This window comes from Podarcis vaucheri, assembly GCF_965113315.1.
Source record: "Podarcis vaucheri genome assembly, chromosome: 8".
NCBI classification, from domain to species: domain Eukaryota; kingdom Metazoa; phylum Chordata; class Lepidosauria; order Squamata; family Lacertidae; genus Podarcis; species Podarcis vaucheri.
Window position 1 is genome coordinate 48,045,200 of NC_138766.1, and position 115,834 is coordinate 48,161,033.

General features: G+C 39.6%; 4 protein-coding genes across 6 annotated transcripts; 2 read left to right on the top strand and 2 right to left on the bottom strand.

The window, feature by feature from the left end:
• Positions 1 to 403: 403 nt before the first annotated feature.
• On the top strand, positions 404 to 18,085 carry THOC1 (THO complex subunit 1). 2 transcript variants are annotated; one of them, XM_082233633.1, is made up of 21 exons: positions 405 to 526; positions 2,672 to 2,745; positions 2,844 to 2,904; positions 4,405 to 4,471; positions 5,025 to 5,143; positions 5,876 to 5,924; positions 6,815 to 6,910; positions 7,249 to 7,331; positions 7,715 to 7,788; positions 8,658 to 8,766; positions 9,071 to 9,202; positions 9,507 to 9,607; positions 9,915 to 9,981; positions 10,202 to 10,252; positions 10,877 to 10,947; positions 11,593 to 11,691; positions 12,874 to 12,939; positions 13,867 to 13,950; positions 14,116 to 14,263; positions 14,904 to 14,982; positions 16,412 to 18,085. In XM_082233633.1, the coding sequence occupies exons 1-21, from the start codon at positions 422 to 424 to the stop codon at positions 16,705 to 16,707; spliced, it is 2,031 nt and encodes a 676-aa protein (XP_082089759.1). In that variant the 5' UTR covers positions 405 to 421; the 3' UTR covers positions 16,708 to 18,085. The 2 variants fall into 2 exon arrangements, with proteins under 2 accessions (XP_082089760.1, XP_082089759.1); XM_082233634.1 differs by lacking the exon at positions 14,904 to 14,982 and having other exon boundaries at positions 404 to 526; positions 16,412 to 16,582.
• Positions 18,086 to 18,872: 787 nt separating this feature from the next.
• USP14 (ubiquitin specific peptidase 14) lies at positions 18,873 to 34,653 on the bottom strand. Its single transcript, XM_082233635.1, has 16 exons — positions 34,471 to 34,653; positions 33,256 to 33,401; positions 31,026 to 31,058; positions 30,296 to 30,400; positions 29,603 to 29,706; positions 28,033 to 28,091; positions 26,749 to 26,879; positions 26,344 to 26,424; positions 24,988 to 25,076; positions 24,161 to 24,275; positions 23,295 to 23,360; positions 22,475 to 22,567; positions 21,726 to 21,854; positions 21,091 to 21,151; positions 19,740 to 19,847; positions 18,873 to 19,599 (listed from the first exon to the last, which is right to left on the bottom strand). The coding sequence occupies exons 1-16, from the start codon at positions 34,484 to 34,486 to the stop codon at positions 19,448 to 19,450; spliced, it is 1,488 nt and encodes a 495-aa protein (XP_082089761.1). The 5' UTR covers positions 34,487 to 34,653; the 3' UTR covers positions 18,873 to 19,447.
• Positions 34,654 to 37,400: 2,747 nt separating this feature from the next.
• On the bottom strand, positions 37,401 to 93,925 carry ROCK1 (Rho associated coiled-coil containing protein kinase 1). Of its 2 annotated transcripts, XM_082236074.1 has the most exons (34): positions 93,079 to 93,925; positions 81,359 to 81,440; positions 78,791 to 78,891; positions 77,974 to 78,111; positions 76,203 to 76,378; positions 75,127 to 75,211; positions 74,572 to 74,716; positions 73,323 to 73,461; positions 72,399 to 72,490; positions 71,431 to 71,590; positions 69,690 to 69,756; positions 68,604 to 68,692; positions 67,427 to 67,475; positions 66,554 to 66,689; positions 66,198 to 66,289; positions 65,815 to 66,061; positions 64,955 to 65,061; positions 63,621 to 63,771; positions 61,914 to 62,074; positions 61,071 to 61,255; positions 60,337 to 60,406; positions 58,618 to 58,712; positions 57,745 to 57,910; positions 57,095 to 57,188; positions 55,641 to 55,729; positions 54,653 to 54,841; positions 54,021 to 54,186; positions 50,911 to 50,981; positions 50,259 to 50,347; positions 49,701 to 49,779; positions 49,329 to 49,590; positions 47,986 to 48,190; positions 43,001 to 43,057; positions 37,401 to 40,475 (listed from the first exon to the last, which is right to left on the bottom strand). In XM_082236074.1, exons 1-34 carry the CDS (start codon positions 93,169 to 93,171, stop codon positions 40,472 to 40,474), a joined length of 4,131 nt encoding a protein of 1,376 aa, XP_082092200.1. In that variant the 5' UTR covers positions 93,172 to 93,925; the 3' UTR covers positions 37,401 to 40,471. The 2 variants fall into 2 exon arrangements, with proteins under 2 accessions (XP_082092200.1, XP_082092201.1); XM_082236075.1 differs by lacking the exon at positions 43,001 to 43,057.
• LOC309539737 (uncharacterized protein) lies at positions 93,645 to 96,464 on the top strand (the record flags this gene model as incomplete). Its single annotated transcript, XM_082236076.1, has 2 exons — positions 93,645 to 95,133; positions 95,306 to 96,464. The coding sequence occupies one exon, from the start codon at positions 93,645 to 93,647 to the stop codon at positions 94,557 to 94,559; it is 915 nt and encodes a 304-aa protein (XP_082092202.1). The 3' UTR covers positions 94,560 to 95,133; positions 95,306 to 96,464.
• Between the last annotated feature and the right edge of the window lie 19,370 nt (positions 96,465 to 115,834).

Here is a 115,834-nt window from a genome sequence, read left to right on the forward strand (position 1 = left end):
CACACGTGTGTGTGATATTGCACATATCAAAACATGTTTTCTTAAAAAGCTAAATAAAAGGTCCAACTTCAGCAGAAGCAGAACTGAATATAGAACCCCTGTTGGAGGAGCACACTTCACTCCTGGATACAATCATGCTGGGACTCTGGGTTTAGGAAAATAAGAAAGCTAATGCTTCTTAGAAGGAATAGGAAAGATCAAACTAAGGTGGAGAGGCAGCGAGCCATACTTCCATCACCACAAAACAAACTGAGAATAAAACGAGGCGGGACGATGCGAGAGTTAAATGGGCAGAGAGCAGAAACGTGGTTCAGAATCCCTGAAGCTCCTCCTCCTCTTCCGAGTCTCGGCGCTAAAATGACTCCTCCCGGGCAGGAGGGGGCGCTCGCGGCTGCCTTCGGACTTCCGCAGTCGCAAAGGGATGGCGTCACCAGAGCGGGCCGCCGGTTGTTCGCCGAGTCTTCCAGGAGGTGCTATGTCGCCGCCGCCGCTCTTCAGCTTGCCTGAGGCGCGGCTGCGTTTCACGGTGAGCAGGGAGGCGGGCTGGGGCGCGAATGCCGCCGCTGGCGACTCCGGAGAGCTGGGGCTTCCCGAGCGCCTGTCCTTTTCGCTTGAGCTCCCTTTTCATCCCCGCTTGTATCCGGAATGGATGGGGACGAACTGGGCTGGGGGCGCGGGGAGAGAAGCCCACGCTGCTTTCTGCATGCCCCCCCCCTCGAAAAAAGACACACGCACAGCCGTCCTATTCCGTGGCGTTTCCTGCCCAATAAATGTGTTTAGAAATGTAGCATTTTCGGTGAACGTGGCTTCCCTCGGTGGCGGCGCCGTGGGCTGGGGAGGGCGGGGTATAAATAAAATTTATTATTATTATTATTATTATTATTATTATTATTATTATTATTATTATTATTACGGACCTCCCTCTCTACCTGACCGTTTCCCACCCCCACCTCCAAAGCCATAGGCTTCAGTCCTGTTTGTTCTAACAGGCCGTTGAGTATTAATAAGATTATTATTATAATAAGATTTATTATTATTATTATGGAGCTTCCTCTCTACCTGACCGTTTCCCACCCCCAAAGCCATAGGCTTCAGACCTGTTTGTTCTAAGAGGTCGTTGAGTATTAATAAGAGAGACATCACTCGCATTTGTATTGACCGCATTTCAACGCTGGTATCTTCTGCACTTTGGAATTGTGTTTTTAAGCTTCATTTTCAGTGCCTGTACCTTTATTGTGGGAATGAATGGTGGGATATAAGCAATAACAGCTGTTTGCTGATAACCCATCACAGGGCGACATTGTCCTCCTTGAGAAGATGTTGAAATTTTGCTTCCAGTAGGGTGGCCAGCTGCCCAAGGGGAGAGGGCTTCTGCACCTTTAATTGGTGTGTGGAGAAAGGAGTGCTAATAGAAGTAGCTTGCTGGACCTGTGGTGATGTTCATTCATACAAATCACTGTTTTGTGCTACAGACAACTATTGAGGAACGTGTATAACATCTGAATGTAATATATGTTTAACAAGTTTAACATTCGGTATAATCACTGTAATTCATTATCTCACCTCTAATTCTAAAATGGAATTCAGCCCACTTTCAGGTGGTTTGCTTAGATTGAGTTAAACACTGGTAAAATGTAGCCACATGAGTATTTCATTGTAGCCTGATTTTGTTTGGACTTACTCAGTCTGTATTCCAAACATTCCAGTTTAATCATGTGAACTGGCCCTAATTCAACCAAAAACACATTTGTTTGTTATTTGCAGAGGTGAATGGATGCACTCCTAAGTCTACTTAGTTGAGAGTAAATAATACTTAAATATGTAGTTTATTCTGAGAAACTATGGTTTGGATTGTGCTTATGGGAGCACCGCATCCCATTGTCACCTTTGACTGGACTTAACTGTCCAGGGGTCTTTTACCTTTACCTTTACCTTTACCCATCATGTTACATTTCCATATCTGTTTTCAAAACTGCATGGCTAAGGGCATGCATTTTTTCAGCGTTTAAAAGCTTTAAGTATAGAATACACAAACCTTGAGGCACATTTTATGCTTACATTTATTATTTCTGATTGTCTCAAAAAGGGGATAGGATAAACAGTTTAAATTTTAGATTTAAACTTAGTTTTGATCGTTCAACAAGTGTACAAAATGTTAAGAAAATGACACAAGGTAAAAAAAAAAACCCATTAAAAGTTTGATCACTTGATTTGGAATGACCCAAGAAGATTTTATAGTCTGAGTGTACATAAGTCATGAATCCTTTCCTTGTACTGAAGATATTCAATTATAATTTGAACTTGTATTCTAATATATAAAGTCAGTCTGGTTAGACAAGTCTAGTTTTGGTTTAGGCTGTGCTATGAGTTATAGCATGTTTTCATATGAGTGAAGTCTTGGATTTAAAGTACTAGAGCAATTAAATTCTAAGTAAATATGGAACTTTAAAATCCCTATTATCCATGGTTGTGGTGAGAAGGTTCCAATGCATAAACTTTGCTAAAGTGAAACAGTTCTGATTTGTGCCTGGGAACCATATGTTACCCATCTTAAATACCATCATGCAAGAAAGGTGGGTTATAAATTAATTTTGATATAGATTTACACATAGTATTGAATAGAAATACTACTTTAAAAACCTAATCTTCCCCACTTGCCTTTTCTTCTCAGAACTCAACTCGAGATGCACTTAAGAACAAAACTATTAAACCTTTATTGAGTGCCTTCAGCCAGATACCTGGAAGGTAACCTTTAGTTTGCTTTTTATTTCCTAACATGCATTTAATTATGTTGATATGGAAGGCTTTGGCAAAATAGTCTTAACGCTTTTCTCCTCTGGTAGTGAAAATGAAAAGAAGTTTACCCTGGATCAAGCTTTCAGAGTTGCCTTGGAAGAAGAAATTGTGAGTACTACTTGTTGTAACTCTACATATCACTGTCAGTAGAAAGTGTATGGTTCATTTCGAAGTAAAAAATGTGTAATACCTATTACTTCTGATACGTCAGGAAAAATATGACCACCAAGGGAAGCCACCAAATCAGTTGAACCTTCAATGCTTTGATTCATCTTTTTGAAGAACAAAAACTATAATTTCTTGGTGTTGTGTTGGAGGAAACCTGGACTGTGGTCCTGGACAACTGCAGCATCCATGTTGAGGTTGCTTCAGGGCTAGCTCAAGATCACATGATTTCCATGGCAACCACAGGACTGTCCCAGATAGTCACCAACCCAACACACAGAGCAGGGCATTCTCTTGATTTGGTCCTTGTCCCTAGTGGGGAGAGGGGTGATCATAACCTCATTGTGAGGGTTGGAACACTTCCTGGTGAAGTTTGGAGTTCTGGTAGCAGCCCCACTCTGAGGGAGTGAGGAAACCATTCAGATGGTCTTCACCAAGAGACAATGGAACTAGATAGGTTCCTGACTGCTCTGGGGGATTTCGCATGGGATGGAGCTGGGGATCCTGTTGAGGTCCTCGTCTTGTTGTGGCATGGGCAGATGAAGACAGCTGTTGATACAGTCACTCCTGAGGGCCCTCTTCAATGTTGCAGGGCCCACAAGGCTTGATTATTGCAATGCAGCCTATGTGCAGCTGCTCTTGTGTCTGGTCTAGAAGCTTCAGCTGGTGCAATGTGCTGCAGCTATACTAGTGATAGGGAAAGACTACTGCCAGTGCATAACCGTGGTGCTTAAAAGCTTGCTCAGGTTACTCATATGTTACCAGGAAAGGTTCAATGTTCTTGAATTCATTTACAAGGCCCTTTACAACATGGGTCCAGGATAGCTTAAGGAATGCTTGATCCCCTCTATCCTGGCCCAGTCACTGAGATTTTGGGGGGTGGGGAGTCTCTGTTGGTGGTTCCTCATGGGTCAGATGCATCACTTGTAACTACTAGAAGTTGTACATTCAGTGTAGTGGACCAAGCCTGTGAAATTCTCTCCTTGCTGAACATCAGGCACACGACTAAGGAGGCATTTTAAAGTAGTGTTTGGTTTTATGATTTTTAAAATTGTTTTTATGTATGCCGCTTAGAAATGCAAATAATTAAGCAGACTATAAATGTCTTAGAGAAACCTACATTGTTACTAGTTAGCTTTAAGTCCTGCTTCACTTGCTTTTGTCTAAGTCAGCCTTTCCAGATGTGTTACCCTTCAGATCTTCTGAACATCAGCTTGCATCATCCTTTACCATTGGCCATGCTGGCTGGGACTAAGGGCAGTTGTGCTCCAAAGCATCTAGAGGGTAACACATTTGGAAAGAATGCTCTAAGCCGTTGTAGCAGTTTAATGTTGTTTCTTGACAATGTGCTGGTGTGGCTGTTGGTTTTTAGTGGATTTTCACCTGTAAAGTAATGTTTCAATTGTGTACACTTAATAATTACCTTGTACTATATTTGTTCAGATAAACCAAGCTTCCTGTGAAAATGTCCTCGCTATCATATCACTTGTTATTAGTGGGGTCACAGAAGGTGAGTGTGGAACAGTTTTTCTGCTTGTTTATAAAATTTACAGGTGGCTTACAATAAAGAAAACAGAATAAAATAATTTAAAACCCTGCTTTAAATACTCCTTAAATAATATTTTGTAACGTTCTGGCACCGTGCAGCCAACTGGGGTTTTTTTCTGTGAGGAGGGGACACTGAGTGGCTTGATACCAAGTTTTTCTATTAGTAATTACTACTAGCTTTTCATTCCTATTTGACAACAACTGAACTGAAATTGCTTTTAAAAGTCTACTGTTTTCTAAGGCTGCAGTGCTAAATATGCTAGGAAGTAAGCATTACTGAAGACAGTGGGACTTACTTTGGGGTAAATATATATATATATATATATATAGAGAGAGAGAGAGAGAGAGAGAGAATTGGGCTGTAAGTCTAGATTTAAAGAATTGCACCTGTAAATCGAGTAAAACATATTTTGATTAGATTGTACACTGAGTTGAAAAGTCTTTCAACATAAACAAATTGCAAGTCTCTTAAAAATTCCTGAAGCTAATCTATACATGTATTCTGACCCATGAAGGTATCTGCACTGCATCAACCCCTTTTGTCCTCCTGGGAGATGTTTTGGATTGCCTTCCTTTGGATCAATGTGATAAAATTTTCACCTTTGTGGAAAAGAATGTAACTACATGGAAATCTGTAAGTATTATTGTTCCAGGATAGATTTGTTTATTAGAAGACTTTTGGGTTTCTGTATTGCTTTCCAGTATATAGCTGTGATATATAGCTTTGTTAAGCCATTAGTTGCGAGAAAGAAAAGAAAGAAGCAGTAACCCTTTCTGGAAGGATGATCCTAGAAGGTGGCGCTGGGCACTACTTTTTGTGCCCCGTGTGGGATTTGACCTGTGAGGTGCTGTTTAAAGTCTGCTGTTCTGAAGTTGTATGTTTGGTGTAATTTTGGATTGAAACACTTTAAATTAATTGTGTTTTGCTACATTGTGTTTTTTCTTTAAGAACATTTCTGACTGACTGCTTGGAAATATATTAATTAATATATAATGGGAATTCACAGGGCCTCTCCTTTCATCTCTCCTCTGCGGCCCCCATATACCACCAAAATCTGGTCTGGAGTGTTGAGGAACTCTCTGTAGCAGACTCTGGGGGCACACAAAGAGCTGGAGATGTGTTTAAGAGAAACAGGATGTCCTGTGACCCAAGTGGATTTTTTGTTGCACAAGTGGATGTACATAATTGATTGTCACCCATAATCTTGCTGTGGGCAAGTTGTCCACAAGCATTCTCTGGGCTAGGCCTGATATAAAGTGACTGTTCTTCTACAGTTAAGTGAATTTATTTACAGTATCAGTGTAACCTCCAACCTTCTTACTTAAAATGTTAACTGATTGCATCCTTTTGGTACTTTATTTTTAGATCACGTTTTATTCAGCAGGAAAGAATTACTTGCTGAGAATGTGCAATGGTGAGTAGTCTTGTTTCTCCACTTCATCCTCAGTTTGCACAACTTTCAGTGCAGTTCATCAAAACTTCACTCATCTCCAAGCCAGCTTACATCTGAAAAGTCCAGACACTGAGGTCCAGTTCTGAGGGCCTGCTGGCAGATCCCTGACTGCAAGGTTACAGGGAACCAGGCAGAGGGCCTTCCCGGTAGTGGCACCCGCCCTGTGGAACTCCCTCCCATCAGATGTCAAGGAAATAAACAACTATCTGACTTTTAGAAGACATCTGAAGGCAGCCCTGTATCAGGAAATTTTTAATGTCTGATGTGCTATAATTTTTTAGATATGCTGTAAGCTGCCCAGAGTGGCTGGGGAAATCCTGGCCAGATGGGTGGGGTATTATTATTATTATTATTATTATTATTATTATTATTATTATTTATTAATTACTACACAATTAAAGATAAAAAGCTATTTCATGTTGCAGCCAAACATGTGCTTTAGTTTGAACTCTTTGGAACAGAGCATTAGTATTGTGTATATATTCGAAGTTCAGAGAATTACTGCATGATTGCTCAGAAGTAGTTCCTAGTGATTTTGTTTGGGCCTGCTTCTCACTGAGGTTAGGACTGCAGTCTTAGCCAGTGGCATGGTGGGACCTCTCCCCTGCTGTGTCCTCCTCACATTGCCCTCCCAAGCCCTGCCCCTGGGCACGCCTGGGTGGTCCTGCCCTGGCTGGGAAGCCACACTCCGCTGCTGGTCTTAGTTAGCCAAGCGAGGGAGGTGAAGAAGTTGGTTGCCTGTAGGACATTTATCAGCTCCTTAACATACCACAGTCTGCCCAGGACAAATTATAAAAATTCTGGAGCCATGATAAGATAAACATATTCTCCTTATTTATCTCTTTGTTTAGACCTCCTGAGACGATTGTCTAAATCCCAAAATACAGTATTCTGTGGAAGAATCCAGCTATTCCTGGCTAGATTATTCCCACTTTCAGAAAAATCAGGTGAGATTTGTTAGTGTATAATGGCATAAACATACTCAAATGGAAAAATGGAAGTCTGCTGCATATCTTAAGTTCTTTTCTAATTTTCTTATGCTTGTAATCTGTTTAGTTATGTAGCCTGCCTTAGCCAAGGAACTCTCTGAAGGTGGTAATGGTAGACATTTCCTGTCTTGTTTAATTGTAGCTAAAGTATAATGATTTTTTTTATACTGTTGATGAGAAACATTATATCTTATATTCTGTAAATTGACATATGCGAGTTACAAATGTCTTATTGGGTTTTGGGTATAATTATTTCCTCTGTTCTTGGTTTTTAATGTGCATCCTTTTTACTACAGGGCTTAATTTGCAAAGTCAATTTAATTTGGAAAATATCACAGTTTATAATACCAGTGAGCAAGATAGCACACTTGGACAGAAGGTGGGTCATCTTTTTGTTTTCTATTATATTATATTATCCATTCTGTGGGAAACCTGTAGAACAAGGCATAAAATAGCACTCTGCTTTCTATGTACTGAACACATGCATCTCTCAAAAGGGGGCAAACAATTAAAAAAATTCTTCAGTTGCTTACTAATATACATGTGAAGATAATTTTAGTGCTTTTCTAAACTGGAGTCTTAAGGAGAGATGGCATAAAGTGGAGGAACTTGCTGTATCCTATCTGAGTTCTTTGTGTAGTTTACCAATTACTTAGATTTCCAGTGATAAAGAATATTTTAATCTTTAATCGGCATCTCCTAATTTTCTGGTGCAAAGCCTTTTTCAGCATTATTAATTCTAAATGCCCTCTTTCTCTTCAGCATGTTGAGGAGAGAGATGAAGGGATGGATGTAGAGGAAGGTGAGATGGGAGATGATGAAGCTCCTACAAGTTGGTAAGCTCTTAGACCAATTTAAGCCATTTGTTTGTTCTAAAATGGGGGGGGGGGGAGAGATGCATGAAATATCTTCTGTGGCTAGAGCAGGGGTGGGGAGCCCCTGGTCTTCCAGTTATTGAGGAACTATAGCTCCCATAAGTCCCAGTTGTAGTCCGGAAACATCTGGAGGGTCACAGATTTCATGTCCTCTTATCCATGATGATATATTCAGGATAATGTTTATAAACAGTTTCATCCAACTAACTTGTATTGGAGTGGGAAATAATTCTGGGTGGCTAGTGAATACATAATGCAGTTAATTTGATTAGCTTGGTATTCATTAATATAATATATCTAGCTTTGATTTAAATGGTTGCAAGAGTGTCCTCTGCCACTGTTTTGTGACAATTGAAAATTGGAACTGTATTGGTGGATTATCAAGTCTTTTCTGGCATGTCTAAGGAACCAAATGAGAAGTGTGGATAGAACTAGTAAGCATAGCAGAGGCAAATAATGCTTTCCTTCAGGTGTGCAAGATTTTTTTAAAATAGAGAATTCATAACATTGTAGCTTCTTAATTAAAAATGTCATCGTTCACTAGAGACATTCCACAGCCACTAGATGGGCTTTATTTAGTTATAAAAAGCATTTTCTAAAAGGGGATGCTTGACAAAGAGGCATTTACCATTTACATTAACGGCTTTCACATTAATTCTATTGAGTTGAAGAGGGAAATTGGGCAAGAACTTGGGCAAGTTTCCTGCCTTCATTCGTGTGTTCATTTTAATTGGGCACCTCATGTGGGGTATAAATTTAAATGATAAATGAATGTATCTTCAGGAATAAGCAGAAGTGTGTGAGAGTTTATATGTTAAATATTTTGTTAGTTCCATTCCAATAGATTACAACCTGTATAGAAAGTTCTGGTCACTTCAGGATTACTTTCGGAATCCAGTGCAATGTTACGAAAAGGTTTCGTGGAAAACGTTTCTGAAGGTAATTCTTTGTGACTCTATTTCTGTTTTGTGCGCAGTCTTTTTGCTGTGTAACTGCCCTGTTTCACCTGTGTAAACAATGGTATTGACAGATGGTGGCATATATTGTTGGAGGACGTGTAGGTCCTTGATAAATGAACTGATGCCAGGCTGTGTAATAGTGTTTGACAGAGTAGATAAACGTTACAGTTGGACTCTGCAAAGGAGCATCAGTAGATCAGCATTTTGCATATCAAATTTCAGGTCTGATTTGTGGATGTGATTGTCCTAAAATATTGCATTTTATTTTTTTCAATTTTAACAAGTACTCTGAAGAAGTATTGGCTGTCTTTAAGAGCTACAAGTTGGATGACACCCAAGCGTCGAGAAAGAAATTGGAAGAGCTGAAAGCTGGCGGGGAGCATGTTTACTTTGCTAAATTCCTCACAAGTGAGAAGGTATTGTCTTTGGTGTTCTTAATTTACATGAAAACACTCCTTTGCCCATAAAAGCTTAGTTATCTTACCAATGGGAAATAATTAGTTGGAATATTGGGTGGTCTTCGACTAAGATCTGTTCATAGTAGGCCTGTTGAAATTATCATTAATTTCAGTGGGCCTGGTTTGAGTAGAAGTGATACAGGATACAACCCATCCGGCATTGTTGGGTCCATGGTTAACTTTTCCTGCTCTGTATTTCTGTTCTACGTTGTAAAATACATGGCAGGAAGTTTTCTATCCATCTGTGCGTCTTTTCTTTCAGTTAATGGATTTACAGCTGAGTGACAGCAACTTCCGCCGACACATCCTATTGCAGTATTTAATATTATTTCAGTATCTAAAGGGACAGGTGAAATTTAAAAGGTAGGCTAGTAGTATTAAATTTGAACTAATTCGTTTTTTAAATGCTTTATTTTTACCCGTATAAAATCCCTGGAGAAACTTTTTTTATTGTTCCCCAGAATGGAAGAGGGAACTGTGAGCTAGGAGGTGGGCATTTTCACCAATACTTCCTTTCCCTTGCAGCCTCACACCCATTTCTGGTGGGTCCATGAACCTTCCAGAACAGCTCTTCAGGGACCATGGGGGTGGGAATCATTAATACTCAAATTATTAACTTAAATATGCGGAACTTCAGTCTTCTTGACATACGTGATGGCTTGCTTTCTAGTTCAAACTACATTTTGACAGATGAGCAGTCTCTGTGGATTGAAGATACTACAAAATTAGTTTACCAGGTCAGTGATATAGACTGCGGGCAATATATGTACAAGTTGGTTTTGGTTTTGTTTTGTTACATTTGAAAAATCAAGTTTGGTTAAGCTATTTAGATTGTGAAGTACATTTTGGATAATTAGAAACCAAAATATATTACTTTGTATTTATGATATTTCTGAAGCTGCAGTCCTAACTTTGGATGCTGCAACCTTTGGCTAACTCTTTGACATCTGGTAACAGCTTCTTTCAGAAAATCCTCCCGATGGAGAGAGATTCTCAAAAATGGTAGAGGTGAGTGACCTCTTCATAAATAGAACTGAATAAAATTTTAGATGAGTACCATCCACTTAAATGGGGTTTGCATCAAAACAGTGAAATGACAGTTTCAAGTGCTATACCTGATGCTTGCTTACTGATAATGTCTGCTAGCACTTTCCCCTCTAACTACAAGATATTCTCGATGGAACCATGACAAAGTTGCACAAATATGTGTGGGGTTGGGTACAGACATGCCCTTCTACAAATGGAAGGGTCTTTCCATTTATGAAATGCAGTGTGATCAAGTGAAGGCTGGCAGTCCCTGTGCCACCAGCAACACTCTTCCAGCAGGTCCCTCAACTAGAGCAGATTTTTGCTGAACTAAGGAGCCTGAAGGGGGAATTGGCAATTTTTTTTCTTCCCACACTCTTCCTCTAGCAAGAGTGTCCTGTGAATAGAACAGGATTCTGAATCCAACCCATATTAAAGATTACCTTTTCCCACTGTCAGAAGTAAACACGGAGATTGTATTTCTCCTCTGACCTCTACCCTGGACACCTGATACATTCATAGTGCAGATTTCTTTAAATGAAAAATGCTAATACTGAAGGTGACAGTAACTCACACTGACACATTCATATGTTTTTGCTTTTATAGCACATATTAAACACTGAAGAGAACTGGAATGCATGGAAAAACGAAGGTTGCCCGAGTTTTGTGAAGGAAAGGTAAGTTCAAAAACGTTGTTTAGAGATTGTATTATATCGGATCAACATTCAGGTTCAAGGCTTCATCTTCTTGTTATACCTGTGTTTATATATAACATTTTCAAGCTAATAAACAGGTTGTGCTGTATTATATTAAACTATTTAGAAACAAATTCATATCAGGGAGCTTCCCCCCCCCCCCTGGATACATAACAGGAGTCAGCAAACATTTTCAGCAGGGGACCGGTCCACTGACCCTTAGACCTTGTGGGGGGTCGGACTATATTTTTTTAAAAAATAATGAATGGATTTCTATGCCCCACAAATAACCCAGAGATGCATTTTAAATAAAAGGGCACATTCTACTCACGTAAAAACATGCTGATTCATGGACCGTCTGCAGGCCAGATTTAGAAGGCGATTGGACCGGATCCGGCCCCCGGGCCTTAGTTTGCCTACCCATGATACATAACCTTGGTAGGTTCTTGTCATTTTACAGACCTCTACTTTGAGATTTTCAGGTACAGCTAAGGGAAATGTCTAAGGAGGTTGGGGTGGCATTTTAGCATAAAAAAGAAACACAATTATTTGCCCAAGGTAGAACAGGTAATAGCTGTACATGTTTGCACCATTCTGCTTGCTAACCTTGGCATATCTGTTCTGTAGACCAAGTGATCCCAAGCCAATAAGACTCTTTGTGCGAAAGAGACCCGTTCCTGAAGATTTCCTGGGGAAAGGACCTAACAGAAAAATTCTGATGGGGAAGTATGTTAAACCTTTATAGTTCATCACCTATATATCTGTAATCTTTTATAGATAACTTAATGCTATGAAAACGGTTATTTTGAGGTTTGGTTAAATTATGAATGTCAATAAATAAATTTATTTTTGACATTTTTAGGCTGCCGTTCATCACATTAAAAAGATCCCAGCAAAACAGAAAACACAATGATTAAACAAACCAAGTAATTCAACTGTTAATGAGTGCAGCAGTATGAGAATACGGGGGGGGGCAGTTTTACTCATTTAATTTGAATGCTTGTGGAAATGAAATCATAGAATCATGGAATTGTAGAGTTGGGTCGAATCTAACCCCTGCAGTGCAGGAATCCTGACTACAGCTGCGCCTGGGCGGGCTCAAACTACGAACCTTCTGGTTAACAGCCATTGACCCGTTGCACCACACATTTTTACATGCTAGTGGAACCCCATCAAAATCTCTGCCATCTGTATTTCCAGGGGAAGGGCATTCCACAGCTGTGGCCCGCAATAAAGACTCTCTAGTGCAGGCATAGGCAAACTTGGCCGTCCAGCTATTTTTGGGACTACAACTCCCATCATCCCTGACCACTGGTCCTGTTAGCTATGGATGATGGGGGCTGTAGTCCCAAAAACATCTGGAGGGCCCAGTTTTTCTATGGCTGCTCTAGTGTCACCGTATAGTGCTGGTGTAGGAAACCTTTGGCCTTCCAGATGTTGCTGAACTGCAAATCTCATCGTCCTCAGCCATTGGCTGTGCTTGCTGGGAGATGTAGTTCAGCAATATCTGGAGGGCCAAAGGGCCACAGCTTTTATAGCAGACGAAGACTACTGACAGAACGGCCCAGCTGCAAGGCCCATACATAATTGTTGACAGTATCTCCTGTTCATTTTATCTCTATTTTAATTTTTCTTAAGACTTGGGCCTCTTTCTTGCTGAGCCTGTGTTCATTTCAGAAACAGCAGAACAGTGTGTATTGTGTATTGAAGTTTCCTACATAGGAATTTAAAGGTGTTAGATCTGATCTCTCACATGAGAAGTTTGGTACAGTAATGTGTGTGTATGTGTGTTTTAGACAATTAATGCAAATTTTTTTTCACTTTGAAGAAGCCCCTTTGCAAAATATCTGGCTCATCAAAACACACTTCATAACAATGCAGTAATCTGCTTTTTCATTCTCATTTTAGTGAAGAATTGACTCGACTCTGGAATTTATGCCCCGATAACATGGAAGCTTGTAAATCTGAGACCCGGTAAGTCATACGAAAAGAATATGGTAGGGTGGTCCAAAATAAAACAAGTTGGAACTCTTGTGGCCAGTGGTACATCCTAAAATAATATGACAGTTTTTATAATAATGCCTTTTTGCTCACTTTATTTTATTACATTACATTACATGGAATCCAAGGTAGTTTCTATGTCATCCATCCAGGCACTGACCAGACCTGCTTAGCTGCAGTTAGATGGTGGCCTTATGTACCTTCAGATTATAACCTGGGACTGTTAATGTATATATATTACAAAAGGAGCATTGCTTCTTTAAACAAATGATTTTTGTCAAGTCCTAGTCATGTCATTGACTTTATTTACTGTGCCTTTCAATTTTTCAAGGTGGCTTGCCCATATGGGAGCTGCTTCTTGGAGAAAGCTGTTTCATATTTTATTTCATAGAAATTATATACCACTTAATTGTAAAACAAACAAAACCTCAAAACAGTGTTAAAAAGCTCAAAGCCAGAAGACCCATGAAGATTTGAATGAATTAATGTAGAGAGGGAGAGCAGATAATCAAGAGTCTTGCAGTAAGTTTCTTACCGGTATTAGGGCATGAGGTATCACAAAGAACATCTGCTAGATATTTCACCTATAATGTTTGTTCCTATATTGCAAACATGGATTTAATCCAATTAGTAGTATTTCTTGATGCTTTGATATGGATGGAGTACTTTTTGCATGTTACACAGATTCTGATATGCTATATCACAGTAAAATTCTTCAATTCACTGAGCTGTTCAACCACAATAGAACCTACATCAAAAATGCACATGACAGTAGAAAAAATAGTATTTTTTTCTCATTTCATTGTTGGCCACTCTTATATTGAAAGAATTGCAAATAAGATGTGGAAACATGAAGGCAGTCTAGAAAGTTAAACACTAAATCAGACTTTTATTTTCTAGAGAATATATGCCAACATTGGAAGAGTTCTTTGAAGAGGCTATTGAACAGGCAGATCCCGAAAACATGGTTGATAAAGAGTTTAAGTATGTACTGCAGATCATTTTTCATTGCCGTTTACATTTCTCATCCATGTTGCACTGATTTGTTCATCTGCTTCAAACATAGTTTGGCTTGCACAACAAAGCTGAGAAAACAAGCTCCTTTTTCCTAGATGCCAAATGGCAGACTAATTCTGACTTTGATGGCAGGGTTGTGAATAATTCTAACTACGGCTGGAGAGCACTACGGCTATTGGCACGTAGAAGCCCCCACTTCTTCCAGCCAACCAATCAGCAATTCAAGAGTTTACCAGAATACCTCGAGAACATGGTCATCAAATTAGCTAAAGAACTACCTGTAAGTAGTAAAATACCTTTGATTATCTCTTTAAATGCCTATAACTCTCTGCCCTTAAACTGCAAGCAGACGATATAGTGTTTGTGTATTTTGTCTTTGTAACATTTAGTATATTTGAAAAGAACTCTCATCAGGAGGGAGACATGAATTTTGGGTTTAAAGGATCCTTTTTGCTTCATACATCTACTTTTATTTTGGCTCATGATCTTCCTTGGAAGAATTCAGCCTTGTGGGCTGGACATTCTCTTGGCCTTTTAATATGCAGGAAAAAATGAGAACAGAAATTTGTCTTGAATATGAAGCTTTTAGTTAGTTCTGGGAAGTCAATTTGAGCGAGTGATTCTGTTTTGGAACCAGTTACTAAGTATACATTTTCATTGCAATGGGATGTAATTTCTGTCTTCTTAGCAGTTTTGCATGGGAATTCATAGAAACATTGATTTACAGTATCTTAAAAGAATATTAAGATTAGTAGTAGTTTTAGAATAGACATCTGTATAAAAACAAGGTATGGTTTCTTTATAAATTCCAAATGTCTCTTTCTAAACTCTGTTCTGCTACATGTAGGTCAGGAATCACCATGTAGCAAATTCTTTTTACGTACAAATCCATTTGGTGATATTCAGTTCTCTCATTATAGCCTCCATCTGAAGAAATTAAAACAGGCGAGGATGAAGATGAAGAAGATAATGATGCTTTGTTAAAGGAAAACAATGAAAGTAAGACTGTGTTCTTGGGGTTTTCCCATTTTCTTCAACACATGTTGTAAAAGGAGTATGTGAGCAGACCCACGTTCTCCCCAAGTTCATCCTGTCTGCTGCTTCTGAGTTGCAGTAATAATGCTTAAGTCCCATGTTCAGAAAGAGGAGCCACACAAAGGCCCAAAACCAGGGCCTCCTAATCCTTCATACTTTAGTGGACCCTGGCCGCCTTGATGGATAGTCTGTGCTTGTTAAATGAGTAGACCTTGAGAGTACTGCCTCTCCTAGAGTTTTTTTCCTGCATGTATCATAGCTCCTTTGTGCAAATTCTGTTCTTCCAAAACAGCATCACCTTGTCAACAGTTGCACTCGCTCATCGGCTATGTTCTATGAAAACTATTGGTATATATTTCCACCTGAAGCAAGTCAGTTTGAGAATTTGTCCTCTTCTTCTAAAGCTAAAGACCATCCTTCCAGTTCCATCTCCTGCCTCACAATTTGTGAATCAGTGTCTGTCCCTAAGCTTGGAATATCCTTGGTCGTTCCTTTCCATACCTTTTGGTCTGCTTATTTTTTGTTTCTCTTATTAAATTTATTTGCGTGATGTCTTCCTTCCTCATGTGATCACTTCATATCCAGTTTGCTCTCTGATTCGTTCTATAATTTCATGCAAGTCTTCTATGCTTATTCACCAGTGCCTCCCCACCCTCCACAATAGTACTGAAAAGTTTACCTTGCTTTAGTTCCCTCAGTGGAATCCTGCTTATGTACTTACCTGCTCTATTGCATTCTCTCATTTTGGTAGCTTTTGTTCTCCTTTTGTTTACTAATTTTACTTCCCATCCCCTTTATTTCAGCAGAAATCTGCCTTTCCCTTTGCTGTATCTCACTCCTACTTGTTTTTAAAAGTTCAAATACCCCCTTCCTGACAATGTCTCTTACCAGCTACATGTGAACCTTTCCCCTCTCCTTGGCCATCCAGTTTTCATTTAATTGAGGGCTGTTTCTGAAATATATTGTAAATGAACGTGACCAATAACAATAGTCATTAACACTGGGGAACAGGCAGCTTTCTTTTGGAGCAGTTAGGGATTCCTTTCGAACTTGCAAAACAAAGGCAAATCAGCTGGGCAATTTCAATGTTTAGTAAATGAAGACAACTGTCTAAAATCACAGATTGACTTAAAAGTAATGGTTGAGGTTTGCACTTTCAGGGAGTATAAAAGTAGCCTAACAAATGATCTGTCTATAGTCACAAATGCACCTTCTGTAATATGATTTTAAGATAGTAGAATTTAAATAAAACTTGGAAGCATGAATGTAAAAGGATAACTCTTTACTGAAAGTGGACAATGCTAACAAGTTGTTAGTTTTCAGAAACAGGTTTGTTGAGTGCTGCATTATACAATGCTATTCTCTAAATACTCTTTTTTATGTTTGATTTTAGGTCCAGATGCTCAACGGGATAAACTTGTAACAGGAGAACAAATAGAGTTGCTTGCTAACAAGCTTGGGGAATACTGGAATGTTCTGGCCCCATATTTGGAAATGAAAGACTCTGATATAAGGCAAATTGAATCAGATAGTGAAGATGTGAAGATGAGAGCTAAGCAGCTGCTTGTTACTTGGCAAGACCAAGAAGGGATCCACGCTACAATGGAAAATCTGATTACTGCGTTGAACAAAGCTGGATTAAATGACCTTGCAGAAAGCCTAACAAACGATAGCGAAAACAATAGCTAAAATAGGTGTTAAACAAGGAAAAAGAAGCTGTTGTTGCTAAGTAACAACCCAACATTTGATAGATCAGTTTAATTTGGTAAGCAATAAAACATTTTAAAGTAACCTTCTGTCTAGAAATTCCAGGAATAAATGAATTGTTAGAGCTGTTCAAAAGCGGATAGGAAGGTTACTGACTTTTTCCATGGAATATGGGTGGTGGAGGGACATAGTACACAAATAGTCCTTACATAATTTGAGATGCCTTAAGTGCTCAAATTCTATAAAGATTGGAGAACTATTGCTCTTGGTTAGGGATTCCTCCCCCAATGTACATGTGGCTAAAAATGTTGTAAAGTCCTTTAGTGAAAATTAGATGCCTGTTCAGTAAACTTGTGTTAGTATTATAGCAAATGGGAAACCACTGAACAGAACTGTACTGCTGTTAGAAAGTGGTCCCAATATAATACTGATAGAATGGTATCTTCCTGGTCTCTCACCTTGCCCTGGCCCCTAGTTCTGTATGGAAATGATGCACAAGAGAAAGCTGCCTCTAGATCATTCTTTGCAAACCTGGTGCCCTTCAGATGTGTAGACTAAAATTCTCACTACCTCTTGAGAGCTTTGTTGGCAGAGCTTGATAAGTGTAAGTAGGAGAGCAGCATGCTGAATTACTCTGGTTACTTATTAACAGAAAGGGCATGGAAATACCTTTTTAATAATCTTAATGATCATTCTATGCTTGTAGTGTTTTATGCATGAAATTATGACCATTTGAAGACCTATTTTATGTACAGCAAGTGTCTAAGGTACTTCATTGTAGTTGAAGTCTCTCCAGTGTTATAACTAGATGTTCAGTTTTGGCTTGGGCTTTTGTAGTGCTGTTTTAGAGTGCGAGGTCCTACAAAGTCTCTGTGGGATATAGGATACAGTATAGATGTACAGTGAAGGGCAATACATATGTTTATGGGTCTGCCTCATTAAGGTTTGTCAATTCCTGGTAACTGGCATTTTGTTAGTTTCTCTTCCAGCTGTAGATATTCCGACTTCAGAGCTACTAGGCCTTCTCACTGCAACAAAAATTAAAATATGCCCAGAAAGGATCACAATATGAAGAGGCTGATTAGGATTCCCCTTTAAGCTTTCCAAATTAGTGCTTTAGCAGATCATTTTGTCCTGCCTTTTGTGATGCAATGTGAAAAGATGAGCTGAGCTATATGGAAGAAACCCCGGGATTTAAGCATGAAATGTTCTTATGGGTAAAGTTGGTGCACTTTCCCAGAAAATGCTTGCTCTTGCCCTGCTGAAGTTGTGAAATACCACACTTAATATGTTCATATTACTCTAAGTATCATAGTGCCTATCTGTGGATAAATTATAAAGTGTGCTTTCTTATAAGGAATGTATTTGCTTTCACATCATTTCCTAGGTATGCTTATATACCCGACCAATACAGAGCCATTGCTGTAGCTAATCACATTTGGGCCTGACCATGATCAAATAAGAAGCCAGCTACACACAAACAGACCAGTACTGCCTGCCTGAAATTGGTGGCTTCCTGTAGATCCTTTCAAATCCTAGAAAGTTGTCAGACCTAGGTTTGCTGGGCACCGTTGGTTTCTGTTGCCAGAAACTCCACTACACCATTTTTCTTGCTTATAATTTACTGCTATTACTAGGTATTTAACTGATTACTACTGAAGACCTGAAGACTTTGTAGCAGGAAAACTGGCCTTCTGTGGCAGATTCAACAAAATATACGTTCCATGGAGATAAGACTGGACTAGGAAAGTGTACCAACTATTAAGCCTGTAAGATTTCTAGGAGGAACAGGATGAAAGAATAAGAATATGGTGGAACAGAAGTGACTGCTTACACATTAACTTCTATACACAGCACCAACTTACAGAAACCCATCATAGTATTTAAACCCGTTTAAAAGCATATAACATCAACATGCAGTATAAGAAGGTAGATTGCTCCTCTTCAAATAAGTTTTTATTAAGAACTATTTCCCAAAACTGTAGCCACTTCCTCTCCTTTACCTCAATTTAAACCACTCAATCACAGTTTTGCTAAACTGTATTCTTTGGTTTCCTGTTGAAGCTGGATGGGATGCTTAGCCCTGCACTGGATACAAGCCAAGAGGTATACGATTAAGCTCTAGCAAGAAGACAAAACACCAAACATTTATGTAAGAAGCACCATCATTACTGATCACCATTTATTCAAAGTCATGGAATGCCAGCAACAGAACAGACCAGGTTGGCACATCAGGCTGGACAAATACGTGATTGTAGCCATATTTCCATAGGCTATGGGCAGCAGCACTGTGTTACATGTTGAGGCAACAATTGATATTCCACTTGACAAAGCTGTCAAGACACAATAGAAAGGATCGACAGCTACTGAACTGGTAGAAACCATGCAAGAATTAACAACAAAATGATGCATGAATAGGTGTGTAATAAATATCTTGCTGATAACATTAGAGGAAAGGGCAGGAGGCCTGCTTACTTTTGTTAAAATTTAGTTGTTTTAAAATGGTCTTTTTTGCAACCTGAAAACTAAAATCAATTTCAAATATAACAACTATTGAGTGACTGTAGTAGTGACTTTAGTGCAGAGGTCAGTTTCAAAACCTGATTTGCTTCCTTGCCGCTCCAAATGACAGTAGACTGAAGGAACCAATTTTGCAGCCTCTGTGAAGCTCTGGAATTAAGAAATTTATTTCACACCTAGGCAGAAATGGTAAAAATGAAGTCTATTGATCAGCTTCCGCTTCCACTACTTCGATTCTGCGTGGCCCATAAAGTAGAACGTAAGCTATATGCCAGTCTCCACCCCCTGATAGCCTCAAAATATCTTCAGGTGTAACAATGCTGACTTTGTCGTCATCAAATTTAATCCACTCATCTGTGAAGAAAAAGAAATAGTAAATTAATACCACATATTACATGAACTATTCAGAGCTAGGATTTCCAATTTATCATTCAATAAAACCAGCCAACCTCCATGTATTATTATTTTGCTAGCGTCTAAAATTGCCTCAGTACCTTGTTTTCTTTTAACCCAAGATACGTAATGTCCAGAAGAACTAGATCTTCCCTGATGTGTTAGCACTGCCTGTAGGTCATAATATCCACAGTTGTTGGAGCCAATATCTGGGGGAGAAAGATCATAATGTAACACTACAGTAAACAATCCGCACACTTAACCCATGTCTCTTTGTGATTGCCACAGGAATCTTTACAGCAGGCATGGGAAACTTCCATCCCGCAGATTTGGCCCACAAGCCTACTTTCCCCCAAACCTTGCCCATGTGGTATCAAGTGTCAGGCAGATACTGAAGCAGCTAAATCAGCTGTGCAGCTCGAGTTCCTCATGGGTACTTGATTGCACAGTGGATTCCTGCAGAAAGCAGCTTTACCACCCAGTGCTGCAAAAATACTTGACACCCAGCACTGTGTAAGCGACTTTGACAAGAGGTCTACCTGCCAAAGTTGACCCATGAGAATTGGAACTGATAAGTGGCTTGCCCACTGGGTCAAAAAGGCTCCCAACCCCTGCTTTAGAGCTTTAGGGTGGGGATGGGGAACCTATAGCCCTCCAGATGCTGCTAGATTACAATTCCTATGATCCTTAATCCATTTGAAGGACCACGGATTCCCCATCCCTGCTCTGGGGAAATGCAACTAAGCCATTTAATACAAAATACATTTTAAACCATTTGGATTAAAGTTGGGTTCAACTAAGTTTTATTCATGAATGCATTCTCTCCACATAAGCACACACCCAAGAACACCAAATTAAGCATGTGAAGGAAGAGACTGCCCACAAAATTAAGCAGTGTCTGGGGTTAAGGAAATTTGCAGACACACAGAGCAAATAGCAGAACTACATGTAACAGGCTTTGGGAAGAAATCAGCCTTGCTACCTGTGTTATTTTTGTCCAGACTTGTTATCTGCGGCAGACTACAAACAACATGTGTAGAAAAACCACACACAGTTCCATTTTAACAAGTGCAAGCCAAAATAAAATTTTAAAATCATCTACTTTAACAACAAAAAAGAGTGTAGAAGATCAAATCCTTGTCTGGTACAAAGACATGATCTCACCTGATCTCTTTCCTATTATATTTCTGTAGCAGTTGTGAGCTTTAGTTTTTGTACCATAGATACTGCAATCAAGTACTATTCAAATATTAAGCCGTGCAATTTATCAGACACCACTTACACCCTTCACTCACTTGGTCAAATATATCTTCAGATATTCAGACAAGGAAATAATAAAAATGCTTATGTGTTTTGTCCATTTTCAATACCTAAATGCCTTATGGTAATCTAAGGTGAAAAAAAATCAGTAGCGTTTTAAATGTATCCAAAGTCCTTTCAATTTCCACTTACCATCAGCAAAGGAAAATGGCTCGTATTTAACTTCCTTCTGTGCACCATCACCTTTACTAGACTTAAAAAATAAACATGTTTATGGTTTACATGAGTTATGTTCATATAAGGCAAAAGAGAAATACATTAAAAATAAAATAACATATCATCCTAATAAATGGTCACTGATCACCTTCATCAATGAGAAACAATTTCTAAATAAAAGTTAAAAAGTCTTTGGAGCAAATTACATGGTGTGTCAAAGCATTACAGAAACTCCAAAAGTATCACAGCCAGAGTAAGAAGCACAACCAATGAAGAACTAGCCACTCTGCTTTCAACAAGTGGGATTATCTATTAATTTCCTCATTAATAAAATTAAAGGGAAGTCTTTGTCAGCAAGAGGGAAATGGCAGCTGCATACTTATTTTAAAAAATTGTGGCTAATACAATTACTAGGTCTAGAAACTAATGAAATTCAACAGCAAATGTTGATACTCAAGTCTTTAAATTTTTGAAAATACAGCATTATTATAAAGCATCTAAATGATGTTTGGGTCATAACGGTTCACTTGTCCAGTGCTGGCTCTTATTTAAGGCTTGCGTATAAAAGAAAATTAGGTACACTGCTAAACCAATCTTAATAGGTCACCTACGTTCTTTGGCTGCTGATTCGCTTTTTTGTCTTCTAGTTCCTTGAATTTTGATCGATATGGGGTCATCTTTTCTTGCAGTTCCGATGTACATAGCTCAAATACATCCAACATAAGAGGGAATTTAACATCCTAGGAGCAGTTAGAAGAGAGGGTTGCTTAACATCTCTGTAAAGTATCATATGAAGCTAACTGACCACCACAGACACCATTTCCCAGGACAGCCTTAAATGCAGTTAATTTAACACATTCACTCAGGATTTACTTAAAAAAAAAAACAACCATTTATGAACATGGCAAGCTGCCTTATACAGACTCCTGACTGGCAGCAACTCACAAGTTTCTACCTGGAAATTCTAGTTACTAAATCTGGAACTTTTTGCACATAACGTATATGCTGGAGCTAATAGCCCTTTCCATAGCCTAGCCTTAACATATAAAAATATATTCTGTGAATGTCTGCAGAATGTTCTGTCATGTTATAGCTTTCATACTATCCCATGGTCTGAAACATTTTCTAGCAGAAAAATCATGCTCTTAATCAAATGGGCTATGGTGGTTCAGCTTTCACTCCTATCACAACAGTTTAAATTGACATGGAAGCACCCAAGTTCACTTAGCATCTTGTTGACCACCAGGTGGATCAACAAGCAGAACTGTAGTGGTGTTTTGAATGGCTCTGGGATCTTCTGGATGAAGAGCTATATGCAAATTTAAATAATTACAATAATAATAATGTATGAAGCACCTACCTTGAGAACTTTGGCATTCACAGATTCTTTCTCTTTGTAAAAGAAACGAACCATCTGAATAGTCAGGTAGGCAGGCAAGCGACTTATCTTGGACTAAAACAAGCAAAATATTCACAGCAGTAACTACTTAGCTGCAAGTGGAAGCAAATGAAGTATGCATTCATTTTAAACTTTATATCCTGTATGACCCTGGATTACAAGAAGAAATTTCACTGAAAATAAGAACACTGAATTCCATATACAGTGGTACCTCGGGTTAAGAACTTAATTTGTTCTGGAGGTCCGTTCTTAACCTGAAACTGTTCTTAACCTGAAGCACCACTTTAGCTAATGGGGCCTCCCACTGCTACTGCGCTACAATTTCTGTTCTCATCCTGAAGCAAAGTTCATAACCCGAGGTACTATTTCTGGGTTAGCGGAGTCCGTAATCTGAAGCGTCTGTAACCTGAAGTGTCTGTAACCTGAGGTACCACTGTAACTGGATTATGTGCAAAATCCACAAACAAAATACATACCTTTTAGTACAAGTAGTATCAGGTTCCCATATTTGGTTTGCGCTATTTACCCAGCCCCACACTACCCCCACTCCCAGCAAGGTACATGCACATTGTGCAGGTGATACAAGTTACTCCCATAAGCTTGTTACAGTATTGGAATGGGGTATCAGATTACACTACTTAGAATTATACTGCGTACTTCTCCAATTTATGCAGCACAACAAAATCCAATCTATTGATATTGTAGGGTCTTTGAACTTTATTACTCTCTACACCTCTAAAATGTCAACATAAATGATTTTATGGCTACAAATTTTACTCACAGATTTTATGTACAGTGCATTTCTTTGCAACGTTGGAGACAGCTTGGTAATTTCTTCTTGAAGACGCTGAAACAGAAACATAATACTACATTACATCATACAAGATCATTCCAAAACCCCTGCTTTGGTGTCTTAACTTGCCTTCTTCCCTGCTTTTATTTTGCTTTCTACCAAATAAGATGTAGCCTATATCAATGGATGGGTCTTAAATGCAGTAATTTCTGAAGCACTTTCAAGTGATCACCAAGATTAAAAATAGGGAGATATGGAACACTGGGAGATGTCTTTGAAATGCCTATCACCTGGTGACAATGGAGCCTATTTTGAGTTTGCATTTTAAAGTTTGAACTAAAAAGCAAATGTTGACATTCCAAACTGTACAATCAGACATCTGCTCATACAACCCAATCTAGACTGAACATTTGTTCTGTGTTCTTAATCTTGTAGTCACACTTAGGATACTAGTCTTCATTTCATGTTCAGCCTTCTACCTTAACACCTACATCAGTCTTGAAGGAGACCAAGAGGGAGGAGAGTCCTCTTCTTTATTAGCATAGAAAAAAAATAAGCTACTAAAGATATGGTTTATACATAGCAATCAGATGGGACAGAGAAGGCAAAATGCGAAACATAACTTGCAATGCAATTCTGCTTTACAGATTAAGACACCTAAAAGTTGGGAGTACATGTTCAGGACACAAATCTGCATTTCATGTCCAAACAAGCCACACAACAATTTTTTCTCCCTATCCCCACCAACTTTTTGTGGTTTGTTTTCAAGCCAGCCAAAAAGTAAGCAAGGCCTTTCAAGCACTGTGCTACAGAAAGAAAGCAACTTCCAGAGACAATGAAGTGAAGTTGCTCACCAGTTTAAGACCCGTGAAAAGATATTTTACTTCTTGATTGATAAAACAACTAAGTTGGAGTTGATTCTCTCTTCCTTTTGTGACATCCTCCTCTTCTGCTTCTGTGCATTTCATGCTTTGCGTAATGTTAAGGACAAATATATATGTATATGCAAAGACTAGAACTGCTGCTCTATTTAAACACTGCTGAGCTTAATGAAACAGTTAAAACGAGTGCCAGTCAGTACTTACTCTTCATTTCAGTATGTTTTAATTTGCTGTGTAACAATGGTGCTTATTTCAAGGAAAGCTGTTTTGAGAGCAGTGACCAATTATTTTGCTAACAAACAGTGCAGGACACATTTGCGCATCCTGGCATGAACTTCACCTGCCACCCGCCCCTTGCAACTTTGGAAATGTTTAACAAAAACAGCTGGCTGTGTTTTTATTTGATTTGAAACCTTGCTACATCACAGCAAGGATGAGGAACCTGTGACCATCCAGAGACTGCTGGACTATAACTCCCATCGCCTGTGACCACTGGCCATGCTGCCTGGCGTGGATGAGTCTTGAAGTCCAACATCTGGAAGGCCCCAGATTCCTCACCCCTGCCCCAGATTCACAAACAAACAAGCAAAGTTTGTGTAGCTCCCACTTGGGGAGATTTCCCAAACTTAGATTTTCATTTCCCTCTATCCACTTGCCATTCCTTATTTCTATTCTATGTTAAGAATCGCCCATTAGAGAAAAAAAAAGTTTCCTCTTGTGTCAGTAAAATCCCAACCCTGCCCATGTTGCTATTACCATGAACATCATCCCCCATGTATTGCCAGTAACGTTTAGGATACATAGTTTCAAACTCAATACTGAAAAACTGGTCAATTAAGCTCTTCTTTTTAGGAGGTGCTGCTGCTGCTCCTGAAGCTCCAGAGTCAGTCTGTAAAAACAAAGTAGTAATATAATAATACAATTTATTCTTTATATGCCGCCCATTTGCTTCCAGCAAAATGTAAAACCACAGTAACACATCACACATTAAAAACTTCCCTATACAGGGCTGTCTTCAGATGTCTTCTAAAAGTCATACAGTTGTTCATTTCATTGACATCTGATGGGAGGGCATTCCACAGGGCGGGTGCCACTACCGAGAAGGCCCTCTGCCTGGTTCCCTATAACTTCACTTCTCGCAGTGAGAGAACCGTCAGAAGACCCTCGGAGCTGGATCTGTGTCCAAGCTGAACAATGGAAGTGGAGATGCTCCTGCAGGTATACAGGGCCAAAGCTATTTAGGGCTTTAAAGGTCAATACCAACACTTTGAACTGTGCTCTGAGACAGACTTCTCATTCTGAGCTTCTTTAAGCCACATTACATCTTCCCAGTTCCTTTACTCTTACAATGTTATGCCTGACCTTCAGTATTACTGCACTTATTAAGACTGGGTACAGACCTGAGCTTTGACAGCTGTTGAAAAGTAGACCACTTCCTCTCCCTATGTGAAATTGCTTAAAGCAGCTGCAGGACATGGAAGGAGGAAGGCAGGGAGTGGAAGTGAGACCAGGTTGAGTGGGTACTCCACATGTGGAAGCCACTGACTGCTTCCAGCACATTCAGAATCTACATTAGCTCGGTCAGGAGCTCTTAGTGAATAGGAGAGCTCTAATGCTCCCCTATCCTCTTCAATATGAAGGAGAGCTCTGCATGGACAAACCCATTGTGTGAGCTTAAAGCTGTTCCTTAACACTGGATAAATGAGGACAGTTGTGCTCTCTGAAACCTCTATGAGTATGTACCTCAGATATACTCCATCAAAGCAACTTTTTATTGAAGGTGGTGTATTCAACAGCTTGAGTTTCTTACTCCTGTAGTTGCTACTCAAGGTTTTTTCTACACAGTACTAATATTTGAGATTTCAATTCTAAGTAAAAAATGTGGACGGGTTTCTGTTGCCACTGCAGTCAGTTGTTCAACTATTGGGGGGGGATACACATTTGGCAAGCCTCTGGAAATGAAGCTATGCAGTAGTATAATAAACATATTAAAATGTTATGTACTAAAGGTCAAAGTCCTTAAGGTTTACCCCAAAACTTGCACACAGTCAGCACATGGTTTTTTGTGTGTGTCAAAATCAAAAGTTGTTTCTGTTTTTGGCTGAGCACAGAGTTAATGCCATTTTCTCCAGGATTGTAAGACTAAGACCACTTACTTCCATAACTGTGTCATCTTCGATTCCTTCTAACTTCTGCTGCAGGACTCGCATCATCTGAACCCAGCATTCATTGGCATCCTATGAAAGAAGCAGAGAAAAGCAAACGTTTGGCACAGTGATAGCTCGGGTTTGACAAAAGAAGTTGCAATAAATATACTAATTTGAGTTTACTGCAAACATCATAAATCTGAAATCTTAACATTATTTCAAAAGTGCTTTTCTTCATAGTTGCTACAGAATCATATAAATACAATTATTAAATTCAAGTTTACATAAACTGTATGTAGGTTTGTACTTAATTATTGCCTCACAACTGAAACATATGAACCTCGTTGAACAATAGATGTAATTTGGGGAGACTTATGCTGCCTGAATATTAGAAAGTAAAATAAAAGCATTTACCTGTTGAAGATATTGGCCTTGATCCCCTTTCTCCGCAAACTGGGGAAAGGCCATATGTAAAAACTGGAGGAGAATGATGGGAGGGATACTAGAGGAGGTTTTATCCATGGAATCAAATAAATCTCTAAGAGCTTAAAAATAAAACAGAGTTGTTTTTAAAAGTGAATAAACATTAAATTGTTAAGCACTAAAGGATAGATACAATAAACACAATATAGTTCAAATAAATATTTCCCTTTTTATTGTATACCATAGTATTGCTTTTAGAGCAGAGCTACTTAATTTTTTACATCATACGCCCCAACAATCTACCTGCAAAACAGGACTAAACACATCACACCCTTGTAACAGACTAAACTGCTGCATGTGGAGATTCAGTGTGTAAGAATCCTGAATGGCAAATGTCAGGAGACTGCCATCGGAACGGGGAGGGAGGCAGAGGGGCCATTGGGATACAGAGAGCCTACAAAAATCCTGAGGAGCAGCTCCTCTTCCAGCGGTGGGGGAAGCCACACCTCCAGTGGAGTAGAGAGGGAAGGGGCCAGCCAAGCGAGGAAAGGGCTTGAGGATGCTGCGGAGAGCTCCAGCGCCTCACCCAGCCAGGAGAGAACCACGCCACTTCTGTCGCCCACCTTGCGCAGAGGGGTGAAACGCAAGGAGGGGAGGCGGAGACTTGGGGTGCCGAAGTTCTTATGCTGGGGGAGAAGCCGGAAGGGGCCACTCCCGGATTCTGCAAGTGACTAAGTCAGACATGAACTTTTGGGCTCTGCACTGTAAATTGTTTGCACGATAAAACCTGTAAAAGACAGGTCAGAGTCCTGCCTGGTTACTCACGAGCAACCACCACACCATCTGACAGCACCCAAAGCCAATTGTTGCTACAAAATTTATCAGAAGCACCTCGAGAGCACCTTTGAATAAGGATAATTTTTGCTCTTTAAACACAATTATAAAACTTCACACTTGGAAGTCATTAGTTATATTTCAGATTCTTTGAAAACTCAAGAAACCTTATTAACTGTTGATAGAATTATAGAACTAGAGAGTTGTAAGGGACCCATCAGTTTCAACAAAACAATAGTAGCTGATTTGGGGTGGGGACAACCCTAGACATTTCAGAAGTACAAAAAATAAGACAGTGAGATGTGTTTCTTTGCCTGTTAAGACACCGCTTGCCTTTGGTTTTCCCTCAGTTATAATCTAGTGAATAGAATCCTTAAAATTCTGTTACAAAGAGGGTTTTTTAAGCAGCAGAAAGCTCTACATTGATGGTCAAATACAAACCTGCTGTGATGTACTGAGCAGAGGCCATTTCTCCTGAAGCTCTTAAGGCACCAGCATATCTAAAGAGATGTTCAAAACATGTTATTTAATTTGGCCTTGGAATCAATGCAGCCCCCACAAAAATAATGCTGAGGTGGACTTTATCAGGACTGTGTTACTTGGAGCAAAACTTATCTAATGAAAGTGTAGAAATTGAGAGTCAGCTTCCATTTAAAATAATAATGAAAATGTGTCTTCTAGTGTCTGCAGAACAGTGAGCACACATGTGCAGAGGAAAGCACAAGATTTCCAGGATCCTTGTGTCCCCAAGTCTGGATTACTCATTATTTGTTCCTCCATCCCACCCCAAAAATTCTACTCCCAGTGACATTGGGACAGCGTTAGGCTCCTTTCACTGTACACAGAAATGAACTGAGGCCACAAATTTACTCCAAAGCAGAATCTCCCCAACAACACAAGATAAAACCAGTTCTGTATTCTGCAGAGATTCTGCTTTCCAATAACTGCATTTCTATACACTGAGTTATGGCACAACCATCACCTACCATGGCTTCCATATTTATCATTACCATCTCAGGATTTACTAAAAATGAAGTTACTGTTCAAAAGCCAAGCGCCTGGGCCCAAACATGAGCAATCAGAACTTCACTTGTGCAATACGGCTTTCTGATCCCTTCCTCTCCCTACCAGTCTCCTATACCCACTGACAAGCTACACCCAAGGGTTAAAGAACCCTCTGGGAGAACATGGGAGTGTGGCACAGGGGACTGCAGCAAAAGAGCAGAAAAGGAAGAAAGTACAGAAAGCCACCTTGCATAAGCAAAACTGCCTTTCAAGTGCACAAGAGCACCTTTAGATCCAAATCAAGGCCTTAAAAGGGCAATGAGTCCATAAAGAGTTGCTTAGCCGAACTGTTCACCCATCTGGAATGCTTCAGAATGTTATGACTTCTATTAATCTCTGTTTTATATGCAAGTTATACAAGTCATTCATTTGATTCCTACCTCCCAAAGAGCTAACAAGACTAACCTTTGCCTATTCCGCTTCTTGATGAATTCACAAAGAGCGGGAGCAAAGTGGCAGTAAAGAACACACAGAAGTAACATTAAGCATGAAAACACTATTTTAAAGGCATGGCAAATTAATTTTGCACCAACTACTTAATATGAAAGCATTATTATATCAGTCTTAAGCGCATCTCAAATCACAGTACTCTAGGATTTGGCAACCTGAGAAGTATTCTTAAAAGCCAACATAGAAGCTATTATACTGAATATGCTACACTAGGCAAACAAGACACAGAAAAAATTCTGGAATAAATTGGATAGGAACAGAAATCAAATTTTAAAATAATTCATAATAGTGTTTAAGTCTACTTGCAGAAAAGCAGATCACTAACTGGATCTGAATTCTACTACCAAATTGTAAGCATCAATATATTTAGTACCCATTAAGAAGAGAAGCTGAATGCTAAAAACAATAAGGTGCTCATACTGAAGCCCATCCCCCAAAGCCACAATCTCTATTTAACAATCATTTTGAACATCATTGAATAAAATATGAAACCTACCTCTTAAGGGCCTCTTTCAGTTCCGGCACAGAGCGAATACACTGAACTGTAGCATTCATATAACACGTATTCCCAAGATTTGTTAAGCCGCATGGTAACTCCATCTACCACAAAAATATAAGAGTGCTTGAATATTTTACAGCAGTTTTTCCTGAGTGATTTCCAGAAAAGCACTCTCAACATTTAGTTCTATAGCACTTTTGCACAGCTAAGGCTAGTACATGAACAGCTATTACTTTTCTGTGGACAAAATTAAGTGGTTTGTTCAAACAAACAAAAAAAGAACAGCTTTTACACTTTTAACTAAGGCACCACTATGGATCCAAAGTGCAATTCTATACAAGTCTACTCAACAGTTCCATTGAGTTCAATGGAGCTGACTTCTAGCAAGTATAGTATTGCAACCTTAAGACTCATGCAAAGGCTTGCTGTAGTCCAATGAATCCAATTTCTTTCCTTTAAACAGCTACCCCACCACCATGCCACAAACTGCTTTTGAAATTTTCCTAGCTTAATAGGCAATAAGCAGTTGACTGTTAGACTTTCTCAAACGCCCTTCTCAGGCATACAAAACTAGGTTTGCAGCTCTTATACATCTAGACTTCTCTCTGAAAACGAAGCAAGTTCACAACACATTATTAAGTTAAACTTGTGGCAATATGAGGAAGCAAAGGGATGAAAAAATATGCTTACAGCTGAGGCTAACTGTTCTTCTGTCATATCTTCCACAAAGACAGGCCGAGCAATTGGTTCTTCAGGAAGTGCCTCAGCAGAACCCATCATTAATAAGGTCATGCCCTGTTCAAAAAAAGAACAATGACTATAATTAGACAATTAAGAAATAAAATGCATGGTGGTTTAGAACCTTTAACACTTTGGTTACTTGTGCACGTTAGGGAATATCTTTCAAAAATAATTTTTGAGCACAGTATATTCCAGTTCATTTTTTTAAAATGTAGGCTCTGTCATATTCTTAATTAACCTTGCCTCTCTTCTTTCCAGTGATGCTTTTATTTACTAAACATTCAGGAATTTTTTTACCAAGATTACTAAGTAATGGTATCAGCCATTATATCAGCCATTAAGTCTGACTTTCTGTTACTACCTTTACGCTTGCTTCTTCTTTAAAAAACAAACAACCACCCCCCCACTACCACATTCACAGCTGAATAATTGTAACAAATACAGAACAAGGTTTTAACAATTCACATAAAAGGGGGGATTTCTGCCCAACCCCCCTCCACCTGCAGCTTCCACACCATAACCAAGGGTCTCCAACCCCAAAGAAGCACAGAAGACAGGGGCACAAAAGTGTAGAGAGAAGGGGGGCAGAAAAGTCTCATTCTGTTAACTCTGCCCATTCACTGAAGAAAAATTAGGATCCAAGACATCCAGCCCAATATAGTCACTGAGCAATACTTACATTTTTTATTTTGATGTTGCCCCAATCATCATCCTATTGAACAAAACAAAACAAATTTAAGTGCCTGCAATAATATTAAGATGAGTCAGCAGATCTAGTAGCTGCAAAACCCAAGGCACAATCCCCCAAAAGACGTAGTTAAGTGCTATTCATTCCAACAGAACAAAAACATGAATAACTTTATGCAGATTGCACCAATGTGAACTGCAGTGCAGCAGCTTCAAGAACACACATAGAGCCCCACCTATGTAAAAGCTCTCACTCTCATCCATTAGAAACAGGGAAAGCCTATGTGCACACAGAGCATTCCTTTATCACAGAACAGACTGAAAATGTGCAGTATAATGGATGGGGAGTACACTTGCAGGCACTCTGAACTGCAAACATGGGCTTGTTCCCCAAAGCACTTCCACTCTCACAAGGTGGGCCCCCTGATTTTCAGCAATTCCTTCTTGCTGCTTCAGTCCTCCTGCCATTCAATTCCCAATGGTCCCCTAACCTTCAAAACTATGTGAAGGCAGAGGGTCACTATGGAAAAGAAGAGGTGTGAAGTCTAATCCCACAAATGGATTACCTTTCCTTCAAAGGATGGGAGCTAGAGTCGAAGCCACAGACTCAGAAGATTATGAATACAGTGGTACCTCGGTCTAAGAATGGAATCTGAACTGTGAAAGGGCACTGGCTGCGAGAGGCCTCATTAGGGAAAGTGTGCCTCAGTTTAAGAACGGTTTCGGTTTAAGAACCAACTTCCGGAACAGCTTAAGTTCGTAAACTGAGGTACCACTGTATTTGTTAATGCCATTCTTTGTGCAAGCCATTAACTATACAATAAGCAGTGTAATATCTAAGACTGCTTCATGTTTTATAGGTTTTCCAATTATATATGAAAATATTCCCAACTATATACAAGCATAAGTTGCCATAAAATAGCAGGTGTTTCATGCTATTTACCTGCAAAAATAAGCAAGTTCTCAAGCTAGCCGGGAAGGAATTATTTACTGACAGCTACTACTTGCTAAGGCAACTAGAAAAGTGTTTACATATTAGAGACAGGTATGTGCATGTTGCTTCCTCAAGGTTTATTCTTGCTCAATCCTTGACAGATCCCTCTTCTGTTTAAATACCTCTAGCAAAGAAGACATGGGCACATCCTACAAGAACTGCTGAACAGTTCAGGCATTAGGAAGTACAGTGGAACCTCGGGTTACGTACAGTCCTCCTTACGAACGCTTCCGGTAACGAGCTCTGCTAACCCGGAAGCAGATGCTCCTTGTTGCGAACTTTGCCCCGGGATGTGAGTGGAAGTCGTGCAGGAGCAGCGGGAAGCCCCATTAGTGAAAGCGCGCCTCATGTTAAGAATGGTTTGGGGTTAAGAACGGATCTCCGGAACGAATTACGTTCATAACCGGAGGTACCACTGTATTCACATAATTTTAGCCAAAATCTATTTCTTTGCAATTCCAAGCATCACTTTCAGTCTTGCCCTCTGAAGCAAGAGACAATTAAGTCTGCTCCATCTTGAACAAGTAACAGTACTTCAGATATCAGCTCTCACGTCTTGTCTTAATCTTCTCCAAGCAAAATATACCCAGGCTTTTCAACCATTCCTCAATGGTTGCCCTATTTAGGACACATTATAGTTTTTCAATGTCCTAGACACAGGAATGAATTTCCATGCAGTACTCATGGCATCAAATTGCCAAAGCTTAAAGTCTGAGTGATATCATAGTTTTTACCATATCAGCTCACTGCATCAAACTAAAAAGAAAGCAACAAGAGTCTATGTGTATCTATGTATTTGCATGCATGGACCTCTTGCAACCTACCAAGCACTACTGAGCTCTAGTTCATTTGAACAGGGCACATCTGGAAGCAACGCTTGGTGGGTTGCACCCATTTTGGTGAATTGGTATACACACACATTCTCTAAAACATCACAAAACCAGACCAGCTTTCTTTGATTTGCATCAATATGCTAGTTTTAGTTCTCACATTGCACACAGGAAGTAGTCTTCCTTTCAGCCATGTAGCTTACCATACCCAAAACATATGTATCTAAAGGGAAGCACCACTTTATGGTTACCTGCTTTGTTTAATTTTTTGGTGCTTCTCTACCTGAATCCCACAAGCCAAACTCAATATGTTTTCTCCTGCTAAGAACTGCAACAATCCACTAAATTTATAAAACACACAATGACAAAAGTATGGGAAAATTATTCTCAAACTCTACCTTTAAAGTTCCACCTTTCACCATCACTTTTTGTCTGTCAGGCTGAACTCCAGTCAAAGCAAAAAGCTGCGCTTTGAATACCATTGGAGGTTCATCTGTATTCAGCTCCACTCCATCAAATTTCTCCTTGCCCCACTTTACGTTAACTGCAAGGGGGAGGAAAGAAAAATAGGACTGTCAAGTTATGGTACAGCGGTGTGCAGTTCTTACATGCTGTATACACTGAAAAGGTTTATAGAGGTTTATATTTCATTTTACAGTGAAATATTGTAAAGCACAAATTTAAAGGAAAGATTCACTATTCAAGCACAAAGGATTCTGCAGTCAAGAACTTTGCAGAATAATGAATCTTATATGGTTCTTACTTAGCCATGGGTGGGCTTAGCATTACTTGCAAACTGGGTCATTATTTGCACTTCCACCAAAGCTTTCACATGTGCAAGCTGAGACACCACAGTGTTATTCATCATGTAAACCACTGGTCTTCAGAAGACCCAAAAGTCCTCAGTACCTCCCAATGCATCACGTCCTGATCTTTATGGATCACACCAATGGCATCAACACCAACCATCATTTTGTTGTTCACTTTTAAAGACAAAAAAAGAAGGCTAGACAGAAAGCTACTAGATGAAAAGGAGAGCAAGGACTCCGTCTTAACAGCTGTATGCAAAGGTGATTTCTAGAGGGAAAGCTCCCGTTCACTACTGCATGACTAGCAGCATTCAACAAAATTCTCACACTCCCACACAGGAGCCCACTATATTCTCCTTTGCGGCACATATCACCACTGGGGAAAAGGAAGAAAGATGTGTGTGTGTGCATAAAATAACTTATGAAGAAGGTCCCGTATTCCATGTTGTGATCAAAAGGAGCCCAGTGCATGAGAAGACAAGAGGAAGGCTTAGTGTGCAGCAACCCCATTTTCCTGGAGAGGAAGGGGACCCTTGCAAACAATAAGCGACCCCCTAGTTCTTCCTCCCTCACCAGGCCAGGTGTCTCCATGATGCCAAGCCAACTTCGCACCTGATAAAGACCGCCTTCCCTCCTTCCCCCTGTCTCTGGTGGGCAGGAAGGCCCTTCAGAGAAGGCAGCCCGCCCAGTCCCGTGCAAGCGACCCCCGGCCCGGGGAACGGAAGGACCCCAGCAAGGCCTACGAAGGAGAAGCCGCACTAGGCCCCTGCGCGGCGCTGGTGGCGGGAGGCGGAGCAGGCTCACCTGTGAAAAGCGGCATGGCGGCGAGCGAGAGCAGCCTGCAGGAAGAAGGCGGGAGCGGCGGCGGCAGCAGCTCAGGGCGCGCAGAGGAAGCGAGAAGGAGCTCTGGCGGCGCGGCGCTTCCTTTCCTCGGGGTCTCATTCAAACCGGCCCCTCAGGATGACGCTGCAAGCGCGGACGGGTGCGCGCGCAACTCCGGAAAGGCCGCCTCGCTGTTGCCCCCAGTGGCCGCGGCGCGCGGCGGCGGCGGCGGCTTCGGAAGGGAGCCGCTCGCGTGAGGAAGCTTCGCCGTCAGTCGCGCTGCTTCCGCCTGCTTAGCCTCGTGATCGGACCCGGTATGTCCTGTTAGTTACTCAGATGTAAACCCCGCTGGATGGACGAGTTCTCTGTCGCAACTGCTCAGCCATAGATTTGACAAACTTAACACAACTTTCTTTGGGCGGTTTTTGAGATTGTTGTTTTTTAAAGACGTGTTTCTTATTTATACATTTATATATTCCTGCATACCTAAGGAATCCCCCAAGTATTTAGAAATTACTGCTTTATATTTGTCTGGCCCCATTTTGCTGGCAAACTGTTAGTCAAGTACCCAATTTACTAACTATTAAAGGAAATTATGATTGTGGCAAGAAGTGTTAGTCTTTTATCCAACAAACTATTAGCCCTGATCATTAAAGATACATATTTTGTTTTCTCTGATAAATTGCTTAGAGGTGCTGCATTCTAGGGTTGTTTTGAAAAGTGTCACACTTCACTCGAGTTGTGTGAAAGTGCATCTCCCAGCTCATCTGCAAATTTCCATACCTATATAACCCACCTGCAATCTGCAGCCAGAAATGGAAATCTTTTTACACTAAGCTCCCTCATTACCAAGGCTCCTGAATTCTAGGTTGATTTAAGGGCATCCTTATTAAATAAGAGCTGTATATATTCACAGCTTTGATGAAAAAGCATTGTCTTTGAGGCAGTGTGATGGTTCTGTCTATAGTGCTTGATCTGTGATTTAATATTCCTCCAATTTGTAGACTACTCATCAGGTCACTCTGATTCCAGTGCAATTTCCAACAGTACACAGAATGCAATACATAACTGTTATTCTTTTTAAGCCCAATTAATTTCTATTATTCTATATGGTGTTTCCTGCTTGGCAGGGGGTTGGACTCGATGGCCCTTGTGGTCTCTTCCAACTCTATGATTCTATGAATAGAGCAGCATGAGAACAATTACACCAGAGCAATCATTAATGTGCTCCCAGTGCCTAATGAAAATGTTTTGTCATCAGAAACTCACTGTCTAAACTTTCAGAGTTGAGGAGCCACCTCAAAGAAAGCACAACCCAAATGTGCCACTCAAAATTGCCAATGTTGAATGAAGCGTCTGGTCCAATTTGTCAGCCCTATGAGAACATAAGCCCTATGAGAACATATGTACATAAGGTAACCCAGCCACTTCCTTCAGTGGCTACTCTGTTTAGAGCAGGCTTTGGGCTGCAGCCTTCTCCTTAGAGCTGCTTGGGCCCCTTTTGCCTTTGTGGCTTGACGGAGAGCAGCTTACACTTGGGACAACTCGGGCACCACTCTCTTGACTTCCCTTGCCAGTAGGGACTTGAACCATGCCAATAACTGGCTGGGCTTGAATTGCCATCAGATCTGAATATAAGGGAAAGCTTCCTAGAGTAGCTTCAATACAGTGGTACCTTGGGATGTGAATGGGATCCGTTCCGGAGCTCCATTCGCATCCTGAAGCGAACGCAACCCGCATCTGTGGTCACGTTTTGCCGCTTCCACGCATGCGCGTGACATTTTGACCGTCTGCGCATATGCGCACGGCAAAATCCAGAAGTAACGCGCTCCGTTACTTCCGGGTCACTGTGGAGCGCAACCCAAAAATACTTAACTTGAAGCACATATATGGGGTATGACCGTACAGTCAACGTCCCGATTTGCCTCCCACAGAGAAGAATCCAGATCCTTTACAGCAGGGGAAAGTCAACATGGTATCCTCCTATTGTTAGAATGCAATTTCCAACCCCAACCAGCATAGCCAATGGTCAGTGAATATCAGAACTGTAGTTCCACATCTAGAGGGCATCACATTGGCCTGTGCTACAGTGTCATATTATTTGCATGCCACATATTGGAAGAGGGATTCTAGTCTATTGGCAGTAACCCCACTGCTTTTTTTCTAAAAAAAAGATTGGGGTACTCTCATTTTGACTCAAGAAAATCACCATTTTATAGTTCAAATCGGGGAAAATAAATACAGTACAGTGGTACCTCGGGTTACATACACTTCAGGTTACAGATGCTTCAGATTACAGACTCCGCTAACCCAGAAATATTACCTTGGGTTAAGAACTTTGCTTCAGGATGAGAACAGAAATCGCGCAGCAGCGGTGCGGCGGCGGCAGGAGGCCCCATTAGCTAAAGTGGTGCTTCAGGTTAAGAACGGACCTCCAGAACGAATTACGTTCTTAACCCAAGGTACCACTGTAAATGGACAAAAGTACAAAGATTCACAAAATGTTTAGGGGTATGCATACCCGCGTACCCCTCCAGAAAAAGAGCACTGAGTAATCCTATGACCACCTCATGCACGTGGCTGTGAGTAGGTAGCACAGTAAGTCTTGGAGTCACTGAACTGCCAGCTTTAAATCTTCCGACAGCCTTCTCTCAAGATAAGAATTTCCTCTAGTCCATCTCTTCCTTCTGTCTCCAGAGGGTTGAGAAAAGTCTACACATTGTTAGGCCCAATGAATATTTATCAATAGGTGATTTTTCCAATTGTTTTCTTAATTCCATACTTTCTTTTCCCCTACAAAATTTATATTCTAAGAATTACCATATATGTAGCAGATGTTTATTGTTCTGATTATTGAGAACACACTTCATTCAGAATAGTAACCATAGCATTCTAAAGAAACGATAATGAACTTGTGTGACATTTTACAGACTCATTGGTTTATTGCAGCATAATGTTTTACAGGCAACAGCTACTCCAAATGATTCATGAAGTGGACTGATAAGGTAGAAGATATATACATATGGGTTGAGGAACACCAGAGAACAAAACAGCACAGTGAAAACAAACAATACTGAGAAAATATATCAGATCTTGATACAATACATAACTTAAATGGGAACATTAACTCACAATATAATGACATTGCGTGGCGGAGAGGCCTGATACCAAATTCAGAACTGGGCAGGAATCAGTATTTTAACAGGTTCATCTACCCACCATAGGAATTGATTCCTGAATATAACAATATGCCCTGGAGATGAAACCAATTGGGCACCCTAAATTTGGGGCTTAGGCATAATTCTCCAGAATGTAACAGGTGAACACTCATGAAATGTCACCACATAGCTTTCAGCAAGGATCAGTATTGTTCTGCATCAATACCCTTCTCCCTCTCCTATCAAATTCTATGTTAGTTCTGTTGCTATTAAGCTACCATATGTATATATGGTTGTGAGTACTCTCTTATCCTCCCTCCTAGGCACCCCTCGTCCCCTCTACCAAAATTTTTAATCTGGCAAAAAGGCTGTAAATTGCACATTTACAGGTAATGCTTATACCCATCTGTAAATAAACATTTATTTTCTATCCATCTTCATGGAAACAGTGTACAATTATACAACTTTAATCAAGAAAACAGAATAAAAAACCCGCACCTTTTGAACCAGGGGAAGCAAGCACCAAAATCACTATCTGCCCAAATCACTTGCTGGCCTTTCTCCATTTTCCTCTCCTTAAGGTGGGTTCATCCTTTTCTTCACTTTGGCCATATCAGCCCCCACTTATTTCCAGTGTTGCTTCCCTGTTCAGTTTTAAGAACTTACAGTGGTCAACCTCTCTGCTCCACCTCTTCTTGCATGTTCCCTCTCACACCAATTCTTACTCCGTGGCTGTCACAAGCTCATCTATTGCCTTCTCTCCTTTGTCTCTCCCTCCCTGTTGCTGCTTTTGGCAGCTTATGCCATGCTGCCCTCCATTCCGTCTTTCCCTTTCCTTCCTCAAACCATTTTTCTCTCCTTCCTCAAGGCCCGATTTAAGAAAATCTGTTCCTGAACAATTCTGACCTTCCTCATGGTCTCCCCTGCTACAACCCAACACTTAATTTGTTGTCAGTCTTCTCTGGCCATCCCCGTCTCATCATCTAATTAAGAGTCCGTGCTACTTCTGTTTAGGGATAGCACAGGATCACTGACTTCCAAAGAGTGCAGAAAAAGCTTGACAGGTTTTTACTACTATTCATGACTTAATTATAAATTAAAATATATGTAAATATTCTCTTTTAAGAGCTGTGTACCTGGTATAATTTCCTTTTGATGAAAGTCATTATGTGCTTACTAAATGGGATTTAACAATTCACATATCAAAATAAATTCTTCAAAGTCCTATGAATTTTTTTTCTACTTTACCCTGTATTAAAATGTAGTATGACATTATAAAAATGTAATTAAAAAAATTTATCAAGTTTGTATCAGATTTAAATATGTTGACAGTTATCTGTTTGTAAAGCATCATAATTTCCCAAACTTCCTAAGAAGTGTATTCTGGAGAAAAATACCACAGTCATTTTCAAAATAGTTCTTCCATAAATTAGTTTTATTTTGTATTAAATGAGCACGAGTCATTACCATAGTAATAACAGATATGCTTATTACATATCTATTAGTGTGGCTTTCAATACCACTTTAAACATGCAAATCGTCATGTAGACGAATCAGTTTTCCAGTGCTTCTTATTTAATACACAACTGCAAAGCTGTTATAAGTTACTGAAGAGGTATTTGGTTAAAAAATAAAATAAGCCATACTGTTCATACCACAATAATATTCCTGCTACAAAGCAAGAGCTTAAAATGTACTCAATTCCTGTATTATCTGGAATTTTAAAGTGTTCTAGGTGTTTCAAATTCGTGGTACAAGCATTTGTTTTTTTTTGTGTTTATGATTAAAATCTCTCTTGGTAACAGGCAATTTCATTTAAAATTGTACACATGAAAATGGAACTAGCTTCTATAATACTTTGATCAATAAAACCACTGACACATAATAGGTATTTGAGATTTCTACACTTATTTGACATGGCAGTAAAACAGATTAAGGCACTAAAAGGGCAACATCCATTAAAAGTGTTCTAACAATAATTTACATTTCAAACAGTGCATACATTTTGTGGGGTGTGTGTATTTGCTATAATTAGCACTTCAAATTGTTAATGCAATATGTTATACAAATTATAGAAAAAAATATGTACCAAAATATGCTTCCAAACTTGGTTGTTTTAACTTAGTTTCTAATGCCTCTAGAAGTAAAATTCTGTATGGCTTGGCAACAATGCATAGATTACATGCAATTACTCATTTTCTCCCCCTTTACAAATATGCAGAATCAGTATTTTGTAAAGCAAAATATTTAACACCTTGAGCTGTCATGATGAATTATTAGCATTAACAACAATGCAGAAAAGGCACAAGTGATTATATTTGTTTTCAAGCAAATTTTGCTGTTTTCTGCACATCTTCTGAGTCTTCAAAGAAAATTCAGTCCTTCTCAGTTTGAGATACCTTCTTTCTATACTCATATTTGTGTGCTTATCTTGATATAAATATCCTTCCCACAGGGTAAATAGTCCTCTTATTCTCATTGATACAAGAAAAGCTCACTGCATTCCATCATGATTAGCTGGCGGTTTTATTTTTTAGAAATCCAAAAAGGCAGCAGTTTAAACTTATTTCTAGCTAAGCTTTATTTGCTTTTACTTGCATTACATAGTAATAATTAATCTAATCTACCTTAAGGCAAACCCGCAATAAGACACCCTCAGCGTGCTTTTTGTGCCAAAGCAAGGAGGAGAGAGTAATAGCAGTCTTAGCCCTGAAGCCTGTGATAATTGCATTGTAACAAACAACCAGTCTGCACTGCCCTGTATGGTGGAAAAAAGCACAGCTTTCTCAGACTCAGCCAGATTCCATGGAGTACGGCATATATTGTTAACTGGAAAGAAAAAAAGAAAAAGACACCATTAGAATTGCCTCATTTTTCATTATGTTGTTTAGTTTAACAGGTCAACAATATTTAAAATATTGTTCAGGAGTTAATGTACCAGAGGCATGTTAGAGCAGTGTTACATTTGATATTCTGCAGACAATGGAACATTAGTGAAGATTATCCTATGTACATACTGAACATTTTGGGGGTTTTTATGTTTTTGGGGTTTTTTACTGTGTGCATTTGTGTTGAGAAGCTGCAACTGGAAGCAGATTGCCACGGTATGATGGTAAAAATGTAAACTTTGCTATCAATTGCAAACCACACACAGGTCCCACTATCCACCCACTTGCTATGTGAAAATTCACTTATCTGAATGTAAAGAATTATGCCCAAACCTCACTATACACTCCGTAGATTCAGATATTCAAATATAATTAGTATTTCTGGTAATATCACAACATAAATGAAATAATACAGAATCCTGAATGTGTTTATATATGCTTTATTCATTAGTACAACTCACAGAGCTGTGCCTAATCTAGGATCAAAGTTTGTTTTGGGGGTTTTTTAAAATAGCATTTCTATCCTGCTTCAAAATGAAAAGCTACCAAAATGGTGTACAGTAAGATAAAATAGAACATATGGTATTGGTAAACTAAAAGCAATTTAAACAATTTCTACAATTATACAATCAATATTCCATAAACTGACTGGGTCCAAGAGAAACCTCATAGAGCACATTCTAATAATCTGAGATTACCCATGCCAAGATCACAGCTGCCAAGCTATCTAGGTCTGGAAACAGGTGCATCTGTCTTACCATTGAAGCCACCTGTGCCTCAAGTAACACAGAAAGATCCAGGAGTACTCCCAAATTACATACCTGTTCCTTCAGAAGTGTAATCCCATCCACAAAGGGAAACCCAGACACAGAAACCACTCTCACACATTATTATTGGCCCTCATCCAGTCCCCCACTGCACCCAAACTGTGGTCCAGAGCCTCTACAGTCACTCCTGATTCAGATGTTACAGAAAAAGAGACAGTTCGCTCCAAATCCCCTGATGACCACAGCAGCTTCATAGATGTTAAGCCACCAGAAACAAAGCTGATGGGAGAGAGGGAAAGATCTTGGAAAACAAAGGCTGATGGGAAAGGGCAATAAGAAGGGGGGAAACGCAGACATTAGCCTGAGAAGGATAAGCGGGAGCAACAACAAACCGTACTGAATTCGAGGAAGGCAGGAAACAAACGAGTATAGAATCACGGCAGCAAAAGGCTATTTCCAAAGCTTTTGTTCCTGCCTTGACCAGAAGCCATAACCCAGCTAGCAGAAGGCAAGTAACAATACTTAAAATTTTGCTGGTTGTTGGCATCTGTCTTATCAGGAGACAATGGAGGAGTGCGCCTTTGGGGTTGAAGCCAAACTGTTGGAAGAGTTACAGCACCTGCTTACTTATCATTTATAATCCTTACAACAGCCCTGCAATAAGACTCAAGAATATCTTGCTTCAGGCCACCTAGTGAATTCATGGAAGATCCATAGAATCATAGAATTGTAGAGTTGGAAGGGACCACAAGGGCCATTTAGTCCAAACCCTGCAATGCGGGAATCTTTTGCCCAATGTGGGGATCTGAGATTAAGAGTCTCATCCTCTACCAACTGAATTACCTCTGTTGCTACTGGGATAAGATCTGAATTGGGGATGGCCTGATTTGTAGAGCAGTAGTTATAATGCAAACTTACTTAACGTCAAGAATGTGAAATAAATATCAAGGACATCTATGGTTATAAAATATTGGATCCAACAAGTGACATGAGGATGCAAAATTGATAAAGATGCACAAGTCTAGTACTTGGATGGGAGAATGCTTAGGAACCCCATATAAGTTGCTCTGGCCTTCCTTAAGAAAAGCAGGCTAAATTAGACTAACAAATAATAAAGAAAGATGTAGCAGAATACACTTTTTACTTGTTCTCTCTAGGAAATATATTAGGGCAGTAAAATTAAAAGAAATCTTGTGAAACTGCCATCAAATGAGAATATTTTCACCAATCCCTTGTTTTGAAGATTTTTTGTTACCTAGGAAATGAATATATTTAGCACTGTCCAAAGTTAACACAGACTTTTCTCAAATTAGGCTGTTGTGGATAATAAAGTGTACACCTTCACCATCAGAATAGAGAAATGTTAGAGAGCACATGAGGGAAATGTACTTATTCCAAGAATGGATTCCACCACCATGGCATATTCTACACAACATAATTGTGTTATGAGCATATGCATACTGTTTTGTTACCAACAGTATCAAGACCAGAAAGCATAGAGCTGACAAAGAATCCGAGCAAATGATATCCAAGATCAAAGAAAGAAAGCCACAGGCATCTCCAAAATGACAATCTGAGAAATAATATAGTTTTCTCATTCGAAGAAAGATCCTTCTTCATTACTAGAAGAAAGCAATTCTGCTTTCTTACTACTGTCACATGACAAGTAGCAGTGGGTTCAAAAGCAAAGGCTACTCACCAGTAACTTGAGTTTTCTGAATGGGTAATGTCCCCCACAGATCCATACTCCTTTGACCTATTGAAATTTAGAAATGAACATTTCACGACTATTTCGATGCGCTGAGGGCTCACTGTGCACTCTATACGAAAAATGGTGCTCTAGGAGAAGTGATCTGAATGCTAATAGCAAATAAAAGGGAAGACCTAGACCAAAGTTTCTAATAAAACAGTGGAAAGAAAGAGGGGGGAAATGAATTGCTTTAACAAGAAGAAAATTCCCCTTTTTTCTACTTAAATGGAAATTTTATGCCTCTCAATTAAGGATTAAAGAGACTCAAATTTCTAAATGTTCAGGACCCAAGCAATGAAATTCACAGATGAAGGCTCAAAAAGTATAGCCAAATTACTTTGCAATAAAAGAAAATCTTTAAAAGAACTGGCATTTCAAAAACTATAGATCGTTGTTGTTTTTGAAGAAAGAGATATTATTTTCTGTCTGAGTCAACTGTTCACTGCATAACTTCTATTTAAATATATGCATTTCTGATAAATGATATACAATGTATCTTTTCTTACTGTTAACATATTTAGTATTTATAAACAAATTGTAACATCATGCTAAATAAATGAAATAAGGAATGAAATATCCATCAGAAAATAAAAATCACTGACAAGGAAATAAACAGATATTAAAATAGCTCCAGGAGGAATGAAATTAATTTTACAAAACTAAAATGTATTAACTAGCTCTAAACATGTATTTATTTCTTCCCCTGCTCTCAAAATGCTCAAGATAGCCTAAACTTCAGGCAGCCATAACAAAATTGTACAACCAGAAGCATCATAACACAATGCTAATAAAATAAACCCCATCCATAGCCTAGTATATTCTGGGATGTTCAATAGGAGCAACCAGCAAGAAAAACGTTTTAGAGGTCTTAGTTTTAAAATTAACATACAGCCTCATATTTCCATCCAGTATTTGTGTATCTTAGTCCCTAGTTCCAAACAAATATGCATTTAAATCTATCTTGCTGACTTCAGCAATACTGAAGCGCTTGTGGAGCAAGATCAGAGCATTTCTGTTCAATTTCTTCTGTTAGTGATTTTCTGAATGTTTCAAGTTGTCTGAATGGATGTTGATAAATACCAACCTAACCGAATGTGAAAATATGAAAATGGTCTCTAAACTTCAATTACTGCATATTTCTGCCCTTTCTGATAATTTCTACTATAGTTAAACCTAGTTTAATAGCAATCAGAGTTAAGAGATGAAACAAGCAAGCTAAGCCTGTCACTAGGGTCAGTGCCAGATGAATTCATGCTTGAAGACCCTTGTCCATGACTAGAAAGACTGTGAATCCCAGTGAAATAGGACAAGAAATACTTATAAAGAAATGGTGAGGACAACACAAAGTTCTCTAGTTAAAATGAATCAACATTCTGAATTTCCTCCAAAGACAATGGTGGTAAGGGAGAAACAGCTATGAATATGAATTGACAAAGTGAAGCTATGTAGCTCTTTATCTGATGATGTATATAAGACATATATGCACTCACAGGTACATATAGAAAGATGAAGATCAGTATTCAGGATACATAATGAAGAAAAGATGTAAAACTAGAATGAATGTGCAAAAATTATACAGAATGCCAGCATTGATCCTAGCACAACTTAGCATCTATGTTTATATCCTCCAGTGGTTGACTCAGCAGTATATTTAGCTGATATATTTTTGCTTCCAAATCACATCCTTATTGTTTTTTCTTTCCCAGAAATCAGAAAACGTATCTTCTATGATATATTTTGTATTGAAATAGAGCTATATTTTTCATCATTAATGTAATCATATATAAAACATACATGCTCCCGGGCATGCCATCCACATACGGGAGATTAGCTAAAGAATACAAAACCTCTAGTACAATGTAGGGAAGCACAAATGAAGATGTGTATAAGAAAGTGTCAGAAATGAGGGAGACAAATGAGTAGGGCGAACATATTTGGTCCTAGAAGAAAGATGGCTTGAAACATAAATGAAAAAGTTAACATTGAAACTCATAATTAAACTTAACTGAGATCATATGATTTCTATGGTTTAGGCGGCAAAATGAGCAGATGAGTTACAACAATCACAACTTACTGCCTGCATAAGGCACTCATGAAGCAAAGCTGCTGTAACACAAAGATAAAAGAGATGGAATGAGAGAGAGAATTCTTGGTTCCTACCTGAATGGTAGGTCTGAGAGTTTAGTGAAACCTTGTGGTCAAAGGGCATGAACAGCAACATCCTACTTGAAGACCTTAAATACCCAAGGGAGAAGGAACCATTGTTCTCACCTGAAAGGTATTTGTCCTTGGATGATCTAAAGTTTTCAAGGTGCCATTCCCTTTTAAAAATGTTTTTTTCAACTGCCATACTAGGTTTCCTTGTTCCTAAGGTTGGTCTTATGTTCTGCTGTGTACTCAGTGAGCTTTTTCTGGTGCAGCGGTTTGTTATTGTATAATTTGTGTGTGGGGTTTTTTAAGCTTGCACATGAAGCAAACTGAAGCCTAAGGAGAAAACCATCTACTTCCTCTAAAGTTCAATGTTCCCTGCCTTTGAGCAGTAGGGGGAGCCAAACCCACTTGAACACTTTCAGTCACTCAAAAGATGAGAAAAGCAGTTCCTTTTAAGTCACATTAATTTAATTTAAGTAACACTCAACCTCTCTCTGTCTCTCTCTCTCTCGCCCCCCCCCCATGTGCCCATCCTCAAGTCGAATCAACCCTGGCGATCAATGGGGTGACAGATGTCGCAGCCAGATCGCCCTCACATCAAGTGATTTCCCCTGTTTTTCCATATTTGTTAATGGTGGCTTCCTGTCCTTTTGAGCCTGTTTTCATCATACGTACTAGTGATTTCCAGAAGCACACACTGTATCATCACAAGCCATATCCAACCAATTCATTCAAATAAATGGATTTACATCATTCATGTCCATTTATTTCAATGGATTTAATGAGTTAGTTGGATTCAATTCACTCTGTGCTTTCCATTTTTATGTGCTTCTTTTCTACATACATACTGTTGTGTGTTACTGGGCTAAAGGGTATAGGTAGCAAAGCAGTAGAACAATAGACACATTTAACAAAGCCACACCCTTACATGTCTGATCAGCAGGCACGTACTTGGTGCTGGCAGCAAACTACATGTTGATTCCCACTGGGGTAGAGGCAGTGCTGCCTAGAAAAATTATTCTCCCATGAAGCTGAAACTTTTGCAGGGAGGAGCAGTGACAACATACACAGCAGATGCAAATTCTCCCCACTCTCTCCAAGGCTGGCAGAACCATAAAAAGGAGAAAGTGGCAGAGCATAATCTGGGATAATTTTGAGATGACGGTGGATCCCAGCTATGCCATCTGCCTTAAAAAAAAGCTGAAATGGGGGCAAGTTTCAAGGGCATTACACCAGACAGCTCCCGTTCCTCTTGCTGGAAGAAGATACACAATAGCGGCTTAGGAGGCAACAATGGAGCGCTTGGGGTGGGGAAAATACAGTATCCCAGCATACTGGGCAGGCACAAGTAAACAAAGCATTTTGCTTACAGCTCTGTGTGCAGTATCACCTATGAGCACTGAAGTACTGCCCACAAACAAAACCACAGGCAGGAAGGAAATCCCCTGTAGTCCCTACCCCCCCACTCCAAAATCAACCCCAAAAAGATTGATAAATACACCCCTGAGTGTCCACCACAGTAGGGAAGACTAATGTAATCGCTTTCTTACACCACCTTAAAAATGTAATGATTCCTCTTGTAGGAAAACCACTGCAGTTATTCTCACAAGATTTTGCAGGATTGTTTCTGCCAAAGGATTTTAGGCATGCACACCTAAAACCTTTATCAAATTCTGCCCAATTTAGAGCTCTTTTCTGAATCAGGGTCTGAACAAATCCTCTGGTCAGTGCACATCCCCAATATTATCCCCATTTAAATATGTTGCCTTCTTCAGTGTAATACCATTTTAAGCATGTACCTATGGTTTTAAAAATCTACATGAAATATTTTTTGCCATAAAAAAGAGCAAAGTATTAAAGATTGGAAAGCACTTTCACACAAAGGGATAAATAAATGGCTTGTGCATGCTAGAAATAAAACACAGTGTATTGAGGATTACATGGAGGAATATTTACCAACATCAATGATATGACTTATTATCAGGGTACTTTGCTGAGAACTTTGACCAGAATGTGGAATAATGCAGCAAAGAGGGGTACAGAGTTATATAATACTGAAGATCAAACTTCCATTAGTAACCAAATACAAGGCAAAATATAAGGCAACAATAAAGCAAAAACCTGGTGAAACAAGTAGCAATGCATTTTAAGGGTACTACTAACATGTACATTCCTCTTTTTAAGAGAAGTTTGTGTAAAAATGAACATCACCATAGATACATGAAGAATTTCAGTTGATTATACTGAAAAATAGGTGCTTATATAAGACTCTGAACCTCCCCAACCTTCACCAGTTCCTTTGTTGATGTAACAGCAAGTTACAATCAGCTAGAAAGGCATAGATGGAAGGGTAAGGTAGATTTGGTATGTCTATTTTAAAGACTTAAAATTGTTTTAGTGCATTGAATTTTTTATATTAATAATATTTACAAATATAAAAATTATAAGTATGTTATGTTCACAAACTGAATGTTTATTTTAAAAATTAAATCCCATTGTGGAACAATTTGCTCAAAATGTATTAGGATTTTCAAATGACTTGAATAAATCATTTTACATTTATATGAATTCCTGCTGCTTGTTAAACGAAAATAAAGTAGGATTTGCTGCATTTAAAAAGACAGTTAGTAAATGCCCTTAACTAGGAACCAGATTTAATCAGATTTGTAAGAGGTGAATCTAGTCAACACAGTAACCTTTGGATAGGTCAGTTATTTCATATGCAGACCCTCCTTCTTAAAAAAAAAGAAGAAAGATTTAAACTTAGTCCATTCACATCTCACCTAGCTTTTCCAGATGCATTCTTAACTTTTCTGAATGACTGATTTGCTGAGGACCTTGTGGAAAGAGTTCTGGGGGAAGCACGAACAAAACTGGATGGTGGTGTCTTGGGGATCTTCTTTACTAAATGAGAAACCCATTTCTTTTGATCTTCTTGACAGGGGGCTAACAACAACATATCTCTTGCTGAAGTTACATCATAACTCACTATTAATGAGAAAAAAAGAATACTGTTAAATAAAACCAAAATATAATAAAATACCGTATTTTTCGCTCTGTAACACGCACCTGACCATAACACGCACGTAGTTTTTAGAGGAGGAAAATCCGTAGGCATGCCACCCGTAGGCATTCCCTCCATAACACGCACAGACATTTCCCCTTTTTAGGAGGAAAAAAGTGAGTGTTATGGTGCAAAAAATACGGTAAACATTATCACCACTGGTTGGCTAATGAAAGTATTGAACAAACACCTCTCATTCACTGGAGGTTTTTAATAAGAGATTGGGTAGTGATTTGTCATGGATACTTTGGTTGAGATTCCTGCATTGCAAGGTGTTGGACTAGATGACCCTCAGGGTTTGTTCCAACTCTACAATTATATGATTTTAAAATAATGTATTATGGTTGGTAGCACTTAGGTACATACTTTACAGCAAAGAAATTCAGATCTTTCAAAATTAAAACTGCACTACTTAGTTGCTTAGGGATGCGGGTGGCGCTGTGGTCTAAACCACAGAGCCTAGGGCTTGCCGATCAGAAGGTTGGAGGTTCGAATCCACGCAACAGGGTGAGCTCCCGTTGCTCAGTCCCTGCTCCTGCCAACCTAGCAGTTCGAAAGCACGTCAAAGTACAAGTGGGTAAATAGGTACCGCTCCGGCGGGAAGGTAAACGGCGTTTCCGTGTGTTGCTCTGGTTCGCCAGAAGCAGCTTAGTCATGATGGCCACATGACCCGAGAGTCACCCGTGACTGGACTTAACAGTCAGGGGTCCCTTTACCTTTACTTAGTTGCTTAATTGGTTAATCAATTTAAAACAGATTACTGATTTAAAAGTTACACAGTCACTCAGCATATTTCAATATATTTTCAAATTACTTTTAATAAAACTACATATAAACACAAGCACTTGGATGTCCTCAAAATCAGCTGTGGGGGTTTGGGGGACCCTCCAGAACAGATTTAAGGGTGGGGGCAGAAGAAGAGGAGAAAAAATGGAAGTCCCATTCAGCCAGTGGAATTACACATGAAGAGCACCAGATACAACCCATAATCTAATCAACCTAGTTTGGATTGCCCCTGGGATAGAACTGCACTGAATTCAAATATAAATATAGTCACCTTACCTTTACATGGTGCAATTAATTCTTCCTTTTTATCCAAGTGATCTCTATGGCACTTAACATGGCATCGCCTACATTCTACTGCAGGTGGTGGCTTAAATACATGCCAGAGGGGCTTGGCACAAGCCTCACAGTTGGCTGGAAAGTGGTATAATGTTGGGATGAATTCATGACCTTTATGATTCAGAAAGGTTGTCTTCTCTGGTGGCTGAACTGGTTCTGCTTCCAAATCTTTTCGGCACTCGCCCTCATTGGCATATAGAATCTGAGCAGAACAAGAAAGGCATAGAGTAGTATTTCATTCATTTTTCTTCAAAGTTGACAAAGTTTTTTAAAGAAACTATGTTCAAATCAAAACATGACGGTTGCTGTTACCTGGAATATTTTAGGAATTTCCTCAGTTTCCGCTCTATACACATCTCCCTGTGTTACTGGTCGCACATGGAACAATTTTCTGAAATCAAATAAACATTGCACTGTTTTAATAATTATATCACAACTAAGCAGATATTAGATCAAAATTAATTTCCCTACTGTTTAACATCAATATCCATTTTGCTACAAGTACATAACGTCACTGCCTTTCCTACAAAATAAAGAATTATTGAGAAGTGTGCGTATATGTAACAGAGTATATGTAACAGGACGATGCAGCTGGATCAGGGACCATAGAAGTGTATCCAGTGGTGTTAATGGGCGTTCATCTGATGTTCACACATACATATTTACTGCAGGAAAATCTGGTGTGACATGTGAACATATAAAAGTTGTAGAAATGATGGAGCTCAAGTGAACCATTCTTCTGAATAGTTGAGCCTATCCAGTCTGACAAAAACTAAAATGTATCTCTGTATCTAAAAACCCATAAAAATTAAACCTTTTAAATTAGAAAATTCCCTTCTGTTATCTCAAACTGATATTAGAAGTACGTACTCTATATCTAATACCATGGATGGATTAGAATGTTCTCTGTCCTGTTCGTCGTTATAGAACAAAATCTTTCTGCTGCTGACCACAACATACTGAAAAAGAGGGAAAGGAAAAAGACTATTAATACATAAAAGGCAGTTCTATCCACCTCGTCATTTCTCTGGAATAAAAAGAGAGGCTGTTCAGGTGTAATGCAAAATCATAGCTTGGCTTCTGATCCTAGTTGGTGCAAAGGATAAGTTGCCATATCTCACTCAAACATCTGAGTTTGAGTTTAACTATGAACACAAGGAAGGGAAGGATGGAAGATGGGGAGCATGGAGTACACAAGCCTGAAATTGAGGGTGACATGTGAACCACCCCAGAAACATCATTAATCACTAATAAATTAGGATAAAAACCAATGATGCATATATACTGATTTTTACTCAGTTTTAATTGTTTTCAAAAATATGCAGATAGAAGAAATGATAACTAGATGACCTGGGTTGTTTTTTTGTACAGCATAAATCGTTTTACATAACCAATTATTTTTCAGCATGTGTGTGTGTCTTAGTAAGCATCAAATATTTTCTACCCATGCATTGGATGTAAGCTGAATAATTTAATATCTGATTTGCAATATGCTTCAAAAGAAAATATAATTCTTATATACCTGCTTCTTCCATCCATGACGTTTTATATTTCCTTTGTTTGGTATTGAAAGCCAGCCCTCCATTCTTGACTCTGTTGGAGGACATATTAGGCAACACTTTAATAACAGAGAACTATAAGAAAATAAATTTCATGCAGCCATTAGCAATTACCAAATAGACTGCTGAAGCAGGAATAAAAGCCACAGCTAAATAAAAAACAGGATTGAAGCATTTTTCATGCTTAGTCACAAATTCATTTTCCATGGCAATAAACCTATTGCAGGATAAGCAGCAAAAGGGTTTACAAGGGTAACATCAAATACTGTTTCAATGGCAAAGTTTTGAAACAGCCAGACCAGACTTTGGTCTGAAAATGGTGGTATATCATGAATCATAGTATTATTAAAAATTTTAACATAAATATAATGTAACACTAGGAAAGGGAAGATGAAATACTAAGCATAAACGTATAGTAACTGAAAGCCACAGTTCACAATAAACAAAAAAGCAGGAGAGCAAACACAAAGTGCCCACTTGTCCCATTACTCACAGAAGGTAAGAATAGAAGAGAAATAAATAAGGAATGCAGGAAGAACCAGCTAGATATAAAGAATAAGAGAGAAGCAGTTTATTTAGTTTTCATACAACAATTTTGAGTCTGTGGTAAGATTCCTACATATAAAAGGCTAAAGGTTCTCTAAATGCTTATAAAAAGGACTGATGTTTGTAACACCAAATTTCATTACAAGTAACTGCCAGCTGGTAATATTCTAACCTGGGGCAGGGAGAGAGAACCCTGCCACATGTATCCCAAATTCAGGGTACTGTTTCAGAACCAAGTGTTGACTGAAAAATATTATTACTATTAAATTTATATTCCACCCTTCAGCCAAAGATTATAGGGTGGTTGACAACATAAAAACACAAAATACTATTCATCATCATCTTCTTCTTCTTCACACAGGCAAACACATTTAAAAGTCCATAGATTTTTTAACAGCCAAAGGCCTGGTTAAAGATGAATGTTTTCACCTGGCTCCTAGCAGTAAAAAAATCATTTTTTACTGGATGCAAGTTTAATGACAGGGTACTGGGGCTGAGAGCTAGTGACCTCTGATTACACAGTGAGTCTAGGCTAAAGTGGGACTTTTAAGCCCAGGCTGAGGTTCTTTACTTTCAGCTGTACTCCCCAATGAAACTCTCAGCACATTATAAACAAAAAATGAACACAATCAGAATTCTTAGTGTGCAGAACCACTATCTGGAAAGATGCTTATACATCACGATAAGAAGACAGGAAGAGATAGCAAGCCACAGTTAGGAATGAAAGCTGCCGCCTTTCAATATGAAGTCCATTAAAGAACACAATACATAACACTATTCATAAATTCTGCTCACACATGAAACCAGTGCATGAGAAGGGCTGTGCCAAGTAGCCGTGCCCCCCAACATCATGTGCACCAACTAGCCCTGCCCTCTGGCATCTGCACATACAGCACAAATATCTGTGCAGATGTAGCCTTTGCGCACACAACTGACTTCCATGTGATCTGGAACCCCTCATAACTGAGGTTCAAGATTGTGCTGAATTCTTTGCACGTACAACTGTACACACAAAGGCCTTGTCACAACATATATTTACACTGTATGCTCAGACACCAGGAGCCAGGAATACTCAGCATACACAAAGTCGGTGCATGTGGTAGACCTGCTTTGGTAGGTCACACCAAAATGCGGTGGGTGGGAAGCAGTGGCGGAGGAGGAGGCGGCAGGCAAAGGGGTGAGGGCTGGGTGTACCGGCAATTTGGGTTTTTTCAAATAAAGCACTGCACATGTCTAACTTCTGAATAGGGCTAAAGAAGGTAAACAATCTGGTGGAGGAGTCAGAAAAGATAGCTGTAGTGTTCAGTCTCTAGGAATCCAATCCTAAATGCACTTCACTGGAGACTAGAGATATAGAATCTGGCCAGATGGCGTGAATCACATGTAAATGAGCAGAATAACTGTTACATTTTAAAACTTGAACTGTTCACATTGCAGATTTTGATGTGAAATTATAATCTATATATTGTTTTTCCTATCTTTCCTTACCTCCGGGTTCCTATTATATAAGTTTTCCCATCTAATACTTTTTAAATAGAACTGTCAACTAAGTAAGAAATAATTAGGTAATTAATCCCTCGGCCATTCTGTCCACTATTAATTAAGATGTTTCATTTTTAATATTTATTTATTTTTTGTCTGTGAGTGAGCAGAAAGGACTTGCAATGTGACTTCACCTTCCTGTTCTCCACCCTGCAGCCCTCTGTACACCCTCAAAGTCTGCTCCAGAGAATTGGGAGATCCTCCAGAGCAGATTTTGGGGGCATGCAGGCCAAGAAGAGAAAGGAGAATGAGTGGAAGTCTGCTATTGTGATGCAGACTTAATTTAATTAATTTAATTAATTAATTTAAACAATTAATCAGTTAAAAGACAGCTTAAAAGCATAAAATAATATAAACTGAAATGACCCCAATTAATTTTGTTATCAAGAATCAGAAAACAATTCAGTCTTGATGTGTCAGTTATTTTGATATACAGTAATTGTAAAAGGGGAGCTAAGAAACAGGTGCTTTACAATTGTCAGGGGCTTTATTCTTTGCAGTAGTTAGATCATACATATAAATATAATTAAGATTTTTTTAAAAAATCCATATCACAAAACATAGTATTAACAGACCTGTAGCTACTTTTTTTCTTCTGCAACAGTACATGTAGGGAAGTGGACTTGTTAATTATTTGTGCAATGGAAAATAATCCACAGTAAATCTACTCTAACTAAACAATGATGGTAAATGCAGATATCACATCTACAGCTACTGTATAAAAAAAAATGACAACTTGCAAGCTGCATACTAAGGAATTATCTAAATGGGAATTCAAGCTTTTAAATTTTCTCTATAGAGAAGTATGCAGAGAATTTTGCATCCTGCCTTTAAATATTATCATCTATCTACAAAAGAAATGTAAAATAATAAAGCCAAAGGTTGTTGTTTTTTTATAAAAAAAGGTGATAGCTTTTCTGTATAGAAAAGAAAAGCCTGGTGAACAAGATGCATAAATAGTAAGCGAAACATCTATGCCTCTTACCTATAACATTCCCATCAGTGTCATCTGGCGGAAGGCTGGCAACACTAGTTGAGTCCATGCCTAGCTGTAAGTCATTAATTTTACTGCGCAGTTGTTCTATATCACTTTCCTTGCTATCCAACTGCATCTGAAGTTCATTCTTATGTGCAGACTCTTCCGCAATTTGCTGTATTCAGTAGAAAATGTGGGGAATATTATTTGTATGAACTAATTTGTTAAGAACATGAGGTATTCAAACTGAGCCAAACAAAATGTTCATTATTTGCAGATCTATCATCACAACCTTGCAGAAACAAAATTATTTACTAGTATACAATATCATCACTGGCCAGTTTCAGTCTCTTAAATGAGAGATTTTCCAGTTTCTGGTCAGGTTTAACACCAGTTTTGGCACAGAAACTGCCTTGGTTGCTCTGTTAGATTAACTTTGTCCTGCTACTTCCTTATGCATGACAGTAATCATTTGAAAACTCTTTAGCTGAACAATGTACTCCACAGTAGTTTAGGACAGACAAGCTGAGTCCTGAACAACATTTCATTCTCATATATGTTAGCTTTTAAGCAGAAAACCATCAGTGAATGTATTTGACAGGACTATATAAAACCAAATGAAAAAAGGGGAAAGGCCTTACCGCTTGAATTTCATTAAGCTCCTTCTGGTATTTTATTACCATCTGATTAAATTTCTCCTTTTCTTGGTTAAGTTCCAATTGTAACTTCCGATTTTCCTTCTCTTTTTTCTTGTAGTCTTGCATGTTTACTTTCTTTCTATCTAGCTTAAAATCTTTGCGATTCATAATTTCAGCCAGTTTGTTGACAGCCTGTTATGTATCAAACAAATATGCACAAATTTGAATAGACATAAAAATATAAGCACATATATGGTCCCCAACCTTTTGGAATTATTCTAACCAATGATAACGTTTGACTCTTGTTCACAAATTAAATATTTTACAAAGCATTATCAATTAGTGAAATAAATATATGGATCTCATATATTTCTATGGGTCTAAGCTATTTAACCCATTATTCTTCTCGAGCTATGTATGGAAATACTACCATAGCATGACCCTATAAACATAAGCGGTTGCCTTATGTTGAACTAGCCCATTGGTCCATTTAATCCAGCATTGTCTACAGCACTTCGCAGCTTTGCTACCAGAGACCCTTAAACCAGTTCAGTCCTGCAGGAACAGAGAACTAAAGTCTATGCTTTACAACGCCACAAAGCAGCCAGCCTTGTGGTTTACTATGATGCCCAGAGAGATTTCCCTAAGCTCCATTTTACATTTTCAAGATACAGAAAAGGATATAGCACTGAGGAACTCTGCTTCCAATTGTTACATTTCATACTGGTTGTTAAAATGTTCATTTATTTGATATTTTATGCAATTGTCTTATTGTGATGAATGCTTATGATTTTTATATTTTGGACAAAGTTTAACCTTGATAACACATTTTGTAGGACCACAGCTAAGACAAATGGGGAAATGCTGTGGGTGTATAATCATAACTGAAACCTTTCATCCTTGTTTGTAGTGAAAACAGCAGAACATATGAAGGGCTAATAAAATCTTTCAGAATGTAGTTTAACACAGCATCAAAAGAAAAGACAAATACCTGTGTTTTAAGGGTTCTTTCAGTGTTCAAGTTCTTTTCATACTGCATTTTTATGGTATTTATTTCTTCTTCTTTCTTCAATATATAATCTGTTGACAATATTAAGTATTAAGGTTAAGCAAGGCCTTTTATGACATTGAAATAACTGCACCTTACTTGGTTCCCTCCCCCATCAATCATTATTTCATTTTTATTAATGTAACCAAATGGTTATGCCAGTGCATAATCATTCTGGAATGATTCAATATTTGTACTCTTAGGATGATTTAGTCAGATACCACCCTATTTATTTGTTTTATGAGAAGCTTTATATCCCACCTTTCCACTATGGTGAGTCACATAAAAACAAAGCAATCAATCCAAAAAACAAATTGCAATTACAAAAAGGCAGAACACAATCAAATTATGGATTGGTATGGTGCCTAAATGAAATTAGAAGAAACTATTCTACATATTAGATAAAAACGAAGACCTCAGAAAATTACCATCTAGGGTGGTAATTGAGAAATTTAAGTACTGTATACTTTTTTCATAACTCATTATCTTTTTAATAGAAACAATTTAGATCAGGGGTGGGTAACCTGTACCCTCCTGAATATGACCCATGCTGACAGGGGCTGATGAGAGTTTTAGTCCAGCAATATTTGGAGGGCAAAAGGTTAGCCACCCCTGATTTAAATGACACTGCCAATAATTATTCTGAAACATCTTCATTTATAATAAAGAGCATGGCTCCTCCATACCTCAAACTCTAACAGTTAGATGTCCAACTTTTAGCTCAGAACAGAGATTGTTAAACTGTACACTTTACTGCAGAGGACATACCAGGCCAGTTCTATGCTTGCCTACAGAAGAAGTCCACTAGCAAAAAGGGACACAAACAACAGAATACAGCCATCTTACAAAGGTCAGGAGCAACAGCTAACACCAGGGGTCGGCAACCTAAGGCCCATGGGCCACAAGCGGCCCACAGGGGTCGTTTAACCGGCCCACAAGCTGCCCCTGAACCGAGCCACCAGCTCAGCGAGTCCCCGCGCACTGCGCTAAACCGGCACAGCATGGCACGGGGACTTGCTTCCGCAGCGCTGGAATCGCGTCTGCACAGACGAAGATGCCGAAAATCGCAGGTGCGCTCTCATGCATGTGCGCAATCCGGCCCACGGAGGGATCTCCACTGGAGCGAACCCACCCAGGTGAGGTAAACCTTGCCGACCCCTGGCTAACACCAAAGACCATCTTGGACAAAGGCAGGAAATAGACTGGAGTTGCGGACTTCAAGCCACTTCCTCAACTTGGTGCATTTCCTGCCTTCAGACACCAGGAGCCCTTCTGTTTGTGGAAAGAGATGTTTGGACCTAACCCACTGAAAAAAGAACTGCTCTCCGTGTATAAAAGGCTTTGATATATTTCAAAATTAATCTTTTATGGCCATTGATATGGAAATTATCACATACCTTCCTCCAGTTTCTTAATCTTCTCATTTAGTTCAGAATTTTCTTTTGTTAGAAATGCCACATCCTTGGTTAATGTATTATTTGTTTCTTCAAGCTAAGCAAGACAGGGGGAAGGCTTTGTTAAACCACTGACATCAATAAGCACATTTCAAATAAACACATTTGGGAGTCCCCCAAAATAGGGGGCGTCTTATACATGGGGGTCTTATAGATGGAAAAATATGGTACTTTTTTTGGCTGAGAAGCACTCCTGACAGCTCGGACACATATGTAAAGCATGGAATGGCTTTTCCTATAATTTCAAGGAAGGAAACAGTTTGCATGTGTAGCCTTTGCATGTGTATGCCTCAGCTCCCTTTACTGAAATCAGAAAGTTAGCCATACCATGAAGTGCCCTTCTGTTCAGTGGGAAATGCCTCTCTCTGAGGCAGGGTCAAAACTTGAAAAGCACTACTGGCTGGCTGGAAGGGAGTTAACCCTGTTATGTGTTCTCCATTCTCCACTACGGAAAACAGAACTTCCAGTGCATATCAGAGCAATACATACCTCTGGAATAATATTTTAAAGCAGTATAAAATAGAGGATTCAAAGATGTTTTTGATACAAAATAGCAAGTTGTGTTGTAATGTGTTTATTGCACAGCAACTTACCCGGCTTACAATATTATCCTTGTCGGCAATTTCTTGTCTGTTTCGTGATGCGGCTTTCTTGCTCTCCTGAGTCAATTCAAAATACTGCTCCTCAAGGAGAGCTCGGGCCAACTGCTCAGATTCAGCTTTTGTTTCAGCCAGATCTAGCTGCGCAGCAAGAGTTTCTCTACAACAAAAAGTTAATATTTTTTCCAAAGTAGTAATGTGTAGTGTTTAAAGACCAAGACTGCAGAGAACCAGTCACTATCTCCCAGGCTAACCTATCTCATAGAGTTGTTGTGAAAACAAAATGGGGTGGAATTATATTTGCTACCTTGAGCTCCTTGATGGAAAGCTATGAAATAAATGTAGCATATAATTTATACATACTTTTTCCAAACAAAATATGAGCCATGTTGTCTTTCTAATAAAACACAATAAAACAAAAAGTCTGTTCCAGAGAACACAGGCGCTATTGCAGGGGGAAAGAGCAAGGTCTTCTTCTCAATGTCCCTCTGTATGTTACAATCGTTTAATACTTGTATTTTTTTATTTGCTTGCAGAACTAAAATTTGTGTCAACATATACTGTGTACACAGTATTCTAGAATATGCTGTTCTGCTCTTAACTTGGGAGCAAAAACAAATAAAAATGTACAGTTTTTACTCAAGTACAACTTTGTATACCTACACTTCCAGCATATGTAATTTCCTACTATTTTATGAAGATAACATTTTATTTCTAGGCAAAATTAAAAACACACAGTATGCATTCTCGTGAGAAACTTGAAGCAGGAATGTCTCCACAATTAGAGGGGCTGAGTACATGCTTCACTTTCTAATTAAAATAAACAGGTGCTTAGTAATGGAGATTGTGCTTCTAACATTTACTTACTTCTCATTTTGTAATTCCTGTATTTTTTTCTGAGTTTCTTTATTCTTCTCCTCAATTTCTTCTTTAAGTTCTTTAACCTGAGTTTTGTATAGAGTCTGCAAATTAAAAAATCAAATACAAATCTATCATATTGTGCTCAATAATACGTCTAACCATTCAAACATTCTTTATTACAGGACACATAAAAAAATACTGGCACATTATTTTCTACTTACTGTATATTCTTCTATCATTCTGAACATTTATTAAACACTTTTCAGGTATTGTCAGGGATTTGGGCAAAGGAGGAGTGGTGGAAACCGCCTCCCCATCCTGTCCCTTCCAGGGAGGAAGAAGAGGAAGACACTGTAGATTTACAACTGTGGTTTGCAGAAGGTCACAGCTCAGGGACAAATTAGGGGGAAAGTTGGGAAATAATGGGAGAGGAGGAGCAGCTGGCTGACACATCACTAGAAAGCATTCCAGACCCACCATCTCACAGAACCCACCAAGCCTTAAAAGTAAGAGAGCAAAGAGCTTGAAGACAGAGGGCACATAGTGGCACCCATAGAGGAGATGATGAAGAAGAAAAATGAGGAAGTGGGAGAGAAGGTGGGGGTGGAGATTCACTCGGAACAACGCCATTATCCAAGAGGCTGGGTTCTATAGCCTCTCTCTGTAAAGTTTGAAATAAAAAAGGACTGTAAAAAACTTTTCCTTGTCTTCATACTTCCCTAAGCAATCAGCTGGGAGTTGCTGACAGCACCCTGACAGGTATAGGCAATATCTCAGAGAGGTTTAAAATATGATTAAGCAAAGCAATAAAGCAAGCAACACAGAACAAGTCTATAAATTCCTATAAAATCATAACCTTCACAAGAAACTACAATGATATGCTCCAATGTGAGCTAAGTCAGATGCATCACTGCCCAGTCTAGTGCATGGAAGGCTTCCAGGTGAAGGGGCAACAATCTGGTTCCTTCCTACCTGTAACGTGGACTTTCCTAGTTGTGTTGTCCATCCATATTTGAACATCAGAGATGAGCAATGTGTGGGTGAGGTGTTTCAGCATCAGGTGGGCAACTCACAGCTCCAGTCACTTGACAAGAATGCTGGGCTTCTGGCCTGGTCCTGCTGCTCGGGACATGCTGGCCCACTAGTGGGTTTTCCAGTTCCTGAGGCTAGCATCCATTGTGATAGTTAGGGGTGGTAGGTTCTTTAGGGGAACCCCTGCTATCAGGTGCACTGGAGTTGCCCCACCACCAAAAGGGCCATTTGATATAGGCCACCAGGAGGATCTGACAATGTCTACAATTGGCTATGATGTATAGTGGGAGGGTCAGGAGTGGTGTGTGGCCCATGGTGTGATCCCTATAACTAATGCCATCAAATTCAACAGCTGAGCTAACATCATTACATTTGATATCCCTAGCAGAAGTCAGCAAATGACCACCCTGATTTTGATGGCTCCCAAGTGCTACATCCCAAGGGATGTAGTTGCTTTTTGTTGCATTGACTACGAAACCATGGCCCTTGAGGGTTGCTAGCACTATCTGCACATTGTCTTCCACTTCTGTCTGTTTTTCCTGTCCTTATCATTACCTCTTTACCCATTTTCCCTCCCCAGGCACAAACATTATATGAAGCTAATAAAGAAAGTCACTACTATTGGGATTATACAATGTTACCATATCATCACTCAGAAAAATTGCTTGTGTAATGTACAAGTGGACAGCTTACAGAAAAGTACTGTTCAGCTTCTAGTTGATCTTGCAGTTCACGCATCTGGCCTTCATTCCCTCTGTACTGCCTTTGAGAGGAGAAAAATAATAAAGAGCTTTCTACATATTAACCAAAGACCTGCTGGCAACATATTATCTGGTAATTTTTAACCCACACAACCCTCTCTATCCCATCCCCACATTACATAGTAAATCAGCAGACTTCTGCTCCCCACCACCAAATTCAAAAAATCTCTCATTTTTGACATAGCATTCAAATCCCTAATACACATTCAAATAAAATACTTCTCAACTGAAGGAGTTTATACAATAAACTATCAGTCATCAAGTGCTGGCTAAACATCCAAGTTGTGCATGAAGTATGAAATAAGCCTTTAGACAGCTTAAACTTCTGAAGGGGTTCGTCTTACTCCAAGGTTTTAATTTAAGGTTATACGTTCCCTCAAATGATTTTCAGCTGAAACTTCAAACTGGAACAAGTGCTTCGTTTTGATTAGTTCATTCGTAAGAAAACTAGAAAATAAGCAGTGCACTTCTGCTTAAAAGACAAGAAACAAACCCTGTGGCATCTACTTTTATAGCATTAACCTGAAATGTGATCATATAAACAGATCTTACTAAACAAAGATATTCATGTACTGAAATGTATGCATATTTGAATACAGAAAAGCACTCAGTAACATTTGTAACATTATGGGGTGAAGCAGCTGATTCTAAATTGAGTTTACTTACTTTGCCAGTTGAGCCAACTCAAATTCTGCTAATCTCTTCGCTTCCAACAACGTGTTGATCTCCTGTTTTAGCTGCTTCTCAGAACTTTTTAAGTTATCTGCCTCTATAGCATGAATCTTCAGGTCATTCTGTGTCATCACTCTCTTATTAATCTCATGCTCCAGCTGAAGTGTGATATTCTTAACCTAACCACACAATAAAATATTAGTAATATTTCATAAATAAGTTAATGCCAGAATTTAAACATTTTTTTCTTTATACAGCAACATTCAATGCAGTATCAAAAGCTGCTTTTGAAAGTGAGTTCAGGTTTGAAAGCAGTTTGCCATCACACACACAAGACTTGAACACTACACAAGCCTCTGCACACACACACAAACTGCCTTGAGCATGCAAAACAAGTTGTGTGGTTGCCTAAGCTGCCTTTATGTCCATGTACAACAGAATGTACATGGCAACATACAGAATTTCTTTACAAAGCAGCCCATCTTCCTCAATTCTAAATTTTGAAAAAAAAACAACCCATGATTTCCCCCACAATACAGCAAGGTCCTACTAATTTTATAATAATCATTTCTCTATGTATTTCCAATTTCATTAGCATATTTTGTAGCAAAGCTTTGTAGTGCAAAATACATGGCACGTAGAATCCAAATTGTATGAATTGAGAAAACATTTCCAATTACAACACTAAATTGGGGGGAAATGAATTCAGAAACTGGATTCGCATCCACATGCAAAAGCGGAGGTTTGAGGAGTTTTCTGCTTAAAGGGATATGAAGAAAGTTAAGTTTTCTTAAGTACCTCAAACTTATAGCAACTAACTTAGGCACTTTTTATTACCTCATCTTCTAGTCTCTCTTTCTGTTCACTAAGGTGCTCCAGCTTCTGTTGAGATTGCTTCAAGTCAAAGTCTAGCATGGAACATTGCTTTTCAATCTGGACTATTCGATTTTCTGCCTTCTCTCTTGCTGATCGCTCTTCTTTCACCTTTTTTTCAATTTCTAAAGGACCAAAGATAGTACATCTTTTAAAAAATTCCAATAAAAGAATTTTATGCAGGCTGTTCTGCATACTAAATGGGCAGAGCTTCCACATTTGCAGTGGTACCTGACCAGACACCCTAACACTGTCTACTGACATTGGCCAATCAGTTACAATAATCTGATGTGGGCGGTGGTGGGGAGGCGAGACTTAGGTAGTATAAGCAGCCATAGCAGAAACTAAAACTGTCCAGAATTATTGTATGTACTGGCAGTTTCTTACTTGACTATTAGCCCCATCACCACTTCTTTACTACCATGGGCAGTAAGACTTAGCACTCAAAACTATCTGCAAGTAGTGAGGAAAAATAAATTATTTCAACACTCACGAGGACAGTGAAGATACCTGACTGACAAGACATCTTAGTAATCTACAAAAAATTGCCAAATGTTTGAATGTGAGTGGAGGTGTGCTGAATTAGATCGGAAGTTCATCTAGCCTAGCATCCTGTTTCCCACACTAGCCAATCAGAAGCACCATGAGAGCAAGAGCCCTCTCCCCGTGTTGTTCCCTGGCAACTGGTATTTAAAGGCATGCTGCCTCCAATCCTGGACTTAGCATGCAATGACTAAATGACTAGTAGCCACTGATAGATTTATCTTCCACGAATTTGTCTATTCCCCTTAATAACATAAGAATCGCCACCAGGAGAGGTTCATCCACTCTAGCATCCTGTTCTTACAATGGCCAACCAAATATCTATGGGAACTCCATAGTGCACTCCATAGGATCTGAGTGCAACAGCACTATCCCCATTTGTGAGTCCCTTATGATCCAGCTGCATTGTTGGCTGTACCACATATTGTAATTGTGAATTATGTAATTTAACGTAGACAGTTTATGGAGAATCATTGTATGTCTCATTCATAGTGTTCTTTATCTACTCAAAGGGGCCTTAAGTAGATATTTTATTTTTATTATTTTATTAATTTATTATGTTTGTGTAATAAAATTTGTTTGTCTCTCTCTCTATATATATACACGTGTGTGTGTGTGTGTGTATAATTTGTATAATGATAAAACTAGTGATGACTGTGAGGAAAAAACAAGTAATACTTGTGTGCTAATACTGTTAGAAACACACTTTCCATTTCAGCACTGTTTTATTGAGCATTTCACTAGGACTGCTTCTACAGGCAGCATTTTGTTTAATGACTGGATAGGAAAGAGACATTTGAAGGCACACATGTCCAATTTGTGCCTTTCTCCTACTGACTTACAAGTAACATTGCAGCTGTCATTTCTTTATTATATATGTAACTGGCATGTTTATCCTGTAATTATCCAAAGGAAAAATATACAAGCAATTAACAGTACTTTAACCTTGGACATGATCTTCCCTGTGAGAAGGAAGAAAAGAGTGAAGGAGGCAGGTAAAGTCAACATCATGATTTGCTCCAGTTGGACTCTAGTTACTTATTTGTTTTAGTATTTTAAAACTGTAAACATGCCTTGGAAGACAGTATATAAATGCTATATGAACAAACAAACGCTATAAAAACTTACCGCACATTGCAACTGACTTGGCCTCTTCTATTGACTGGTGCTTGTCAGTTAAACGAGCTTTATTTATATTATGCTCATTTACTTCTTGCTCTAAACGCTGCTGTAATATTTTGAGTTTGTAGTTTAGATCAATTTCTAAATTATTCTTTTCCTGTAAGATATTTTTATAAGCTGAAGTTAGGTTAAGAACACCATACCATCCTTAATCTAAAAAAACATTCAGATTTCATAACACTCAATAGCTTTTTGTAATCCCATCTGCCTCAGCTTTCTTTCTTTTTTAAACTGAAAATATGACAATGAACTGCTACATTGCAAGCGAGCGACAAAGTGATGCACACACATACTTCTTTTAGCACATACAATCCACAAATATTTATGATTGAGGACGCTTAGAATTTCACAAATGATTAACAGCTCTGCCCTGCGCTGGTGTCTCTTTACCTGCGGTTAAGTCACAAGTTATTTGTAAATGTATTTTTGAATGCCATGCTTGAGTTTCTCTGTATTATCCTCCCCCACAATGTAGCCATGGGCTTCCCACAATCCATCTGGGGACCACAGCTCATGAAAGGATGTATTACCCTTTCCCCATGCACCGTTTCCCCACTAAACCTCCTTTGTCCCTAGAAGCTTTGGTGGGGTGATTTTTCAGGGCAATGATGGCAATGGAGCAAGGGTTAAACCACCTATATTACAAGTTCTGATAGGAACTGGGATCACTGCATCTGCATTTGGTTAAAATATATATATTGACAACCACAAGCACTGATTCAAGATGCATCCCAAGTAATTTTACTGCTAGGACTTTGCCTCTTCAATTCTGCTATGCTTGGAGACCCAAAAACTCTTGCTCTAACGCCTCTCATCTAACTCCACTTTTTGCATAAAGCTTTTGGTTTAATCCTTTAATCCTCACCCATAAATGAATCAAACATTCGCTTTTCCCTACCTCTAACTATCAAGATACAGACTTAAAGTCCTTTAGGGCAACAGTCTGTCCTTTTCCCCTATAATACTTGGTGAAAATATATATACATTGATGGTATCATAGCAATAAAAACAACAATAGATGCATTGGTATTAATGCCACATTTCTATCACCCTTAAAATCTTGATCCACAACTATATAAAAAATATTACATGAGCCAACGTATTCCCACTCACATCAATTGAATTAAACAAACTTAAATTCAAACACAGCAGCTTAATTTAGATTTTATAAAATCATCCTATCAATCACATTCGCATGCTGCTTTTTATAGATTTTTAGAAATATGCATCTGTATTCCAAGAAACAAGAAATTTATGCCTCATTGTTTTAATGATCTTACCTTTTCAGAATGATTAAGCATGTCCTGGGCCTGCTTTCTTTCTTCTTCCACTCTTTCAAGATTGTTCTTTAAACCTTTGATTTCTTCTTGTAAAGATGTAACCCGAGCTACATAAACAATTAAATAGTATAATCTGCCACAGTACTTGCACACAAAACCGAAACTATGATTTACCCACATAAAGCTCCTAACATACATCAGAGGTTGTTGGTTAATTAAAAAAAGAGACAGTGTTTCTAATGTTAGTGTTACGCTCTCAACTTGGATTAAAATTCAGTACAGTGGTATCTCAGTTTAAGAACAGTCCTGTTTACGAACTATTCGGTATACGAACTCCGCAAAACCAGGAGTAGTGTTCCGGTTAGGGAACTTTACCTCGGTCTATGAACAGAAGCCGAACAGTGGAAGGGCACTGGCGGTGGGAGGCCTCATTAGAGAAAGCGCACCTCGGTTTAAGAATGGCTTTGGTTAAAGAACAGACTTCCAGAACGGATTAAGTTTGTAAACCGAGGTACCACTGTATTGAAAGCACACTAAATTCATACATATATTTGATCAAAACAAAAATGAAGGCACTACAGTGGTGCCTTGGTTTAAGAACAGCTTAGTTTATGAACAACTTGGATTAAGAACGCTGCAAACCTGGAAGTAGGTGTTTGGGTTTGTGAACTTTGCCTTGGAATAAGAACATGTTTCGCTTCCTGTTGAGTGTCTTCCATTTGTAAATTGAGTCCCCTGCTGCTATGGGAAAGCACGCTTTGGTTTAAGAATGCTTTGGTTTAAGAATGGACTTCCGGAACAGATTAAGTTCTTAAACCAAGCTACCACTGTATTAGATTTACTTTGGCTTAAATTATTACCTTGTAGCTCTCCAATAATTTCTGATCCATGACTCCTATCCCTTCTTTCCACTTCCAATGCAGCTTGAAGTTGGTAATAGTCTTTTTCCACTTGTAATTTTGTGCTTTCCAGGATTCTGCATCTTTCTTGCAGTTCTCTGTTTAGGGCTTCAAACTGACTTACTGACTTGCTCATTTCTGTGTGACTCTTTCTCAACCTTGCTGCGGTATCTGACTCTGTCCTCAGTAAATCATTGGCCTCTTCAAGCTGTTGGGAGGGGAAGGGGGAGTTAAGAAAAGGTAGCAGTGGGTATCATACAACAAATGCATCCAGCTCTGTTGCATTTACCCTAAATTGATACATTATGGAGGGAAAGCAGATATAGGCATAGAAAATTGCTTACTTGCTTTTGCAACTGCGTTATTTTTTCATTTGTAATATGTGAATGCTGACTGATTTTTTTTAAGTCTTCCAGCTGATCTTTTAGCGTTGACACTAGATGCAAAGGGGAAATGTTAAATGTAAATAAACAAATAAACATGCATGTCTCTTGGAGGTGTTTTGTCTAATATTTCCAAACAGGGAAGAAAAAGAAAAAAAAACAAGCCACCAGTGCTCTGAGGCATATTCAAACACAAATATGCCCCAGTTATAATACTGAAAAGAATACGAAGATATTTATGCTGTTCAAAAAATATCCTACAAAAGAGACCGTCAGTCTTACCTGAAAGATGCTACCTGAAAGGAAATATAGCTTACCTTCATTTTCCACATTTCGACGTTTCTCATTCTCCTGCTCAATTTTTCTTTGATATTCATTTATTCTATGTTGCAGAAGCATATTTTCCTTTTCAACCTGAGTAACTGTTGATTCCAAATTTTTTCTCTGACTGCCCTGCAAGATATATACTGCCATTTAATTTTTAACCATTTAAATTTAGTCGAAAATTAAATTCTAACCATCCCAATGAAGCTGTCAGCGGAATTCAACGTTGTGCTAATATGATCAGCATAAGCATTTCTGCTTGCCAGACAGAACAATATCTCTCTCCCTGCCCACGGTTCTGGGAGCCGATCTAAGTGGGTGCATAGGGAGAGGAGGGGAAACCCTGTTGCACTAGGAGGACTCACTGCACTGGCTCCCACTCAGACAACTATTTAGTTGAAACTGGTCCAAATTATTTTATTTCAGAAATTCATAATCCATCTTTGAAAGAAAATATTCTCATGTTTTAGAGTAAAATAGAGCAATAAATATAATAATTGTGTTAGATTCCCATCATCCCTGACCACTGGTCCTGTTAGCTAGAGATGATGAGAGTTGTAGTCCCAAATATCTGGAGGGCCAAGTTTGGCCATGCCTGGGCTAGAGAGACGGCGTTCCAAGAGTAGAGATTAAAATAAATGAATCAAGACCTTGGCAAAAGTCTCTCTCTACAAGCAATCCATGGTGCAAGTCTTTACTTTCCTCATTCTCCCAAAAGGAAAGAAATCCTTCAGAGAGAGATTTGTTTTATTTGCAATAATAAATGATTGACGAAAGAAATCACATGTATGCAAGTAAAATTCTAACACCATTATTTTAAAAAATGGGGGGAAACTAATTCTAACCGCACACACAAAATCACTTACCTCTTCATCTAATTCCTTCATTATCTTGTCTAATTTAATGTTTGACGTTCTAGAAAAAATAAAATTACGTTAGTGACACTTTTTTGTTTTTGGACACTGCTCTACAACTGCTCTGCAAACAACCCAATTTAACTCAATTACACTGTAATAACTCACATCATCATGGCTGTGTAATCTACATCCAAGTGACCAAAAGGCTGACAGTGGTGTACAGAATAGGCTACCACCAACCTGTTAATGGGTATAGCCCAATGTCATACAGAGTGGGAAGTATTCAACTAAAGAGCACTAGGAAAACAGGACTTTTGTCCCTCTCCTTCACTGTGAGTGCTCCATGCCATCTCCAATCTGCTCCAGAGGGGGAAACAATCCATAAGGGAAAATGCCTGTGCTGACGAAACCCGCAAATTAGTGCTATGTTGAATACGCATTATGTCTAACACTGATATCCTAGTTACAGATACGTAGCCGTGTTGGTCTGCCATAGTCAAAATAAAAAAAAATCCTTCCAGTAGCACCTTAAAGACCAACTAAGTTAGTTCTTGGTATGAGCTTTCGTGTGCATGCACACTTCTTCTGTGTATCTGAAGAAGTGTGCATGCACACGAAAGCTCATACCAAGAACTAACTTAGTTGGTCTTTAAGGTGCTACTGGAAGGAATTTTTTTATTTTGACTGATATCCTAGTAACCTAAGAATTTTACTTAACTATTTCTGTGTAGAACTAGCACCTTAGATCTTAAACTAGCTCCAAATATCTGAAGCTGCCACTAAGGAATATGAAATATTTTATAGCAGCCAGAACATAATCTGAGAAGAACCAGGGTGAGCTCTAAGAGGGAAGGAAACTAAACCAAAAAGCTGGTAAATGGGAGATTCAAAGTGACTATATCCCTACCTTTCAAATTCTTCACTCCCAAGGTAACTGATGCACATTCACCCAAGAGTGCTTAGTCTTGCTCTTAGTAATGCCAGCAAGCAAAAGCATCCTTGTTGCTACCAGCAACTCTTAAAAATATCACTTTCAGAATTGGTGCCATTAATTGGCTCCTAAGACCCTGATACTCAGTTTTGGAGGTGGGCTACAAATCTCTTGGTCTACACATATAAAATGTTAATACCATCATAATTCCCCAATATCTCTGAAGTTCTGATAACAAAGAATGAAATGAGTCACCTGAATTTTTGTTCCATTTCATCTTTCAGTTCCATTTCATTATGTAGCTGTTCTTCAAGTTGATAGATAGTTTTCTGCAGAGATTCCAGCTTTAAATATAAAATACAGAATGAAAATAAAAGTCATACTTGACAGGATCTTATGGGACTATCTAAATTATAATGAATTTTACAACAGCTATCTAAAATTGCTTTGAATGGTTCTCAGTATATTATTTTTAAAAATTGGAACAGCAAGTTTCAGCTAGGAGATTACTGCTTTAACAGATTAATAAACATGGACACATTCTTATAAATGGGACCAGAAATTAAGACACATTTGTAAACCACTTTGAGGTCTTATTATAATCAAGTAGTATATAAACATTGTAAATTAAAAATCGATTTGGTGACATTTTAGCTCTGCTGTGCTGCAATAATGAGAAAGAAAAAGAACTGAAGACTCATTTTCATTCTTACATGAGTGCAAATATTGGTTACTAATCTTTACATTACTCTTCCTTCAATATCTTGAAAACAAATCTTCCAATCGGTCCCACTATCGGAATGCTCACTATATGAAATCTCAGTTATCCAAATACAAAGAATTATACCCAACCCTCACTACACAAAGGTCTGATTCACATATCGGAACAGCTGGAGCTCACCCACTTCCCTACTTGTGCTTTGCTGGTTGGCGTTGCCACTTTGGGCAGAAAGCATGGAAGGAGGGTGGGAGGGAGGAAGGGAGGGAGGGAAGGAAGAAAGGAGATTGGACAAATCAGCTTTTCCTTTGTCTGGCTTTTATTGATTGGTTGCATCAGATTCAGGCAGAAAGCATGGAAAGAGAGCCAGAAAAATGTTCCCATAGGGAATAATAGAAATCATCAGCTCTTTATGCAAATGTTTTCCTAACAAACAATTTCCTGAGAATATACTGTGTTCAGAAAGAGGGAACTGTGTATCTATGGATGTCTTGGTAATTTACATTTAATCAAATCAAGTTATCAATACAAAGGATTAATCAACAAAGTATTTAATTAGCTAATAGCACTTATTTTAGGTCTTAACGGGGGGGGGGTTAAAAAAAGAAGAAAAAAAGACATACCAAACTTTTATCTACGTTGGTGCTTGCTCTGTTGTCATTAGAGTTTGCTGTACAGCTAGATAAATACCTGTAAGCACACAATAAAAGTTATAGTAATATGAGGAGAGGAGAACAACTTTTTTTCTCCCCACTTTCTACATACTAGAAATTCTCTTATTTCTATCCTTAGTTACTCTTTTTAAAACTCACCCCACCTCCCAATATTTTAGCTTTTCGTACTCCAGCCCCCTGATCACTTTGCTTGCACATTTCTGCAACCCATATACCTGAAACTTAAATGCCCACATTATGTAGTAGGCTGGGTGTATGCAATTTTAAAGGTGTATTTTGACATTTTTGAGTCTCTGCCGTTACCGTATTTTTCGCCCTATAGGACGCACTTTTTCCCCTCCAAAAATGAAGGGGGAATGTGTGTGCATCCTGTGGGGCGAATGCAGGCTTTCGCTGAAGCCTGGAGAGCGAGAGGGGTCTATGTGCACCGACCCCTCTCGTTCTCCAGGTTCCGCGGACCTCTCCGCAAGCAGCGGGAGCGCTCCCGCTGCTTGCGGAGAGTTGCCTGCATGCCGAAGCCTGCGCACGCTGAGATCAGCGCATCCAGGCTTCGTGGACCTCTCCGCAAGCAGAGGGAGCCAGCGCTGGGCTCCCACGGCTTGCAGAGAGCTGCCTGTTTGGGGGCTGAAGTCGGGGGAAGCTCGGGCCTCCCCCGCCCCAGCCCCGCGCCTGTGGGAGAAATAATTTTTTCCCCTTTATTTCCCCCCACAAAAAACTAGGTGCACCTTATGGGACGGTGCGTCCTATAGGGCGAAAAATACGGTAACTAAAATTTGAACATGAGAGTACACAACTTCTGAAAAGACACAACATGAACACCCTATTTAGACATCTTTCCTTCAAATATCACATACTGTTTTGCTTTACAACATTTTTCTTTTGCAGAGTTTTGCAGCTGATGAAAAATCTTAACTTATAAGGAAGATTGGACAACCTCTGTCTGTGGTAGTAAAAAGCTTTACTACTCCAAACGCTGGACAGTTCCTCAAAAATCATGAAATTAGTTGTGTAACTGTGAAATACGTATCTGACTATGTATTTCTAACCTGTTGGATGTATTACTATCATATTATGAATGGTCTTGAAGAGTTAAAATTTCTCTAGATGAAATCTGATGTTTTTCACAATCCCAGTAAGAATCCATGAACTCTTTGCAAATTATATTAGCAAATAATTAAGTGGATCAACCTCTTGCATGATGTCTCCTTGTTTGCTCACTAGACATTGTTGCTATTCTCCATAGCTAGTAAGCAAACAAATTCAAAGGCACATTAATGATAGACTACATAGAATAATTTGACCATTAACAGTGGAATTCTATGAATGTCTACTCAGAAATAAATCGCACTGAGTTCAATGAGACTTTATCCCAGGTAAGCATGCACTGGAAGTAATAATTACTTAAAAGCCTGGCCTTCTGACATTGCTTGAGAAAAACACAAAAATCAGAGATATGGTATGATGTCACATCAAGAGGAACCAAAAATAGATGTACAAAATTGCTGCCCGTACCATAAGTTCAAAACTGCTATAGTAAGTGTTGCACATTTCAGGATGATATAGCAATACAGATTTTTTAAAGTGTCTTTTAAACACAGAATTAAGTTGCTTTTGTGACACTGCTCTCAAATCTTATAGGATTTGTTCTCACAACTTAAGCTCACATTTTCAGTAGCACATGTATACTTACTGATGGTTACTGTAGTAAGTAAATCCTACAAAAGGCAGCTGGTTACCAACAAATGCTTTTGGTATAGGAAATGTTTCTTCTTCTCCTTTATCTTCCTCCAAATCGTCAAAGTTACTAGTATCAATATCACTACTTAAATCAGGCACAACAGGTGCTACAGCTATCAATATAAACAAACAAACAAAAAGGATTACTAAAATCTTTATTGAAACTAATATATTAAAAATGTTACAATTGGAATGGAGAAGAGGCATGAAAGAATCACAAGGAGACATGGCAAGATTTAACTCTTTATTCTACATTGAGCAGCACATGCAATAGAAAAAAATATTATTATTAAAAAATCAAAGCTTCAAAACTTAAATATAGTTGTAATTACTAAACAGAACAGATTGCTCCTGAGGTCCCCAGACAGCTGCCAATTTAAAAACCTCATACCCATTGGTCACTCAAGAGACCTCACATTAGCAATGAAATAGGGATCTCTTGAGCAATATATTTTCACAAATACTAAAAATTGATTGCTATTTAATTTCTGCAGTTTCCTAAGTGGTGAATTCTATGCCTGGAGTAGGCTCCCAATCTATATATACATACGCAACTTTGTGCACAGTATTTTTCGCTCTATAAGACGCACCAGACCACAAGACGCACCTAGTTTTTGGAGGAGGAAAACAAGAAAAAAAATTCTGAATCTCATAAACCAGAACAGCAAGAGGGATCGCTGCGCAGTGAAAGCAGCAATCCCTCTTGCTGTTCTGGCTTCTGGGATAGCTGTGCAGCCTGCTCCATAAGATGAACACACATATTTCCCCATACTTTTTAGGAGGGAAAAAGGGAGTCTTATAGAGCAAAAATACGGTATATACAAGTCCAGACACCAAACCAATTTATACTACTGATTTTTAAAAGATGTGATATGGGCCTCAATGCAGATAGCTTTATGCGTGGTAAAAAGAGATACTTACTGTCTCTAAGGTTTTCCCAAGACCACTGGTCATTTTTGAAGAAAGGGTGTCGCTTGATTTCTTCCACACCATTTCGGCCTAATCTGACTTCCCTGTTGAAGGAATATTTTGAAACAAGTAAATATGCAAGCTCTGAAGATCAAAATACATAAAGCATGCAAACATCTGCAACAGTAGCCCAATAAGTCACTTTTTAAATGGAAAATTAGAAAGGGGTGATTAGGAGCTGAGAAGAGCTCAGAAGAAAATCATCAACTGCTTATCCACTCCGAATCTGAGGTGAGGGAGCAGTTTCACACCTCCTGTGGTTCAAACTCATGCTACCTCATAACATTGTCTTGAAACTATGGGGTAGATTGAAATAATGTGTATAAAAAATATTAACCACTCCTCCCATCCACTTTACCCCCACCCAAAGTGGGGGTTTTCCTCAACAAAACACACTGCAGCATTTCCCCCCCCCCCTTTTTTGATATATGTTCCTGGACTGCTACAGACTATGAACTGAATTGTCACTGTTTCTGTAAGCTGCTGTATAAGTGCTAGAGAAAGTTTTCACACAACAATGTATCTAGACATGTCAAAGTACACAAAATGATCAGGCGCATTCATGCCCATTCACACGCAAGTTCCTGTTGCAATGCAAGCCCAAAACATTTAACATAAGATTATTATTCAACAAATAAAAATACTAGGAAACTGATTTCAAGCTCTTGAATTGTCAGACTGACTTAAAAGCTCTCGTATACAGAGTGGTTTTACAGTAGCAACACTATATTTTATTATCAGGACAAGACCTAATAGGATTAAAAAGTTTATTAAAACGTATGTAAAATTCATAAACACTGGTTTATCACCAGGTGATGAAGTTTACTACAGAAAAACCTCTAAACCAAAAACTTTCATTTTGATGTAAAATATTACCTGTCAGTTAAGAAGCCACAAATAAGATTTTTTGCATCTTTTGAAATATCATTATCATCAGGAAAGCTAAGAGAATTCTTATGGTTCATAATTTTACTGTATGTTCCAACCAAAGAATCTGCGTAAAAAGGTGTATCCCCTAAAATTAAAAAGAACGAAAGTTAAAAAATGTCACACAATAGCTGAAGACAATAAAATTGTGTCAGAACTAGGCTAAATACTAGATGTAGAAAGCAAATGATTGCTACTTCTCATGCCATGATTTTAAGTAGTCAGGATTCACCTTATCACTTAATATAAAAATCAAATTAGAAAGCAATACTCCAGTTGTACTGAAGATCCAAGAAGCTCATGTTACAAGTATGTGGTAGAAGCATTTTCACATCACATGATTCTAAGTTTAGTGGCTAGGAGTGCCTTGTACTAGTTTTAGCTGGTAAGACAACTATGGCCATTTTTGGATTCGGATAGCCTGACCATTGTCATCTATGTGCCAAAAACCTCTACAATGTGTTCTACATACAAAACCAATCACTGTGCAGTGTTCTGAATGGCAGATGGGTGGGGTAGAAATAAATTATTATTACTATTATTATTATCATCATCATGATCATCATCATCACCATCAACATCATCAAAATCAGACATTTAGTGTAGCAGCATCTATCCTTTCCATTGGTATATGTCTTGGATTTGAATAGTTTTTATGTATGTGTTGTTTTAAAACGTTTTCTTTTATAGATAAGATAGTTTTTACATATGCAACTGTTTTGACAGGTGTAACAATTAATGTTATAATAGTGTCCGTAAAATAAAGAAAGTGACATCCAGAGACAATAAAGAGAGCACCAGGTGGGAGCCTTAAATAAAGGAGGCTGAAATCCTAAACTCTACATTGAAAAGCAACATGCAATCCCTCAGTAATAGTTGGATAAGATTAAGCCTTCCCATTATCTAGCTAGGTCTCTGCTGAACACAAGGGTCAGCCTGCTCATCTGAGATCACACCCTGCATAGCTGAAGTCTTTCTGCTCCCTGACTTGATGTTTAGCAACAGCATAAGATCTGGAAGGATGTAGCATTGAAGTATAGAAGACTACAATCTTATGACCTTTGTAAAAGGCAGCCATTGAACTCCATGGGGCCTGCTTCCATGTAAACCTTAAGCAACAGTTAAAATAAAAGGCATTTTTATTCAACAGTAAATGCAGTTAATTTCATTTGCAGAACACTGATTATTTGATGCTCACCCACAAGCATTTCATACAAAAAGACACCAACTGACCACCAGTCACATTCTCGTCCATAGTAACCATCACCACCTTGAGATTTTAACACTTCTGGGGATATATAGTCTGGTGTTCCAACAGCTGTATCACATCGTACCATGCCTTCCTATAAAGAAAAGGGAGGGGCTATTTAAAACAGGCACTCTGTAGAATTCACCTAGGATCTGAAAAGTATCTTGAAGCAAAACATTTTCCTAGATTTCCTTGGGAAAATGTGTCAAATATGTAAGCTAAACTTCATTTAAATCTTAAGAATTTTATTTATTTCATAAAATTTATTTAGTTTACAAAAATAATAAATCAATACAATTACTGGTAAAAACAATTAAAGCAACACTTTAAAACATGCCAAAAAAATTAAACGGAGCAATAAACAAAACAAAAAAAAAACCACATCAGTATTCCAAATATCTAAAATTTTGGCAAAACTGATATTCAAGTAACATTCTTCCATAAAAATATTACTTCTCAAAGCATGGAAGTTAATTCAGATTTTTTTAAAAAAAGCATACCAACCTTATTCATCTTCATACAGGTACCAAAATCTGCTAGTTTTAAATGACCAGATTTATCTAGCAGCATATTATCAGGCTTTACATCTCTGAAAAGAAAGCAAATCAATCTAGGTTTTATTTATTTTTTAAAAAAACAGCTATCCTACATACCCGTCTTGCCACGTAAGATGGTTAACAACTAACACCTAACAAACTTAGAGCCAACCTTTGGCCATTACTGTTGTCATAGTTTATCCTCTTCCTTGAGCAAATTCCTCCTCTAACTGTGATTGAAACACACAAACAAATGAAACTGCTTTACACAACTGGGAGTGGCTCTCCTGGGTCTCAGGCAGAGGTCTTTCCAATCACCAGCTGCCTGACCCCTTTAAAAGTCCACTGGCAGCATAATTCACCATTAGCATATCACCATTAAAAATGAGACAGAGGACAGAAATTTTCTTTAGGAAGAGGCTACGGTATTTCTTAAACTTGACTTTCGTTCAATGTGATGAAGCTGCCTCTGTATCTCTTAACACAAAGCACATTGCAGAACTACACATTTTAATTTCCCCACTACACTCACTCACTCTCTCTCTCTCCCTCCCTCCCTCCCTCCCTCAGCATATGGTAGAGCCTCACCTTACCTTATTTACAGTAGTGACAACATAATCAGAAGCCTACTTGTATAATCCAATTCCAAGATCCACTGGCGGGGGGGGGGGAGGAGAGTTTGGATTTGGCAGAATTTGGAATTTCTAATCTATACTGGCATAAATCTCTCCCTCCCTGGTTTCCACCACAAACTTCTGCAGCCAACCAGCAAAAGACAAACAAAGGAAAAAGCTTCTGCCTGTCCAATCTTCCCTGCTTCTTGATTTGTTCAATTTCTCTCCCTGCCTCCGTTACTCTTTCCTTTCATGGTTTCTGCCCAAAATGGCTGCGATTGACCAGCCCAAACATGTAAGGAAGTGGGCAAATTCTGGCTATTTAGAATAAATATTCAAAAAATATTTTAAACATGCAACTGATTATACTGTAATGCACTCCAGATAGAATACTGAGGTATTGAGATATTAAGAAAAATAGCATATACACCTGTGAATAAAGCCCATTGAGTGAATCGCATCTAATGCAAGAACAACTTCTGCAGTATAAAATCTTGCCCATTTCTCAGGAACATCATAGTTGCTCATTAAATTCACTAGGTCCCCACCAGGCATGTATTCCATCACCATGTAAAGGTAGCGGTCATCTTGGAATGCATAAAATAACTATAAAAGGAAATAAAACTAAGATTACTGTGCGTTCAGTTCATCATTATTGCCTTCCTCTCACTCAATTAGAATTATTTGTTAACATTTAAAGTATTAGCAATTCATTGCTGTTCATTATGTGTATCAACCAAAAGGAAGAACCAGTTTACCATCTAAATACAATGCCTTATTTATCAGAAAATACACTTGCAGCAAGCTGCAATTAAACCAGGAAGGATTTACTTAACCATAGTGTCCTTGTTTCATCTGGACAAGGAAATGATGATTACCAGCCTCAGAATAAACAGGACAGGACACTAATCCATTTTCAAACTGGATTTCAAACTACATTTCTTGGTTCAGTAAGCCAAGCAATGGTCTACAGAACCAGGCCATTCATAGTCAGATGTTGTTATTTTTAGTAACAGTATTCAAAACATAAAGGTATGATTAGCATTCAAGAAAAAACTACAGATAAGAAAATCTTCTTTATAAAGATTACTTAATTGGTATATTCGGGAAAACTAGTCATTAGTCATCACTTTCTTGCATTAAAGTTAATAGTGATTTCAATTATTTCATTGTGTCAATTATACACACAATTGTTTGAGTTTAAAATGCTCAGATGTCCAAAGCAACAAAACTTGCTAAACCAATGACACATGGTGTTTAGACAAATATGAGCTTCAGCAAAACAAGTGAAAAAATCAGCCACAAATAAAATATTCACATGTGCAAGAGTGGGCTAACCAGGACACTGCTGTACTTGCCTATGTACATTCAATCAAATATTTGCTGCTGCCAGCTCAACGCTACTAGCTAATTGTTCAGAGGAAGGTATGTTCAATCCATCTGAACAAGTGATGTCCAAGACAAAGTAATGCATATTCTAACTGGGGCAAGTGTCCCTCCATATTCAGACACAGGAATTGTGTGCACAGCCTCTAATTGACTACTTGTGCACATAGTTCCTAATAAAGTTGGAAGCCTACTGTGTGAAAGAACGTTGTCCCTACCTGTAGATCTGTGTAGAGCTAGTAAAACTGTTTAATTGGGCTTCAGTCCCCACCTCAAAACTGAAGCCCAAGCCAACAGGTTCACTCCCACCACTCCAGATTTGCATTTCCTTGATCTGAGTAGGGATAGACTTCCAACAGTAAACAAAGATGCTAGGTGAGTAAATACATTACTATTGAATTGATAGAAAAGGGTTTGTATCTTCCCTGTTCACAGGCAAGTGGAACAGACTTCACTACCTCTCCTCTGCAATCCTCTACACACCCTCAAAATCTGCTGTAAAGAATTGGGAAGTCTCTGGAGCAGATTTTGGGGGGACACGGGAAGCTGCAGTGCAAGGAGATGAGAAGGAAGCATTATGAGCATAAGTCCACTCTTTGGATGCTGCCCAAGATACTTAAAAATTATTCATCCAGGTTTTCTATTTTTAGTAATCATCACATTTATGTGACCTGCAAAACTTGGAACAGCAAATGCAAACATACTTAAGATTTAAAGTTGCTAAAATCTGTAAATTAGCGCTTTTATTGAAAAATGAACTTTCCCTTACTCAGCAAAACTAACAGTATAAACACATCAAAAATTAGTCAGTATACCTGCACAACCCAAGGGCTATTCGCAAATGCCATGATATCTCTTTCTTCCCAAAAGAATGCAGAATCTGATCTTTTTATCATTTCAAACTTGCTCAAAAGCTTCATGGCATAAACCTTTCGTGATGACTTGTGTCTTACCTTTAAAAACAAATTTTAAGATGGAGAAAATGTTACCGTAAATTAAAATTTAAGGCAAAGCCTAGTCTACATGAATATGATACACATGCCTTGCATCAATCAATACACAATACCCAAGTGTTGCATGACAGGTCCTTCTGCATTTCACATAAAGACAGACAGCATCCCTGATCTTCTCAAACTCTTCAGAGCATAGTCAATGCATTTGTAAACCTGAAAAACCTTAGCATTGTGACCCTGGAAAAAGCAGCAAGGTCATGGCATAGCTTGACATATCGCTATGGCAAATGCTGAATGATTTTATGATTGAAAGGTACTGTAATGTGCTTGGTCTGGTGCACCTGGTTGAAGACAACCCAGTAGGTGTCACTAACCCAGCACTAGCAGGCACCATTGCACCCCCAAAAGCCTGATACTCCCAGGGCAAGCAATTAGTGATTAATAGGTGTCTTTAAAATCAGGGCCATTTTTTACTGTTTTGGTCCTGTTACGCTTGTTCATCAAAACAGCTTTGTGATTCCTTACGAGTAACTCTTTTAAAAAATGCATGAAGTGTCATGGGGGCAGGTGGGGAATCACCACAAATATACAGTGCACATATAAGCGTTGGTTTTTTGTTCAATTGCAGCTTCCTCTTTTATAAATGCTAGCCTTATTCATACACAAAAAGTAAACCTACCAACTGAACTTCCCCAAATGCACCTCTGCCAATCACTTTCACCACTTCATAATCTTCAGCCTTCATACGCAGATCTCTGATTTTGTTTATTGTGTCTTTATCTGTGATGAAAATATAAATTAAAAAAACTACACCACGGGACATAAGCACACACACAATCTTAAAAATAAACTTTCATATAAGAAAAACGTACTGGGTAAACATTGTTTAAAGACTAGAGTTTGCTCTTTTTAAGATCTTTTTTCTTTACTGCAAGTATCTCCTTTCGAAGTTACTTTCATTCCTATGGCAACATATAAGTGCCAAACGCACAATAAAACAACCCACTGTAGGAACAGGTCAGGAGATAAGTTCAATTTTAATTCAACTTATATGCAAATATATGAAACTAGTAATTAGACCAGACAAATCTGCATTCATCACAACATATCAGCTATTCAGGTTACAAATTAGATACTAAAATAAGATTCCAGTGTTTGGCCTTTTTATTATTTTTTCATGTTAAAAAACAACTTTACCATGAAAATATAAGCAGGAAGTCTGCATTTTTAAAAATCATCATCCAATAAACTGCAATAATTTAAATTCCCAGTGGTCAAATAGTCTAACTCCAAATTTGGTAACATGCTATTTTAATCTACATGGGTCAACACTGGCATGAGATTATATAAAAAGTATTTCAGTTCTGTGGTTGCAGAACACAGCAACTGAAACAAACTTTTCTAATGAAAGATTCAAAGGGACAATATTTACATACTAGAATACTGACCAATTACAACCCTTATTAAGATATACATATAGAGTGTGCTCCCCAAACCACAGATTGTAAATTTTCAGTGCTGGGAAGGTAAAAGGGTCGTAGATCAGTGGCAGAGCACCTGGTTTGCATGGAAAAAGTTCCAGGTACAATCACAATCGTGTACAGGTGGGGCTAGAATGTACCTTGTCTGAAACCCTGGAGAGCTGTTGCCTATCAGTGTAGAAGATACTGAGGTAGATGGACCAATGGTCCAACACAGTACAGTATAAGGCAACTTCCTATGTTCCAAAGGAATGAATTTAGCAAGTATGAAACCTCTGATCTCACGCTACTCAAACACATACGGTAACACTTCGACTACTTAATTCATCAAAAACATCATCTTTACAATCATCCATTAAATTGATTGTATGCTATCATTCTCCCATTCTCCCAGATAGGACATTTAAATGGGGGGGGGGAATAGTGGCTAGACCACAAAATGATAAATATTTTGGCATATATGAAGAGGAAATCCAAAATTATAATGTTTAAAAAGTTGAGCAATTAGACTACCAAGTTTCTTACCAGGAAGGTAAGCAAATGTGAAAATATGAAAGAGTCCTCTGGTTTATTGCCATGATAAGTCATCATTTTCATTAAGAAGCATTGTGGGAAAGTGTTTTTATTTATTTCTCTTTTATTAATTTATAGACTGATTAATATAAAAAAACCTCTCAGCCATTAACATAGTAGGCATTTCAGCATTTCTGTAGCGCAATAATTTTAGAAATATTTCAAATCAAAGCCCTATGCAATTCTTCAAGTCCTACAAATCCCCACACTGAGCATATGTGCACTGGATTTTATTTTTCCACAATGCCTCTATACTGAGAACCCAACACATCCAACACATAGCCAATTCAATCCATCAGTACATCCTAAATAAACATACAACAAACATGCAATATTGCTGCAATATTAATAGCCACAGAACAAAAACTTAGTTATGAAAAACAGCAATAAAGATAACAACGTATTTAAAGTTTGTTTGTTTAAAAGCATTTTCTATTTCTATAGAAATAGGCAACACAGAAGAAGCCAGGTGGATTTCCACAGAGAGGGCCTTCCAAAGCCTTGGAACTGCCACAGATAAGCCACTAGCCTCCCCGCAGCCACGAGCCACGGCTCACCCTGAAACCACAGCTACTGGGAGCCACTCTCTGGAGTGCTACGTGAGTCACGGGAGGTGGCTGCATTCTGCTCAGTGATCAGCACAAGAAGGAAGAGAGGGAGGAGACAGCCTGCTGGCACTCACACAGCCAGAGAAACAAATTAAGGTGCAGGCTGGCAAGCCCCACTCTTGTCTCAGGCTGCGGAGGAAGGGAGGGAGGAAGTGGGGAGGAAGCCAGGCAGCCTGGCTGGGCTCTCTGGATTGAAGAGCACGATGCTGACTGCAGCTGGAAGTGAGTGGGGATTCACAATACATTGTCCCTTCCAAAAGTCTGAAATTGCTCTTGCAATTTTAACTTTAAACTTTAAACCATTTTCAGGCAGTGAATTGATACATTGCCTATTCATTACATGCACAGCATGAATTGCTACATCTGCCTCTCTTTTCCCAGCTTTGCTTTAATTTTTAGCCCATGCTTCCTCCAACAAGTTCATGGCAGTAACAACTGTGATAATGCATATATAGGTGAGAAAAAGATATTTCCATGCAAACTGCTAACCACATAAAATTCCTTTTTTTAAAATAAAAAGCTGTATATTGGAACATTATCAACACCAGAAATCCTGTAAACATATATACAAAGACATATACTTACATTTGTTTAAAAAGGTGTCTATGTTTTTATTTTTTCTTAAGGCAGGAAAGTCCAAATCGTACACCAATGCATCTAATCCATCCTGAAGAACAAAAGTGATGTTTTCTTTAGAACACAATTTGTATGTATTAGCTATACTGTATACAACTTCTCAGGCTTTAAAATGTTTAAAGAATACATGAAGTGTAAATACTTCATCACATTACTGTCTACAAAATGAGATAGATAAAAAAAGTAAAAAGTTGGTCACAAATGGGGCAGAGGAGCTTGACTCTGAATCCAGGAGAGAAAAAGCACTTGTAGGGCAAGAGCTAAAGTTTGAGGGAGCACAAGTATATTGAACTTTGCCAAATGGACCTACTTGGTGCCCCATCAAAATAATGTCTAGTTTAAGTTTCATATTTAAGAAACAATGTGTGTAGAAGGGACCCCAAATACAAACTCTCTTCTTAGCATTCCACTTAGTAAAGTTCCAAGGGCATATAGGGCTTGAATCCAGTGAAGATTCCATCACCACCCCGTCAACCAATGCCTACCTCAAAGGTTCCCCCAAACACATATCATCCAAATAATATTGGAAAAACATTTGGTAAAAACTATTTTGATCTAAGACTAGGTCCCCATGTGAGATTTAGGTGAAGGAAGGTCAGAGATGTGCTATTTCTCTTCCAATGCCGGGGCTGGATAATTACCCCAATACATAGACTCTCACATGCAGCATGTCTTACTCCTATTAGTAAGGAATTATGACAAACTGCTTTGATTGAGCAGTCATAAGAACATAAGAGTCCTGCTCGACCAACCAAATGCCCATGGGAAGCCCGCAAGCAGAAACTGAGCACGGAAATACTCTTCTCACTTGCACTTCCCAGCAACTTGAATTCAGAGGCATACTTTGAACAGTGGAAGCAAAACCGAGCCATCAATCATGGCCAGTAGAAGTTGAAAGTCTTATCCTCTAATCGTCTGAATCCGTCTAGCTAATAATAATAATCTTTATATTTATTTGCCGCCTATCTAACTGGGTTGCCCCAGCCAATTAGGAGCCACTGTTTTAAAGGCTTTCAGATTGGTAGCTGTCACTACCTCTTGTAAGAGCAATTTGTTTTTTAAGATGTACTTTCTTTTATCTGCCCTGAATCTTCCAACATTCAGCTTCATTGGATTCAGTGAGTTGTAGTGTTATGAGAGGGAAAGAAAGACTTTTCCCTATCCAATTTCTCTGCACCATGCATAATTTCACAAAACTTTATAATGTGCCCTCTCACTTGCCTCTTCTTTAAACCATGAATGGCAGCAAATCTTGGCCCCTCAGTGGGTCCACTTTGGCTCACAGAGCCATTTCCCCACAACGGCACATCCCTGTCAACCAACTGATGTCACTCTCTGCCAGAGAGGTGGGGTTCAATCCTGCAGAGAACTGGAACACTCAATAATATAGCAGGATTTAACCCCCATACATCAACTGATGAGCAGCAGTTGAATCCTACCAGCTTGGCAGGACTAAATGTAAATGGAGGAAAACACCTTTGTTTTAGCAGCGCTTTGCTACCTGCAATGCACTTTGAAGTCCCAACTTCAGGACATTCAAGTGCCAAATCACTCGCCATCAAGCAACTGACAGATGGGTGACCTCATTCATAAGGCTGATCCTGATAAAGAATCTGGCCCAAGAAGCCAAAAAGACTTCCCACCCCTGCTTTAAACTAAGGCCCAAAATGTGTTCTTTCCTCACAGAGGAGTTGCTCCAGTTCCTTGATAATTTTGATTGCCCATAAGCCTAATTTTCATTAATTATTTTATTTCTCAGCTTGTGAAATTTGGTTTTGAAAGTCTAATTGCTTTAGTGTCCTTTGTCCCAGATATTTTGTCTATTAAATCAAGACATGACTAAACTATGCAAATATATAGCTCAGATATTGGAAGGAGCCAGATATCTGAGAACAAATGGGAATGTGATAATAACACAAGGAAAGCCCTGTTAGATCAATCCAAAAGTTAATCAAGTACACCATTTTGTTTTCAGTAGTGGAAAGCTAAATGCCTCCAGAAAGCTTGCACAACAGACAAGAAAGGCAAAGCAACAGCCTTTTTTAGTATTCTTAATGTAGACATCTGGTCAGCAACTAGGAGAACAGTGTTGGTGTTTCCTGCTTGGCAGGGGGTTGGACTCGATGGCCCTTGTGGTCTCTTCCAACTCTATGATTCTATGATTCTATGAACAGGATGCTGGGTTAGATGGGCCTTTGTTCTGCTCTTGTTCTTAAATGCATGGCCTTCTCCTGTTTTGGTATGCAGAAACATACTGCCTCTTAATGTGAATGGTTCTTTTAGCTAATAAGCTAAAGGTCTGGAAACAGCAGTGGGCAAGAGGGGGGAGAACAGCAGGTAAATTCTCCCCATAGTTTATAAGACTGCTGGAGCTCAGTGGAGTAATTTCCCTCTCACCTAATCCTCAACCTCAGGAGTCTAGCACTACTACACAATTGGCATTATGTATCACTATTGAGATTGAGAACTGCTCATCAAGTCCTGAACCTGAGTGATGAAGAGGAAGGCAAGAGGGTTTATTTACGGTACTTCTCCCTCTCCCACAATGTATGGAACTGCTTGGGTGGGTCATTTGTACCACAAAACAGGCTTCCCTAAAAACACTTACTAAGGAGCAAGCTCTAAGGAACATTATGGGGTTCTTCTGAGTAAAAATGCATAGTTGGCTCTTTCCCAGATGTACACATGCACATGCATGTCATGAAGCCCATGGAGAGGGTGGTCAAACAAGGAGTGGGAGGACATCAGGGAGTTAGGGAAGCCAGACCCAGAGAAGGTCCTGGCGGGCTGGGGGGGGGGGAGTTAATGAGCAGTAAAATAAATAATACTGACAATCGGCTACAAGCAGGGTGAATAAAAATCCATCTTTTAAAGCTTTGGATTTTTTAACATTTAAATTGGATTTCTAAAACTAAGTATTTTCTCTTGGGTTAATTATAATCCAGATATAAACTTGCTACTAATTGATCTCTAAACTGCATCAGTGCCTTTACCAGATACAGTACAATGAGATAAATGTGGTATTTCTATTTAAGTGAAGAACCAAGTTGATCTTTTCTCAAATAAGACAATTTATACTCTCCCTACCAAACATAGGCTTCTCATCTTCACTTTACAAATATAAACGACTCTAGTCTGCTGAGTAACTAACAGATCTTGTTTGCTATCAGCCATAAGCATTTTGTTTTTGTTTCCTATCTTTTTTATGAGGATGGAACAGAACGAAGCAGAAGATTGCAACATTAGAAAGAAGACCAAAAAAAAAATGTCTAATGCATGGGTTCCTATATTCCCATATTTATGATGTAGTTGCAATGCTATGCCAACTTATCTGGGAGAAAGCCCCACTGAGTCAATGAGACATATTTCTCAGTATAAAACTACAGCATAAATGGACAATCTACAGCTTGGGAGCCAAAGCCTCACTTTATGCATTCCTACATACTTCCTGAAACTATCCCACTTCTCTAACCCATTGTAATTCCTTAACTGTTGTTTGTTATGACACTACATAGAAGGAAAGCGAACTTCAAAAAGCTAGGAAAAATACAGTGTCTTAAATAACAGAAGCGCAATATTTTGTTTCAAAAATTGACATGATTAACTTTTTCTACAGTTGTATAGCACCAGCTGTGCAGCAACAAACTGGTAGTTTCTGCCACATGTGTTTTGAGTGTGCAGAGAGCATTAATCAGTAAATAATTGTTTTCACTTTCTTTCAAGAACAGTGGCTATGTTGGTCTGATGTAACAATAAAAACAAAATCCTTTGTATACCTATTTGATCACTACTTTTGAGTAAACCTGCATAGAATTGGTAATCTGAGGTAATGCTAAATGCTAAATGATGAAATCTGAAACAAGGTGGGGTTAATGAATTAATCTAGAATGCTCTGATTCTCCCAATTCTTCTCTGATTCTCCAACATCAGCTCTGGGTCAACCCACTGCTGGCATTCTGCCCCTGGAAGAGATTACTCCCCAAGAAAATGCAGTCCTGAAAAGAAAAAGAAAAGTTGCCCACCTTGTTTTATAGGGTTGCACTGCTGACATTATAAACAGTCAGAAGCTGGTAGTAAGGCAGACCCTATATGGAAATACTTTAAAGACAAAGTGCAACAAAGAAATGCAAGACCTGGTTGGTAGAATGAAATTTCAAGTAATACCCCATCTAGTTGTAAATTAACATGGTTTAGTAGTCATGCTAGGAAACAAATGAACAATTTTCATTAGAAAACTTCATTTAAATTATTTAAATTGCCCTTTTCTTCTAAATCAATTCACTGTGTTGACATACCATTTTCTTCCCTCACTATTATGGGGTGTAAAGAAATAGTATTCCTCTCCCTTTCTGAAGCCTGCCAAGAAGTAAACCAAACACACATCAGCTGTCTCTAAAGTGTACACTCAAGATCACTTAACAGAGATTATTTTCCCCCTAAACACACTTTAACTATAAACTTTTGTGGACACAATTAGACTGGAGTGGAAGAATATTTTCCCCCAGGCTTTAAATACATGATCAGACACACTATTTTAAATGGGATTAAGTGATTGTACATAATAGAAAAAAATAGTAGTTTTATTCTGATGGTCTGCAAAAGCAATGTCTGATATCTCCATACTTTCATCTTAACTAACATTTCATTCCAAGGGAGATAAAATAAAAAAAATTGGCATCCATGTTAATAGGTTTCTTACTCTCTTTGAGTATTAGAGGTTGGGAGCACTCTTTCCTTAAGGACACTGTTTGCAAGAATATATATCCACACAAATAAGTTTGCTTCAAATTAACAGTATTCATTTTTAATAAAAGATCAAATGTAAGACCAAAATTGATATTTGAGACTGGGAACTCTTTCACCTGAACGTTTTAAGATCAGGTATGGTAAATCATTGCAGCTATCTTTTTAAAAACATGATGAAAGAAATGTCAGCCCACATTAAGAATGATTCATCAATCCTAGTTTAAACACATATAGAATCATAATAATAAAATTGTAGAGTTGAAAGGGACTGTGAGGGTCATTTCGTCCAACCCCCTACAGTGCATGAAAAGAATACTTCTAAAGAAAAAAAGGGAAGAGACTGGCCTAGATGGACCCTTGATCTCTGAACCAGCGGGGGGAAAGTCCATATGTCCAAAATTCAAATTGGAAAGTGATGTAAGATTTTCAACCCATTGAGCAATGGATGGTAGATGTTTATCCATTTATATCCGTTTGAAACTAATGACCTGCAGGGTCCATTGACTGTCTGCCTGTGGACAATGCAAGTCCTTATAGTTCAACCCCACAACACAACATTTGTAAATATCAAGGATTTTTTCCAAAACAAAGTACTACAATTTCTGATGAAAAATATACCACCACAGGACTAACCCACATTATATGCCTCAAAAGGAATTATCATCTTTACACTGACAGCATCTGCCTGAACAGCCCAATTCCTTCCTATAAATGTGCTGTGGAATCCCATATACCTGAAAGATCCATTATTGTTGAATCAATCTCAATTTTAAATCTTAAACATTATTCTCTCTCTCTCTCGAAAGGAACTTGTCGTTGATTAGGCTGTACAGAACACTAATTCCCTTTTCAATTCATTATTAAGATTCTGAACATTCAGTTTACAACACTGCAATAAACACTGATAATCTATTATGAGTTTAACTTTCTGTAAAATCCAATTCTTCCTTCCAGCACACAAAGCTGTTCGTAAACAGACACCAAAAGCTGCAGTAACTGAATATTTTTTTCCTTAGTTGTTTACCTAGGTGTTCTGCAATTTTGTTATAAATAAGAACATAAAAGCCTACTGAATCAGACTAAGGGCCTATCTAATCTAGCATCTCTGTTCCCACAGTGATTAACCAGATGCCTATAGGAAGGCCACAGGTAGGATATGAACACAATAGCCCTCTTCTGCTATTGTTCCCCACTGACTGGGATTCAAAGGTATCCTACCACTTATTTTCTTATTACTGCTTAGAGATTTTTAAAATATTAAGCCGTGTATAAATGGTTTAAATAAAAAAAAAATATTGCAGTCATGGCTAACAGTCATAGCCTTTTCCTCTGTGAATTTGTCTAACCTCTTTTAAAGCTGTCTCAAGTTAGTGGCTGCAACTGTATCTTATGTTAATGAAATCCATAGTTTTGTGTTGAGGTGCAGTGATCAGAACTGCACAAAATATTCCAAATGTGGTCATTTGTTTTTTAAAAAGACATCATATTGACAATTTTATTATCAATCTCTTTATTAATTATCCCCAACATGGAATTCCCATTATTCACAGTTGCAGCATACTGATTCAACCTTTTCACTGAACTATTGTATATCACAACCTTAAGATTTCTTTCCTGGTCAGTCACTGCCACTTCAGCCATGTGTAAGTGGTTAGGATTTATTGTGCATCATTTTACATTTACTTACACTGTACCACATTTGCTTATATAGAGTCATTTGTTCCTACAGTTTAGAGATCCTCTTGGAGCTCCTTGCAAACTCTTATAGCCTTTACTAGCCTGAACAATTGGATGTCATCAGAAAACTTGGCAGCCTCACTGCTCACCTCTAACTCAAAGTCATTTACAAGAACAAGTTTTAAAGCATGGGTCCCTTTGAAGGTGCCCATTTCTTACACCTCTTCATTGTGAGAACTGTCCACTTATTTCTATTCTCAACTTCCTGTTCTTTAACAAATAACTGATGCATAAGAGGACCTGTTCTCTTATCCCATGACTGCTATGTTTACTCAGGAATCATTGGTAAGTGGTTTTATCTAAATATTTTTGGAAGTTTAAGTACACAGTGCAGAAATTAAATTGCACTATCACAAAAGTGCTGTCTGTGTGAGCATAGCAGCTTGTCAGACAAAATAATCCCCCTTCCCCCCCTGCATGGTGTTCTGGGAGGTTCTCTTGAGCCCCCAAATCAATCTCAGGGGTACATATGAGGCAAAGAGGAGGAAAGCCCCATCGCACAAGCAGGAGCCAGTGATAAAAACTGAGATTGCAATGCTAGGAGCCATGTGGCTCCTCGGACCTAGGTTGTGGGCACCAAAACAAACTGTCTAGGCACCTCCCCCCCCCACCAGACCAGGCAGCCCCACAGCAACAGCATCATCATCACACACGTGTGGGTATGAGAGAGAGAGAGAGAGAGAGAGAGAGAGAGAGAGAGAGAGCTGCCTGGCAAATCAGGACCTTCTTGTTGCCATTTGCTTACTCCAATTTGACTGAGGGTTTGAGGATCAAGGCCCAATCAGCAGAGAACTGGGGGTAAAAACTTATAATTATGTAGCCAAGATACATGGTCAGCTAATGTCAAGGTACACACAACTATTTTAGAGCATTTTAATAGACACAGATGATGCATTCTGCCAGAGGACCACAAATTTTGGCTGGATTTCGCTGCACATGATAAGCTGTCGTTATGGAAGTGAAGAGGACTGCTTCTGCATCACTTCAAGCTTTGGACAAAGTAAGAAGCAAATTGTGGTTAGCATTAACCACAGAAGGAAACAAGTTATCTTTGTACCCATGGCATAAAGTTGGCATGTTTCAAACAAACCATAGCTAATGTTAACATTAACCAGTTTGTAGGTTGGACAGCATGACAAGGGAAGTGAACACTTCTGAATTCCTTGCGTCTGGGATGTGGTGGGGGGAAGGAAGGCTAAGGTTCATTCTTGTAATACTATGTTATAGTTTGCTGTGACAACCAAATCAGATGAATTAATAAAACACCACAGTACAGAATAAAATGTTCAACCAATAGTATTAAGGAGTAACTGAGCACCAAATGTACTGCTATAACTTTATTACATTCTTGAGATATTTTATGAACTTTTTCGGAATAAATTAAATTTCTCCCATTTCTGAATAACAATTCTACATAAGAATTATCTACATATTTGCTCAGTTTGCATGTTAATAGTTTATCAAGTATGCATAGATGGCTTCTGCGTTGCTCCTCCCTGTGGGAACACTGAAACCACAATCCCTGGCTTAATTATACCAAAACCAAAGATAGTACCTTGTTTGGCTCCAAGCAAACCATGATTTGAAACAAAAAATTGTTCAAGGCTTCCTGATGATGGCTTTTTTGTTCCTGGTTTGGATATAATGCTGAGCCACTGGTAAGGATCAAGTGGAAATTATCTCTATGTCCATAGTAAACCATTAACTGTGTTTACCACAGGGGCAGGGAATATGTGGCCCACCAAATGTTATTAGATGCTAATTCCCAGCTGCCCCAGCAAACATGGCCAATGGTCAAGGGAAATGGAGTTGTATTCCAGCAACACCTAAAGAGCCTCATGTTCTCCACCTCTGCTTCACTATAACACGAAATATGGACAATGCATATATCCCAAATACTGAATCCTTAATTTTGTTTACTACAGTTTCTTTCCAAATATTGCCTCTATTTTCTCCAACTGGCAAAAATAATATACTTGGGTACCTAACAGTTCAGCAGCTTGCACATCCATCCCTAACACTGGATAAACTTATAAATATTTTAATAAAATTAAGGCATTTTTATTTTAAATTTCCATGAATTAGGTTTTTATCATTATATTTTCTACAATCTTAAGTTCCACAACATTTGATGATAAAAATAAATATAGGAATTCAAGACAATACCATTAACTTCACAAGGTAGCTGAGGGCTACATGAAGCCCATAGGTTTCTTCATTTAGTATCTCAGACCTGTAGTAATGTACTAGATTATATAAATTCATGGACAAATATATCTGCATTCCTGAACAGATACAAATGAACAAGTCTATAACACATTGTTTGTTCAGCAAAATTCTTTCAGACCTGATCTTAAAGGGAAACTGTCAAAGGGAATGGTATCTAAAGGTAGATGCTGAAGATTTCCTACTTGGACTAATGTTAAATCCAGCTCTGTCCACAGAAGCACTGCATACTTGCTGAGGACTAAATGTAGATGCTTACCTAACCAGGCTTAGATACAATAATGGGTGAGATCACTATCCTTGCCACCTCACATCTGGCATTTGGCTAAGTAGGAAATCAACATCACAGTACACACACTCACACACACCTAGAGAAACATCAATCATTTTCTGCGAACTAAGGATAGGTTGCAGAGCTGAAGCTTAATTAAAACATTTTTGAAAAATATAGAACTACCTATGTATATTAGACTAATGCACTGGGGGTTCCGACAGGAAAGGGAAGATGATGCAGGAGTCAAAAAGGGAAGGGAAGGCAAACAAGGGAACAAAAGGTGAGTACTGTGGTGTCCAAACTTTTTTCAAAGAGGGCCAGATTCGATGAAGTGAAGGGCTGTGAGGGCCAATCAAAGGGCAAACCAAAGTTGTTGACCGTTTTTTAGGGTTGAATTTGTTGAGCTTTTTTTAGGTTGAAGTTGTTGAGGGTTTTTTTTAAGGATTTAACCCCAGGAAATAAACTGCCACAAGGGCCGGATTAGACCCCTGAAACAGACTTTGGACATACCTCTCCCACTCAGGACTGTAATGGAGGGGTAGAACACATGTTTTGCATATAGAAGCTCCCAGATTCAATCCCTTGTTATCTCTCAGTATGGCTGAAGAAGGCTGCTGTATGAAACTCTAGAGAATGGCTGTCAAGTCAGTGTAGACAATACTAAATAAGATGGACTAATAGTTTGACTCAACTTCCTATATTCAGTATGTCCCATACATATTTCCTGCCATTGCCCAAAAATTAAATACTGAGGCCTAGTTTACATATTACCAATCTGTGGTTAATGCTAGAAAATGTTTTTCCATGAAGGCTATCTACTTGATTCAGAATAATGTTTTAAATCAGGCTTCCTCAACCTCGGCCCTCCAGATGTTTTGAGACTACAATTCCCATAATCCCTGACCACTGGTCCTGTTAGCTAGGGATCATGGGAGTTGTAGGCCAAAAACATCTGGAGGGCCGACGTTGAGGAAGCCTGTTTTAAATGTTTTTATCACAAACATGAAAACATTCATTGCCTTTATCCACAAGCATGCAATAGGGGCAATTAGTTGTCACGTACTGCCACATGAATTGCCCATACAACACCCATGGACGAGGTATGTAAAAGTGCCCTGCCTTATAAGAAAAGAAAAAATATATGAAGATATGTAGGACTGTTGCTTAGCAACAACAGTCAGCCATGTAGCTGCTTCAAAGTTAACCAGAAAAAGTAGCACAGCAAAGGCCAATATTATGCAACAGATTCCAAATCTCTCCCACCCATTTACCATGTCTGGAGGTTAATCCACAGCTATCAGAGCCCTTATTTAAGAAGGAAGGAATAGGGGGCCACTGTAGGGAGGGACTCTACTTAAATATTTGATCTACTATTTCTTACAGAATTCCCTTAATGTTTTTTCAAAGATTATGGATCCCACTTTGTCTATTATAATTAAATTATAGGTCTATAATCAATCTGAACCAATACAAAAACATACCTGCCTACCTCTGTTCCAGTTTATTATATTATATACATTATAAAATGTATGTCATGCATATAATGGGGGGGGGAATTGATCTCTTAAATTTTTACATATTAACCCTTTATTTAGGACCCAAGTCAGTCACAATATTGAAATCCCCTCAGTCCTTTATATAGCTATACCATACACCCAACAACCACTGCTGTGCATATAAGCTTCCCACACTAGTTGGCTCTGGGAAGCTATGATAAAGTTGTATTCTAGCTTAATGAAGCCCTTAAATGACATGAATGAAACACTGAGCAATTCTTAACAAAAAAATCACTAGTAAATTTATATGCACTAAGAAGAAGTCCTACTGCTTCTTCTTCGGTAGAGTATTAAAAAGTTTTGTCAAAATGCTTTAAAAACAGTCTGCTTCAGAGAAGAAATTTTACAAGGAACTGCCTACTAAATCAAAGATACTCACTTGTTTCATCTTTCATTCAAAAGCAAAGCCTTTGCTTACATGGGAAGTAAGCTCTTCATTGGAGCTTACTTTTGAGTAGGCATGCATAGAACCATGCTGAAAGACTCTTAAATGTACTCTGAACAAGCCAAATAAAAATTGTGTGTACAACTCTGTGCTTACTTTTGATGCCACCACTCCTGCCACTTTTCTACCATGTCTTGAATTAAGGTATTTGTTTACTTTCACATGTATGAATGAAATAATATTTTGATTTACTTTCAGATTTAGAAACGCACAGTTTAACTGTGCACTATTCAGCAGAGGTAATACATTAGATGAGTGATTAATTAGCCACATTTTCCAGAATATGGTGGGTGGGAACAAAAACAAGTCACTCTTAACATATCCCTTAGAAGTACAAATCTTCACACAACAGGATTTCCTGGGTTACAGCTGCAGCATAAAAGCAGATCTCCACCTAACAACATTTTTTATTGCAGCATATTAACTCAAATCTTTGAATACTACTGCAGCCTATCAAATAGTGAAAACAAAGCAGCAGCTTAAAGAAAGACATAAGGAGATGAGCAGCAGCCTCTTGGAAAAATAGATCTCACATAACACCCAGAATACATTTATTCCTCTTCATCAGAAGGCAAACATCAGTAGACTTTTTTTAAAAAAAAAACCTCTAGGAGGAAGCTCTCTTCTCTAAGAAGGAGTCCGAGCTAATATTCATTTATCAAAAACAGTAGTACATACAACTCACCAATAAGCAGTCCGAGTTCACTTCAGATTTGGGATCCTTTATCATCATTCCGATTTTCTCAAACCGAGAGTCAAAGCTTTCTCCCGTCGACATGGTGCTGAAGAGGTGATCGCTTTATTAATCCACAGAAAAAAACGAAAAGAAAAAAACCGAAACAGGAGTGCTCCCTGAGCTTGCTCTCCTAGTCCTCCTTTCTCAAAGGAGGTCTGGGGATGCGCTGGGGTTGTCCCTCATGCTCTCCCTGCCACACATCCTCGCGCCAAAGAGAGCTAAAGCCGAAAACGGGAGCGAAGGCGCTACCCCCTCCCGTAGGGGGGTTGGGGGGTGCGGAGCAGTCCTTCCCCGCTGCCCCTTCTTCTTCAGCGCCTAGGCTGCAGCCACAGCCCTGCCAGTCTCCTCTCGCCTCCAGCCTGGGCCCCCGTGCCTCTGCAGCCACATTTTCCCAGCCGCCCTGGCAGCCAGCGTAGCGGTTCCTCCTCCTCCTCCCCTCCGATGCCAGCTACCCAGCAGCAACTTCTTTGAAACAAGGGGAGGAAAGAGGAAAAAAGAGAGAGGAGAGGCCTAGCATGAAAACAGGAAACTTTCTCAGCAGAGCGTCACCGGCGGCGGGGCAGCTCCCTCCGTGGAGACGCGGGCCTGAGGGAGGAGGAGGGCACGGCTTGGCCTCCCTTGCCCGAGCTGCAGCAGCAGCGGGGGGAGGCTGCCAGCTGCAGAATAGGCCGCGACACGGCGGTGGGGGTGGGGAGAGAGAAAGAGAAGGGCGGCCGCCTCCGCCTTGCCCTCTGGACACGCGCGGCTCCAGCAACGGCCGCGTAACGGCTAAGGCATCTTCCCTTCCCGCGCCTCCTTTTTCCCCCCTCCTCGGGTCCTCCGCGGTCGCTCGTCGCCTCTGCGCCGCTCTCGCTCTCTCCGCCTCCTCCCCGCTCTTTCTTTCCCGACAGCAGCCGCGCTCCTCACACTCCGCCGGGCTTCACGTCTCTCTCTCGCGGGGCGGGCGGGCGGGCGATGGGGGTGGGGTGGGGGGGAGAGAAGCTGGTGCGGCCGCTGGACTCCCGACTCCGCTCGACCCTGCTGTCCCTGTTCCGCAGCTGCGACCGGCGGAGGAGGAGGAGCCGCTGCTCCCAAGTCGTGAGGGAAGCCGGACCGAAGGAGGCGAGGAGAAGAACGGCGAGGCCCCGCCGCTGCCTCAGCAGCTAGTCAAGGAGGGCAGACTCTCACAAATATGTCCGCCTTCCTGTTCAAACAGACTGAGGGGAACGAAGCGGGGAGCGCATGCGCCGGAGGACGGGGGCGGAAAGCCAGCGCGCGGCGACTTTACTTGGCATCTGCGCGCGCGCGCGCCTCCTTTTTTCTCTTCTCTTCTCTTCTCTCCCCTCCTCCTCCTCCTGCCCCGGGTTCTCCTGCCTAGATTCTTCTTCTCTGCTTGTGCCGCCGCCTGTGAGCGCGAGAGTGGCAGCCGGTCTGTGCTCGTGAAGTGCTGAGGTAATAACGCCAGGCAGCCGCGAGCTGCTTGCTTGCTGCTACTGCTGCTGCAGCGGCGGCAGCTTTGAGTTGCTGGCGCAGCCTTTGCTGTCGCAACAAGCCACAATCTCCTGAAGCCGGAGTGCCGTGTGCTGCCTGCAGACCGCACGAAAGGATGGGTGTGTAAGACATCCCAGCAGCAAGTCCGTTCCGGTCCTGGGCTGCACCAGGCAGATGTGGTTTGCGGACTGGGGATTAGAAGCTGAGGTTGCTCTTTTCGGTGCCTTGCGGGGGATCCGTGCCGGCATCAAGTAACTCCCTGGCTTAAGTTCCTGGATTGCATGGCGTGGTCATATTTCATGCTGCTCCTAGGAGTGAAATACGGAAGCTCAGTACATCCTGCGGGTGGTTCTGTCTCCCATCTCTCCCTGAATACTGTTTTCGCGCAGTTACCTGGGAGTAAACCCCATTTACTTCAATGGGACTTCTGAGTAGACAGGGTTCGTATTGCACAGCTGCGGCTGTGCTGTACAGTTCAAGGGAGACTCTCTTCAGAGGGCATATCAGTACTTGGATGGACAAGACCAGAATTGTGTTGTCAAATACAGTGGTACCTTGGGTTACATACGCTTCAGGTTACATACGCTTCAGGTTACAGACTCCGCTAACCCAGAAATAGTGCTTCAGGTTCATAACTTTGCTTCAGGATAAGAACAGTTTCAGGTTAAGAACAGACCTCCGGAACAAATTAAGTACTTAACCCGAGGTACCACTGTAAATGTTTGGAACAATCGAGTAAGCGAATGTAAACTGTTATCTACTCACTGGGCAGGCCAATAGCTGAAGAGACTCTATTTAGTTAACACATATTACAGCTATAGCTCTTTTCTAATGTGTTTGTAGCCTTATTTCAGTCTGAGTTGCCCAGTCTCTCATCACCTCTCCCCTGCTAGAAAAATATTACTTTATTAAAGTTTTTTTGTGGAGCCACTGACTACTAAGATCCAAATCAGAAATGTTTATAAAAACATCCCTCACATAGGCTTTAATGACTTTCCTCCACCATCACCCTGAACAATTGATTTATTTATAGCCCACCTTTTTAAAAACCAGGCAGCCAGGTTTGGGACAGAATATGATCATTTCATACCAGTACATAAGGAGCTTCAGTGACTTCCAGTTTGTTTCTAGGCACAATTAAGAGTCCTAACATGTTTCCCTCCTAGTATTGGATCCCTACTGCCATTAGCACCTGCCAGCATGGTCAATGGTCACAGATTATAGAGGCTGCCTGAAAACATCTGGAGGGTGTTAAGTATCCCTGTCCTAAATAGTTTAGCCCCTGTTTAACCAAAGGACCACTTACTCCACTATGAGCCTGCCCAAGTAGCTTGGATGACCAGTGTCCCCACCTGTGGAAGGTAGGCAGGTATCAAACAAAGAGGGCCTTTTCTCTGGCTGCACCTCATTTATGAAACTCTGGGCTAGGCAATCTGCCCAGCACCTTCACTCTTATTTTTTTAGCAACAAGCAAAGTCTCTTCTTCTATCAGGCTTGAAAAAGATAGCTATGTTTCATTTGCTGTGCATTGGTGTTTGTAATTACACTTCTTTGCTGTCTTTTTAAAATACAACACCTGCCTATATTAAGGTTTGTGATTTTTAATTACTGTTATCGTTATGTTTCATTAATATTTCATTCATCATCATGGATGCCAAAATGAGAGAAAGGTGATACATCAGTTTTATAAATAAGTAAATAAAGTTCTCTGTCTCAGCACCCTGCATGTTTCTTCCTCATAGAAATCGCTGATGCTGCAAAGGAAAGTGGTGCTGGTGTTTTTGAGTATGCGCTTTCATACTGTCTCTCCAACTCATGCTCTGCATTATAAACTGTTAAATTCTTAAGAAACAAAGCAGTCAGTGTGTCACTGTCAACAGGTTCAAGATTACAACCCATAGCTCCTGTTCTCTCTCTCTCTCTCTCCCTCTCTTTATGTAGGAGTGGAGTGGGGTTTGCTGATAGGTATTTGTGTCTGGAGTCCTGAGTCTGCAAGGAAGTACTACCAATATGCTCAATTCCTGTTCTGTGCCCTGAGGCCAGGCTGTTTTTTTGCAAAGTACCATTGTAGTTTATCATCTCCAGAGTGTTCCTCCTAGGAGTGTGTGACCTGTTGCATCTCTGCCACATTATTTGGGGTTGCCCTGTGTGGAGTTTCTATACTAGGCATAGGCAAACTTGGCCCTCCAGATGTTTTGGGACTACAACTCCCATCATCCTTAGCTAACAGGACCAATGGTCAGGGTTATGGGAACTGTAGTCCCAAAACATCTGGAGGGCCGAGTTTGCCTATGCCTATTCTTTACTGATGGTGGTGTGCTGTGATTGTGTATTGATTACACCACATCCTCCGCTCTGTCATGGTGAGATGGGCAGTGTGCTCATTTTCACAGAGGCACCTATATTCTCCCTTCCCCCTGAAGCCAATGAGAGGGAAATTCTTCTCAGTTGGAGTATATACAGGAATACAACCAGTGCTTTTTTTCGGGGGTGCTCAAGGGTATACAGTATTGGCACCTTACCCCCCACCCCCAATGGTAAAAGTGTGACACTTACTGTAATAGCTTCATGGTGAGTACCAGCACCTTTTTCCCCTTCTTTTTTTTTAAAGCACTGCACACGACCACGATACAGCTTAGGATATGGCTTAAGTCTGCTCCTTCCTTGTGCTGTCTGTGTACCACCCATGACTGCCCTATCTCCAGCTGTAGTACAGCTCTGTCTACAGAGTGTTCTACCAGCATATCTTAGGTGTATGTGTTGCGATGGTAGATCTTCTGTTCCACCACCATAGCAGAGTTTCCATGAGACCCTCTAGCTCCTCAGTAAACAGATTTCCAGTCTATGGACAAATGTTGCCATGCAGTTTTGAATGGCTGTCTGGACAAACTGCACATAATTTTTGTGATGCTGCACAAAAATTGAAAACTACTCCATTGTAGCTGTTCATATAAAGAAGTATATCCATAACAATAAAATTATCTTTTCCAGTGTTAAACAGCTTAGAAAATATATTTACTCAATAATTTAGTCTCAGTTTTTCTCTCATAATCCTATTAGTTCTGTGGCCATGCTCCTGGTCCCAGAAATATAGAAACACACTGTATTGCCATGAGCAGTTATTGAATCCAGCATTATCACCTGCTAGTCTGCTACACTTCAATGAAGGTTGTCTTGATAATAAATGAAATATAAGAATGATATCAGGTAAGACCATCTTAGAATCCCCTCCACACTTATGCTAGATTGCACTTCATACATATCTGTGTTAGACAGTAAATCTGACTCAACATTAATTCCAATTATCTTCCCAGCAACTCAGTTATCTACTGTGCTAATGTCTTTAGTCTTGTAAGAGCCTTTCTCTTGAACCATCGTTAAGGGCTCCGATATTTTAAATTCAATTGCCTGACCCTTGTGCTTAGCCTTTAAAACATCAAATGGTGGCCTTTGTTGCAAAGCAAATAGGTGCACGTTGCACAAACATTTTGATTCTCAGTTCAGAAACATGAGAAAGTTTCTAGCCTTTAGGCTCCAATCCTAAAGATGCTTTACTAAAAAGTAAAGGTAAACGGTTATGTCCAACCAAAGGTGACTATGGCGTGCAGCACTCATCTTGCTTCAGGCTGAGAGAGCCAGCGTTTGTCCTCAGAAAGCTTTCCGAGTCATGTGGCCAGCATGACTATACCGCTACTGGCGCATGGAGGACTGTGACTGGTGCCAGAGTGCACAGAAACGCCATTTACCTTCCCGCCGCAGGAAGGGAAGCATCACTGGTCCTGGTGCAGTTTTCTTAATGATAAAAATATATAAGATTGTACGTCGGGGCCCCCATGAGGCAAGGCGAGACAAGCACCTCAGGTGGCAGGATCCACAGGGGCAGCAGATTCCAATGCTGGTCTTAATTCCCTCTCCCCTTGTTCCCTGGCAAGGAGGTGAGGCACCATTTTGTGATTTGCCTCAGGTGCCAAAATGTCTTGGGCCGGCTCTCATTGTACTGGTAGGGTGGCAGAGTACAACTGAAAAGATACTGCATGCCTATTTGCTAAAGACTTGGCAACTTGCAACTCTGTTAGCAAACAAAGCAAAGCTTTCATGGTCAAAGGATTGGATTTCATGTGCAATACATCTAGGTCTTCCCTCTTCTATTGCTGTATACATTGTATAGCATGACCCTAAGGATATTTACTAGAGGCGAGTCCCAGTATATTGAGTGGGGCTTCCTCTCAGATAAGGATTGCAGCATTAATGTTTGTTGCATGTTACCATTAGGTAGGGTGAAGCAGCTGCCCAAAGCAGCAGATCTGGGATCTAATAAAAGGGCAGCAAGTTGTTGGTTATTTAATATAAAATTTGTATATATTTACTGCCTCAGAGTGGGAGGGATGCTTGTAAGATTTTCTGCCTCAGGTCCAGCCTTGAGTACTGTCTACTTTGAGTGAGGGGACTGCAGGAAGAGCCATTGACTGTTTTGCCTCAGGCATCAAGATGTCTTGATGCACACAAAAATATGGGGACAATCTATCCAAAAGTCTTAATTTGCATAATTTCACAGAAATAGCACGTTCTTATAATTTGGTCTCCCTGCTTATCACTGTTTTTCACAGGGACAAGCACAAAGTAAGAGAAGGGATTTTATTTTACTTTTTATTAAGCAGACTGAAAATAAAAGTCTCACTCTCTCCCCCCTGATCTCTTGTAGTGGGATCTAAAAAGGTTCACAATATTTTTATGTTAACAAATATATAATCAGAGAAGCACAGCACAGTGTGTAGACATAGGAAGGTTTTAGACTGCTGAAAGGAAATGGAGAGGAACTTTCTTAATATGCAAAATGGTTGACTCATACGTGGCTCATAGCCATATAAGTGCTTGCAAAATTGTTTCCTGGCTCAGCCCATGGAGTGACCACAGAGAAGTCAAAGGATAGAGAAAACAGGGTGGCAAAGAAGGCTCTTACTAAATAACTAGCTACAGTTTTTTCTTTTCTTTTCATAAAAAGACCTGGCAGCAAGCACAGGATGTGATGTTTGAAATAAAATGTCTAAAAGCAATTATGTGTGAGTGTAGCTTATGTTCTGATACATTTGCTCTTGTCATTAGTTGTTTTTCCTTCATCCTTTGAACCAGTAATATAAAAGAATCTTAGAATTAAAAGATTTTGTGTTGAGGGATTGAGCATATTTTCAAATTGGGTAAAAGAGTCCTGCATTGCAGGGAGTTGGACTAAATCCATGTGGTCCCTCCCAACTCTATGGTTCGATGAAAACAACATAAGGCGTATCTAAGACCATGAAAGGGGTGCGGGTGGTGCTGTGGGTTAAAACACAGAGCCTAGGGCTTGCCGATCAGAAGGTTGGCAGTTCGAATATCCGCAATGGGGTGAGCTCCTGTTGCTCGGTCCCTGCTCCTGCCAACCCAGCAGTTCGAAAGCACACAGTGCAAATAGATAAATAGGTACCGCTCCAGTGTTTCCGTGTGCTGCTCTGGTTCTCCAGAAGCAGCTTAGTCATGCTGGCCACCTGACCCGGAAGCTGTACGCCAGCTCCCTCAGCCAATAAAGCGAGATGAGCGCCGCAACCCCAGAGTCATCCACAACTGGACCTAATGGTCAGGGGTCCCTTTACCTTTACCTTTATGAGCATGAAACCAAAGCTGAAACATATTTTGCAACAAGACTTTATGAAAATGGAAATTTATATTCTCAAATATATTTTAATTAAAGTGGTTGTGTGTGTGTGTGTGTGTGTGTACACACACACACAGAGAGAGAGAGAGAGAGAGAGAGAGAGAGAGAGAGGTGTTATCAGGGTCTTCCTGTGTACAGCCTGATCCACCGCATGTTTCCTCAGTTTGTTAAATGGGCCTTCCTCTCCACAAGGCACCCTAAGTACTTTCGTCTCACTTCTATTAGGTTCATTTCATCATTTTCATTATGAAACCAGACAAATACCACAGGGCCAAAGTGATGCCCCATCATTTTCATTACAAAACCAACTCATTGCCAGAAGCCACAGCCTAGTGAAAGTTAAGGACTTGTAATTCCCACTTTCAGTTGGACACTTAAGCTTGTGGTGAAATCTCTCTATTTAAATTTAATTGGTCTTTTAATAGTGTGAGCTTATAGGTGCCTACTGGAGCATGCCTGTTGTCTTTGTCCATGGAGTTTTCTTGGCAGGGATACTGGACTGGCTTGCCAGTTCCCGCTCCAGGTGGATCATGTTTGGTCAAAACTCTCCACTATGACCTGTCCATCTTGGGTGGCCCTGCACGGCGTAGCTCATAGCTTCTCTGAGTTATTCAAGTCCCTTCGCCATGGCAAGGCAGTGATCCATGAAGGGGTAGACCCTGATGTTGGGAAAGATTGAGGGCACAAGGAGAAGGGGACGACAGCGGATGAGATGGTTGGACAGTGTTCTCGAAGCTACCAGCATGAGTTTGACCAAACTGCGGGAGGCAGTGGAAGACAGGAGTGCCTGACGTGCTCTGGTCCATGGGGTCACAAAGAGTCCGACACGACTAAACAACAACTGGAGCATACTTCCAGTTAAGTCTGCATTGGGTTGCAGTCTCAGGATTACTTGGGAGTAGACATATATAGGATTGTGATATAAAATGCTCAATTGAAGCTGAATGCAGCTTTCAGTCAGCAGGTTCATACTTTCTGTAAAAAAAACCCCAAAAACTTAATAAGTTAGAGTCTGAATTCCTGATCCCTTTGACACATCAAAAATAACTTCTGCTTTCCTGGAAACTATACTGGCATCTCTCCCTCTCCCTCTCCCTCCCCCTCCCCCTCCCTCCCTCTCTCTCTTCTTTTTGTTAAAAAGTATGGCACTTACTGTAACAACTTCATGGTGAGTACGAGCACCTATTTTTCTAGAAAAAGCACTGGGGTGTGTATGTGTGTGTGTGTGTGCGCGCGCGCACGTGCATGCACACCCACCCACCCCCCGCTTGATTGTTACAAAATAGCAACCTCAAAGCAGTTAACTTGTACTGTACTTCCAAACCATCTTTGCACTTTATTTTGAACATGACACTACACTGTTATCTTTTTTTTAAAAAGGGAGGGAGACTGTCCTGGTGTGAATAACAATTTCTACATCAAAAACAATGCATTGCTGTGTTAATTGTGTCAAAGCTAAATTAATTCCCACCTTACCTTAAGCTTGAAAAGATAATATCCTACTGTACTGTACAAAATCGTGTAGACACAATATGGTGTATTCTGTGTTTGTTCAATGTTTACTTTCATGGGACAAGGTAAAAATGTCTCCTACAATGAGAGATACAAAGATTGAGATTTGGAGGCTGTATCTCATATATCAGCTTTTTCTGTATCATTCTGCTAAGTCCATAGGATTTGCTTAAATCTCTCTTGGAAAATAGAATTTGCCAGAATGGATCATTAATTCACAGAGACAAAAGGACACTAGAATGAATGACAGTGCAAAAACACAGAAATACACAAAATCCTGGTGTGGGTTTGCAGATATTTGCACTTATTTAGGAAAGACCCCCTCATCGTGTCAGAACTGTGGTGGGGTATATAATCTCAAGATGTATTTTGTGGTGATAACTCAGTGATTAATTGCACTTATCCACTGAGTATTATATCAGAGCCTGTAGTCAGAGCGACATTCCCACAGAGATCACTTGTTGCATTCCAGACCTCTACACAGTTTCTAAACAGCTGCTACATGACCATTTTTATGTGTCTAAAAATATACTTTGCTTCCTAGAAATAAGGATTCTATCTCAAGATTGTTACCAGGATGAGATGCAACCCTTGATTAGTAACAAGTTTAAGACATGCATACTTACCTGTGAGTAAGCCTCATCTAACATAGTGGGATTTACTTCCAAACAGATGCATGTTGCACTGCCAAGCATTGCAAGAACTAGAACTGAGCTACATACAGGCCTAGGTGATATCATATTTTAAAGAGATTATTGCAACCCCTTTTCTTCCTCTAGTAAAAAAAAAAAAAATCAGGAACAGTAATTCTATACAGTGGTACCTCGGGTTAATAACTTAATTTGTTCTGGAGGTCTGTTCTTAACCTGAAACTGTTCTTAACCTGAAGCACCACTTTAGCTAATGGGGCCTCCTGCTACCGCTGTGCCGCCGGAGCACAATTTCTCTTCTCATCCTGAAGCAAAGTTCTTAACCCGAGGTAATATTTATGAGTTAGCGGAGACTGTAACCTGAAGCATATGTAACCTGAGGTACCACTGTATCATGACCTCAGATGCAGCAGCCACTTCAAATCCCATCAATATAACTAAAGTCAAGATTATTTACCCCGGTGTGTATCATATTATTTAGCTAATTTGTGTCTATTTTGTCATCCATTAACCAAGTTTTAAAAACTCCTATTGAAGCTCTCCATAGTCTGGTTTCATCTTCACCATTCAGAATAATCTGGTGCCCAGAAACCATGGCAGGATTTATGAGATGACCTCTTTTACTGGGACAGTCACTATTTCAAAGATGTTGTTTCAAGCTCTCAAGTTAAACAAAACTCTTATAGCATTTCTAACTACTTCTTCACTGGTCAGATACATATTTAATCACCTGCCCTTACCTTTTCATACTGCTGTTCATATTCAAAGCATCTGTTTCAATGCTATTGTGAAACAAATTCAGATTTCTATGCAATATGCCTTTTTGCCATTCAAATTTATTACAAACCTTGGTTTGATATGAAATAACATGGCACCCAAAAAGCACACAGTGATTTAACTTCCTTGCTCCCATGGCTGCACGATTCCACGGGTAACACCCACCATGTTAGAGCACTGATATGAATTTAAGAAGCTGAGTTCAAACCCTTAGTGAGACAGAAGGCTGCTAGTTGCTTTTTGGGACATCACTATATCAGCAGTAACTCTGCATCTGTAAACCATAAATAAACATGTTTTGTTAGGGTAAAGGTTGTGAAGGTAAAATTCTTCTTCTTCATCATCATCTTCTTCTTCTTCTTCAATTATTGTTATTTCAAATAATGGGCTGTGAGGACTTGATTATATTTACTAAAACATAGATTGCCCACAGCTCAGTGATGGAGTCTCTGTTTGACATGCATAAGGTTTTAGATTCCATTTCTAGCATCTCAGATAAAGAACTGAGAGAGCTGTTCCGGAAAAATCCATTTGCAGGCAATGCATACAATACTGGGTAAATGATCCAATGGTATCATTCAGATGTGCTCAGATGGAGTATTCGTCAAAGCAAAGTTAAATATAGCTCTGAACAAAACCAAAAGTATTTTCAAAAATAGGAATGTGAAGAGAGATATAATTCCAGAACATGGACCATAAAGGGCCTCCCCCTTCCCTCCGCTTTATTTTTTTTAATCACTGATGGTGGATTTGGCTGACCTGACTGAAATGTGACCTAAGGCATTTCTTATTGCTTTGGAAACTGCATCAACATACTTGAACTGATGTCGTACTTACAGAGAAACTGGTGCTTCTATTTTTAAAATAAGAACTTTAGCTTTTAAAAAATATAACCTTGAAGCACAAGCTTTTCTATGATTGGGGTTGTTTTTTTTTTTGTTTGTTTCCAGGCTGAACAGAGTGCAGCAATTTCAAAAGTAGCAAAAAGAACAAGAGGTCAGATTGGGTCAGCCAGCAAAAATTAACCGCGTAGGGCTTTTCTTGGTAAGAACACATTAGTATTAAAAGCAGTTTTAAACTGTGTAACTTAAGAGACAAATGTAACCTATTTGCTTTTTAAAAACTTCTATGGCATAGGAAGTTAATAATTCTGGCAGTATAGAGAATTAAAGGCATGATCCAGCCAAAGCTTGGCATTTCTAAGATCTATTGATTTTATTATTTTTTTAAAGAGAGATGATCCAGCCAGGTTGACGCTTCCATTTAAACCGTGGGACTTATTAGGGCTCTTCCACACTTCTGTTTGTCCCATTATTTCTAGGCACAGGCCCTAGAGTTGTTTTTCTTTTGTCCCACCACTTTCCCCAGGGAAACCCACTGTTTACGGCTGAATCGGAAGAAATGTCAACTGGGTTTTCTGCAGATTTATGTTTGTTCAGATTCAGATTCAGCAGTAAACAGTGGGTTTTCTCAGGGAAAGCAGAGGTACAAAAGAAAAACCTCTAGGATCCATGCCTAGAAATCACAGACAAGCAGATGTGTGTTTGAGCCCTTATACAGTCTTTACTAGGGTGGTGCTGTGGGTTAAACCACAGAGACTAGGACTTGCCGATCAGAAGGTTGGCGGTTCAAATCCCTGCAACGGGGTGAGCTCCCGTTGCTCGGTCCCTGCTCCTGCCAGCCTAGCAGTTTGAAAGCACGTCAAAGTGCAAGTAGATAAATAGGTACCGCTCCGGTGGGAAGGTAAACGGCGTTTCCGTGCGCTGCTCTGGTTCACCAGAAGTGGCTTAGTCATGCTGGCCACATGATCCGGAAGTTGTACGCCGGCTCCCTCGGCCAATAAAGCAAGATGAGCGCCGCAACCCCAGAGTCGGTCACGATTGGACCTAATGGTCAGGGGTCCCTTTACCTTTACAGCCTTTCCTGGCAGAATTGTGTCAACAACAACAACAACATTTGCTTAAACCTCCCCCATTATAACTGTTTCGAAGAGGGAGATTTAGACTCATTAGGTTCATCTGTTACCTATCTTCATATTCACAATAATTTGTGCCATATTTTTCATTTATACTGTCTGAAAGCAAAAACAAAAACAGTTTAATATTGCCATACTTTAAGGTTAAATAATATAACAGAATAATGTCTGCTCTGTAAACTTAAATCTAGCAATGTCCTGTTTATGTTGCTACCAAATGGTTTAAGCAGAGCAGGTAGGTTGCTCAAAAATAAAGTTGTGCAAAAGAATCCAGCCAAAGTACACCAAGGGACAGGGGAATTACATGCCCCTTTCAGTGCCACCTTGATTACTGTGCTTATTGGGAATAGTAGGAGCTAAAGGAAGATGGAAGACCTCTTGTTGAAAGAGGCAAGGGAGGGTGAGCCACCAAGCAAAGAATCCCTCTGAAATTGGAGTATGAGTGTCAGGGAACTGCAAGAGGGGAAAGGCCGGATGGATTACAGAGAGCCCCCAAAGATCATGGGAAGCAGCACTTCCTCAGCAGAGGAAGGAAGCCACGCCTCTAGTGGAGAAGAGATGCAGGGCTCGGGGGGGAGGCAAGGCAGTGCCAGGACCCCTTGCCTGAGCAAAGCGGGGAGGAGGGAGGTCCCCCATTACCCAAGCCATCCTTGCGCAGTAGGCGTCCGCGCAGAGAGGGGAGGCACAGACTGGGCATCAAGAAACTACTCTGCTGGGGAAGGTTTAAGGACCGCCCACACTCAGATTCTGCCAGTGAATGAGCAAGACACAGAATAGAGGCGCTCTGCATTCTAAAGGTTTTTATCACTAATAAGAAAGCTTTAGAACAGACTATTGAGGCATATTGCCTGATTGCTCTCGAGCAACCAACCGATACCTCTAACAATGAGGTTCAAGTGAGATGCTAGGATCTCCTTTGTTTTTGGTTTTGGTACTTAGTGTTCCATAGGACTGCATAAAAATTGGGGCAGTGGTGCTCTGGGGTACTTAACTCTTTCCTTCCATGCCCTTTCTCTGATGTAAATCACCCAATTAGCTGGGGTTGGGGTAAAGCAGGGCAAGAGAAGACAGGTTCAAATGCCATTCCTGTCTCTCTCCCACCAGAGCTAAGGGGTGAAAGGGCTTGGGAGGTGAGGAATGAACACCCTCTCTCCAAGCACAACATTCCTGTTCTTCAAAAGAAAAGCCATAGGAGATCCTATTCATGAATCTCCATTGACACACCTGTTCTGGCCCTGGGTAATTCACCACTTCTGAGGCATGAATGAACAACAAAGTCCATCAGGGTCCAATTACTTGGGCTCACCAAGGGAACAAGGGGCATCTCGAACTATTGACCCCTCAGGGTATCATTAATGTGGCTCTGACAATGCAGTCCTAAGCATGCTTACTCAGAATAAAGTCCTGCTGAAGCTATGGAGCTTACACCCATGTAAGTGTGCACAGGAGGGCAGCCTGAGAAATTATATTTTGAAATGTAGGTGATGAAATCAACAAGGCCAGACAGGGGACCTATCCCCTCAATAATCTAAAGGGGAGAAGTGTATGAATCACATTCTGAGTAGCAGTGGTGAAAAGGTGAAGACACACTACAGCATATTTGAGGGTTTCACAACTAGCAACTTTGAGGAAGTTAAAATCTTATGAAAACCTGGTGGCATCCTGTTTTCCCTCTGCATAAACTATAGATCAAGTGAAAGGCTGCATGGTCTACAGGTCCACACACGCTGCTCTCAGGAACACACACTGAGAAAGGGAGAGATCCAAAAACATAGGAAACTGCTTAATACTGAGTCAGGTCATTGGTCCATCTAGTTCAGTACTAGCTAGACTGACTGGCAGCAGTTCTGCAGAGTATGGGACAGGAATGTCCCCCACTTCTCCCTGGGACCTTCGGCATGCATATAATCTGCTCTACCACTGACCTGATCTTCTGGATGGAATAAATCAATTCAAGCCTCAGACAGAAATGTCCTTGCTTCCAATAATATTGTAAGCCAGTCACCTCATAGCCCCAAACCCTGGGTCTGCTCAACTGGGCCCTGGATGTCCTGCCCCTCCCTTGGTTAACCTTTTAAAAAAAGAGCAGAAACAATTTCCTTACAGGGTGGCTGGGCATGCTGCAAAGTGTGGTGCTTGTGAAACCCCAGCTACCACCCAACTTATTTCATCCAGTGACAATTTTATGTCTTCGGCCTCTGCCGCAAGTAAGTAGCACGACCCCTGCTTGCTTCCCTAATGTAATGAGTACCATGGACAGCGGTAGCATGAATACAACATTTTTCCATGTCCAAGATGACCCCTATTTTTTTGAACCCAGCATTAAGAAAACAATATTTTAAACATCAAAGAGGGTGGCCGTGTGTGTGTGTACGCATGCCACCAACACCCGAGATGACCCAAAGTTGTTGAGCATTTTTTTTAGGAGATCACCAGTGCTGGGCACCTGGGAGGCAGAGTGGTTCTGACGCTCCAGCTAATTCTCTTCTTTGCATTCACCAACCATATTGAAAATGACCCCCAATCTTTTTTTAAGCAAAAAAGAAAAAAAAGTCTTATACTGTACACAGAAAAATACAGTACTATGCATGTAGCCTTTGATAAGTAAAACAATGCATACCGCTGATAGCAACCATTGACTCAGGCTGCAAAACTGGTGTCACCAACATTGTGCTCATGTTCTTGATGACTTCTTTTGGCATTTAGAAAGCTATCTTTTCCCTGTCTGTAGTGACTGGTTTCCAATCTGCTCAGTGGTCTTAAATTGTCTATTACTGCAGAAGTCTCTGTGTCAAATACTTCCCACTTTCCCTCATTTGTGCACTTCAGGGGATGATATAGAAAGAATCAGTCTTGTTGTTTTTATTTTAAAGTGACCACAGTTCCCCATGACATCTAAACCAGGGGTAGTCAACATGGTGCCTTCAAGATGTTATTGGACTACAGCTTCCCGTTAGCCTTGGGTAGCCAATGGTCAGGAATGATGGGATCTATAGTCCCACAATGCCTGGCAGGTACCACATTTGCTATCAATGCTTTAAATTATGGTTATTGATTAAAGGTAGGCTCTAACCAACATTTCAGTTCTGAAGCCAGAGTTTAAACAAAGCATAATTTGCGGTGTTCAGATGTCACAGGGTTTGTTTAAAACCAAGCAGAAGATTTCTGTATTGTCTTCTGAGATGCAAAACACATGAAGAGGAAGGTAGAAGCCTGAGGGTCACAATGACTCATGCATACAAGAAGCCATCATTTCCTATTATGTCTGAAATAAGATTATATCTCCAGTAATTTTACATTTGCATCTGTTGTATACAGAATGTATGAAATTCACATCTTTTTAAAAGTAATTATTACAAAATAATCTATTCAAATCTATTATAAATACTTAATAAAAACTACTTTAGCCAAGAAGCATTTCATATACAAAATACAAAAAAAATGCATGTATCTTTAATGTGTTTTCAAAATGAAAAAAATATGGTAATGCCTTTTTCTTAAAAGCTAGGAGAGCTTGTATGTATGTGTGCTTTAATTATGAGGATTTAAAAAGAGGGGGGAAATAGTGCATCTTTAATATCTTTAAACTAATTTGTTTTGGAGCTAATAGCAGGCCCTTAATGGGTATCCCTTCTTGTCAACTGCTGGCATTGCAAAATCAGAAATAAAGCAAAACAAACAATAACAACACTTATTCATCCCTTCCAAGTAGGGTTTTGTTTTGTTTTGTTTTTTAAAATCTTCAGGAAAGTTCCAGGTATAAATAATGGAGATGGTTGCTTAACATATAAAGTTCGCTGTTAGGTCAACTAATAAAAGATCTCTCCTAAGAAAACTGGCAGAACAGTTAGGGAATAGGCATATGGAATCCTTGGGATTGTACCAAGGAATGCTAGTTCCACAAAGGACATGTGCAACTTTCAGTGCAAAGAAAATGTGTCTGAGGCAACTTTTTTCACTACGTTCTCCTTATACTCTTTTTAACAATGGCCCTGGGAATAGATGAGACTGTTTCAGCACTGCTGTGGATCCTTTCATGATAGCCCTAGGTACTGTTATTCCAGTTAATACAGCTGCACCATAATTTCCAAAGCTCTCCACTGAGGTTTGAACTTTTATCCCCATTTTGAGGTATGGTTGGAGGCCTCTCCTCCCTTTCCTTCTCGCTGGCTCTTGGCCAAATTTCCACATTCTCAAGTTTTATCCTGTCACTCCCTCCAAAATTCAGTAGATGGCACTAGCATGCCATATACTACATTGCTGAGGGCGGAGACAACCTGAACCATTGTCCCTTTGTAGGCTTTAGTGATATCTTTTCAGCTTTGCAGACCAAACTCCCTGTAAACTGCCTATTGGTCTGTGCAAAGTAAACTACTTAAACACATAGGTTTGGCCACTGATTTAACAGACGGTTTTATATATATGAGGTTGTCATCTTATGTTATTTTTACATAACAACTGCAAAGCCTTTCTCCCTGTTCTGTGCATCCCTGTCTCCATTTTAAATGTTAATTACTTGACTCGGCCTATTGTCCTTAGGTTTACAACTTTGGGGGAACATTCCGTTATCTTGAATCATTGCCATAATCAGGGCTTAATCTGAGTTGGGCATAACTGAGCCAACCTTCAGCCCTGAAGTCTATTTAAATTCTAGATAATTGAATATGTAATACTAAGGAAAAGACTACACTTCCCTCTCCACTGATTAACCACAGCAAGCTCCCACAAATATTGAGCGGTGAGGATCTGGTGGTTAAGCTTAGTGGCAGACCCTGGCACCTCAAATTTCAGTGGCACCCTGTGCGACACCAAAATCCGGTGCCCCAGCTGCCTCTCACCTTCTGTTGGGTGACATAGTTGCAGCGCCCCCTGTGGTGCCCCAGAAGCTCTGCGCCTGATGCAATGGCACCGGTTGTGCTTCCCTACATCTGCTTTTGCAACTTACTGCAGGCTCAGCTAGTAGTGTATCCCAAAATTCAGCTTCTTTTTGAAGCTGCACCTTGCCAGGACAAGAAGGACATTGGCTCTGAGGAGGGCATCAATGAGGAAGTAAAAAATAAATAAGGAACATAAGAAAAATGCTGCCGGATAAGACTAGAGGCCCTTTCAGTTCCCACAGTGGCTAACCAGATGCCTAAGAGATGCTCACAAGCAGGACATTTTATCCCCAGGGCCTCACAAATCCTTACTGTATCAACACAGGTCAAACAGATCTATGTCACTTGCTTCCACTGTAAATATTGAAGTATAGTAATGCCATTGTCATCCTGCTGAAGTGGAGTTCATCTGGCTACAGCACATAAATTGCCATGATCAATATGCAAACAATTAAGGGCTGGCTGCAGGCATTTTGCTGCCTGAGGCACAGTAGCAAATGGCTCCTCCCAAGTCAAAGGGTTATATTCAGCTAAATCCTACTCAGAGTACACCCACTGAAATTAATGAACCAAAGTTAGTCATATTAATTACCTTCAATGGGTCTACGCACTGAGTACAGCTAGCACTGAATACCTGCCAATGTCTGCCATTTTCTCCTCAGTGTCTCTCCTTTCTTGCTCCAGTGCCATGACCATTACTGTTATGCAACCTGCCTTCGCCTTTGCTCCCCCACCCTGACCAAGATTGTGAAGAGGCACTACAAATCCCCCAAAGGGGGCTTTCTATATATGAAGAAAGAAGACCCAAATTATTGTTGTCAAAAGACCTAGTAGGCTCAGATCCACAGTATCCGAGAACTGCAGCTAATATCTCTTGTTCGTCATTACTCTTCAAATTATGAGATCACCACAGCCCTATACTTGTAAACACTAACCATTTCAAAGGAGAGCATTTATTCTGGCTCGCTTTGACATGCTGCCTTCAGCACGGTTAAGTAGATGATTCAATAAATCTTCAGTTAATGAACAGCTGTGTCTCTGTGGAGCGGGAGCATTGCAATCTTTTGAACATGTCCCTCTGTATTTAACCTGTATGGTGAGTCAAGAAAGAGGCTGGTTCCCCCTCTGCTAAAAATTGATCTGAGAATATCTTCTGAAAACTTGGCATTCTATTTACAGCATGTGTCATCCTATATCACTGAGAGGGTTGCCCAAGTTTTTCTGATCTCAGTGCAGATTAGGAGAAATTCTTTTGCTGGCTTCTTCAGAAGAAAAACGTATATTTATATGTGTTTTTATTGTTCGAATGTATCTTTTATTTTTGTACTAAAATTTATTGGTCTGTGACCATAATATACTATACTTCTCTATACCTTACCTGGTAGTGAGTCCCACTGAACCCAATGGGACTTACGTTCCTTTTTTTAATATAATATTTTTATTGGGTTTTCTGCAAGTGTAACAAACATCACAAATAAACAAAAGAGAATGAATACTATAACAACAAACTAAAAAATAAGGAGAAAAATAAAATAAAAAAGGTTTGCATCAAAACAGTAACATATCCATAAAATGGGATTATCCTAACCCCATTACTTCCCTCCTCCCCCCTCCTCTGGTTCCTTACATTTCTTTTTTAACTACATATCATTTCTACTCCAAATTTCTATTTTAACCTCAAGTTTACTGTACCATCTCTAAAATTACAAGTGTTTTTAAAATCCTGCCAATGTATTAAGATGTTTACAGTATATATAATATACTGTAACATAATATACTGTAATATAGTATAAATATATAATAAACATTTCCCATTCTTTTTTAAATTTCTTGTCATCTTGGTTTCTGAGCTTTCCAGTTAATTTCACTATTTCAGCATAGTCCATTAACTTGGTTTGCCAATCTTCTTTGGTTGGGACTGCTTCCTCTTTCCATCTTTGGGCTAGCAATATCCGGGCGGCCATCGTACCATATGGGGACTTAACGTCCCTCGTCATCCTGGGAAAAGGTGACAAGTGGGGTACCACAGGGTTATTTTCCCGGGCCCCTTGTTGTTCAACAGCTTTATAAACGACATGAATAAAGGTAATGAGAAGATGCTCATCAAATTTGCAGATGACACCAAACTGGGAGGGGTAGACAAATTTAGGATTTAAGATGACCTCAACAGACTGGAGAACAGGGACCAAACCAACAAAATGAATTTCAATAGAGACAAACATAAGGCTCTGCAGTTAGGCAGGAAGAACCAGCTGCACAAATATAAGATGAGGGACACCTAGATTGCCAGTAGTACATATGAAAAGAATCTAGGCTCTTAGTAGACTACAAGCTTAAGAAGAGTCAACAGTGTGATGCAGCAGCAAAACAACAACAACACTAATACTATTCTGGGCTGCATCAACAGAAGTCTAGTGTCCTGATCGAGGGAGGTAATAGTACCACTCTATTCCGCCTTGGTCAGACCACACCTGGAGCACACCATTCTGGGCACCACAATTTAAGAAGGATAGTAACAAGCGAGAACATGTACAGAGGAGCATGACCAAGATTATCAAGAGTCTAGAATCCAAGCCTTATAAGGAACGCTTGAGGAAATTGGGTATGTTTAGCCTGGAAAAAAGGAGACTGAGAAGAGATATGATAGCCATCTTCAAATATCTATAAAGTTGGCACATGGAGGATGGAGCAAGCTTGCTTTCTCCTGCTCTGGAAGCTAAGACCTGAACCAATGGCGTCAAATTACAAGAAATTAGATTCCAGCTAAACATCAGGAAGATCTTTCTGACAGTAAGAGCTGTTAGGCAGTGGAACAGATTCCCTCGGAAGGTGGTGGGACCCTCCTTGCTTGGAGGTTATTAAGCAGAGCTTGGATAGCCACCTGCCATGTATCATTTAGTTGAGATTCCTGTATTTCAAGGGGTTGGACTAGGTGACCCTCAGAGTCCCTTCCAGCTCTACAATTCTATGATTCTGAGTAGACGTGTATAGGATTTTGGCACCATTGTATTATCCATGGTGGGAGCTTAACAGGGAATGTGGTACCACTATTGTCAAATGCTGTAAGGTAAACTGAGAACTCATGCGGGCAATCATTCTGCGGTTCTTCAGGATAAGTCTATCTGAAATAAAATCCAGACAGATATCATACTGCCCAGCAGACAGGGTAACCCAGCATGAGGATTCTCTGAGGTTAAGTTAGAGCCAGTGGGGTGTAGTGGTTAAGAGCGGTAGACTCGTAATCTGGTGAACCGGGTTCGATTTCCCACTCCTCCACATGCAGCTGCTGGGTGACCTTGGGCTAGTCACACTTTTCTGAAGTCTCTCAGCCCCACTCACCTCACAGAGTGTTTGTTGTGGGGGAGGAAGGGAAAGGAGAATGTTAGCCGCTTTGAGACTCCTTCGGGTAGTGATAAAGCGGGATATAAAATCCAAACTCTTCTTCACTTCTTCTTTATCAAATATGTTAAGGCCTCAACAAAGAACAGAGACAGATGAGCAGGAAACATTTCCATAGCAGCCAATGCAAGGGATGCCAGGATGGGGTTCCTCATTTAAAAATAAAATTAATATAGAGGCCATGAATGAGTTACATGGAACTCAGTAGCAGCTTGTCAAATTGGGAATTCTGCCTGAGGGTTCCTTTATCCCCCCCTTTTTTTTTGAGGCGGGTGCCTTCCATCCATGAGGACTCTCAGAAATAAAAACAATCAAATAAATAAAGGTTTAAAAAATGGTTAAGGGGACAGTGGGCAACCTTGTCTTCGTAGTGCCTCTCCTCCCAAGACATCCTGGACTGCCTTAACTAACAAGTAAGAGCTTGGTAGGTGTCTGAGGGATGGGATTTGACCTTTTCTGTTCCTAATTATCACCATTCTAGAGAACATAATCAATGTATTTTATTTCCAAGCACTCCCTGCTGCACCGTGGCTTTGAAACAGCCTGTGTTTTATTGAAATGTTGTTATAGCCATGCTGGCCTTCCCCTTCTGTCATTATTACTGTTTTTCACTGGTTTATTTATTTTTCCTGACACTTTCCTTCGTTCTGCATTTGGGCTAAATCCAGCATTAAGCCTTTCTGCAATGTGGGCTCATTGGCACTAGGTGTCACAATCTTTGCATTTATTTTGTAGTGTGTTTTTTTTCTAGAGCTGCTGATCCACTGCAGTTTGTTTAAATAAGAAAGTACAACAAGGTGCAAATTATGGGGGGGCGGGGGGCGGGCTGCAACACACCATTTTAATTTGCCTGTTTGAATTAGCCCATTTCAGAACCACCACCAAAAACCTGTGTAAAGAAATTCAGAACTCAGGATGTATTTTAAGCCAACATCTATTAAAAGGAATTGAATGTCATTTAAGGTATCGCATGGCAGGGTGGTATAGAAAATGGGGTGGGAAATGCATTGCATAGAAAATGCATTGCGAATTTTAGTAACTATACTTCATTATTACTGTTCATCTGAAATCAAACTTCTCTCAATATTTTCATGGGCCTACATTTTCATTATAGCATACCATGGTTAGCTATGCAATGGAAGGATTATTTGGACCAAAAAATTTGTCTGAAAGATGGACACCATTGTATCTTGCTCTGGCTGAATGCTCATTAGCACCAAACTGCATATTATACTTATTTATTTTATTTATGTAAAATTGATACCCCAGCCTTTAACACAAGTGGCTGCAGGACAGGTCACACTCACATATGAACAATACAATCAGTGGGATCATTCATGATTTGGAATGAAGTGTCATCAGTATATTGATGGCACCCATCTCCGTCTCTCTGTTCCATCGGTATCAGGAGAGGCAGAGAACTAAACTTAAGATTAGAGAAACCAAAATGGTCAGATTCAACCATTCCTGAGGTCAGTTGGATGCTACTTGTACAGGTAGAGTTGGCCAATTTTCTTCATCTGCAGGAGGTGTGGGATGGAAGAGAATTAAAAAATGTGTAATGTAGGGGACGGGGTTCTGTCCTGTCCCTTGGTGCGTGGCCTGTTCCCTGTGGTCCACACAGTTGCTTCCAAAGACCATGGAGGCTCTGCAGGTTCAGGGTGTGGGTTGGGAAAGGCTGGGCACTTATGGCAGAAACCAACTGCTGCCTTGGACCTGGCCTGGTGATGCTCCAATATGGTGTCAGGGATGTGGCCAAGCAGCTCACACAATTAATACCTCTGTTCTGGGCCTGTTGTGGTACAGTTGAAAAGGTCTTCACTGCCTCCTTGGGCCATGATGATTAGATCCTGAAAGCCAGGAGGGACTTAAGAGGCTGGTGATTTTTATGAGGCTGGTGACTTATGAGGCTTGTGATTTGCCATTAAAAAAAAGTGCAGCAAGGATTGTGAGAACTAGCATGCAGGCAATATGATAGCTGCTTGCTCCTGTTTATGAACCCATGGAGCCCAAAGATATTAAACTCACTGTTCAGTAAATGTCAAGGCTGAATTTCATCATGTTCTCCCAGAGCATTTCTGTCTTTTGATTACAATCTATGAAAAGCAAGCAAGGTTAAAGCCAGACTGTTGGGTGAGCTTAGTTCCTGTTTACATTAATTGTCAAGTCATGACTGTTGATTTCAGTGGGATTGATTTCAATGGGAAGGAACCAAGTTAAACTAATGCAGTCTGGATCCAAACCATTGTTTTGCTTTTTGTTGGGGGCAATTAAGCAGCAGCCACAAGTGTTGTGTATACACTTAGGTTATCCTGATATTTCCATGTGAAGAGCGACTAAGATGCCACAGGGTTCC

Excerpts from the sequence above, each read along its gene's own strand:
- ROCK1 (XM_082236074.1), bottom strand. The coding sequence starts at position 93,171 with ATGTCGACGGGAGAAAGCTTTGACTCTCGGTTTGAGAAAATCGGAATG. Across the intron at positions 78,892-81,358 it reads AGACACCTTTTTAAACAAAT|ATAAAGACACAATAAACAAA; the intron begins GTAAGTATATGT and ends TTTTCATCACAG. Across the intron at positions 72,491-73,322 it reads TGTGGCTTCTTAACTGACAG|GGAAGTCAGATTAGGCCGAA; the intron begins GTAATATTTTAC and ends TTCCTTCAACAG.
- THOC1 (XM_082233633.1), top strand. The coding sequence starts at position 422 with ATGGCGTCACCAGAGCGGGCCGCCGGTTGTTCGCCGAGTCTTCCAGGA. Across the intron at positions 4,472-5,024 it reads TATTAGTGGGGTCACAGAAG|GTATCTGCACTGCATCAACC; the intron begins GTGAGTGTGGAA and ends TGACCCATGAAG. Across the intron at positions 6,911-7,248 it reads CCCACTTTCAGAAAAATCAG|GGCTTAATTTGCAAAGTCAA; the intron begins GTGAGATTTGTT and ends TTTTTACTACAG.
- USP14 (XM_082233635.1), bottom strand. Across the intron at positions 23,361-24,160 it reads TTTTCACGGGTCTTAAACTG|CGTCTTCAAGAAGAAATTAC; the intron begins GTGAGCAACTTC and ends TTTCTGTTTCAG. Across the intron at positions 21,855-22,474 it reads TGAATGCCAAAGTTCTCAAG|GATGTTAAATTCCCTCTTAT; the intron begins GTAGGTGCTTCA and ends AACTGCTCCTAG.